Source organism: Melanerpes formicivorus, unplaced genomic scaffold, assembly GCF_026170545.1.
Source record: "Melanerpes formicivorus ecotype bairdi unplaced genomic scaffold, bMelFor1.0.p_v2 SCAF_59, whole genome shotgun sequence".
In the NCBI taxonomy this organism is placed as follows: domain Eukaryota; kingdom Metazoa; phylum Chordata; class Aves; order Piciformes; family Picidae; genus Melanerpes; species Melanerpes formicivorus.
Window position 1 is genome coordinate 4,320,169 of NW_027142411.1, and position 141,278 is coordinate 4,461,446.

Consider the following 141,278-nt stretch of genomic DNA (forward strand, 5'->3'; position numbering starts at 1 on the left):
GCTTTTGAAGATATACGCAAGGGTGAGGCCATCCAAGAATTGTCTCCATTTCCACAGGTTGAGCTTTTACATCTGCCTGGGTAACAGCTTTTAAGGAATCAAAGGTGTTTGTAGGCATGATCAAACTCATCAACTCCAACTAATGAATTATGCCCTGCTGTAATCTCCCAGCACTGTGTTGTTCTTCCTCTCCTCTGCCTGTGTTTCTAATACCTGTTACAGACACAGTCTTGCCAGACACTGTGGGATAGCAGCTGCCTTATCAGCCTGAGCAGGGGAGAGCCACGCAGCAGCGAGCGTTGCAGTGAGCACTACCAACAGCCTCACACACATCCAGTCAGTGTCTCTGTACTGCTCCCTTCCACCTCCTGCTCCCTCTGATGGTTTTCAGTACCTAGACCTGTATCCTGCACAGATCTCTCCTAGGTGCTCTCTCCTTAGTGAAAGGACAGGAGGAAACGTCCTCTAGTTGTACCAGGGGAGGTTTAGCTTGGGAAGATGTCTTCAGCAAAAGGGCTGTGAAGCACTGGAGCAGGCTGTCCAGGGGGGTGGTGGTCACCATCCCTGGAGGTATCTAGGTTTGTGTGACACAGAAACACCAGAAAATGAAGCTTGTTCAGAAGGGAGGCTTCTCTGTTACACAGCATCTTCAGTCAGCATCTTGCAACTGTCATGAACTCCAGAAGGACAAGGAGGGTGCTGTAAAACAATGGCTGTGACAAGGAAGACTGGTGAAGAGCAGCAGGAAGGGAGCCTGAGCAGTGCTCTGCTGCTGCACTGAGCAAGCACCAGGGCAGAGGAGCTCTGTGTGAGACAGAGCTTGCCAATGGCAGGAGAGCAGAGTGACCTGGGGGTACTCCAGCTCCATTGAGACCCTTTACAGAAGTCTCTGAACATTTAGGCAGAACTGATTCTCTCTTCAGGGAGGAACCACAGCAAAAGGACCTTTCCAGGCCAATTGTTGGTTTGGTTTTTTAAACTAATGATCTTAATCAGTCAGTGCACACAGGTTTTCTAGTTTTGTTATTCAAACCACAGAAACAAGAGAGAAAGGGAAGCAAGTATCCACTCTCCCCTTCCAGTGCCACTGGACCAAACAAAAAGCAGCACTGAGTTCCTAGCCCTGCAAACACCACACCACAGCCTGTGTTTGGTTTCTGCCAAGGCTCCTCTCAGAGCAGCTGAGGAGCACAGCCTGGGCTCAGCTCCCTATAGCCTAGTGTTCGGGGAGGGGGAAAAAAAGAAACAAACAAACAACAAACCAAAACAAACCACCACACTGCAATGAGCTCCTGAGGAGTCTGGAGGTGTGGAGACCAAGGGGCATGGGGCACATCTCAGTGAACATGCTCCCTGGTTTTAGCACGGAGATCCAACCATACACACAGGGTCAAGCAGCACTCCCTTGGTGAGCAGCTGCTGCTGTCCTAGATGAATGCTCCAGCAGTGTAGACAAACAGGCAGCAGGACTCACAGGAAGCAGAAAGTTCAGACTGGCAAAATACATGCCCTGCATTTTGAATAGAGAGGTGATTAACCAAGCTGTTAGGGATGTGGTTCTGAGTCTTTACAGCAAGGTCAGATGTCTTGGTACCTAACTAGAAGGTGCTGATTTCCTGCGGGTATGGCTTGATGAAAGTCCATGGCCTTTGCCGCACAGGTCAGAGCATTCCCTGCCAGCCCAAAGAGTGTGATTAATAAGGGCAGCAACACAGTAAGGAAAGGATGGAACAAAGGAGGCCACAGGCAAAAGCAACAATTAATAAATAATAGTCTGCAACATTCTAATAGAGCACTGCTCATGTCCGGGGTGATAACTAATTAATCACAGCAACAGCTTTGTACTCTGCACTGCCTTTCATCCAGCACCTCAAAGTGCTTTACAAATGTTAATTAATAAGTAGGCTGTACTTTGAGGGAAGATATTATGGCACTGGCCACAGTCAGTGCTAATTTGTTCTTCAACAGCACAGCTTGTGAAACCTGGTTGGCTTTCCCAGTGGAACACAAAATGTGCAAACCTCCCTGGCAACAACCTGGGAAGGTTTCCGCACTCCGACCGCAGCAGCTGCGCCGCAGTGTGGCAGGCTCCAGCCCTCCACACCGTGCCCAGGACCAGCTCACCCAACACAGCATGCCTGCAATGTAAGAGCAAATGAGCTTTCCACAAGAAAATTGGGTAAGTGGTATTGTAGTCTGCACATCTGGCACATCTTTAGCAAAGCTGTGTCTTTGAGAAGCTGGTTTGTGGCAGTGCATTCACAGACTGCAAGCGTTTGCCTGACTCCAGCTCAGCAGCACAGACAAAGCTGATTTCTCTGTGGCAGTGGCCAGGCTGAGGCTGCCCAACACAGCTGGGTGCCTGCAGGCTTTACAGCCACCCTAACTCCCCTCCTTGGCACTGTAAATTTACATGACATTTTGTATACATTCAACCAATTTCTCTTCATCAGTCTCCTGGCTTCAAAGGAGTGTGTGCGTGAACGAGGCACACTGGATTTACCCAACAACCCCATTAGGATCCATAATAAATTGCTCTGTAAGTTCTTTGAGTGTGTTCATGTTGTGCACACATCTCAAACTACAGAGCTGCTGCAGTCAAACCTTTTGGGCCCCTCTGATCAGAGCTTGACAAAGTCAGCTATCTCCCCTGGTACACAGGTTAAGCAGAAGATGACTAATTGTTGTTGATTGCCAACTGTCTCAACTTCTCTTTTCTTGTCTTAAAAATCTCATGGCAGCCCCAGATGACCTCCAGCTTACCCAGTTAGAAAGCTGCAGTTATGCTCCAGAGTAATAAACCCAGGATACCTTCCCATGTGGCTTGGGTCTGATATCAAAAGCAGCTCCACAAGCATCTATTTTAAATACACCTGCACACACTCAGGTTGCTGGAAGGAAAGGCTAAGGAGAAGCAGTAACAAAATACTCACCAAAGCATTAACATCACAGAAAGGGCTGCCTAAGAGTACTGCCCTGCAGGAAACATCTACCATTTATTTTGGGAACCATTTCCTGTCTTTGTGATCTAGAAACATGCCAGCAGGGCAGGACAGAAACAGAACTAGCAATTCCTACCTCTGAAATTAAAAGAGTTCACACAAGAGCCAAGTTTCACCTTAAGAGAAGGTTGGAGAAGGAGAGGGTGAGGGGAGAGTACAAGACTTACCACTGAACAGGTGTCTGCATAACAACAACAGGCATAGAACTAATAAGCTTAATTTCAGTGAGCTTTGAAGTCAGGTGCAGGCTATCAAAGGAAACAGTGGGTTAGCACTCCTGGGATCAGGTTTGCTCACAGCGTTACACAAAGATGACATCATTCCAGCTAGGGCTTACAGCTCTCTCCATCAGCAACACGGTTCAGACACCTCAAAGAGCCATGCAGACTGCCACACTGGGCACGTGTGTATAGCCCCAGCAGCTGCTTGCAAGGGCTGCAAGGCATCTACCTGTGCTGCAGTTGCCCTCATGGGCTTGCAACTTGAAAATGCAGGTGATGTGAACTGGGAAAAGATTTCAAACCTCTGCCTAGCAACCAGGCTCATGTGTCAATACATCTGAAGTATTCAAGGAGTACACTTAGTAGTAAGGAACAGGGAAGAGTTGAGGAGTCAAGCTGTTTCTTGGATCATGAAGCAAGCAGCCTTTTGCTGTTCTTTAATCAAGATGTATTTCAGCTACACACAAAGCCTGTCCTCTCTAAAGCTCAGCATATGTGGCAGAGTAGAGATGTTGGAACAACCCTTTCTTCCACAGGGCTTTGGTTTCACTGCAAGTGCTGGAGCTCAAAGCAGACCCATGATCACATCAGTTTCTGACCTGCTGGATTCCTGCTTAGAGGGTTTTTTCTTTTAAATCCATCCTAGATACCCATTGTCAAGGTCAGGGATATTAAAAGTGATTTGTTAGATGTAAAATGCTGTTTATTATAGTCTAAAGAGCAAGCCAGCTTGAAATAATAAATTAGTGCCAGATGAAAACCTGCCAGAATTCTCTATTAGACATGCCTTTCCCTGGAAAGCAGCCCAGATTTTTCTTCTTGATAGGCTCTTTTACTAAAGACTGCCTGACTTATGGAGTGTGAGAAAAAGTTAGAGCTTATAAAAGGGTCAGTGAGGAGCATTAAAGGGCTCTGCAAACAACAACAACAAACAAAACTTGTGTATAAACTGAGCTGTGGCTACAGCCTCAGTGGTAGAAACTGATGAACTGCAACTGCTAAGAAAAACTCATGGAGTCTGTACCCAGAGCTGCCCTGGGTCAGATACTTGTAGCATCATCAGAAATCTGCAAACTGCAGAGAGGAAGGAAGCTGAGTTGTTCTCCTCCATCACTCTGCACTCTCTGTGCTGTTTTGTAGGCACTGTGCCTCTGGAAGGAGCAAGTAACTTGTCTCAATGATGCATTTCATTCTCAGCATGGCCTGAAGTAATTTGGGAAGAGCCTGTCTTGGTACCATGAACCAGCAAAGTCCTGCTGATGCCAGCAGGAAGACTGAACTGCAAGGAAAGACTGCGTCCTGTCCCGAGGTCAGAGTTGCCAGGCACACTGCAAATGGTTATCAGCTGCTGTTCTTCAATGGCAAAGAGCAGGCTTGGAATCTACACTGCTTCTGTAACTGTGAGACTAAGGAGAAACTGAAAAGTCAGCCTCTTTCTCTCCCATGCAAGATTATTGATTTCCCCACGATGTGCTGAGAAAGCAGGGTGGGAGCAGCGGTCACTGCACGCCAGCATGAGCAGCAGGGGCATAAGGAAGTGCTTAAACCCCAGCAGCTGGCTGTGCTGGGGAGCTGGGGAGAGAGTGGTGGCTGGAAATGTTCCTTCTGCGTGCTGCAAATCTCCTGCGGTCTCAGGTCTGCTGGCCGGGCAGCCCCACAGAGCAGCCCCCAGGTGCCACGGCAAGCAGCGTGGCAGCAGCAGAACGGCCGCACAGGGCTCCAATGGTTACGTGAGGCAAGGCCAGGGCGAGCCAGCAGCTCTCGCCGGCTCCTCTCGCACACTTCCGCTCTTGGCAGCTAGAGAGCAAGTTCAGCCAAGCAGCTCGCTCAGCGCGCACTGACGTGAATCCCCTCCGTGCAAATAACATCTCCTACCTAGGCAGGGCGGCTCTGCACAGTGACAGCCTCCTCACCTTTGAACAGTCAGCTGTGTGCATGCTCTGCACAGCTCCCTGCATGGCTCCCCATGGCTCCCCATGGCTCCCCGCACATCTCCCCATGGCTTCCTGCACAGCTCCGCACGGCTCCCCATCGCTCCCTGCATGGCTCCCCATGGCTCCCCACACATCCCCCCATGGCTTCCTGCACAGCTCCGCGTGGCTCCCCATGGCTCCCCGCACGTCCCCCCATGGCTTCCTGCACAGCTCCACACTGCTCCCCATGGCTCCCCACACGTCCCCCCATGGCTTCCTGCACAGCTCCACACTGCTCCCCATGGCTCCCTGCACGTCCCCCCATGGCTTCCTGCACAGCTCCACACTGCTCCCCATGGCTCCCCACACGTCCCCCCATGGCTTCCTGCACAGCTCCGCGTGGCTCCCCATGGCTCCCTGCACATCTCCCCATGGCTCCCTGCACATCTCCCCATGGCTTCCTGCACAGCTCCACACTGCTCCCCATGGCTCCCCACACGTCCCCCCATGGCTTCCTGCACAGCTCCGCACGGCTCCCCACAGCTCCCCGCACAGGGTGCAGTCAGAGCGAGAGCCCTGACACAGGCCCAGCTCTACATCCCAAAGCACTGAGGAACTTTGGATTCCAACTCTGCATCCCCAGCCTGCCTCTGTGGGAAATGAATTCACAGAGCAATAATAATATCATAAACAGCACTTAATGTGTTAGGGCTGCTCCTGCCAACCCCTACTCCTCCAGCACAAAAGCTCTTGGCAGGTCTCATGCACTGCTCCAGTCTCACTGAAACTCTCTGCATGGACCTTATGTGGGATTTAAGAACCATAGCATTGCCAGGGGGTGACATTAACCCTTCTTGCCTGAAGTCAGTCACCGTGCTGGCATAAGCAACCCATGACAGACACAAGCAGATCAGGTCCTACTCACCCCTGTAAGCACACCAGTCATCTGATTACAGCCATCCTCCCTTTGGGGAGCTTATCACCAGTGACTGCTAAATTAGGGTGGATAAATCTCATGAGCACAGAAGACTTGAAACACATTTGGGTCACCTTCTGCAACTTGACAGCTGCTGGTCCCTGCTCTCCAGAACCAGATCCCTTTTGTTGGCGCTGTCTGCAGGGGCAGCCCAGCTCAGCCTGGCCACGAGCCTGCCAAGGACTGGCCTGGAGGGCATGGGACAATGTGAGCAGGAAGCCTGCAGAGACAAGTGCTGTGTTCCCCAGGGAGGCACAGACCTGCTGAACGTGTTGGAACAGCTCTGCTAGCTGAGATCTGTCCCCTGTCCTCACACTGCTGGCACTGGCTGCAGTTTCACTCTCCAGCTGGCCAGATGTGCACCTTCCATAGCAGCCCAGCACTGTCCTCCTGAACAGATGCTTCTTGCCTTCAGGCTTTCACAGCTGAAACTTTCTTTGTGGAGGGAGAGCTAGGCCTCTCTCTCAACCCACTCCATCCCCTAACACATCCACAACGATTCAAGTTTTGTCTGCATCTTAATGCATTTTCTGAATATGAATTCCTGGAGCAATTCTTTACCTTTCACTTTCTTACAGCCCTCAACAACAGCATTAAGAGGGAGAGTGCAGTTTGGGCACCGTTTCCAGACAGTGAGGAATGCTTTCTGTGCACAGGAGCTGGCAGAGGTGAGTGCGCTGCACATGGATCAGGTTACTTGCAGGGACAGGCACCATCAGGGTACTTGCACAGGCAGGTCCATGAAGATACACAGAGTGCCCAATTCACACACTGTTACACAATGCTGGCAGCAGAAACTCACAGGTACAGCTCCTTCAACATAGTTATTGCACGTATTATTAACCTACTGAATTTTTCATGTCTTTCTTCACTCTAATAATTTAGTCAAAATGAACTTCCAGGAATTTACTGTGAAAGAGGAAAATGAGCATTTAAAACACTGGAGACTCAGTTATTAGCATTTTTAATGCAGGCAAGTCTCAAAAGCTTAAACACAATAAAATAAAAACATCTAAACACAGAGTTAGAGGTGAAGAATGCTGTGAAGGAGCACTGAATTCAGCTGGCCTGGGAAGCCTGCCTCAAGACAAACCAAAGCTGGTATGGAATCTTTTCACCACAGCAAAGGAAAATCAGCAGGGATCTAGAGTGTGTGTCTCTGAGTAGATGCTTGTCCCACACTGGCCCTCAACTGAAACTTCAACAGGTTCAGTCTCTGCTACAGGGACAGGCTGAGGGAGCTGAGGAAGAGAAGGCTCCAAGGAGACCTAACAGCAGCCTGCCAGTACCTGAAGGGGCTACAGGAAGGCTGCAGAGGGACTGTTCCCAAAGGCCTGCAGGGACAGGACCTGGGACAATGGTTTGAGACGAGAGCAGAGCAGATTGAGATTGGATGTGAGGAACAGGTTCTGCACCATGAGAGTGGTGGAACACTGCAACAGGTTGCCCAGGGAGGGAGCTGAGGCCCCATGCCTGGAGATATTCAAGGTCAGGTTCAGAAAGGCTCTGAGCAACTTGATCTAGTGGAGAATCTCCCTGGTCACTGCAGGGGGGTGGACTAGGTGACCTTTGGAAGTCCTTTCCAACCCAAACCATTCTATGATGGAAAAGTCTTCACACAGAGGAGAAGTTAAAACAGCTCTCAGAGGGCATGGGACATGCTAGCTCCAGCGCTCAAGAACCTCCTCCGTGACACCAGCAGTCACAGGACTGAAGTGGCACAGCAGCACCAAGCTGCTGAGGAGGGATTGCCTGCTCTCATCATCAGATATAGCCCAGAAAACCTTCACCTGGAAGACAACGAAGCTGACAGCAAAGAGACATGATTTGATCTGTTTGAGTGCTAGTTTACAAACGCTGGGGTCTGATCTCTTTCCTCCTGACACACTCCCAGCTGGGACTTGGAGGATGCATCACAGAATTCATAACATTTGGGATTTATTTACTTGCCCCAACCCAGGTGCAGGGTCTTGCACTAGGCCTTGTTGAGCTTCATGAAGATGGCTTGGCCTGCCCAAACCACTCTGGATGGATCCCTTCCCTCCAGTGTGTGAACTGCACCACACAGCTTGGTGCCATCTGCAAACCTGCTGAGGAACTGAGTCATTGCCAGCACTGCAATGCTGTTACAGCTCCCCTTCACCTGCCACTGCTTCCCACAGAACTGCACCTGAAACATGAAGGACTTCCAGAGCCTGTAAGTGAAGTGAGATGTCAGACTGGCTTAGCACATCCACAAACTCCAGTGCTCCAAAGCAGAGGCAAGGGTCCCAGCTCTATGTCACAGACAAGCAAAAAGAGGCACTCAAGAGATACCAGCTCTACAAAGAGTGGGTACTGGAAGCCAGGTCTGCTCACATTTCCTGTTCACCTCATTCACTGGAACTACATTCCTGCCATTCTCTGGGCATCTTTCCACCTCTTAATTAACCTCCAGTAGTAACCATTAACTTGCCTGGAATTACTAAAGAAAAGGGAACTGAAGGTCGGCTGTGTTTTTGAAGAGATGGGATAGAAGCCCACCAGCAATCTAATAATCAAGCTCCCTGCTGGCAGGGAACATTGCCACATGGTTCTTTCAAACCTTCTCTGGCAGCAGAAAGATACTGCAATGGAAAATACAGCCAGGAGCCATGAAGTCTAATGAAGAGCCAGAAGGAATTCTCAGACTGCTCCCACCTCGGTCCCACTGATACAATGAAGTGATTCCCAACAAGCAGCACAGCCCTCCGAGTGCCAGAGCATGAATCAGCACATCAGTCCTCTCTGACCAAGGATTCTCCAGTGGCTGTCACACCATCCTGCTGGGCCTTTGCTCTGCTCAGGTCTCCTCTTGCCAGCAAAATGAAACCTTCCATGTTTTATTTGCAGGACTTGTCATAGCACCTCATTCATGCCAAAGAAGTCTCACAGTAACTTATTCTGCATGTTTCAGTTCTGCAGAGTCCCAGATCAGTGCAGACACCACAAGAAACCCTGCAGCCTTTATCCTCCAGCAGCAGTGGAACGACGTTACGGTGCTGCCTTGTACAGCAACTGAAGGGATGCTGCCCTCGGGATCCTGACAGCCAGTGTCCAGGCACAGTCTCCCTCTGGTTTTTCACACTCCACTCTTGATATGGCCTGTCCCTCTGGGCTGTGCAGGGCTGTGAAGTTGAAAGGATGAGGCATTGTGTCCCATGCACATCCGAATGCAGCTGAAGCCAATGACAGCGGCAGATGAGAGCATTCTGAGCAACAGCCACAGTGGCTTAGAGCAATGTGTAGGGATTCAAGCACGAGCTCCTGGGAGAGATGCAGGCATTTTACAGTATCCTTTAGGAGGAAGGTAAAAAGCTGTGCTACAACTCCCTGATGCCTCATTTAGATACACCCCAGTGCCAGAGGAGCCCCTCATTTTTACCAAACCCTCACCTTCCCTGAGTTCTGCTCAGCACCTACACAACTGTTAGCCCAGATCAGGATGCAAGAACTCAGTGCCTGCCCATCAAAGCCTCCTGACTTACCTGAAAGCAATTAGAAGACCCCCACTCTTTAAAATGCACTCAGAGTGCAATGCTCACTCTGTTGAAGTGCTCATGGCCAGGAAGGAATTCAGAATTCACTGGACCAGAAAGGGCGAAACCAACACAGACCTGCCTCCCTAGCCAGGTGCTGAGAGAGCTCATCTGGGAACTGTTTGGAACTGGGACTGCACTCTGATTTCTGGTGAATTCTTTAGCTACTGACAGATTTCTTCCTTCTCTTGCACTCAGACTCTCTCACCAGCTTTGTGTTTCTTCTTCCAGGCAGTTGACACAGCTCTCTTGGGAGCAGGAAGATGCAGGCTGGAGACTATCCCACCTGAGGAAGCAATGAACATTGGCTGAGCTACTATATACAAAAGTAAAACTGCCCTTAAAACAAGTTATTTTTGCTTAATTTTTCGAAAGAACAGGAGCCAGCTGCCCTCAGGGAGTTGGTTTGAGCTATGAATCCACAGGTTCTGCTCTGTATGGGCCCACTGAGCCGCCTGCCTGTATGCGCCCCAGAGACGCAGTGCCCTCTGCATGGAGCTGATGTGGGGCTCTGCTCTCACCACAGGCCACACAGGGCAGCCCTACAAGAGAGAGCAGACCACTTGCAGGGACAGAATCAGGCTCTCAATGCCTGAGCTCGGGTAGCAGACCTGACACAAAGGTGTTAACTTGATCCCTCCTCAGTTACAGTGCAACATCTTTGAGAAGCAATCTGAGTCTTCCAGGGATGCAAAATCAACTCAGCTCATTAGAAATCTGGTGTCCCTCAGCTTAACCTTTCACACAACCCAGTGCAGAGCTGCCTGAATCCAGCTGTGACTTACCTAAGGGCTATGCTGATCTTCTCTTTTCCATCTGCTGTACTTCTGTGATGAAAAGATGAAGCCTATATTTTAAAATGAGAATAAAAGCTGCACTGAAGTTGTGTGAGTAGGGAGAATAAATTTTGACAGACAAACCCAGAATCCTGCAAGCACACCAACAGAGGCTGTTCTGCTCTGCAGTGCTCACAGCCAGCACTGCTGCAGCAAAGGGGAGTTCCAGCTACTCTGGGGCACCAGGCACAGATTGAAACTCCCATTCCCTTATCTATTGAAAGTTGCTCAAATAAGCACAAAGCAGTGGTGTAATCAGAGCAGCTCTTTCTATTAATCTTCACATAGATTTTTGTTTTAACCAGGCCATAAAGTTAGTTTATAGGAGTGATCTTCCTTTGCACGCAATCTCATAACGCACACGATACCTAAGGGCTTACCCAGGCAGGATTCCCACTGAATCCACCAGGAATTCTGTCCTGATTATAGAGCACAGAGTCATTTCCAGTATTTCACATCAGTTATCTCCAAGATGAGCATTGCCAGCACTGGAGCAGCTCTAGGCAGAGAAGCAGGACTGACTCCACAGTGGCTTTTGCCCGAATTCTGCCAGCTGTGGCATTCTGTAAGGCCAGGAGCAGCTGCTAGCAAGGGTCCTGGGGATGTGCTAGGGCAGCCCAGCCTGTGACAGTCTGCATCGGACTAGAATTTCACTGAAACACATTGAGACAGGAGTCAGGATAGAAGCTGTCCCTGCCCTTCATTCAGAAGAAATTACACACAGGAGAAAATTATATTGTTTCAAAGTCTAATTAGGACAAAAATAGAAAACCAACTTAATTACCTCACATTGGAAATTTTTTTCGTTTGCACACTGGCAGCCGCAGGAGGTGTGACAGCACATAAAGCACGGTGCTGAAGAGGACACGCTCCTCTGGCAGATCTACCTGGAAACAGGGCAAAAATCACAAAGCTCAGACACCCCCACTAACTTCAGCAGCTTGGGCTCGGGCTCAGCTCCCTGCCTAACCGGGGCTCTGCTGCCGTGGTTTTGCCAGAGGTCACTGTGCCAAGCGCTCTCTGCTTGCTGCTGACCGTGCTACTCCCCCTCCCCAAGGAGGTGGGGGCTCCACAGCGCAGAAACCAAGCACACCCTTTCCGCGCTGCCAAGCGCGGCAGGAGCCCGGCCGTGCGCTCCAAGCCCGCCGCGGCTCCAGCCCGGCCCCGCCGCACGGCCCCAGCCCGGCCCCGCCGCACGGCCTCCCCGGGCGCTGCCCCGGGCCCCGCCGCGTCCGGCGATGAGCCTCCGGTGCCACCTGGCGGCCGCCGGGCGCGGTGCCTCCCGCGGGGGGTCCCACGCTGGGCCCCGCCACGGCCGGGCGCCGTCCCCTGCCGCCCGGGGTGTGCGGCACGGCGCCGCCCGAGTGGCTTCTGTCCTGGCTGACCCACCTGGGCACAGGGACCTATTCTGACCGGTCCAGGGCCGTCCGTCAGTGCCGAGCCGCGGCGATGCCTTTTCATCCTCAAAAGCAGCCCTGGGCTTCAGCAGCCTCAGCCCTCACTTTATAGGGGAAACACGCACACCCCCACCCCCCCACACACACCCATCATTCTTCTTTTATAGATTATTAAATCTCTGGGGCTAACTGGGCAGGTTGGCCAGCCCTCATTTACAAACATATCAAACCCTTTGCTTATTTCCCAAGTGTAAAGCACCGAACCTACCAGCAAACTCACCAAGCAAAAGCAATTCCCATTTATTTTAGCTTCAGCTTTCCAAATCCCTCAGTTCTATCCCCCCCAATTAGCAGGCCACATATGGAAGATATTATACCAGATATCCTTCACCTTTTGTCCTCAGAGCTATGAGAGGGTCCAAGTGTTCCTTATTTCCGGATGAATCCTTAATTACCTGCAATGTGACATATTCCTCCTTCTTTCTTTTTGATCCTGAGCTCCAAAAGGCAGAGTCAGCATGGCAAACTGTCTTTCTCTGACCCCTTCATTCTGTATATTTCCCAGCCACAGACTTCAGCACTTGCAGAAGTGCTGCAAGTGCTGAAGTTCTGCATCCCCTTTCAGCCTGTCAGGCTCTGCACTGTCCTGGGAGTCTCTTTGTTAACGGCTCAGCAAGATTCACATCCAGAATCAGTTACTTCTCAAAGGGCAACAGAAATGTGCTGGACAGCAAACTGCTGTCTGCCCATCATGGTGTTGGAACCATCAGACCTCAGGCACTCAAGTGCACATCGGACCTTAAAGTATAATCAAGGTTTGCTTTGTGATCCAGGTCTCAAATCCTAGGTATTAACCGAGGCATCACAGGCTGACAGCAGGGGAGAAACGAGAAACTGCTGGGGTCATCAAATGTGTCTGTGCCTATTGCTGCTCTGAGAACCTTCCAGCACCACTCCACTCCTGAAAACAGAAACATGCCTCAAATAACACTTTGCAGCCAGCAACCCTTGCAAAATGTGTGCACCTTCTTATTCGGCATCCTAGGAAGCAAGTACACAAAATGCCAAAGACAAGGATGCCTACTTGAGAAGAGCAGCCAGCTAGCATGTGGCACCTTGCTGGCAGCCTGCAGTTCCCATGTCAACAGACCTTAACCAGGCTGGATTTAAAACCCACTTTTTGTGTAAGTTTGGGATCTTGCAGTTAACATCTGGTCTGTGCTAGCAAAGGAGTCTACTGAATAAGGCTGACAAAGCTTACCTTGGCCAACCCTATCCTGCATCTATCAGGATCACCAAATGGTGCTCAATAGTTAGGACACAACAGAAAGATGGCCACTCCTAGGGACTTTGCTCTGACCTGCTCTCTAACAGGAGGGTACTGAAGCAGCTCCAGCAGCTCTCCAGACAGCAGATCTAACAGTGAGGTCAGGAAGCCTCATCCCAGCTGTGGCACTGGCAGACTCTCTCCAGACACATTTGCAGTGCAGGTTACACTATTGCATGGTCACACTTTATAGGAGGTGGCAAGTGAGGACGCCAAGAGTGTGACCTGCCTGCATAACAATAACCTTATTGAAAGAAGGTCATTATCCCAAAATGATCTGATCTGGTTTGCTAATGCTGCCTTTCTGTTTCAGGCTCCTGAATGCTCAGTGAGGAGAAAAGCCCAAGCACATGCTCAAATCCATGGTAAAGTACAAGCACAGTTTAGAACTCAACACCTTCTGAATTATTATGTCCTTGGGACATGAAGTTTCTGCTACAATCAGTTATTTTTATTTCTCATGTAGCAGTGATTCCATCTGGAAACAACACAATTATCTCCTACCCAAGAAGCCTGCGTGCTTCCATGTGCTACGTGTCATCCCTGGTATCTTGGCTTGCCCCAGACTCCAGTGTTTCAGATGAAAAAAGCTGGAGGAGCAGGCAGTGGCCTGTTGTAGGAGGCAGGTAGCTCAGCTCCTGACCAGACTGCTTAAGGAGGCACCAGGCACCGATTGCCAGGACAATTTTCTAACCAATTGCTCCATGATGCCGTCTGGGTCAGGCCTGACCAGCTACAAGGAAGCTATCAGCAGGGCTTCTGCAGGCTGTTGCTGCTTGGCCTCTCCGCGGCAGTTCAAAGCAACCTTATAAGCACTTAACTGCGTGATTCAAGGTGGTCAAAGCATCAAAGCAGCCAGACATTTGGTGACAACCTACCGGCAGCCATTCATTCTCAAATGAAAAAACCCACACCTCAATGCCAGTGTTAATTACTTACTGTCCTCATAGGGCCCAGCTTTAAACCACAGAAACAAAGCTTTTCGGCAGTCGGGACCGGGGGGCCTCCAAAGCTGGTTAATAAAGGCTCAGTAACGATGTATCAGACACACACCGACGCAGCGGCGTAATTACCCCGCGCACTTGCACAGCACGTTTCATCTGAGAGACACAGAACACTTGAAAGGCTGCAATTAACTCTAATTAAGCCTCTCAGCGCCCCGTGTAGCTACACGGCACTCGCGGAGCGGCCAGAGAGACGCGGAGCGCTGCTAAGCTGCAGAGGGTGATGCAGCTTGGCGCTGCTGGAGCCAGACCAGAACTCAAGAGCCTGGCTTCGAGCTCTGCTCTGACTACGAGGTTGTCCTGCCGCTGCTGCTCCGCACCGAGCTTTCTGCTCTAATAAAATGACAGAGGAGGCAAAGGGAACAGCAACCTGTTTGTATTCCAGAATTGTGAGATTTAATGGCAAGCTAAATGGTTTTAATAACTGACTATTTTCTTCAGGCTCTACATATGCTGCTCCATTCCCCAGCTTTCCATCCTATATGCAGTCCAAGCATGTTGAATCAAGCACTGTCAGGATAGAAATTACCTCTGGAAGGGAAAGGTTTTGTCTGTCCACACAAGATGCATTTTCCAGATCTAGAATTATTTCAAAGCAGACATAATAGCAGCAGCCTTTGCAAGCACAGCTTTCTATTAGACATAATTGTTAAGACATACATACTTAACTAACTACATCTTAATGAGACCTTCTTTTTTAAGTATTCTTCAGCTCTCAGGAAAGGAGGGAAAATGAAGAAGCCAGAGAAGATAGTGGGGGATGAAAAAGAAAGAAGGTGCCCATCAGATAATTGCTTAGACCAAAGATAAACACTTCCTACAGCATTAGAATAACATTTCACATCACCAGAGATGTAACAGCTGCAAAAGAGCTGTTCAGCCTTCTTTCTTAGCTTATGAAATAATTATAATGTAAGCAAAAAGCCTTTTTCAGCCAGTGAAACTTGTTAGATGTGCCTCGGATCTGTTATTTGAAACTTGTTAGCAAACATAACAATCACAGCAATTATTTGCAGGTCATCAAAGAGAAGACAATCTATGAGAACCAACCACTCTGAATACTGACTCCTCAGTCTCAGCAACATCCTTCCAAATGTAATTGATTTTCATAAAGATTTTGGTACCTAGATGTGGACATCTGGGAAAAAAAGGAGAAAGCCTTCACTAACTCACAGGGAAAATTCAGATCTCACAGCCCTGTGCCTTGCATAACTCCCACTGGCCAGACTACTGAAACTGTAGCACTTCAGGACAGCTTCTCACTGTTGGTCCTTCCTGTATGAAGGAAAACAGGACAGAAAATGATAAATGTGATTGCAGCCACCCGTGAAAGGGCAGGAGGATGACAAGAGAATGGATAAAGCCTCATGCTTACAATAATTGAAACACACAACACACAAGACTGAGTCTATTTACACGCACCTGTGCTGAACTCACAGACATTACCTGTCATGGTCAGGAGAAGACAGCTCCTACATTTGCATCACTGCATGGAGCAATGTGGCCTACAAAAAAATCATCTATGGAGCTAAGATCCACAGAACCACGAATCACAGAATGGCTGAGGCTGGACAGGACTTTTGGACCTAGACTAACCTCTGTGCTCAGAACAGGGCCGACTAGAGCAGCTTGATCAAGGCTCAGCTTCTGAACATGCCCAAGAAGGAAAGTCTGCAGTCTCTCTGGGCAGCCTGTGCCAGTATTGGACCACCCTCCTGCTGGAAATGTCCTCATATTTATTTGATACATCTTAGTACAATGTGAAACCATTTAGCTTGTCCTTCTGTTGCTTTGATAACTGTAAGGAGCACTGCAAAGTGACAGAGCAGCAGAGTGGGAAAGTCCAAGGGTTTGTGTGGTTGCCACCTACCCCCAAAACTTCCTAACAAAGCCCTTTCTGAATGAGCACCAAAACATTCCCAATGAATCTGCATAGAACAGGTCTGGACTGCATAGTGTGACACAGATCCCAGTCCCCTGAGAAAGGAAAGAGGAGACAAAAAAAACCCAGAGCTGAGAAATGCTTCGACAACCCTGAGCTGTCACTAGTGCCAAGCATGTGGCTGCCCAGAGCAGCATGCAGAGCCTCACTCCCTGCTGCCATTGGTGGGTACCAGGCCCATGATGCACACAGCTGCCAGGTGACGCTGCAGGAGCCGTGTGCCAGGGAGCACACGCCAGGAGCTGCAGTGCAAGAGCAGATCGCCTTGCTTCACACTTACCGACCTTTTCCTGAGGAAGACTTCTTTCACATCAACTTCCACTTCCTAATTTAGCAAGAAACCTTCCACTTGTTTTCTTTTCTCCTTTCCTTTAGCAGCAGCTTTTCCTGTTTAAAACATTTTGAAATGTTATTCATTCTCTACACAAAGTGCTGGGGGGGAGCAGGCAGGGAGTGGTTTGGTTTTTAAGTGAGCTTTTCACTGAAGCTCTGATGCTACACTGGCACAGGGCACCATAAGGACAGGACACCTTTCTCTAGAGGGGAGCCCATCAGGTGCTTTCTGCTTGTGCTCACTACACCTGAACACTGGCATGGCAGAGTTAATCCTGTTTAATAAGCAGACACTCATTTTATGAGAGTCCTGCTTTTGCAAACCCAGTTTTCTCAGAGTCTGTGATCTATTTTTTATTAATTTCCATCTACAAAATAATTCAACTTCCACACATTATGTTTTTAAAAGGGGGAAAAAATAAATGACACAATAGGCAAAAAGGAAAAGGAACAAAACAATTGGATTAACTCCACGGGAAGAATCCCAGGGCTCACTGCCCAGTGCCACTAAGAGAAACCAAGGGATGAAGAGCTGGTTTTACCTCTCCATGCCGGCTGTCAAAACCCAGGGGATCAGACAGGAAATGGTGTGAGAGGTTTCTGCTTTGCCACGAGGGCTGCTGTGTCACCTTCCACATAGCCATTAACCCCTGAAGAAATGGACTGACATGGCAATAGTTCCCTTAGAGCAACACAAGGAGGACTCTGTGATTGACACAGCACTGAGAGGCAACAAGAAAAGGTCCTATTCCTGCCTGATACTTCAGCAGCCCATAAGAATCGAGGCCAGATGTATCACAGTATCACAGTATCGCTTAGGTTGGAAAGGACCTCGAGGATCATCGAGTCCAACCTGTCAACACAGACCCCATGACCAGACCATGGCACCAGGTGCCACGTCCAATCTCCTCTTGAACGCCTCCAGGGTCGATGACTCAACCACCTCCCTGGGCAACCCGTTCCAATGCCGAACGACTCGCTCGGTGAAGAACTTCCTCCTCACCTCGAGTCTAAACCTCCCCTGGCACAGCTTGAGACTGTGTCCCCTTGTTCTGGTGCTGGTTGCCTGGGAGAAGAGGCCAACCCCTTCCTGGCTACAACCACCCCTCAGGTAGTTGTAGAGGGCAATGAGGTCTCCCCTGAGCCTCCTCTTCTCCAGGCTAAACAACCCCAGCTCCCTCAGCCTCTCCTCACAGGGCTGTGCTCAAGGCCTCTCCCCAGCCTTGTTGCCCTTCTCTGGACACGCTCAAGTGTTTCGATGTCCTTCTTAAACTGAGGGGCCCAGAACTGGACACAGTACTCAAGGTGCAGCCTAACCAAAGCAGAGCACAGGGGCACTATGACCTCCCTGCTCCTGTGAGGCCCCTGTGAGGCTGGGATGCTCAGCAGCATTAGCTGATGGTGTCCACCCCAGACACCTGGTCTGCCAGCCTGCCAGAGGTGCTGCACACCAATGCTTGCTGTGGAGACTGCATCAGCAATTGTGCACAGTGGTCATCAGGGTCCACAGCCAGCTGCCAGCTATTCAAGTGTGGAGGAGCTGCTTTGAAAACTTGAAGGCCACAGTGCCTAGGACTTAGGAGTTGTGTTTCTGGTGCTGAGGTGCTTCTCAGAATGGCCTGGTGTTTCTGTGATGCTAGGATGAGAAATCTGTGATGAGACCAGAGCCCACTGGCAAAGTAATCCACTAGCAGAGGCAAACACGCTGCCTTTTAGAGAGCTGCTCAGCTCTCAGCTCTTCTCAGATGAGTGCTATTGAAACAAAAAACACCTCAGTGTTATGAAATAAAAATAACCAAAGGCTGAATACAATGGGCACCTCCAGATGATAGTGTGGAGCCCAAGGAGAGCAGAGGAGAGCAATGTCTGTATTTGTGTTTGTAACTTACACATGCACACAGCTCACAGTGTTGTGCAATCAAAGGTTGTGCTGGTTTTGACCTGGTTTCCTTCATGTTATTTACTGTCTTTCTCACAGGCATCCTAGCTTACTTCTCTTGTAGCCTTCCACACAGCTGCATGTCACACTCCATATCTGCTGGAGCACACAGTGGAGCAGGTGGAAAGAGGGTGACAGGTACTGGGAGAGCCCAATAAGATTGTTTCTTCCAAGCTGCCAAGGTGTTTTAAAATAGCAGTGCTGCTTCAAGAGCAAAGAGCAAGAGGAGGCAGTAAGAGGGCTCCACTAACAAAGAAGAGTCAGCCTGTGCAGGCTGCTTGCTCAGGACTTCTCCCCCTGCCCACAGTCCTAGGCTCCTGCTATTGATGCTTTTATAGGGTGACCATCAAAGGGACTTTTTGTTGGGGTTTGGTTTGGGGGTGCTGTGTGGATCTGATCTGGACTTTGTTAACATGAAGACCACTTGTTGCCCACAAAGACACCCCACATTTCACATAGGTCTCTTGTCCAGGTTTTTCTTAAAGCCAGAGCTTACAACATCACAGGATACCTCAGAATGTAACAGAAGGGGCCCCAGAGCAGGGCTGGAGCACCCAGACACTACAGCCACAAAAAGCCTCCTGTCGAAAGCCTCCATTAGACTCCAACAATTAGCTCTTTAATAACCATTTTGGTTTCAAGCTGTTGCTCTCACAGACTTGCAGTCCGTACCACCCAGGAGAGCAACAGTTTCCTTCCAAAAGCTGAAGCTTCTGACAATGTATTTCTTCTCTTACCACAGGGCTGTTGGCCTCTCAGTCTCCCCAGCGTTTCAGCTGCTGTGGAAACAGCACCAGCCTGCTACCACGGTAGAAACCTTTTCATCTCTCAAGTTCAGAGCACTCCAGAATCATGCTCCACATGGGTATTTTTAGACTACAGTCTTCATTCTGCAGTCTTCATTCACATCCTCTCCACTAGAACAGGAAAATGTGACAGGTGATTCCCACACAAGATCCTAGGTGCTTGCCTAACACATCAGATGGCTGGCCCCAAACCTGTTACCACTTACTCCTCATTAGTGCTTTGCTCCTCTCCACTTCCACTGTGTCATGAGTGTTATCTGGCATTAAAAATCCCCACTCCATCTGCAAGAGCACCAAGCATGAGGCTTGCCCTCACACATCTGGGATCACAAGCTCTGCATCCTGTTTGATCTCCTTTGGAAGCCTCCCTCAGATCCTGGAGCACACCACCAGGTTGAATCTTGGAGAAGGCACATCTGCAGACGGAAGCACGGTGCCGTTGGTAACCCCTCTACCCCAACAGCCCAGAGCTCTCTCTGAGAATTCAGCTGCAAAGCACAGACACCCCTGGCATGTGCCCTGTGTGAGTGCCTGAGCTCTGCATGCCCTTGCAGGCTCTGTTCCGCCCCACTGGGCACTCACAGCAGCTACTCACAGTGCAGGGAACAGAGAGAGAGCCCCTGGCAACGCCTGCAGGGGCAGCCAAACTGAGCAGCTCCAGGGAAAGACGCTGGCAGCCCGTCCTTGGCACACTGGTGGGCACAGTGTTGCTGAGCATGCTGCCTTTGCCCAGTCACCCACCAAGTGTCTGAGGTGGGGTATGGGGCATGCAGCACCGCACTGCAGGGTGAAGCTGTGCTAGTCTGTGGTTGTGCATAGGACCACGAGGGTGGAGAGCACCAGGAGGGTGCAGAGGCCCTGGCAGCTGCTGCGCTCCCAGCTGGCAGCACAGCACACGGTGCGTGCAGGGCTCCCTGCGTGGGGCCTGTGCAGCAGTCCTGCAGGGGTGCAGCAAATGGCAGCTGCTGCACAGGCCCCATGAAGCACAGCCACAGTGTGTCACAGGCAACAGTCCCACGTTACAGTACAAGGGCAGATGAATTCTTGTGGGCTTGGAGACTCTGAAGAGAGGATTATGTTCAATCCACTGGAGATAAAAGCTCAGGCCCAGGAATCAGCTGATCCAGAAGCATTCAAATCTGCCTATTCTGCCCATGCCACACAAGTTCTCTGCCCATGCCATACCGTGCCACCCAGAAGTGTCTGTTGGTTAGGTATCTGGGGTAGAGATTCCCAGACTGGGTCTTGGATTCCCACACTATTGCTACTTGGTCTCTTCATCTCTGTTCTGCTAGATGCTTTTTGCCCCAGAAGTGAAGAGAAACTGGAGAAAGAGATAATTCACTGCTCTTCAGGGAGACAGCAGTCCTGGGGGGGTGTCCACAGGCGCCAGGGGGACCCTCATTATCCTTGGAGCCACAAGACAGTCTGAGTTTTCGTCTCTCAGGTGCCTTCCTCCCTGATTCACCTTTTCACCTCAGCTCAGGCTCTTGCAAGGAGCACACAAAAGCAAAGAAACAACCAGGTACGACTAGGGGCAGTGCCCTGCTCTGCAGCACAAAGCAGAGGGCTGCAGGCACTCTTCAGAAATTGAAAAGCTAGCAAAAAAGGGTGTGTTGGGGTATATGAATTTTACCTTCATAATTACCCTATTATTTAAAGCTAATGAATAATTACTACAGCAGCCTTGCTGTCATGCAGCGTACACCAACTCACCCACAGCTCCAGATGACACCAGAGCTGCACCTGTGGAGCCCAGTCCTTCACATGCACCTCACTGAGAGCAGTGCTCAGCTTGCCAGCATCTCAAGGCAATAAGCACCATTTACCAAACCTGATCCTTCCCTGGCAGTCATTGGGCCTCAAACAGTTTCCAGTTAATCTTATCTAGGGGGTTTTATACTTCAAAGCTGCTGGCAATGACTTCCATCCGTGCTTACATTCACCTGCCCATTCCTCACTGCAATTTCTTCTAGCACTGAAAGCTTTTCAGGTGCTGAATTTCCCATCCAAGGTGCTGCTGACAAGTTAAAACTGAAATTGACGATCAGCACACAACCCACAACAGCTCAGAAATCCCCAAATGTGAGCACACTGAGTGAACTGAACAAGTTGCACTTTCACAGCACTAAAGCTTTCAAAGCTGAAGATGCTGGAGGTCTGCATTGTCCTCTGCGAATCCTTCAGCAGGACTGGTAGCAGAAGAGCTCAAGTGGCTCTCCTGTAATCAAACTTTATCTGCCTTTGTCTTTGAAGCAAAACAGATTTTCTGGCTCCTGTAGGAGAACCAGATCAAAACCAATGTCTGAAGAAAAACAAAAGATAGGAAAGGCCCCCTCTGAATGTGCCTTGCCCAGAGTATTCTCCTCTCCCAGAGAAACACAGGGGAGGGGTTGATTCCAGTGAAGAGTGCTGTAAAGGGAGCCAAAATCCCACTGGAATTCTGGGTACCAGGGAGGAATAAACAATGGAAAGCAGGCAGATTGATTCAGCTGCATTATCAACAGCAGCCCAGCATCTCACACACAAAAGAAACAGAAACAGGTCTGCTTTAGGCAAATGTGGGGCTGGCTGCTGGTTTGGGTTGGTTGCTTTGTGGTGGTGTTTTTGGTTTGCAGGGTGGGGGCTTGGGGAAGGACAGGGCAGAGTGTTGGGGTTCTTTTTGGCTGGTTGGTCTAAAGACATCCTTGGAAGAGCATAGGAGAACAATGCAAGCTGTCTAAGAGCAAAGCACCAACCTTAGCTTCCTTCTGAGCAGAGGGAAAAGCACGTGTGCAATGTTCCTTCTGCCTCTCTTGCTAATTTTCTGACTCAGTCTGTAGCCCAGGCATCCAGAAGAGAGGAGGAGGCCAGCTCTTCCCTTGCCATCCCAGCAGAAGATGCACCCGAGCATCACAAGGAGGACAGGGTCCAATCAAGCCCACCTACTATGAGACTTCCATGGCTCCTGTCACAGTTCCAGTGCATCATGGCCTTAAGTCCTCTCAGGGCTTTTACACCTTCTCATCTCTTTGTCAGGAGGATGGAAAACATGAAGAAAAGAATTTAAGTCACAAAGTCAACATGAGAGCCCCTTCCACTGAAAGGGATGCAGGAAGGAAAAGACAGCCTGGAAATCAAGGGAGCAGTCTGCAGGGGAACAAAGGTGAACTGAAAACTCCATGGGGAGAGGCAGAGCACAGACATCTCTGAGTGCCAAACACCTCTGGGGGTGATGTCTCAGGACTAAAGCAGCACTGGTGCTTGTCACCTGGCCACCTGCTCTCCTGAGAGACTCTGGAGACATGGAGAAAGGGAAGCCAAGAAAGGCCAAGCAGCTAGAGCTAGTGATTCTGCATCTCCAGCTCTGGTTGTCAGTTCACTTGCAAGGACAAACATTGCTGGATATTTGCTAGTAAATGAAATTCACTCTCATTACTTCTGCACCTGCTTGGAACTCTGGCAAGAGAGGTAAATGCAAATGCACTCCAGTTAGTTTTAGTTTCATGAAACCACATAAAAATTAAGCAAAATTTGGGTTTAGAATTATCCATGTTGGAACACAGCTTTATAGCACCCTCTGAGACAGGCTGCTGCACATCAAACCAATGACAAGACAGCCCAGTGCATGTTAACGTGGCAGCTTCACACTGCATCACACCTCTGAGATTCACAAGAGCTGAATTGCTCAGGTGTCCTGCCCAGCCACAGGCACCACTACCACGGATCTGAGTCACTCACCCACCGGCTGGATGCAGAACCTTTGCTGCTGCGTGCCCAGCACTGGATCCATTCCTCCCCAGACAAAAAGGACCACGAACAGCTACCCCAGAGGGGAACATCCAGGTTCAAAGCTATGCTTTCCTCCCCTTAAAAACACCCTTCTCTTCAGAAAGGCAGCAGCTCTGGCAGCCGCCGGAGTGAAGCAGCCAGTTGCAGACTGACAACACAGCCTAGTGCCATATCTCAGCGTCACAAGAGGGGAGAGCCAAGCCTGCACGAAGCGTTCTATAGCGCCGCAGTCAGGGAAGGTGCCTGTGACAAGCTTTGTGCTTGTAAAAGGAGCAGATCCATTGCTCAGTATCCTCAACAGATCTGCTAGATCTCATGGATTAGGAGCTTTTGTGCTTCTACTCAGCTGTAATTCTCCCTGTCATTAGGTCTAGTTTCCATGGGAGCTCTGCAGTCACCTGAGTTATTGAGGAACAATGAAACACTGTCAGGGTTTCACTACAGCTGTGCCCAGAGGTTCCAGACACTGTCTACATTATTTTCAGATGATGCCCAGTTTCCAGACACTTGGGCCACATGGGGCTTTCCTGGTGATCTGTTATGCCTTTCAGGGGCAAGTTTCTTGGTCTGCTGGGATTCTGATTACCTGACAGGAACTTCTCTTTATTTTCTAGCAGTGAAGCAGAAAAGGGCTCATGATTTAATGAGTCTACAGCTCAAAATAATTTTAGGCTTACATGCCATCCTCAGAGATCAAGAGGATGCCACAATGGTTTATCAAGGAAAGAATAATGCACCTCACAAAAGACATTCAATAAAGCAAAAATGGTATTAAAAGGATTTGTGGATGATCACTTAATGCATGTCCAGAAACAGACAGAAGCAGATATATGAGAGACTACCGAGAAGTCATTCAGCACTGCAAGCCCTCAACATCAGACAAATAAGCCTTCTGCCTCCTACTTTCTTCCCCAACCTATGCCTCCCTCCCCCCTCCAATCTTTATTCCTTTGAGACTGAGAAGGACTCCTCATTACTGGGCATAAAAGTTGGGATGTTGGCGATGCTCCAGACTGCTTCCTACCTGCTTAGCAAATGACAGGGGCTCCTATCAGGAGCACCTGAAGCCATAGAGGTCACAAGCTCGAGTGCCAGGCATGAGACTTACAGAGAACTGCCCCTGCCCCCTGTTCTGTAAGCTGCCTTTTACAAACTTGCCTGGTCAACACCACCCTCCCTGAGGACTCTCGTAGAGCATCTGTGGTAAGGACTGTGAGGCTTGCTGAGGACAAGAGAAAGGACACCAGAAGGAGCTGCTCTTCTCTCTGTGCACCGAGTTCCTTTCCCTTCAAGTGAACAGGGATTGGAGCAAAGCCTTTTGCAATGAATGTAACAAAAGATGATGAGTTGGCCTCAAAGCAGTAATAAAAAACCCTTAAGAACTCTTATAATAAAAAACACATTCATCTAACTGGGGTTTATTATTTCCCACAGTTTTATTTTAATACGTGAGTCAGGGTGTGGAGACAAAGGTGTGATTCAGAGCAGTAATGGGACTTTAAAAGCTTGTGCCACAGGGATGGGCTAGGCCCTCTGGCTGCCATTTACAGGAAGCCCCTGGTCAAACAAAACTCCTGCCCAGCTCTCTGTGTGCCTTGTCCACAGCAGCTAAAACATGCATGAGGCATGGTGGGTACGTGGGAGGCACAGACAGAGGATGTGTAAGTGAAGATGGACAGGACTGTGACTAGAGACCAGCAGAAGTGGGAGGACTCGGCTCCAGAGGGTGTTCAGTATTGGTAGCAGCAGGTACCAGAGAGAACACCTTCATGCCTGCTGGTTTCTAGTCCTTGCAGAGCATTTCATGGCCCTTAGACTTTAGGGGGCTGAGCACCCTGCTGGGTAAGCAGAGGAACATACAAAGCCATGGCAGGTGTCCACCCAGCACACCTGGCTCTGGCCTTCTGCACACACCTGCCAGTGCTCCTCTGGGAAGCACCAGCAGGTCAGAAGGTGATGCTTGCTCCCCTTACTTCAAGAAGTCATCCTAGGAATTGTCAGGGAGGAGAAGCAGCTGTTTGTGAATCACAGGAGTACACCAAGCCTCCCAAGGAAGTGCAGCACTCTGCCATAGGTTCTATGATATGCCACTGCCTTCCACAGAGCTCCAGAGATTTGCTTTCAGCTCAGCTTTAATGGCCAACAACTCAGCTGGAGGAACACCAATGTGTCTGAGCTGCCAGCACCCCCTGAGCTGTTCCTAAGACACTACAGGACTCAACTCAACAACTGTGAGACTTTCCAGCCGAAAATATTCCACGTGCCGCAGGCTGGCCACGGTTCCAGTTCCACAAAGCCCCTAAGCACATCGCATGAAAGGCACTTGCTGGACAGCCTGCTATCTTGCAGTGCCACAGGTGATGCTGTGTCCAGATTATCACTACTTTCAGCACTACACACCACGTAATGCTGGACTTCTGCACCTTGGTTCCTCAGAACTGCCTGCAGTTGGGCACTTTGCTCTTTTGAGCAAGGATACCCAAGAAAATGAGGGTTTGCAGCCATGCCAAAGGTACGTCTGCCCATGCCTCCCAAGTCTGAAAGGAGAAGGAAGACAATCAGAATGCATGGAAGCACATGCAGAGGGCCAAGAAAGGACACTGGGCAGAGTTCTGACAGGAGGCAGAAAGAAGCCAGAGAAGTTAGGGATATGAAGGCATCCTACAGCAACATTTGTTGTATACACATGCAGAACACTGGTGGAAACTACTGGAGTGAGTGAGCAGCAGGTTCTGGTTCTCCTCCCTGTCTGAGAGAGAGCCTTTCACTTGCCTACAAATTCCTCTGTCATGTCCTAGTTGTGATGTGCAGACAGTGAGTGAATGCCAGCACCTGGGTTAGACTGCATCTTTCCAAGAGGTTGATGTGTTCATGTGAAGGATGCTTGGCCAGCTGCACACACAGAGAACAGCCCAGCTGCTTTCCAACAGCAATCTCCTCCTCTGTTGGCAAGTTGCTGCCTTGGAGAATCTTCTGCTTGCCTTTGTGTGGGCTGCTCCTTGTTTGGATCAAGGGCCTTCTGTGCTCTTGGTAACCCTACAGAGAGCCACAGGCAGAAAGTCTCACTGCACACACCCCCCTCCTGAGTTTTGTCAGGCAACACCTGAAGAGCCTAATCCTAGGGGAAAGGGCAAGTAGGAGAAAAATCATCCCAAATGTTTGGGATGCTTCACTGCTCAGCAAATGCCATAGCCCTATGATGATACTGTCAAAGCCTGATATAAAGCAAAGGCATCCTGGCCCTCCTCCCCTTGGAAAAGCCCAGCAGTGAGAATGCCAAAGGATGACACAACAGATAAGGCTACAGGTCAGCAGGCAGACTGCCACAGGAAGGAAACATCTGCTTTAGAGATGGGTGACCCAGTCCAGAGGGGGAAGAAACTTGCCCAAGATCACACTGAGCACCAGTGTTTGAGCATCACTCAGTGTTCCCTGAGCTGGGGGATTCACTGGCAAGCCCACCTACCCATAGCGCCCTGGCTCCCACAGCTTTCCTTCCAGCACACATTGTTCTGACTAGAAACCAGCCAAGGAGGGCAGACAGCAAATGGCCACCCAGAACTGCAAGAAACCCAACAATATGCTGCAGGAATCTTAGAGCCTGCATTCTCCAAGCAGTGCAAGCAAAGGAGGGTTTGGTGGTGCTCCCCTGGTGCAGTGGATGGGACAGGCGTGCAGCACTACCCACTCCTCCCTCTTGCTCTGCCTCGTGCGTGAGCAAAGCCCAAAGGCAGCTCAGTGCTCCGAGTGCACCTGCAGCCTGCAGCAAGCAGAGAGGAGGGGTGCAGGGCTGCCCTGCTTGCCAAAGCCTGTCACCTGCCTCAGCAAATTCTGGGGCCTTTGTCATTAGTGGGAAAGCCAAGCCCAGATTTTAACCTCCTTGCAGCTCTGTTTTCCCTCTTTGCCAGAGAAAATTATTTAATGAAAATTGTTCCAGGGGGTTTACAGTGCAGGTTCTGTGAACTCTGACAGGTGAGTACTGGAGGGGATGTGCATGAACTCCAGGCACAAAGTACTTCAACCAAACACACATTTCTGTCAGCAGTGCAGCTCCTCATCTTGCATGGATGGTCAGTCTGCCCCAGGAAAACAGAATCATCTACTTCATTTTCAGCTCTCTGTTCAGATATTTCCCAAAACACGATGCATGCTCTTCTCAAGTGCAGCAGTCCTGCATGGCTCAGCAGTGCTGGCATTTCCCTACTGTTCCATGACACAACAGACACACCAGCTCACTAACAGCAAAGGAGAAAGAGCTGGTTTCTATCTCAAAAATTGTTAGGCGGCCTGGTGTGCTGAAGAGGCTTCCCCATTCTCTGGGGTACACAAAAGGAGAAGGCTCTGCTGTGGAGTCTCCCCCTGGAGCTGCTGGCAACAGCCCTGTGAAGCTCAGCATGCAGATCTGTTGCACACCTGCAGGCACAGCAGCCCCACCTGTGCTGCACACAGGGAACAGGTCAGTGCAGGAAAATACCTGAGACAGGACAGCTCCTCACAGCACTCCTCCACTGGAACCAGAGGAGCACTCCTCTCTCTTTGGGGGAAGCCCACAACCCATGCCAAGCCCCTCACCCAGGCCACACCGTTCACAGCCCATCTAGAAAGCTTCTCTGCTGCTCACCTGCTGGCTAACACCTCCCAGCGGAGACCCAGCAACTGGCTGTGTAAGCATTTCTGGGGCAAAGTCAAACAAGTTGGTTCAAACCACTGCCAGGTGGCTCAGCTAACTTGTTTTATTTTGTCCTGGAAAACTCAAGAGTGCTCACAGGTCAGGAGGAGTTGAGAGAGAGCTCCAAACTCCTGCATGCACAGATCTGACTGGCATCCTTTCAAAGGCAAAGCCGGAGCAGGTTAGGCTCAACACCAGTGACTTTGCCTTGACACAGCTGACTATCAGGAAGACAGTATTCAAAAGGCAAGGGGCAGAAGCCTGCCCCATCATGTCTCAGTGGGAAATCTTTGGGCTAGCATCCTGGAGATGTCCTCTGGCAGCTGACCTACCCTTTACAACCAGAGAGGTGCTCTGCCACAGCATCTCGAGTGCAGGCTAAGGACTTACTGACATAGCCAGCCAGCCATGCAGGGCACTCAGCAAGAGCACAGCTAGCAGGGCCCACCTGCAGCCACGAGCTGCTGTCAAGTGAAGCCTCTGGTGTGGGTTCAGGCTCCAACACAGTTAGAATGCCAGGGCCAAGCCATTAGCAGAACTCCTGCACTTGAGGTCCTGAGAACAAACGATACCTTTTCAATGGCCAGTGGATGATGATGGCAGTGGCTGTGTGAGGACACAACAGAACCACCCTGCGGCCTCCCTTCAACCCGCAGGCGGGACGGGAGGGTGTCCAGCCGCCCTCACAAGCTGGGGGGGCGGGGGGGTCCAGCCACCCTCGCCACTACACAAACTGTGCTTTGCAAACATATGCTAAAGGATCGTTACATGGTTTATTTTCTTTCAAGCTCAACTACAACACGACGTTTAATGTTATGGCAATTTTAATCTTAAGGTGAGATGCCAAGTTGTGAGAAGCGCTCAGACAAGCGGCACCGGCGGCAGCTGCGCCCGGGTTGAGTTCCAAACGCGGAGCCGCAGACCCAGAGTGCCATCTACTGAGCCGCTCCGAGGACGACAAGAGAGAGGAGGCTGGCTCCAGCTTGTGTCCGACGAGGAACTTGTTTCAGCGGAATGGTGAAGTGGTAGATATGAACTAATTTCCTTCGAAGCAGAGCTTTTATCTCTGCACAACCTGCCAGCTCCATAAAACAGTAAGAAATAAGAGCCAAGTGACAACTGCGTGTAACTGCTGTAACAGGTTTAAAACAATCCCTCCCCCCTCCAGATAATTTACTCACAGTGTACTGACCAACTGGGAGACACCTCGAGGTGAGGCCACCCAAATCTTTCCAGGAACCAATGTTACTCATTTTGAATGGCCAAAGTGAGACTAAGGATTTCTGGGTGCACCAAGCTGAGAGCAATTGCAGATACAAAAGTGCAGAATAAAATTGAGGATGGCCTCAGCTGTTCATATCTGTGAATAACTGACCTAAAAGACAGCAAACATTCTGGCCACCAGAATCTAAAGCTCAAAGGGAGCTGTAAGTGCAGTGAAGGATCTGGCCCTGACTCTTCTGCACATTGCCAAGATACTGCCCTTTGTAGAGGCTGTGGAGGGAGCTATTAATACCGGGCAAGCCTCTGCTGTCTCCAAGAGCCACATTCCTCCTAGAGGAGCTCCAAACACAGAGATATTTCCTGAAGAATCTCCTGATCTTCTTAAATCATGAGATTAAAGTTCCCAGACCATGCAGAGGACCACGGAAGTGTGGTCTCAGTCAGCCCAAGCAGTGTTACTTGCTAGGGCTCTTCCCAGTGCCCAATGACTGCAAGAGATTACAGGATGCAGAAGACAGACTTCACTGCCAGAAACAGCTCAGATCAGAGAGCTTGGCTGAAGCAGGGTTTCTCAGCCTGCTTTTCCAATTATCTCATCCAGGTCCCCATTCACCAAGCCTGGAATGGGCTCTTCAAGCTCAGCCTGCTCAGAAGCAGGAACCAAGGAGGATGACAGAAATAGAAGCAATAAATTACTAAGATCATATTTAATCACAGAAATTACTTTCACCTGGTTCACACACTTAGCTACTTTGCATGAGCCTCTTTGGCCTACTCCAGGACCACTGGATGCTTGCAGGAGCCTCTTTCCTTCTTTCCTGTTGCCACTATTGCAGTGAAGATTCACTACCCAAAAAAAAAAATAAAGCTGCTCTGGACAATTTCCTCCTTCACTGGACTAGAGAAAAACATGCTGCCTTGCCTTTTCAACTGTGCACACACACACACACACACACCTTGTCTTGTTTAGATACTGGGGGGGCACACATTAACACATCCTCTGCTGCAGCTTTCCAGAAACCCAGAGGCACAGGATCATGTTACTAGAAGCACAAAGACCACAATTTCCCCATCTTTATCACACAGAGACTGACCACACTACAGCAAGGCAGTGGAGAAAAAGATGCTTCCAACAAGTGACTCATCCACCTGCCCCTGCCTACAACTAGGGTTGCCTGTTGGGACTCACTCACATTGCAGAGGAAAAGTTTCAGAAGGCTCCTACTCACTGGTGTCACTGCCCAGTAGAGGGGCAGCCTTCTTGCATGTGTTCTTGCTCTTAATCCTCACGCCCTGCAAACTTCTGTCCTGCTACAGAAAGGTGAAGCAGCACAGAGGAAGAGCAACCCTACGGCAGTGGCACCCCACGGTCCCCAGGCAGCCGCTAGCGGCCATGGGCTTTCTGCAGGACACATCTGTAAGGGCAGCTCAGATCAGGTTCCCATATTTTATATGGATGTAGCAGGCTTCCCACAGACACTGTCCAACATGACAAACCTTACTCTCAAGTTTATTAGCAATTATGAATCACTTTACAACCCCATTACTCCTCAAATTTCCTTCTGCTACACCACTCAGGCCAGCTTTATTTACAGACCACTACAAGATAGTTTCCCTCCCCAGCTCTCTGCTGTTCATGGGGGCCCCACTGAATTCAAAGCTGTGTTTTGTCTAAGCAGCTATGGTGTGGTTCATTTTTGCAGGGCTGGTTTGGGACAATGGACATTTGTTCAGATGGATACAGAGACTGACAGAGACTGGGAAAACTCAACTGGGAAAAGTCTTGGTGTTTCTGTAACCTTGCTCCCTCCCCAGACACTTCACACACCTCAAGGCCATACTCCTTTGCAAGCCCAGCTGCATGCTGCTTTGTGAATGGCACATTAAAGTCCCTTTACTATTCGCTTCCAAAATACAAACCCCAAACTACCTTCTTCGCTCCTCTTTCTCAGAGCATTAGCAGCAGTGAATGGAATAACTGGTACAGAAAGTACTACAGTTGCTGGAACATTTCAGAACGTGGAGAAAACGAGGATAAAAAGAGGTGCAGGCTTCGTTGCATCCTCTCTGTGCAGTGCTATGGAGCAATTGCCTTCCTACAAAGACATTTGGCTTTTTTGCTTACTAACATTTTGTCATTCGAGGAGATACAGCATGTTCAGACCCAAGGGAATGGCAGAGAAGCCTTAGCTCTGAGAGCCATCTCAGATAACTGTTGATTAGAACGTGCCCTCCGACCTGCTCATTTTGGAACTACATTGACAACGGGACAGAATATGCCACCTAAATAAGCAGCCAACACTACCACAAGAAGAGATAAGCCCTCTCTTCACCCTCATGCAAGAACACATGGAAGCAGGCAGGCACACAGTCTAAAAACATTTTTTAAAGGCAAAAAATACACAAAGCCCCTTCACGGCAGCTCCTGTGGGCAGCCTCTAGCACTGCTCTTCAGCAGTGGGCACTGCTGGTTTACACTTCTGTGTTTCCCTATAGGTGTGGGCACACCCAAAGCTCAGGCGGTAAGCACTCACCTGATTACTCCCTCAGCAAGAGCAAAACTCTGCAAAAGCTTTGTCAAAGCTTGCAGTCATTGAGAATGCACTCACTGGTGAAAGAATCACTAAACCAACGCTCTTATATGGATTTGTCCTCTTTCCAAGGACAAATAGAAACAAAGTACTCTACAAGGGTCTGGGACCACAACCCTAAATTACCAGCACAGATTTTCTGGCTCTATACCCTCCCCCCACACGCCAAGCACTCAGCTCCATGTGGCAAGAAGAGACTCTGCTGCTGCACAGCCCCAAGCCTCCTCCAGCATCCAGCCCACAGTAAGCAGGATGAGCTGCTCACCGGCTCATTGCCTGCATCAGGAGGCACATTCTGGCAGACACACCACAAATAAACACCTACCAAAACATTGCTGCAGACCCTGAGCAAATCGTATGCCTCCATCTTCACCTCCCAGGGCATGGGCACAGGTCCCTTTTGACATCTGTCATACCCCTGTGGGGTTGGCAGCAAAGGAGCCAAGTCTCCACTGTCAGAGGTCACCCTCCTGGCCCAGAGCAGCACAGGATGCCCAGCCACAAAGGTTGCCTATTGCTCGTGGGAACAGCCCCACCAAAATCAAAGGCTTGGATGCTGCCCTCAAGGATGAAACTCACTGAACAGGATCTGGTGCCAAAACTAAGCTGCAACAGACAATATCCTGGCCCTGCTGAGCCACAGGAAGGTGAATGTTTCTGCTGCAAGAGGTTTTCTTGGGATGAAGCCAAGATTTCACCCCACAGCTCTCCTGGGCCAGGTCTCTTCTTTTAGTCCTGTTCAAAATGCCCCTGATATGAAGCTGAATAGGAAGACAACGCTCTCAAGGTTCCTCACTTGGTTCAGTTTTAATGGCTTGTTGGCTACCTCTCTTAAGAAGAGTTTTCTGGTGCTTTTCCCTTGGGTGTTTTCTTTCTAATTACCACTAGAACACTTGAAAAGATAACAGTAAAGGCACCCAGTTGTGTCTTGTGACTTCCATCAAGAAGGAGCAATTACAGAACAGAACCAGGTATTTCTGCCAGCAGGCATGCACAGGTGCATGAGTATGAGCAAAGCCCCAAAAGCTGTCCAGAACATTTCTAAAATCCTTAACCCTTCTCATCAGTGTTCAGAGTGCTCAGGGCCAAGAGAAGGACCAACAGGCAAGGCAGAGGTCTCTGGTGACAGGTTGGACTTGATTATCTTTGACGTCTCTCCCAGCCTTGGTGATTCTGTGATTCAGAGAAACATCCTGTGCCAGGATCTGCTGCCCCTGGATGGAAAAAGAAACATACAAGGAAAGCAGCTCCTCTGGCAACAGATGAGGAAGAATCAAGGGCATCATGGGAACAAGAGGAAGAGCCAGAGGTGGTCACTTGGTCTTTCTCTCTGGCTTTGGAAGATGGCCAAAGACAAATGGTGGATGGTAATGCCAGAAAGTCTCTCTTCTTCATCTAAGCCTGTGAAGGAACTGTCCTGAGAGGTGTAGAGAATCCAAGAGCACCTGTCCTGTTCCCCACCTGTATGGTCCTGTGTTTCAGCCACGAGGAGCAGGTGCTCCCCTGTCCAAGGGACAGAACTTGGGAGGTGCACACCACAGTATACCCTGTGGTTTCCCTGTGGCCTGTGTGTGCCATGTGTTGTTGTGTTCCTTTCCCTCCCACCTGTGTGTGGGATGGGGGGCTTGTGAGAGCAGGCTGTGTTCACCCAGGACGTTACCTTACAGCTGCCTTGGCACTCCTGTGTGTCCACTGCAGGGAAGCATTCCAGTGTTTGCGCTCCAGCCCCTGTGTGAGGAAAGCAAATATTGATTATTTCCTTAACCTCGCCAACGATGACCCCAGCTGCAGCTTATGGACAGCCAGCTGCCTGCCCTGGGAGGCACCTGGGGCAATTGGAAGAGCCGCTGGGGGGAGGCACCCTCAAGTGCAGGCTCGTCAGCTCCACAGAGCCCACGGGAGCTGGGCGTCTTAGGTCCTTCCAGAGAGATTTGGAACAAAGCAAGAAAGGGGAGAGATGAAACTAACGGTAGAAGGCAGAAGCCAAGCGGCCAGCACTGGGGCATAACCTGCAAAGGCTGGCGGTGCCTGCCTGGCCACACGCTGCCAGTGCCGGTCACCGCAATACGCGCTGCGGGTTTCCCTTCAAGGCACTGCACCGCCGCAGCTACGGGAGCACCACAGCAGGTGCGCCCCAACGAGTCCCGCAGAGACAGCGCCGAGAGCCAGCCCTACACGGAGCCCGGTAAGGGGCTCTCCAAAGTCATCCAAAATGAGCTGTGGGCATGCGGCTGCCGGGGCGAGGACACAGCCTGCTGCCTTTCGAACCCAACTGCCAAGGGGTCGCCCGGCACTTACCGAGCTATGCCCACTTTGGCGTCCCCACGTCCTGAGGTTTCTCAGGGGTGGCCGCCACGCCCGGCACTGCTACGGGGCTCGCGGGGGCATCCAGGCACTGCCCCCAGCCCCTGCCGGCCGCACGCCCCCGGCCCGCACTCCTCTCCCACCCCCTGCCGCGGGTGGCGCATGCGCGGCGGGGCCGAGCGGCGCGGGCAGCGATGGCCGGCGGGGAGCAGCGCGGCGCCGGGCGGGTGGCGCTGAAGAAGGAGATCGGGCTGCTCAGCGCCTGTGCCATCATTATCGGTAAGGGCCCTCGGCAGCGCGGCTGAGCCCGGCGGGCTCGGGGGCCGGCCGGCGCGGCGGGGTACCGCGGCGCACCCGCGGGCAGGTGCACGGGACGCCAGCTCCCCGCCCGGTGCCGCTGCTGGAAAAGTTAGCGGGCAGCGCTGCGTGGGACAGGTGTCCCTGCCCGTGGCAGGGGGCTGGAACTGGATGGTCTTTAAGGTCCCTTCCAACCCAACCCATTCTATGGGTCTGTGGTTCTGTGATTCCATGATTCGGTGACAGCGGCGAGCTGGCGGAGGGGGGAGCAGCGGTCAGGACGGCGTTTCGGTATCGGCTGCAATGCACGGTCCTGGAGGTGCCAGCAAAGTGCGAGCGAAAGCCCTCCCCGCAGCTGAGCGCAGCAGCGGGCATTTGCCAAAGTGTTCCCCCCATGGCCTTTGGAGCTGGCACGGCTGATGCGGCACGGACTCGTAAGACTAAACCAAAAGTTGATTCTTTTATCCGAGATCGGGGTTCTTCGGAATGAAGGTGGCAGCCGGGGCCCGCGGGAGCTGGCGGCACGGCCGATGGCTCTCCGCGCCCGCTGGTCGCTGGCAGAGCCGCTGCCAGCCGGAGCCATGCCCGACAGAGTCGGTTCGCGTTTCAGAGCAGCCAGCGGGGCAGAGCCTTCTCCATCAGAGCCAAACCCGAGCCCCGGGTCGGGCGGTGCTCGGCACCCTCCCACAGCGTGCCCTTGCCGCAGCAGCTGGGCTGGGAGCAGCCCGGGAAGAGCAGGTTCGCAGCAGGTTCTCAGCCAGCTAGGAGCAGCCTGTATGAACACAGTGAGCCCCCAAAACTCGTGGAAAGACCCAAGCATTACCTTCTCCACCATAAGCTGTTGGAAAGACTTGCAGGGACAGCTGGGGCACGGTCCATGGTAGCCTGGGGAGGTGGCAGTGGGCACGACGAGAGCTGCCACATCCACAGGGATCCACTGTGTGGTAGCAGAATTGGTTGGGACACCCTTTTGTGTTGGCATGCGTGATGTCCCTAAGCTTGAGGAAGAGGACTTTACTGCACACTTCCTGCAGGTTATTGCACGACCCTACTGTGATCCTACTCCTTGGCACATGTAAGGGGGGGTGGGGGGTGGAAATCTAGGCTCTGAATCTCACACCAGCTGACCTGGTGTGAGAGTGGGGCACAGGGCTGTAAGCAAGGCATAGCTAGGGTCAGGTATTGCCTATGTTGCTGCTGGCCACAGGGAAAATTTGTGGCATCTAAGTAATTTGTTAGTCCTGGTGTTTGATAATCGTGTCTCGGGACTGCTGCCCTGTTGTCCCAGATCCCTTCCTAGCCAACCTTTCATCAACCTGACTCATTTGCAACATGTTGCAAGCAAAATGCATCTACATAAGTCTTGTAGGAAATAAATTCTGTGAAACAGAATCAAGACATCTGAGTGGGGGGAAAGATTGCCATTTGGGGAAAAGTCAAGTGCTGCTGAGCAGTTCATGGATGGGAGAAAGCTGTCTGCAGCACCAAGGGGAGCCTGATAGTTCTGCTGCAAATTCACCTACAGTTTGATAACAGCAGTTGGAAAAACAACACCAGGATCCTGCTTTGGGGGTTGATTTGTTTGTGTGCAGGTGTGTGAGGTTAGGTCACCTATTCCAGAGCCTTCAGGAATGCAGGGATGCACAGGAAGGGAGTAAGCACAGCTCTGTGGATGTCACAGCAGAGACCAGGACAGCATGTAACCAGGACCCTAAGTTACACCAGACCAGCTTGCAGGCCCAGGAATGCAATAGCCACCCTCAGGATGCCCTCCTGGTTTCTCCCAGCAGCCCAGCTTTCTCACAACACAGAAGACTGCCCTTCAGGATTCCCTTGTTTATCTAGTGTAAATTTATGCACAGACAAGCCTAATTGCAAAGATTGTTTCATGTTGAGGCAGAAGACCCCTCTTTGGAGTATCCTCTTATAAATGCAGGTACTAAATACAAGCCCTTTTTATTTTAATGCTAAAAAGAGACTGATTCTTGATGACTGTGAAACTGAGCACAGTGTTTAGTAGCTGTAACAAATCTTTCTGGCAATTCATCTCTGCCACGGGTTTTGGAAAGTGCCTGAGCCTTGCTGCAGCAGTACCCAAACAACTCTGGCTCAGACATGGTTATGTACAGTGAAAACAAATCTCTCACAGGCTCCAGCCATTCCTAATCTTGTAATAAATTCAATTACACTGCAAATTAAGCTTGCCAATACTCAGATGAACTGATACAGCTTTAAAAGGAGTAACGTATGTGCTGTATTAGCTACAAGACAATAACTTACAGATGCTATATAATTGCTTGAGACCCAGATTAGTATTTGTTCAGCAGACACGGAATTCTGTGCTGTGTTTAATTAAACAGTCATTGGATGCACCTCCTGCACAGCTGGCTTTGTGTCTCACTTGCAGAGCTGTGTAATTAAGGTTATTGCACGTGTGTGAGCACAGGCCACTGAGCTATGCGCACAAACTCTTACTCAGTGCCTTCAACCAGAGCCCTGCAGTTGCAGATGCAAAACGATGCAAGAAGCTCCATGGCTTGGCTCTGTGTAGTTGCTGCCACATTCCAGAGTTCTTTAGAAAAGCACAAGAATTAGAAGCAGCAGCCTGATTAACCTCTGCTGCCAGCCAGATTCTTTGGTCTGAGTGGCACAGCACCATTCTGACAGGGGGCATGAACACACACTGCCTGTGTCAGACATTGAACAGGAAATGTTTGGCTGTTCAGTACAGATCAAGTAGCTTAATACCAAACAGTCAAACATCTCTTACAACATTGTGCCTCTTGTAAACCTGCCTGGAAGCAGCCCTAGGGCTGTGCTTGCCCTCTGGTCAGTCTGTTGTACCCATCAGGGGTTTTATGGGCTTCATAAGACCTGCTAGAAGACTACAAACTGAGGTACAGGAGAATGACAGCTAACACTACATACATCTCCTTATTTTCCTGAGCACAGGCAGTCAAGTTATCTGTGTCAGCAGACTTGGCACGGCTTAGAAAATGCTTGTAGTACTTATTCTACTCACACAGAAGATCCCTTGTAAATTTCTTCCCAGTTCAAATCCAGTGACACCATCAAAACTGTGTTCAGGTGGCCAGTGAGCAGGGTGTTCAGTGATTTCTGCTTCTGAAGTAGCTTTCTGGCCTTGGACTGTCCACAGCAGCCAGAAACCAGCACACACTGCCTCTCTCCCACAGCTGGTGTCAGCCAGCCAGCCTAGCAGGATGCACTCAGCTTGAGAAGGCTCCTCACAGTGGAGATGCTTCCTCACATCAGGGCTGTCCCAGCACGCTCTGCAGATTACTGCCCACATCTCCTGCTCGCTTAATGCTGGGGAAGGAGAACACATTGACCTGGGAACAGCCTCCATACTCATCTTCAGACACAAGAACTGAAGTGGGAATGGAGAGGCATTAATGCCAACTTCTCGATGCATCCTCTCTGCCACCACTGCTTAAGGGACTGGTTATCAGTCACTGAATCAGCTGGCACCCATCAGAGCCATCTCCTTATCAAGTGACATATGAAATCATTGGGAGGTTGTTCCTGTTTGAGCCCAACGGACCTTGTTGCAGTAGTACCCAAGTTACAGGTCTGCAGCAGAAAGAAACATGGATGAGAAAGACAGAATAAAACCACCCCCTGGTGTCTCCTGCTGACTCCTCTGCTCCAGCCCCAGGGGTACAGCAAGCAGTGGTGTTGCAGCAAGGCTCTTCTCCCTCTCTCAGCAGTTTTCACTTCTGTAGCTTGCTGAGGGCTCAGGACACACTTTTGTTCACTGACTTGTGAGAGTAATACAGATTGCTTCAGTGGCTCTCTCCAAGGAAGTGTTTCTAAGAAGGAGGCTTCCTTAGCTGTCACACCTTGCCAACTGGTATTTTGAGTACTTAGTTCCACGTGGCACATGCTGACAGAACACACCAAGCAGTTACACAGCCACCACTAGTCTTCTTTAGGGCAACAGTTCAGGAGCTCGCTCTGGACTGTAGAGAAATGTAATTCAGCATCTTGTCCTCTTAGAAATGCCAGTTATGGCTCAAGGCAAGCAGCAGTCTGATTTTGCTCAAGCTAACTGGCACAGCATCCTTACTTCTGAGAAGCCACAAAGACACTTTCGAGGAGCTGGTGCATTTTTTTTCCTGTTCAATCCAGAAACTTAGGCTAAGGTTCAAAACTACAGAAAATGCCATGTCCAGGATCCTTCCCTCCATCAAAGCTGAGGTGCGTCAGTAGTTGGGTATCATACCCAGGATGGAAAAGAGGTGCACACCACTGACAAAGGTCCGACCCCCGAAAGGAGAAAGCCCATGGATGCCCACCCAGAGTATACTGTGCAGGTTACAGTTACGGTGTGATAGGGTTCAGGGCTGTTCTGGCTTCAAGGCTGTGCCAGCCTGCAGTTACCCCTCAGAATCATCAAGAGAGCCTCTCCCCTGAGTTGAGGGAGCTGAAAACAAGCTGCAGCTTCACTTGCAAGTGAAACCCATGGCCAAATTCAAATTAAGCTTGGTAAAAATCTAGGGAGATCCTGCAGCTTCTTGGTTAGTGGCTTACCTCTGAGACTGAATGCACAGAGGCAGGCCAAAAGGAGCTCTAGTTGGAAATTCCTGGCAGGACACACAGACAGAGAGAAAGGAAAGGCAGGAAGGCAAGGAAGGCAGGAAGGCAAGGAAGGCAGGAAGGCAAGGAAGGCAGGAAAAAAAGCATTAAATCTCTGGTTTTCTTAATTGAGTCTTTCTGGCCATAGAAAGGGTTTTGTCTGTCCACAGATGTGCTTTTCTGCTGCAGTCTGTGTCCAGGAGAATTCAGCACATGGAGTCCCTCACATACAACACAGAGAGCAAAAACCAAACCAAAAACACCTAACGTAAAATGTCACCAGGAACATGAACAGCTCCTTCCCTTGTGATCTTCAGGAAGAGCAGCAGGACCTCGTGAAGATCTTTGGCAAAAACAACCACCTTGTACTTTATAAAGTCAGTGACGCTTGAGCAGAACTTGCAGTGTTTGTCACACAATTCACAGATGGGTTTTGTTTGGGTGGGTTTAGTTTGCATGCATTTTGCTTCTTGTTTTTTTTTCCTCCTCACCTTCTTATAAAGTAGAAAATTCTTCTTGGGACACAGCAGTGACTCAGAAGACTGAAGCTGGGCCACCTGCAGTGGGTGTTAGGAGTTTAGACACCCTCTTAGCCAAACCTCTCCTTCTTCCTTGATAGCTGAAAGCACAATGGTAGCATCCTTTGGTGGTGTTTCACTCCTGGCCTGGCAGTACAGTGCCTGCTTTCAGCAGTGCCATAAATCTCCACTCGTGTTCCCTTTTCCTGTGCCTTGCAGCTCATTTCCTTCTAGCATAATGTAGCCTTTTCTGCTGTGAAAGTCTGCTCTGCTTTGGCAGGCTCACAGCAAGCAGAAATGGTTTGGTAGAGGTTTAGCTTTTTTGTGTTTGGAGCTTCTTGTGTGCCAAACTTTTCCTTTCAAGCCCCTGCTTTTTGTTGGGCTGCTTGGGGAGTTTCTACTAGCTGCCACACTTTTTGTCATTTTGATACAGCATGATAAAATGAGAAGGCATTTGTCAGGACCAAAGTGCCCCAGATAAAAAACATCCTAACAGTGCTGGTTTTTACTGCTGGTCCTGAAACACCCAGAAGTCTCCCAGAGAGTCCTTTAGCAGATGTTCCACAGCAATGAGCAGGGAGCCAGCAGTCCAGCATGGACTGAGCATCTTAGCATCCTAATTCCTTCTTAAATGCTCTCTGTATAATGAGAAAGCTCAGAGAATAGGCCAGCCCTGTTCTCACGCAGAGGAGAGCCATATCTAAAGGTGAACACATTTCTTCACATGCCAGGCTCCACAAAGTCTCTTTAGGCAGCCTTCATTCTCCTGACATGTTCTTCTGGCACTGGCCTCTGCAAGTCAGGGCTGAAAAGCCAGATTAGAGGAGTGGTTTTCTACAAATTGTCCCCATCTTCAGGAACAGAGAAATTCTGTCTGTGAAGCCACATAACCTAGATCAGGCCAAATGCCTTAGCATAAGTATTGTTCAAACCAAAATTAGGTTTGAACAATAGGAGAACCTTACTTAAGAGTCACAAAAGCCAGGCAGTATCAAATTAAGGAAGAATCTCATTCTGTTGAATACACCAGGTCAGAGAACTAAAAATCACCATGTGATCTTTGCCAATAGATGCCACAAGCCCTCTGAGCCACCTCTGCCACTGGGCAACTCACAGACATGGTGCTAGTGCTGCATGAGATCCAGATCACATAACCACTGCTGCTCGGATTTTGTCCTCTTTGGACAGCAGACTCAATTCTGTGGTACCTGGGGTGTCAAGCATTGTTTTACCACCGATTTGAAACAACGCAGACGCTTCTGATGTCCATGTAAAGGGACAGAGTTGGCATTCTAGGACTCCATGAACACCAAGGTTTCATTGTTTCTGATACTCTTGATTGCAGCCTGAAAACCTGAATAGCCACATGCTTTGGAAACATAAATAAGGAGCCCTTTTCACCAGTGCCTTGAAATGAGTAATGGCATTCAGTAGCTCAAGAGTGCAGAAAGTATCCAAACTCCTTAAGCTTCCAAACACTGTACTTAGAGTCAAGTAAATTAAAAAATAGCTGAATCAATATTTTAAAGAATAAGTAAGAGGTATTTGATGCTGGGAGGTGCCCCCACATGCCTAACCTTCAGCTCGGAAGGGATTTCTGCTTGTGTGACAAAATTACAGCAGATGTAATTAAAAAAAAGCTGACAAACTGCTTTTTTTGTACTACTGCTAGTAGATCCTCTTGCAGTAAAGCCATTTCTTATAGTAAACTGTGCCAGAGAGCAGTAGGACAGAATGTCTGCAGGTCTGCTGGCTGTGGGCACAGCCAGTTGCCCAGCAACGCAGCAAGGTTTAAGCAGACTTACAAAAGGTACCCAAATCCTGTAGGCACCAGGAGTGCATGCAGAAGGAGGAGCTGCACTCTGCGCCATCAGCCTCCCAGCAGCAGATTAAAGTCCCTTTTCTTAACTGGTCCCAAGTTTCTCAAATCCTACTCGGTCGGCAAGAGCAGAGGACTTCACTGCCTCATAGGATCAGGCCCTAAGTTCCATTAAGGCAGCTTGGTCCATTATTGCCTGCGGAATGGTGGGACTGGCAGAAGCTGCATCTGAACAGACCCTGCAGCCCTGCAGGACAAGTGTGCTGCGTTCTCAGTAAACAAAATGATAGGGGCCAGTCTCTGTTAGTACAAATCTGGTAACAAGAACACTTCACCAAACATGGGCAGGGCACAGAAGCTTCTCAGGCAGTCCAGCTCCCTTAGCAGTGGGCAGGGCTTGTCCTCTTAGTTTCAGAGATGGGAAAAGCAGCATGCAAAGGCCAAGATGAGCAAGTGACATTTAGGAAAAAAAAACACTTCACAGGATCACAGTGAAGTGAATCACAGAAGTCTGTTGGTGTTAGTGACAAGACCAATCAAGCCTCCCTGATCGGTGGCAGGAGCGGAGCAGGGAGCATCGCATCACGAAGGCCCCATGCGTGGCCATGGCAGGCAGCTCTGGTCTGCATGAACCTGTGTTGGGCAGGTTAGCTAATTCAGCTGCTCCATGCTGCTGTGTGCTCCAGACGTTGTGTAAGCAAATGTTTCCATCCAGGGGCAAGGAGGGACTCCTTTTGGCTGAATTTTTTATACAGGTTAAAATCCCTGATCTATAAAGACACCAGTGAGCAACACCGAGTCTGCTCATTCTGAAGAGACTTCCTTTCAAGGGAGAGTTGTGATACTTGCTAACACAGAATTCACAACCACAGCAGAAAATTCTGGAGTAATGTTGGTAGTTCTTGAGATCCTGGTGCAACAGAGCTGGCCTCTTCTCTCAACTCCCAGGTCAGATACTTAAGAGTTTCAAGGCAGGCTGCCATTTCTGTTGGGAATGACTAAGCTTCTAGTTGTTGTTGGTAAAATTATCTAAATGTATGCTTTGAAAGCAAAGGAAAGGTTCTAGAGTCACTGCACAAGTCAGCACCAATTTCTAAAGAGTTGGAGGACAGCAATCCAGCATTGCCAGCGGTGTTTGCAGAGGTGTGCTGAGCTGATAAGGATTTGTAAATCTTGTTCAAACTTGGGTTGAGTTAAAGTGCACATAAAATTAGGTGCAAGCTTTAGCTCAGATGTGGTTGTGCAATACTTGCACACACCTCAAGAAAAGTAAACACCTTTCTGCTTGTAATTCCACCTCACTGCTCTGACCATAAGCACATCTCTCTGTTCTTCACCACAATGGAAACAGAGCCATGTAGCTGGAGATGCTGAGAGGTAAACCCAGCTAGGCTGGGATTTGTAACACAGCTTTACAACAGGAGGATGTAAGCTTGAGAGCCTGAATGATTTCCCATCACAGAGCTGTGAAACCTGTGAAAGCAGCAGACTTTGCTGAAGAGTTCCTGCCTTGTTTGTGTCTGCCGTCAAAACAAGGCTTGTGTAAGGTACCAGGCAGCGGCAGCAGAGCTCACAGGAGACTCCTGATCCATCTTTCTTCCCATTGGTGTAACCTGAGCTCTAGCACAACAGTTGGTGTCTTGGGATGGCTGTTACTCTCTGGTCATACTGCTGTCATTTAAAGCTATTGCCTGGAATTCCCATTCAGGAAGGTGCTGTCAGCATTTGACTCCTTCACTGCTCAGGGCACCATTGAAGGCTGAGCTTTACCTTAAAGTTTAACATGCTTAAATTCCTTCAAGGCTTAAGGATCAGCTGGTGTCTGGTTTAGAGATGCTCTTCTATATGGATCCCAGGTTATAATATTGTCACAGTTCTGCAGAATCCACATAAGCACAGTCAAAAAATTGAACAATTGGCCTGAATTTGAGTACACTTTGGCAGGGCTCATCTTGGTGAGGTCCCAGCAGGAGGCATAAAACTCAAGAATTTGAGAGAAAAGCAGGGGTGAGAGTGAAAATTAAGTTTTGCCTTACTTAGAGTTGAGCAAATCAGTTGAAAGTGTCTTCCCTCCAGACCCACTCCTGTAATTCTGTCCTGTGAGTCCCTGCATGTCCCTATGCTGCTGCACAACCCTGGGGCAAAGCTGGCTCACATGTGGGTGGTGGTAGCCACAGCTGAGCACTGAAAGGGCCCCAGTGCATGCAAACAGAGTTTGTAATTCTCAAGGAAGAACAAGAAGCTGCAGAGCGATGCTGTGCAAGGTAATCAGGGAGGTGCCACAGCAGCTGGGGAGCAGGTTGGAGGTCAGGGGGACAGTGGTAGCTTCCAGGTGGTTTTTTTTCCACTAGAGCCTCGAGTTCTCTAACAAAACCAGATACCCCTGTGAACCTGTATTAGCATGCTGTGCATACTGCAATTCTAATGCATCTTTCTAATGAGGCAAATGGTGACACTCCCACAAGGACTGAAAGTTTTCAGGAATGGACAGGAAGAGGCTTTCCCACTGGGCAGCAGTTGCTGATAAGCTTTCTGGGCTACTCAAGTAATCTGTTTGCTGTGCTCAGTCACAATGACCAAGAAAAAATATATCACCCACACCCACCACATACACTGCCCCCCAGCATTTTCCATGAAACTGTGCTTCAAGGATGGTGCAAGGGCCCCTGCCATTGCCATGAGCAGGGCTGAGGAGCCTGAGCTGCCAGGAAACTGTTATCTGTCACACTGTCCTTGTCTGACCCAAGGCATTCCCCAACACAGCTTAACTCTTTGGCTGTCACTAAAGCTAGGGTGGGGAGCTTCAGAACAGCATTTTGTGGTTGCTTTTCTTTTTGCTGAGTAGTGAAAATGCCTGCAGGTGCAGAAGGCGGTGTGAGAGCCATCAGGCACAGCTGTCACGGGCAGGATTTCTCAGCCAAGGAACCAACTTCACTCTCAGTTGCTTTCCTTAAAGTCAGAATTTGTCTGGTAATAAGAGTCACACAGTGTCCTAGAGAAGACCCCCACCACTTCCAGTGTGCAGGCAGGGCAGGAATTCTGCATGGAAACTGCTCACTTCTGCCTGGGGGGGGGGGGGTGTGGGGTGTGCTAATGAGACCTTTCTGCTGTTTCCAGGTAAAATTCCAACTCAGGATACTGAGGTGCAGAGGGCACAGAAAACAGATGTCAGGCTGGTACCAGGGGCTGGTACTGCATAAAGCTGCACCATTTATGAGCAGTGTGTAGTGCTGCACTTTCTAACCAGGGCAGCCCAGGGCTTTCAGGAGCATTAGAGGGGTTTTATCTGCATCTCTCTTATAGCACCAAGGTAGGTTTGGCATTTAGTTTCGCTTTGGAAATTAGTGGAAGGACTGAAGCCTTCTCTAACACCACAGGAGAGCTGAGCTTCAAGGGTCTCAGTAGCTCCTTCACATGTTGAAGCCCTGCAGTCCAGGGAACGGTTTGAGCCCATGTTTCCTACAGACCCATGCTATTGTCAGTGGCAATGCAGTGGGACCCACCAAAAAGAACTGCTCCTCAGCTCTGTTGGGACCCTCATAACTTCAGCTGGCAGCGCTACCCTGCCATAAACCCTAAGCAAGGTGCCTGGTGTCAGGGAAGAAGAAAGGAAGGAAAGGGGAGGGTGCAGCATGAAGCTCAATAAAGGGGGCTGGTAGCAATCCCCACTTGGACATGCAGCCTTACTACCACATGTGCTGCTGTCAGTGTGCAGGAGCTTGCTCAGCATTCCTCCTCTGAGAAGACACCAAGGAAAGTGCCTCCTAGTCCCTTCAAGAAGGCTTTTCCCAGTAATTCTTTCTTATCTGTGGTATTCTTTGCAGCATATAGAGAAGGGGCCTGGTGGCTGAGGTTTGCTCTCCATGGTAATGAAATGCAGCCCACACATCCTAACACTGGCAGGAGAAGAGGAGAAAGAACAAGTCAGAAGTTAAGGAAGTAGAGAAATCAGACCAAGTACCAGAGTCAGAACAGAGGAGCAGGAAATAAAGCAGTAGACTCTGTGCCTGAAAAGAGCAGACAGAGCCTGCAGCCAGTGAAAGGATTAGCAGGACAAAAGGAGTTTTCAATTTGGAGCAACAAGAAGAATGCTGTCACACAGGCTCTACCTTCTGCTCTGATGCACACACACTGCAGCAGTGCCACTCAGACAAATAGAACCAAGCCGTGCACTTGCAGACGTCTGACTTCATCATTTCACATGCTCCAGAGAGGCATGGGCAGCAGCATCCCCTCACCACTTGTCTACCTTAGTGCAGATCTTTCCTCTGCATACATCATCCACGTGTTTGGTCTCCAGTACAGGGAGGCATTGCGGAGGTGGGGACCAGTCCTGAATCCTGGAGGCAGCCATGTCTCCCTCCAGGTGCTCTGCTGGGATGGGGACAGCCATGTCTGCTTCCAGGTGCTCCACTGGGCTCTGCAGCTTTGAACAGAGAGATCTGTGAGTTAATCAGTCACACCCAGTGTGTGCCCAGCTGCACACTTGGGAGAGCTCTTGCATGATGCCTGCGAGCCAGCACATCAGAGTTTCTGGTGCTGGTTTTGGTTAAGGGAGCATTTGCATTTTGCTCGAGTACTGTATTGAGAATGTCCCACCTCAAATTTTGCAGTGAGGCCTCTGTAGTGCAGATGTGCTCCTCTTACAGGTACAGTCAGAACCTGCCAGTGCCACCTCCTTTGAGTGCTATTCAAGTGGCAAATTATTTTGTGGTGATCGCAGTACCAAAACAGAGGCTTTCATGATTAAGTTTCTCTGGGTTAACCTTCTGTAGAAGAAGAGCAATTGACAAATTATCAACAATTTTAGCAATAGAAGATAAAGAGCTTCCCTTTTCGGAAAGGTGGAAGTTTTAAACCTACTGAGCACGTTGGTAGAGGCTGAGCTTCAGCAGTCTGAGCACATGCAACCTTGCATGGTAAGCAGCAGGCTCCGGCTCAGCACCAAGCCTCTGCGGCCCCTGTGCAGGCTCCGCGGGTGCTGCATGCAGCTGGGGGCTGCTCTCCGCGGCCAGGGAAGGGCTTTCAAACCCACCCGTGCCATTGCACCCTTTGTGCACCTCCAGCCAGAGCCAGACCTGCGGCTCACGTTTTAAGGAACTTTTCAAACGACCCCAGGCGTATTAAAGGTCTCGGGAAGGCCGAGGTCACAAATTTGCTTGGATTGCGACTTTCTGATAGAATTGCCACAGGGCTGCCCCGCACCCCCCGAATGGCCCCCTGCAGCCGACACTGCCAGGGCTGCCCGCTCCCCAGCGCTGCCCACCGGGTCGGTCAAGGCTGCTCCGGCCGAGAGCGGGGCTTCTGCTCCCGGGCAGGGGCCGCCCGTGCCGTGCGGGCAGGCTGCGGACTGACGCTGGCGGGAGTGGCAAACCAGAGGCGCCGGCCGCGACACCGCTCCCCGCGGCCCCGCCGGGCAGACCACGCCGCTTTCCATGCGCGCTGCTCCCCAGCTGGGGGCACTGCCCCGGCCGCTCCTGCCGCCCCAGCTCGACCCGGCCCGGAATCGGGGACAGGCACTAGCCGAAGGCACCGCGGGGAGGCACGGACGGGGCGTACCGCCCGGCTGCGTTCCTTCGCGGAGAGGTTCTGCGGTTCACCGAGCCCGGACCTCGAGTCGGTAAAGGGCCCCGCGGTAAGCATCCTTCTGCGGGTCCCGCAGCTCCGGTCATCGCACAGCTATTTTAATATATACATAGGAAAAGGGTTGGAAAATGCCCACAGTACCTTACTCAACGGCAAACCCTAACAGCAGGATGGAAACAGCCCATGCCAGCCTCTGCCAGACCCCAGCAGTCGGTTATTGGTGAGCTTCTACCCGGAATAGCTATTTGACTGTTTTCTGCTCTGCCACACCTGCAGGGTTAGAAAAACTTGGTTCTTCAAATCCTCATGGACTGCACCTGTATTTTAGTGCTCAAACAGCAAATAATGTCATGCTAAATCTGTGGCTAGTTAAAGAAAATACATTTGTCAGTATTTTAAGTAGCCTGATTTTTTCAGTCTTTAGAGCTGGGTCTATGATAATCAGATTATAAATTCTTAGCCCAGTGAAATCCACCTGGAATGCTGGAATTGCAGTTTATAATGACTGGTCATGTTCTTTCTTGCTAGGGGTTTTAACATAAATATTTGAACTGAAGTCAGATTTTAAGACCATTTACTTTTGTTAAATGCCAACCCTTGTAGAGATTATCAGTGTTATTTTTATAGCCCTTTTTCTTTTCCCATCATTCATACTCCACTGCCACGGCAGTTTTAGGGTTTGCTCGTGTGTAAAGTTAAATGGCTATTATTTTAACGCCAAGCTCTATAGATTCTTTTATTCTTCATCCATTCTGCATTAAGAGTTTTCAGAATACTATTTAAAAGCAAAGAAATTCAAGGCTATTACATGAAATACCTAAAGTACTGCCCCAGAGCCTGAATTCCTGCTTGGCTGGAGGCTAGGAAAACTGCACTTAGAGTAGGTGCTGCTTTTCATTCAGCAAAGTCCCTGCAGCCCAGTCCTTTTTAGACCCGAGTGCTTTGTTGATTCACAACTTCCTTTATTTTCTTTATATTCTAAAGGCTGGGGGACAATGACTTACAATCTCTTGCATTAAACGCTACACTTGTGTTAATGAGCTGGAGAGGGGCAGGGCAAACGCTGAGCAGCACCTCGTGCCCCTCCACCCTGCTAAGTACCACTGCTCTGGGGCATGGCAGCTCTCATGCTGCAGGCACTGCCAGTGCTTGGGCCAGGACAGAGCCCAGCCAAGGACGGTTTTCTGCTAAATAAATGTATCGATAAATACCCACAATGAGTTACACCATCACCATTAGTGACATAGTCCACATCATGCTTAATTTGGATTAGACAATTTGAAAAGCACAATTCCTTTTGACTAAACTGTTGTGTTGTTATTGTTGTTGTTAAACACTAATCTTAAATCTTTACAGTATCTCATACTCTGATAAGATGTATTCATTTATTAACTCCTAGGAAGGAAGCAAACTTCAGCATGAGCTTATCAGAGAGCTAGTTTAAGCAATGACACTGTCATCCTGTGGGCCTAAATGACATCTGCTTAGACATAGGAACCCTGAGAGACTTTTAATTAATTAATTGGTTGACAATTAATTGTTATTCTATTCCCAGTTGTCAGTGAAATGTTGCCTCTATAAGCTGTTGAGGATACAGTATAAAATCATAGTATCAGATAATTGTTTCAGTTGGAAGAGGCCCTCTAAGATAAAGTCCAACCATCATCCCAACCTCACCATGGCCACTAAACCATGTCTGACCAGGTGCCATGGTCACACATTCCTTGAACACCTCCAGGCATGGTGACTCCCTCACCTCCCCGGGCAGCCTGCTCCAACGCCTGGCAATACAGCAGTACAATGTCTCCCAGTATGCCAGTACATCAAGAGAAAGCTGCAGCTGAAACCAGGTTGGTCTCAAATGTTTCATTTAAAAATCAGAATCTCATTTTCTACATCTTGATAAAATACCAACAAGCAGTGGCTTCTGTTCCCCTCACTGGCTCTCAAAGGACACTGGCCTCATCCTTCCTTGCCACGATCCCCAGACACCCACTCAGAGCAAGGGTTACAGCTGCGGCAACCAAACACCCAGCATACAGCTGGGGATATCATCCTGCTGGCTTCCTAATTCCTGCCATGGTTCAACAAACACAGGCCACAGCTCTGCAGTGATGCTGGAGCAAGCAGGACACCCGGCCAGCACAGGCTTTGCCCTGCCAGAGCCTGCCTGGGAACAGGGCATCGCCCCAGGGCATCACCTGCAGCATGCCACTGAGCACCATGGGACCTACCACAAGCTTTGGAGTACCAAGGACAGCAGACAGGAAGCAGCAGGGCTCTGGCACGATTTATACTCATGAACCGTGCATGGGTTTTCAGGAATGTCACCTGCTGAAGACCTTCACTGCACTGGTCACAAAGGGATTCACCTGCCTGAGGCCAAAAAGGAAAAAGCAGGGAATTTGTTGTTAATATTTCATTCAGGAGGGCAAGGAGCTGCTTAGACACCATCCACATTACAGAGCCATTTGGAATTTCAGACACACATTGGATCTTTAAACAAACACACAGGCTTTAGTGATATTTTTCTTTGCCAACCACACAGGAAATTGCTTCCTTTTATCAGAAGTATGGCCTCTAAATACAGTCAGAAAGGCCATTCCTGAAGAACTGCTAAATATTTTCAACAGGCTGCAAAATCCATTCTGTTTTACAGTCCATGTGGATTGTGTGCTGCAGGTAGATAAAAGATGCCCTAAGCACTTTGCATGCTAAGTGAGTATGCAAAGTATTACCAGACCCCTTTATGTTCTCACAAGCATGATCTTATTTACTGGTTGCCTTCAAAGTGCAGTTCTTGAAGTGTTTTAATGAGAACTCAGCTTTTGTTTAAAAGATGAGTTCCATCTCCCATGGCTACAGTGAACAGTATCAGTGCCTGACCACAAATGCACACTGCTAGGTCTAAAGCCAGAGGTAAGCTGCAGACTCTGGGTTTGTGAGGAAAGCCTCAAGCCCTGATTTGTAAGAGGGTACCACAGCTCCTGAATGGCTTCAGTCTACACTAAGCACTGACCTAGGAGCAAAGCTGCATACTGCACATGTGAGCAACTGGCCTGGGAAACCCACTCCAGGGCCATGTCTTAGTCTCAACATTACAAACACAAAAGATCCCAAACATAACTCAGCAAAGCACTGGAGATTGGAAAGGACAGAGGAGTTCAGGCATTCTGTTCAGTCAAAAGCCTGTTGTGGGACCCACTTCCACTAGGTCAGTGGAGGCAGAGTGTGGCTGGCAGGAGAGACTGAACTTGCTCCACATCCAGCTCACTGCCACATTACAGTAGCAACAAACAGCTAAGGTGAAAGAGCTCTGAGCAGGAGGAGAAGGCCCGAGGGGAACAAGGGGACGCACAGATGGGTTATCCTGTCTTTGGGCCACTCCTGTCTGTCCAGTTCTGGAGCTGCTCCGAAGGAGTGTTGAACCAGTTAAAATCTGTTGTGGTTCAGAGATATAGGTATGTCCAAAGCTCAGCACGCTCCCCAGGATGCCACTGGCACCTCCCCAGACTGCAGTATTTCAGGAACATAGATCTGTGAGAAGAAGCTGCAGGTAGGATCGCATGGAAAGATCTTCTACAGCTTAAGGCCTTCTTCCAAATGCATAGCTGGTAACAGCTGCAGCAGTACCACAGACTGCCATGACAGTTCCCTCCGCTCCTAGGGCAGGTGTTTCCTTTTGCAGTTCTCAAGCAGGGTATGAGCATCCTTCCAGAGAAGTTTGTTTGTTTCAAATACCTTGCAATACTTCAGCCAGCAGGAGAAACTATGACCAAAAAGCCCCATCAATTTTATCAAGCATCATGCATGCTTTAGCAGTAGATTAACTTCTCATCTATCTCCTTGGAATATTTCAACACTCTCCTCTAGCCACATTCCCAGTAGGGAAGACCCAGGACAAATCTATTAGTGCTATGAATAGTACTGTACAGCTCACCCACATCAAAACCCATTCCTCCAGTGCAAGCTGCCACGATTAACGCTGCAGTAGTGCCGAGGGCTCCCTGTGCTAGTTCAGCTAAGGGATGGACACATTTAATGGGATTCCCATTCTGGAATGATTTAGTTTTGATAATATCCACATTCCTCAGCTGTTGTTTTGTTTTGTTGAAGCATAGCAAGTGCTGCTGGTGTGGTGGCTCTCCACCCCAGCCATACCAGCAGGTCACAGGATGCCTTGGTCTTTGCTGGGGACTCCCTCCAGGGCTAAAGATCTCAACACTGACAAGATCTTCCTGAGCCTTAACCTCAATCTCCTCCATCACCACTTAAGCCATTGACTTCTGGCTTATCCTTATCTGTGCATCATGGCCATTAAAAGCAGCAGCCCATGCACATGTAAAATCTATCCCCTACAAACACTGTGCATTTGCAGACTTACCTTATCTTTTTCAACTCCTTTCCAGAATGACATTCCATACCTCATCATATTTTACAGTCTCAGGATTGGGAACCACTGAGCTCAACCTGGCCACGGGCTCTGGAGGGGAAGGATGGAAGAGGACAAGCAGGCAGGGCTGGCTGTTCCCTTTCCCTTGCAAAACTCCCTGCTGCCACTGTTCTTACACCTTCCTATTTCAATCTGGCACAGCTGGGTGCATTTGCAGAGCATGTGTAAAGCAGAGGGGAAGAGAGCTTTGATGACACACAAACTCCAGGGAAGCTGGTGTAGGTAACAGCTCCTCCTCAGTCACCAGTAGCCAATGTTTTATTGTGACTACACTGATAGGAAATGCTTACAGAGTCAGCTTTAGAAACCAGCAATTTATGCCAGCTCCTAAAAACAGAAAGCCTTCAGCAGAGCCCTACGACAGCAGGGTCCTCACAGCCTTTTGGGCAAAGTGCTGCTTAGACATTGCTCAAAAAGTCCCAAGCCTGACAAAAACCTCTCCCTCAAACCCCCGAGCAGCCATGCCGTACCTCTTGCAAAGTGGTTCCTCCTTGCCCCGTGCAAACGAAGAGCATCTCTGGTACCATCATTCCCCTGCCACACCCAGCACCACCCTGGCTCACAGGCTAATTAAACAAAATCAGCAGGACAAAGTCCACACTGAGTGAGAATCCAGCCACCCCACCACAGCCTTTTAAAATCTATGGGTGATGACTATCAGTACAGATACTGCACATGTAAAACATTAATTAACTATTAATTTTGAGATGACTTTTTCAAGCACATTTTTAAGCCTGCCCTGGGGGCAAGTGCACACTTTGCTCCTACATTACAGATAATGCTCCAGAGAAGGATGTTTTGACCTTCCAAACCCACTGAAGGTGGGTCTCATCTTGTTTAGATACCTCTCAGGAGGAGATTAAAATCTTCATTGCAAAGATGCTTCTAATTCCTTCAGACCAAATTCTGGGGCGTGGCAGGTGGCAGCAGGCAGTTGTGCAAGCTGAGCCCGTGCCACAAACTGCTGGCTGCAACCTCAGCTGCTCAGCCAGGGCTTGCTGCCCTTCAGAGAGCTGAATATGTGCCCTCTGTCCCTGATAGCCTACAAACGGCAACGCTCTCCCCAGGGCATGGTCAGGTACAGTGCAGCATCTAGAAGAGAGGGTCTGGAGGTTGTTCTTGTTTGCTGGGGTGTGGAGTGTGGGGTCATTTGCCTGGGGTTTTAATAAAGTGTCTTTCTCATGTTCTTTTACCTCACTGCAAGCCCTCTGTCCTTTCCAGGTAACATCATTGGCTCTGGGATCTTTATTTCACCCAAAGGGGTCCTGGAGCACACCGGCTCGGTGGGACTGGCCCTCATTATCTGGGTGCTGGGCGGCGGGGTGGCCGCCCTCGGCTCGCTCTGTTATGCTGAGCTGGGAGTCACCATCCCCAAATCCGGAGGGGACTACTCCTACGTCATGGAGATTTTTGGCGGGTTAGCAGGGTAAGTGCCCTCTCTCTACAAAGTCATTTGGAAACCTATTGACATGAACTATTTTGTGTGGAAAAGACACCTAAGAAACAGAGAAGGGTGATCAATAAAAGGCTTCTGCAAAACCCTTCTTTCTGTTCCCACCGACAACACCCAATGGCCCCTAGTCAGCTGCTGCTGCCTTCCAAGGGAAGGACACTGATGCTGTCACCTCCCCCTCTGACTCACCAAGCCCGTGACAGGAAGGAGCAATGCTGTAAATGATGCTATGTCCAAGTGATGTTCTTGCTGCCAGCCGTGAGTGATCGGTGCCCTGCACTGAGGAGCTTCATGCACCAGGGAGGCCGGGCTGGAGCTGCTTGCCATAAACCAGAGCTGCTGGCGGTGCTGCACTGCTTACTGCAGCTGTTCAGTTCAGCAAACACTGTAAATGCACAGGGGGCACAAAGGCTGTCCCAGGAATATCACTGTCAGGGAGGCCAGACACCATCAGCTTCATAAAACCAAAATAATTATGCTTTCTAGGGGAGAAAACAAAAGGTGTGAGAAGTGAAGTACAGCTGGACCTGTCTTTGGTCGTTCCTCAGCTCACCCTGCACTGAGTGCTGGAAAGCACCAGGTGACACCACTGCTGTCAGAAGCCTGCTGACTGGTCCCTGCCCAGCAATTCCCTGAGAGCAGAGCAACACTCTCCTCTCCCTGGCCACACAGCTCAGCTGTGGCAGCATCTCAGCTGGTGAGCTGCTGGCTTGCAGTGCACAAGCACTATCAGAAAAGCACAACGTGGTCACCTGAAGCCAAGCAGCACTCCCATTCTTGCTTTGCAAAACACTCCACTTCTTCTCCCAAGAAAATAAACCCTGTAGGACAAAGAGCTGCCCTAGGCAAGAGGCCTCCAGGCAGGTTTCGGTGCAAAGTAGTGGGGCTCAGTCCTATCTTCCAGCAAAGCCAGCCTGAGATTGTGCCCTGCTGCACTTTGGTGAGCCACCACCTAAGGCCTGAAGCGATAGGGGCCCCTCACCAGCACCTTCAGTTTTCTACTTGGGAAGTGCCCATTTCCCCACTGACACTGAAATGCGGGGTTCCAAGCTGAAAGGAGCCCTTTGGAGCCTGTATTGTGCCTCCCCTGAGGGGGAAAAGGCCTGCTCCTCCAAAAGTCCTGTTTCCTTTTCTGGTTTAGTCCTTCTACAGCAAAGAACATCAAGTCCAGCATATAAAGCTGTAGCGCATCTGCCAAAGGATGAGTTTCCCATCAGACAGTGCAACTCTGTCACTCCCTGCTGACATTCTGCATGTTGGTGCCATCAGTTCTGCATGTATTCCAATCCAGCATGAATCAAATTCAGTGTCAGAAAGCTAATGAATTATTCACATCCCCATTAAACCACATTCTACCCAGTACCAGCTGTAACACTCCATACTACAACACAGAACCAAGGACCAATTTTGCCCAAATTATTGTTTTCAGAGTCACTCTCCCCACTCAATGCTTTTAGCTTCTTAGTCCAGATGCCTCAGGAGCCCTCCTGAAGCACTGCCCAGCTGAGCATGCACTACCCCCAGCATTTTCTTGTGCCCTCTCTTCTCTTTCCAGGTTTCTGCTGCTGTGGAGCGCAGTGCTCATCATGTACCCGACCAGCCTGGCCGTCATTGCACTGACCTTCTCCAACTACGTCCTGCAGCCTGTGTTTCCTAACTGTATCCCCCCCTATAATGCCTCCAGGATCCTCTCCATGGTGTGTTTACGTGAGTATTTGCTTCTCACACACACACACAGAGCTTGCCTCGGGTTTATGTGGGACTACTCGAAGGGCCACAGCCCCAAAGGCCCGGGGAGGTCCCCAGGCAGCCGCTGTGGGCGGTGCAGGATATCCAGTCCCTTTCCAGCACGGTGGGCTGGAGCAGGGCACAGTGGCGCCCAGACCCCTGCAGGTCTCGGGGGAAGCGGCAGCATTGAGCCGTTGGGATGGGCAGTTCTGTGCTGCCCGCAGAGCTGTGGCTGCCCGGCACGGCTCACCCACCGGCGGAGGTGACCCCCTGGCACGGATGGCTCACTACCATGTGAGCCCTTCTCTTACGCTCAGCGGCTGCAGCGTGCCCGGAAGAGCAGCGGAGCAGCAGCTCTGCACTCGCTGCTCACGGAGCCTGCGAGGGCAAAGCGGAGCCGCGGGGACCGCAGCGCCCGGCGGGGAGCTGCGGACCTGAGCGCCGAGAGCGGTTCGGGCACAGCCCAGAGCTGGGGCGAGCCCCGACCCAAGCGAGGGAGGCTGCTTTCTGCCGGGGATGCCCCAGCAGCTGGGATTCTCCTCAAGACAAGCAACTCTCCTCCTCGCCCTCCCTCTTGGCCACACCAGAGCTCCCCACAGGGAGCTTGCGCATCAGTCTGTTTCCAGTGCCTTGACTGTGTGTTCTTAAATAAACATAATTTCATTTCACTGAACTCAGTCTTTTGCTCTCCAGTCCTCCTGACCTGGGTGAACAGCTGCAGCGTTCGATGGGCAACACGCATTCAGGATATATTCACAGCAGGAAAGCTCTTAGCCCTGGCCCTTATCATTACTGTGGGCTTCATACAGATCTTTAAAGGTACTCTGTGAGACAGCTCTAACACGGGTATGGTACTGTTGCTAGCCTTGCTTTTTTGCACTCACTGCACTGTTTCGCCTTACAACCAGCCCACAGGAGTGCTGGGTTTAGCCAGGACTGTACACTCACACAGCCATAGAAAGGATGGCACAGCAGGAAATCAGCTGCACCTCCTCCAATAAGTCCCTTTCTGACCTGCCTTGTCAGTTTTGATAGAAAGAAGAAAGGAAGCTGTGGATGGTTCAGAGCAGTTACTGATTTTTAAATGTTTTTTTAATCTGTTGTATGTTCCTTACATCTGAAGCTCTCTGGGTGTAAAACAAATAAGCTCTGCTTTGCCCAGGGCATAAAGACACCTGCTTCATTTGGGGCATTAGTCAAATTTCCTACAAAAAGTCACTTATAACATTCAAGTAGGCAAAAAAAAAAGTCTCACTGATTCACCAGCATAATGGAAAGCAGGGAGCACAGGAGGCTCATAGTCTTTACCACGTGCATGATGAAGTGTGACATCTACAGAGAGCAGAGAGACTTGTTCTCTCAGTGCTAATGGCCCCACCACCTTGACAACACTTCCAGCCCTCCAGGCAGCTTATACCTTGTAAACTTTTGTGAAAGAAAACCCCAGGCAGGAGTTCACCCTGTCAGGGAGCTGTCCTTGGGCAGTGCATGCTGGCAGAGGGTCCCACGACTCAGAGCGGTGACACAGGCACTGCGGCACGGGTGGCAGTGAGGGACGTCCCTGTGCACTGCCCAGCTGCCGCCATGGACAGCACTGCAAGTGGAGTGCCAGCCCATGGTGACAAGGAGAGCACAAAGTCCCAAATCCAATAAGGAATAAGGAATAAATAATCAAAAGGAAAAGCTTAGCTCAATTCCTCCAACAGGAGGGGCAGGGGCAGCTTAACCTCTTGCTTGCGCTCTCTGTGCAGGAAACTACGAAGAGCTGACACCAAGCAATGCCTTCAACTTTTGGATGACTCCATCTGTGGGGCATTTAGCCTTAGCTTTTCTTCAAGGCTCCTTCGCCTTCAGCGGCTGGAACTTCTTGAACTATGTGACAGAAGAACTGGTTGATCCCCGCAGGCAAGTATCCATTTCCATGCTATCCACATTTGTTGAAGTTCTGAAACATTGGAGCCAGCAGGCATTTAATGAGCTGCAGCAACGTCCTTCCATGTCTGTGGGACCACTCTTTCCCAAGGAGAGAGAGAGAGATTTTTTTATGTAGGACACAAAGCAGGCAAGTTAAAGGACCACCAAAATTAAAAATGCATTGCACAAGGCATCACCTGAACCTAAGCATCCTCCCGAGAAAGCAGGATCCTTAAGGCACTGCCCAGTCACACAGAGCTTCTGTAACAGCAAAGGAACCACCCATCAGATGCCACACAAGTACCTACAGGGAGAATCACTACTGTTAGAAACATGTGGAGTTATGCTGGAAGTTGCTTGGCTTTTTCACCCAAAGGGGATCTTCCACAGACACCTGAAAGAGAAGATTAGAAAGTTGCTGCATGGTGCAGCTGCAGGCATCTGCCTGCCAGGGCGGCCGACATCGGGTAACTGCTGGTCCGGGGTACAGGAAGGGGCTTGGAAATTATTTGTCATGAGCAGGCTGGGAGAGCTGGAGGGAAAGTGAATCTTAGTTTAGTAAAGCAAAGCTGAAATGTTTCAACATTTCTGATCTGATGAAGTGATGACAACTGCCAAGAGCAGCTCTTGGAGTGTTGGTTATTCCTGGCACCCAATGCACACAGCAGTTAACCAGGAAGGAGCTGCAGCTGTGACACAGGCTGGGTGGGAAGGGACTCGAGCTGCAGCCTAGTGAGTAGCTCTGAACATGACTCCACGCTGAGTAGTGGCAAAGGGCACATCTAAAGGTCTTGGCAGGAATGAATGAACTGTGGTAACATGTTCCCCCAGTAAAACATCAACATTTTAATGGAGCACCACGGTGCCAAAGCTGAATAATGAAACCTTATGACTTAAGGCTCAGATGGCCTTAGTGGAGAAATGAGGAGGAAAATGAGTGAATGGCCTTTTTTAGGAATGATTTTTACAGCCTCTGAGGGGAAACAAGAATATTAAAGAATAATCTGATAACCAGAAACGCTTCCCATTTTCCCTAAATCTATCCAAAATCACAAAGGCTAAACAGGATTTTTAAATACTTTTTTCCAAATCTGTCCCCCAGAGAAGAATGCATCATGTGTCAGCCACAGAGCAGCTCAGGTGTGCGCCTCTGAGGAGGTCTCTGGATGGCTGGCCAAGCGCAGCTGTGCCACTGTAAGCTGCCACTGTGTTTTGTGAGCAGGCCGGGCTTACAGCATGGCATGGGCCAAGGCAGCCACCGTGACCAACAGGACCCTGGTCCTGTTCAGAGCAGGTGAAGCTGAAGCAAAACAAGGCATTTTATCCTGGTACCTGTTTCATGTTTCCACAGCATACTGCTCAGCACAACCCCAGGCCCAAGGGGAGCACGTGGCACTTTTGAGCCAGGGAACCCCCCTGCAGAGGTGCCATTCCTTAGCACTTTTAGCCTCCTCCAGCCTGCAGCAGGTCCAAGAAGTGGCAGAAGTGCTGCTCCCCTCCACATGAACCCACCCAGCTGGGTGGCCTGCCCCCAGGTTGTCGTGGTCTCACTGTGCATGACTGTAATTTCTTCTTCTCTACCCTCCCCATTCTTTTATTAGGAACCTACCTCGTGCCATATTCATATCCATCCCACTGGTGACATTTGTGTATACGTTCACCAACATTGCATATTTCACTGCCATGTCACCCCAAGAGCTCTTGTCCTCCAATGCTGTGGCAGTAGTAAGTAAACCATTCCCTGGATGTCTAAACTGCACTTTGATTTCAGTTCTGTGCTTTGCAGTGTGTTTCAGTTTCTCTGCCTTCTGTTGCTTTAGACATTTGGTGAAAAGTTACTGGGCTATTTTTCCTGGGTTATGCCAGTCTCAGTGGCCCTATCTACATTTGGAGGAATAAATGGATACCTTTTTACCTCATCCAGGTTAGATGGAGTACAATTTTATGACCATTATCTAATTTGGGGAGGGGCTGTTTTAATTTCATTTACTAAAGAAATGCTTGCTAGACATTTTGGATGTAGAGCAGGAGCTGGTGCTGGGCATGTTGGATACATTTAGTCGTGAACTGCTCTGTTTCCAATCAGCAAATGGAATGTCAAATCGGGGAGCCTCTTGCAGAATAAGCCTTACAAGCCATGGAAAGTGTTTGCAGATGCAGAGTGCCTCACAGGGCTTCAGCATGGAACCAAAGTAATTGTACATCAGTACAGTTCCAGAAGCTACAAACTAAAATGTGCTTTGCTCAAAGAGCAGCTTCAGGGCCTGGTACTCTTCCCAGCTACAGACATTTTCATTTCTGTGCTGGAAAAACTCCTTTCAGGCAGGATGCTTTGCATGCACTCTGCTGCTGGTGGGGCCAGAATCTGGAAGGTCAATTATGTTGTAGTCTACAAAGTCCATTTATATTAATCGACCTCCCTGAACTTCACTTAAAAATTATTTGTAAATTGCTGAGGAAACAGCTCAAGTACCTTGGGAGAGACAATTAACTCAGCCCTTTCCTGAGTATAATGAGGTTCAACAAATCTGAGTGCATATGTAACAGGTTTTGTACTTAAAAATTCAATCTTTAGGCACATTAAACATCTAAACCCCTTGGACACTGTAAATGTTATCTCTGAGGGGTTCTATGCCTGAGCTACGCGTGGCTGATCACCACGAGTACTCTGCAGTGTTCATCCCACCCTGGGTAAGGAGGCAATGCTGGCCAGCAGACAGGGGCTGGACAGCTTTGGGTCCTTCTCCTCAGAGGTAACAGCACCTTGGAGCACGTCCTTTCACCAATGACATGAGCTACAAAAGGCCTACTGAAGGGTCTGGTCTGAGTAACTTACACAGACAGTCTCTGGTGACCTCCCCAGCACAGCCCAGCAGCCAGAGGCTGCAGCTCCCTGCCATGGCAGTTGAGGTTAGCACTGGCACACGGCTAGGTGTTGAAGGGGCTGCTGTACAGCCAGTGCTCTCAGCTCTGCTGCTCTTATTGCCAGGCTGTGTTTCTCCGGTGCCCGGGAAGGCCACTTGCCCAGCCTGCTTGCCATGATCCACGTGAAGCGCTGCACGCCCATCCCTGCCCTGCTGGTCTGCGTAAGTCCTGCCCGTCCTGCTGGCTGCCCTCCAGCCCGCTCTCAGCAATACTGAATCACAGCGAGGGCAGCGGCAGAAACCCTGGAGAGGACCTTTTAGCCCAGAGGAGAAGTGAGTCTGCCGGTAGTGCTGCTGCTGGCGGAGCAGTTCCAGCGCCCCCGAGAGGAGAAGCCCTCGGGCTCCCTCCTGCTCCCAAGCACCCTCGATGCCTGGAGGCTTCCCCTCTTGCCCAACTTCAGCTGCAGTTTCAGCTCATTACCACATGCCCTACCCACAGCAGAGGCAGAGACTGGCGTTTGATACAGACACTTCATTTAAGACAAGATGACTTCTTTTGACCAATTCTGCCTGCTTTCCACTAGCATTCGGAAATCCCCACGGTCACTGCTGATCCCACTTGGGCAGGCCCCAGGGAGAGGACCAAGTGCTGCTAAATTCACTTACTCTCAGTAAGCAATACATCTTGTGAGGGATGATCAAGCAGTGCTCTGAGGACCACAGATCTTTTCTGTGGGCCAGAAAATTAAGTAGGAGCAGTGATTACAGCACCCTGAATGATATGTCAGACAGGAGGTCACCTGCAAAGATTTCTCTCCATTTTTACACAGCAGAGAGTTCCACCATCTCAAGGACTTCCAGATGGTACAGTTTGAAGCAAGATGCTTCACAGACTTCCCAGCAGTGAAGCTAGAACATGTGATGACAGATTACAGACATAGCTGAGGCTTTGTGACACATCCAGGCATCTGTGCCCCATAACAAACACCTTGCATGTTGGCCAGGCAGAGTTTTGGGGCAAACTGTCCAAAGCCTGCCCTGCCCCAAGCAGCCTGAGAGCACTGACCCCACAGCAGGCTCCAGCCGGCAGCTGTGCTCTGCTGGTGCCCGTGAAGCAGAACTCCTTTGTCCTTAAGGATCCATCAGCTGAAAGGACTTTCTGGCTGCAGAGGCTGCTTTGCTGACGGACAGCCCCAGGGACAAGTGGCTGCCTGAGCCGAGCTGGCCGAGCCACCAGCCACACACCAGACCCCACTCTGCTAAACCATCCCCTCGGACCACCATGCAAACCACAGGACCACACTGTCCCTCAGTTCAGCATTTGGAGGTGTTTGAGTGCAGCTCTGGGTACAGCAAACAAACAGAAACAAAAGCAGCCTGGTGAGGGCAGCCACCTGGCTCAACATGAGCAAGCCTCACCCACACATCAGGTCCCTCTTCCTCTTCCAGTGAGTCATACCTGGCTTCCTGCATGGGCAGAGGCTTCTTTGTACATCCAGAGGCCTTTTGGGCACCACCAGCGAGAGATGTGCTTTCTCTGAGCCTTTCAGCAGCCTGTGAACCAGGCCACGGGGAGCAGCTGGCACTGCCACCTGCAGGGGACCACAGCCCCACCGCTGGGGGAGCAAGCAGCCTGCAGTTCCTGGGGATCACAGCCACACTGTCAGCAGCTCTGACACTGCAGTGTCACCAGCCTCATCGCTGCCAGTGACCTGGCTGCCAACCCTGCTGCTGGCAGGAGAGGGGCAGTGTGTGATGGCAGGGGAGGGCAGGGGGGTGCCACGGCACCGACACAAATCCCTGCCCAAGTCTAAATCCATTTTGTGGTGAGATTGCTCAAGGTGTTGAAATGTCCCTGCCAAGCCAGCAAGGCTTGGAACAGAGCAAGAGAGGAACCAAAGGGTTGTTTGATTATGCTAGGGCAGAAGCCCTCCCACCCGAGAGGACTTTGACACTTAAACAGCTAATTAAGAAGACATTAAGCAAATGAGAGCCTGGAGTAACACCAACCAAAACCCTGAGTGCTTTCTGGAGGCATTTGGGTATTTAGCCTTCTGCAGGTTCTGGCCAGCAGCAGACAACATTCATAGGACCAGCACAGGCAGGGGCTCAGCTCCTGGGGTGCTGACAGGCAGGGGTGCAGGACCTGAGGATAAGAGAGTGGTGCCCAAGCCAGGTCTCCTGGCTTTATTGAGCTCTGCACAAATGAGTGCAGGCCTGGAAATTTCCACCACCTACCTGCCAGTGTTCAAGCCTGAGGCATGCTCAAAAGATAAATGGTGCTGGTCACCTGCAGCACGAGCTGCTGGCTAGAGGGGGGAAAGGACCGAGCTCCTCCAGGGCACCTGCGACATAGCCATGCACTAAGCCCAGCCCGTGAGGCTGCAGGAAACCTTCCCCTTGTCTGAAGCCCTCACCTTCAATAACTGTTAAAGCATGCAGCAGAAAGGGGTGGAGAGGGGAGCCAGAAAGCTCTGCCAGTCCTCCCAGACCTCCCTGCCTGGCAGGAGACACCTCTGCCAGAACTCCAGGTGTCATAAACAGACCTGCTGGGCTCTGGCCTCAGCATGCCCCAAGGAACCCTTGAATGTCCACTGAGCCCCAGACCCAGGGCACAGAGCGAGGATAACACTGAGCTACAGCAGGCAGCAGATGCCCAGCAGGGGCCACAAACAAAAGGAGCTTAAAGGCTTCCATGTGTTTTTTGCTGGCTTCTGTTGGGTTTAAGCTACCTTCTCTGGTAATGACTCACGTGAAGCTTCTCCCTTTGCAGTGTTTGGCCACTCTTGTCATCATGCTGGTTGGGGACACCTACACACTCATCAACTACGTGTCATTCATTAACTACCTCTGCTATGGCGTCACCATCATCGGCCTGATCGTGCTGCGCTGGAGGAAACCCAGACTCTACAGACCCATCAAGGTGATAATGTTGCAGCTAAATCTCTTGGCTGCAATAGCAGTGCCAGGGTGGGGCAGGCATACCAAGCTCTCCACCCTCCCGTTTGGAAGAACAGTTCATTTTGTGGTGCCGTGGTGATGGATAAAGTCCCCAGACCACACCCCAGGTGCCACCACGGGACGTGCAGGCAGACCCTTCCTTGTTAACTTGCCAGCACGGGCAGAGAGGACAACAGTGGGGAAGTGAAAGGGGGCACAACCCTCTCAGGGGTCCCACAGCTGCAGCACTGCCTGCAGGCCCCGCAGCCCCTGCCACTGCTCAGCCACTGCTGTTGCTCTGCACAGTTGTGCTCTGCTCTGCTTTCTCCTGGTAGGTGAACCTCCTCGTCCCCATCACTTACCTGGCGTTCTGGGCGTTTCTGCTGGTCTTCAGCTTGTACTCCGAGCCGATCGTCTGCGGAGTTGGACTCATTATCATCCTGACTGGAGTCCCAGTGTTCTTCCTTGGAATCTACTGGACAAATAAACCAAAGTGTGTAAATAGGCTAACAGGTAAGGCAGCACTCCCCGAGCTGCTGGCTGTGCCTAGGGCTGCAGTGATGCACTGGGCCTCTGGCACATGGGCACTGGAACAGCTGGGGAACTGTCTGCACCAGCCTGACCACTGCTCTCTGTCAGAATCAGTGCCTGGACACAAAGTGCTTGCCTTGGAGCAGCTGCTTTGCCCACTCTTGCCTTGTTTGCCTCTCCTTCTGGCACCAGGCAACTCCCCATCCACTGAGCTCACTCACAGCTGCTCACAGCAGCCTGTCCTGGAGCACATACTCAGTAGGGTAACTTCCAGCACAGGAAGGCTAAATAAGCTACAGGACAAATAAATGCCTGAGAGCTTTACCTTCCCCTTGCCCTGCTTTCCTCCTGCTGTGCCACCAGCACATCCTGTACAGGAGCCCTGCACAGCCTGCTGAGTTATCCCACAGCCTTAAGATGAAGCCTGGTACTGTCATTCACCCCCAGGGAAAACTGCACTTCAGTCTTTTAGTTCTGGCTGTATTTGGCTTTCAACTGTTTTGCTCCGAGGTGAGAACTTTCAAATGAGCACACTGCAACCCTTTGCTCTGACCAGAGGGTTTGCACAGGCTATGCCAGACTCTGCTGCCAAAAGCTCCCCAAGACCGGCAGGCTCCACCATGGCCACATTGCTAGCCCAGTGCCAGGAGGGCTGGCAGTCATCCCACCCTGCCATGCCTGCCATGGGGAAGGGCTGTGGATGGGTGTCCATAAAGCTGCCACCTCTTACCCTGCTGCTTCTTCCAAGTGCTGTTGTGCAGCTGAGCTGGAAAGGGCCGGAGGGGGCAGCCGGGCCGGGTGCTCCTCGGGGTAGGGCCAGGTTGGCTCACAGGTGGCAGTGCCTTGGCAGCGCTTTGGTTTGGAAGGGTTCAAGCATCCCCACTAACCACCTCCATTTGCTTTTGACAGAGTCCATCACCTGCTGGGGCCAGAAGCTGTGTTTTGTGGTCTACCCGCAGGGGGGAGTCACGGAGGAGCAGGCATCTTCAGGCTGCTCGCGGGGCCCGGCCAGCCAGGGGCCACGCAAATAGTGCAGCGGCCCCGGGCCCCGCTGGCTTCTTGTTTACATGATGAGTCTTGCAAAAAGGTGTTCTGGAAAGAAACTGCGTTTAGAGCTCCAATAGTGAAGCCCAGAAAATGAGCTACATCCTTGATGGCACCTGTAGCTTTTAGGTTTTCCCTTAAGAAATAAATTTAAAATAAAAAATAAAAAAAAAAAGGGGGGAGGAAAATAAATAAAATATAAAATAAGGTGCTGGTTATTTCCTTCTGGCAGCACACTTGTTCAGCAGTAGAAGACAGCACCGATACAGCTCTGGAATACTGACTTTAGCCACCAGAAGGGTCCATCAGAGACATACAAATGTAGGCATTTCAGAAGTAGGGCAGCTCCTGATGCCAAATCCAAGTGGAGATATCAAAACACAGTGAGGAGACCTTGGAACACAGATGCCTGCAGGAGAATCCCTGTCACTGTCCCTGGGCAAGGTGAATCCCCACACAACACATGAGATGTTGAAGTTAAAACAGAAAGGACCACCCACCCACATTCCTGCAGGGCACAGTGCCTCTGCTGGGGTCTCCGAGCACCCACGGCTAGCCCTGCTGCAGGCAGCTCACCGAGTTGGACACCAAGCATCCTGGGCAGGCCTTAGAGAAAAGGGTACAACATAAACAAGTCTGCTTGGCTGATCAGACATCATTTGGTGACACAGAAAAATGCCCAGAAGTAGTGATGAAAATGTTTGGAAGTAGTTTTGCAGAGGCAGAGCTGTGTTCCGGATGGGCACGGTGCTTGTCACACCACCTGGGAACTTGTGTGAGGCTCAGTGTGACTCACAGGGGACAGAGACGTGGAAGGGTTTGCAGGGGTCTCAGCAGAGGGAACTCAGCAAGCTCAACAATTCTCCTTCCTGAAGCATCAGGTGACATCACACTGCTTCAGAGACCAATGCCCCATTTCATCCATGCTCCGCCAAGAAAGGAGTTTCAACCCTTCTCACATCAGATGCTCTGCATAAGGTGTTTTGCATATTTGATTTGTGGCAAACACTAGGAACATAATTTAGTTCATGTACTGGATTAACATGCAGAGGCTTGCTGCTGCTGCAGCAATATGGCCATGTTCACACCAGAGAACCCTGGGAAAATGCAAAAGGCAGGAACAGCTCTGAGGGATATTTTAAATCCCTACTATTCTTTGTCAACGCAACCACCACAAAACCTGTCACATTCAGCAGCCTTGGTAGCAGCCATGTGAATAGAATAAACCAGGTTGGAAGAGACCCTCAAGATCATCGAGTCCTACCTATCATCCAACACCACCCAACCAACTAAACCATGGCACCAAGCACCCTATCCAGTCTCCTCCTGAACACCTCCAATGATGGTGACTCCACCACCTCCCTGGGCAGCACATTCCAATGGGCAATCACTCTCCCTGTGTAGAACTTCTTCCTAACCTCCAGCCTAAACCTCCCCTGGCACAGCTTGAGACTGTGCCCTCTTGTTCTGGTGCTGATTGCCTGGGAGAAGAGACCAACCTCTGCCTGTCTACAACCTCCCTTCAGGTAGTTGTAGAGAGCATTAAGGTCACCCCTGAGTCTCCTCCTCTCCAGGCTAAGCAACCCCAGCTCCCTCAGCCTCTCCTCATAGGGCTTGTGTTCCAAACCCCTCACCAACTTTGTTGCCCTTATCTGGACACATTCCAGCAACTCAACATCTTTCTTTCAGCTCTTTTCTTTCAGCTTTTGAAGTACCTTTCTAGGTATTGCAGGCCCTGCTGTAAAAGTCAAGCATCCATCTTACTGTGGCAAGTATCCGCATACTGCAATGGTCTCAGAGACTCAAAATCAGGAATGAGCTCCAGGAACTTCTCCTTCCAGCATAGTGCAAGACTTTAATTTTTAATGTGGATTCATCTCACCAAACCTTCAGACGACAGGCACTAAAAAACATACAATTTACACTGCTCTCTTTGTATCCAGCTGTTAATCAAGAGTCTAAAATGTGGCTTCAGCTAAAGAACAGGTGTGGGTCTGTGTGGGACTCTGTGCACAGAGCTAAGGAGACATTCCCCATTTTACAGCATGTTATGGATGTGCAAAGCTTGCTGATGAGCATCCTGCCTGCTCAGCTTGCTCTGCCAACAACGCTTCGTGCACTGCACACTTCCCCTGCTCTCACTGGCTGAACACCACTCCAACATCCAGCTCACCTTGGAGGCTCTCATGATTTCCACAGTTCAAAACCCACTCTCTGTGGTATAATTTCCAACAGATTAATTTTTTCAGTAACTTTATTACCTAGTGGGCAGATTAAACGTAAGCCGGTGCCAGCAGTAGTGCTGCTTCCAGAGCTGCTGGATGGTTCTGTGGCTTTGCTTTTGCTTGTTAAATAATTACAGTATGAAACTTTGCAGCTCCTACAAAAACGAGTCTGGATGGTAATGAGAAAGGTTAGTAAGAATAATAATGATAATAACAATAGTAATAACAACAACAACAGTGATGCTACCAAGGCTTGTTTAAGGAAATCAAAAGCAAAATTAGGGGATCAGTTCCCTCATAGTGGTTAACTGGGTTTGGCTCAAAGGTTCCCTGATTCTATTGCCATGCTGTCAAATAATCAATATCTGGCCTTAAAAATGAAGGCTGAGTTTATACCAGGATGATTTAGTAGAGCCCACGTTCAAATTCCATACCAGTCCTGAAAAAGTATTCCACAAGGTCTCATTTCAGTCTTCAGCTTATTTCCAGCTTCATCGCTGCACCCACAGCTCCGGCATCACTGTTTGAAGCCTTTGCGAAAGTTAGAGCCTGATGTGTGCAAGTTCTACCCACAGAAATCAATGCAGAGGACTAGAAATATGAATTCCCAAGGTGAATGAGACTCAGCAGCACACTCAAGGCTGTCTAAGCATGATTATTTTGAAGGACGCAGCAACAGTCCAAGGGAGGCACAACTCTTTGTCTTTTAAAGCCCAAAAAGCGAAAGAAAAGCCCTGGGACACTGGGCAGGACAAGCATGTGAGGAACACTTTTGATACTTGGCAGGGAAAGGCAAGTTGTTTCCCAAAGAATGGAGTTTAAACAAAGCTTTCAAAGCAATGCCACACTGTGTAACTCTGTGGTATATGCTGTTCCATTTATGCAGCAGGAAACAGGAGAGGTTGCAGTGCAGAAAAACACTCTGCTGTTGGTTCTCCAGTGCAGGCAGTAACACAACACTCAGAGGACTTCAGGGAACGAGACACGGCAGGGATCACCCAGAGCAGCACCTGTCAGACAGAGTCACTAAAGGGTGCATTGGGGCTCTCCCACCTGCATTATCACAGCACTGAGGCAAGCAGCCACAGAGCAGGGGCTGGGAAGATTGTCCTCTGCCAAAGAGCAGGCTGCTCAACAGCAAACGGCAGCTGGGTGGGCACCCGTAGGGGAAATGAGGCAGGGCTACTGCTGGCCCAGCCCCTCTCAAGTGTTTCCATCAACTTGCCAAAGGAATTGGTTGTTTTCAGTTCACTTCAGCACACACACCAGAAGAGCTTGATCTCAGCAAGGTCAGGGGTCAGGTCAGAGCGTCCACCCAGCTCAGGAAGCGGCGATGAGTCACTGTGTGCTTAGTGTTGGAAACATCTTTACAAAAAAAGTATCCAACTTATGCAGAGAGGATTTCATTAGCCACGCTCAATCACTTCTGAAAGCACAACTGTGCCTCGGCCTCTGCCCAGGGACTGGAGCTGGTGACCCTAGGAGAGCACCACCAGGGCCTGGGGAGGAGCTGCAGTGGGCTGGGGAGCCCAAGACAAAGCCTGCTGCTGTTTCCTTTCCATGCACAAGCGAATGCTGTGAAATCAACAGTGCCTCTCCCTGTCAAAGAGCTGAAGCTAAATAAAATTACTCAGTTTTTGAGGGGAAACCAGGCAAATCAACAACCAACCAACCCCCAGCAAACCCACTGGCCCACGTTTACTTTGCAGAGACCTTTGCCAAGGTATTTTTCATTTCTCTCTTATTTGTGAATTATTGAAACCTCAAAATCAAAACCTATTTGCTTTCCAGCCCCTTCACACCAAGCACCAAATGACAAGTTAGCAATCATTCAGCTGCTGAGGTGTTTCTTAGGAGAAATACTGAAGTACACATCATACATGAAAATGTTAAAAGACAAAATCAAAGGTAAACCTTGCTGGAATTTGTAGCTTCTAAACATGTAAAGACAGCTGAGCCCCGGATCAGGGGGTTGCACTCGCCTGGGTCACCTCTGTCCTCTGTCGTGAACACCAGCAAAGCCTCTTTATTACTTAATGCTTCTCTCACTTCAGCAAGAAGCTTCTGCACTTGGACACAAAAAAGAAAATCCAAGGAAAAGATCACAAAGTGACTGAGACATGCTGTGAGGCCAAAAATAAACATCTGAAGTCCTAAGGTAAAAGATAGCAAGAGAAGGAAGGAAGAGCCAGATGGCATCACGAGGCAGGAAACACAAAGAATGAAGAGGGAATAAAACATAATACTCTACCACTCACATCAGCCTTGGCCACCATGTAATGCCTGCAGCCAAGAACACAAGAGCCAGACTCTGCAAAGGGGAGGATTGAATAGAGCTGGCCAGGGGGACACTGACAGAGACAGGGGAAAGGTCAGTACCTGCAGCTCAGCCCCCCATGCAGCCAGCCACAGGTATGAGATTTTAAATCCTAATGCCTGGGAGACTGAACTCAGCTTCCCTGCAAAGACAAAAAATGCTGAAGACATAGAAGCAGTTCCTCTTCCTCTCAGAGGAAGTTCTGAGTGAAAAATACACAATTCCCTCGTGGCTTTTCAAGTGAGCTCCTTGGTTTGTTGTGCTGGAGAGGCTGCCTGCGATCCACTGCAAGTGCAGAGGTGCCGTTCATTGCTCCATTCCCACTTAATGGGCTGCACTCCTTTGGGCATTACATCAGGGCAGGGTTGGTAGTGTCACTGCTGGTGCAACTGCTCCCACAGCTGAATCAGCACTTCACGACAAAGCAAACACTCTTTCCACTAGGTCAGGAGGCACTGCCCCTCTGCATCATGCTGTGTCCTGCCACCCTTCATCGCTGCAGATAAATCCAGATGACCACAAAGTCTGTCCAGTTCTCTTCAACGAAGATTTCCAAGTCTGTAGACAAAATCTCTGCCAACACAAAATAACTCAGCTTTCACCTTCTGCTGAAGAGCAGCGGCATGCAGCCAGCAGTCCCCTCCAAAGCACAGGACCGGAAGGGGAAGCATCAGCAAAACAAGAATTGCCCTCAGCGATGGGAACCAGGGGGTATACTTCAGAGATGATTGGGTTTTAACCACCTTAGGAGCTGTGCCCTTTAGGTTTCTGAATTGGGATATCTGTATACACGTATTTTAAAGGTAGTTTATGTGACACTGAATTGCTTGTGATAAGAAGTCACATGTACTGTCTGTAGAAGCACCTGCACAGCCTTAGCTACCAGAAAAAGCAGGTAGCAAAAAGAAGACCGAAAGCAAACCACCCAAACCAAACCACCCAACCCCACTGTCATGGGCTGAGCTGCAGCTGCTGCTGATGTTCATACCATGCTGCCATGCCAGCTTCACAAGGGAAGTGCTGCCTGGAGCAAAGCCCCATGGGGCTTGCAGTTCAGACTGGAACACAAGAGGCCTCCTGTGCCGCTTGCTGGCTTCTGGTTTCTGCGTCTGAGTTTGGTCTCTTCCACTGGTGGCTGCAGGGCAGTGGGAGGTTGCTGGCTTCTGCTGCTGCATTTTGCTGCAAAACAAGCTCAGGTCATTGTGCATTGGATCACTGCCAGTAGAACTCTCTTTTATGTCAACCCAGAGGAGGTTTTGTGCTACTTTCCCTCCCATCTGCATGGCAGGGGGGAGAGGGCTTGTGGGCTGTGCCAACCCAGGACACCCTCCTTTCATATTCACTTCAGTGTAGAGTCAAACAAAGGTCATGGCACCCTGGATCTGTGGTGTTAGAGTGAACCCACAGGCTCTGGACACACGACATTGATTAACAATTAACTTATCCAAAGCAAGAGTAAAGCCCAGCGATGCCCAGCAGCCTCCTTGCTCAGTGCCATTGTGCAGGAAGCAGCAGACACTGGCAGCCACGATGCCATACCTGAACCATAGCCCTCTACACACAGTATGGTACAACGTCAGAGCTAACTGAATAGATACCACATGGAAATAATGAGAATGACTGAAATTAACTGAAAGAAGAGAGCAGAAGACACCCAGCACACTGAAGGGATGTCCGAGACACCCACAAGCTGGAAGGTGCCAGGATTTCAGCCACAAACATTCCCCATGTCTTTACAGCAGCAACAGAACACAAAGTGTTCACTTTCCCTTGGTGCTGCCTGTGAGCCTCAATCCCTCTTTTCACCAGCACAGATACCCTTCTCCGTTCAGAGGGGTGTTTAGGGAGGGCTGGGGGCATTTTGCTGCTCGATCTGCAAAAAGAGAGCAGAAAAACATTGCCAAAATAATCAAAACTTTAACAAGTTTATTGGTTGATAACCTTTAGGTTGCATTGTCATTAAGGTGTGGTATTTTCCACTAAGGAATGTGACAATGAGACCTTCCTGTTCTCAGCTCTGGAACAGCAGAAGTTACTTCTCTCTTTTTTTAACGAGTTCTGGGTTGGAAGGGGCAGCCTGCACGAGGCAGAGCAGCGTGCTGGGACGGCTGGTTCCTGCTCCATGCTTGCAGGAGCCGGAGGTTTCTTTGGGTATTGACATTCCAGGACACTGCACCACGCTTGTTCGTGCTCACAGCAAAGCCAGAGATTTCCTCTGCAAAATTAACAGCAAATTTGTCACCTCTGCCTCCAGGGAAGAGGAGCCAGGAGAGAACACTGCTGTGCAGAACACAAAAGCTGAGCGCTGACAGAGCCCCAGCCTCCTATCTGTCGTCAGTGCCAGGCTGCACACATTTCTGTATGCTTCAAGCAGCACATTTTCTTTAATCTGGATGTAAGGTTCTAAAAATAAAATCTTCTTGATGACATTTTCACTGAGTTCCCACATGGATCAGCACACAAAATATGGGCAATATAGGTAAGAGATTACGTGAAGATACAGATCTCAAAGTAGGAGTGTCAGCTGTTAAGGGTTGCTCCCCAGACACAGCAGTGTTCTGATGCACATTCAAGAGCTTTCCAGTGCTGACAACTTAAGGCAGAGGACAACCAACATTTTGTTATAGAAATACATTTCTGTAAGAGAACTCAGTCATTTTCTCAGGTCCTTCGTGTCTGCACAGTATTAGCCTTGAAGTATAAGCTTCCCCTGAGTTACACTACTACTTTTCACATACAATTCTATGTATTTAAAATTACTTTCAGACCCCCAATAAATAAATAATAGCACTAAAATCTGAGTCCTTGGACGCAAACGACACAAGCAGTGTAAGGACTACAGTGCAGGGCCTTGCAAAGGTGGAATGCACCTGCAATGCTTACAAATGCACCAAAAGCAAGGGCTCCTTCAGAACTACACATCCTTTGATGACATGAGCTCTGATCACAAAAGCACTTGGGAAAAATCAGTGAGCAATGTTTGTTTTATGTAACTATGACCCTTCTTTGACCATGGCCCTTCCTGCTACTAATGCCCTGAAGGAGTTTGAATCTTCTGCCTCTGGTATGCACTGTATGAAAACAATTGGCAACTGAAGAGGGATAAAGAAAAATCACTGCAATTTAATTCTTCATGTAAAGCCAGAGTCCTATTCCTTGTTCTCTCCAAGGCACTCCCAAAGGAAGCCAAGCAAAAGATCCAGGGCAAAATGTAGCCCATGTAAAGGAAAAGCATCTTTGACACTTTGATGTAAACTTCACTGTTCCCTGCAGACACCTGTTTGTTTGCCTTTGCAGCCAGGAGGGTCCTGTGCAGAGGTCCATCTCAGTATGGCAAGTTCAGTTAGTAAGTCTGGGCAACTTGAATTCCCACAGCAATGAACACAGTACTTATAGAGCAGCAGCAGCAACTGCCTTGTTATCTCATTTATAAAGCATTTGAGTTTGCACTGTGCCATGGGCCACCTGAAGCAGAGCTCTTACAACAGCATGGAGAAGCCTGGCCAAAGCCCCAGCCATGGCAGCAGGACCATGTGCTGCCCTTCCACATCCAGTCACTCCTGGATAAGCAAGGTCACCCCTCTTCCAGAGAAGTGACTTGTGCTTAATTACACTCTGAGACTCAAAAAGGCACGAGCTCACATTTAAGGGCTGCACGATCCACAGTGTCAGCTTTGAAAATGGCACTGCTCTATTTCAGTTCTTAACAGAAAAGAGCAAACAGAGCAGCATCCTCTAGAAATAACCCTTCCTGATTTACACACCTGCAGCTGGGCTGCAGATTCACAAGGAAACTTCTGCAGCAGATTTGATTCCCAAAGCAAGGCCTGATCCTGACAGCCCCCAAGCATGCAGCACTTCTACTGCAGCCAGCGGAGCTGGGAGGCCTCGGTGTCCACAGGGCACAGCATAACTGGTGTAATCATAAAAGTGCCTGAAAACAGAGGGGAGAAGGGGAAGAAGAAGGTGGGGAGAAAGCAAACAATTCTTCCACCTTCACAGTATCACTACTGATGAGAACGTAACACAGGAGAAAACAAAATACTGCTGCAGCTGGGCCTCAATGCACCCCACTGGCACTGGACACTGCTCACCTCTCACCACACAGCTGCAGCTGGGCCTCAATGCACCCCACTGGCACTGGACACTGCTCACCTCTCACCACACAGCTGCAGCTGGGCCTCAATGCACCCCACTGGCACTGGACACTGCTCACCTCTCACCACACAGCTGCAGCTGGGCCTCAATGCACCCCACTGGCACTGGACACTGCTCACCTCTCACCACACAGCTGCAGCACATCAGACAGCTGGTATCACGCTGGGGAGTCTACGCAGAAACTTTGGCTTCAGTGGGTCTTCAAGGTACCTATTGCCATCAAAACACTCTGCAGGCAGCAAAGGAAAGGCACCGTTTCTATAAAGAGGAATCGACAAAGGATTTAATTTTTAAGTATTGGTAATTAAAATTACCTTGTAATGAAATTCTGCTATCTAAAAGGACAATGCTACTTCGAGTTTACTACTAATAGTTACAATGGCTGGTGCCTGTGCCAGGTTCCAAAGGACTTCTCTCTAGGTGCAGTAAGACCACTTGAAAAGGAAAGAAACACTAATTCCCTGAATGCAGAGAATGAAAGCACAGAAGAAATACCAGGGATGGAGGTGTCCCCACACTGCAGTGACACATTCTTCTCCTAGCCCCTGAGGTCACACACTGGCCTACTGCTGCCCTGCTGGAGTGTCAGCAATAACAACAAAGACAAAAACTTCTCCCGTTCAGCCTGGTTCTGCACTCCCTGAGAGATAAAAGGGCTTGAAGAGCTGAAGCTATCAGCACAGACACTGTGCCCACCAGCAAAGTGCACTGATGTACAAACAACCAAGTTACAAAACTTACAGGGCCAACCAAAACCTTTTATTAGCAAACAAGTAAAGATTCATCATCACTGGTGTTGATCTCAGAGAGGGGAGTAGAGGACTCTAACATTGGCACTTCCACAGAATGGCAACAAGCTGCATGGATGCCCAGGGGCTCCCCGTGGAAGGAGTTGGGGCAGCATGGGCTCTGTCCATCCGCTGGGACGTGAACATGCGTGGGGCTGCCTGCATAAGCAGACTCCCACTTCCTTGAGGGTAAGCCAGAGAGCTCTTCACCCAGCGGGTGACTTCTGCTGAAAGCGCTGTCCTCTGGGACAGTCCTCCTGGATGCCAACCCTCCGTGCATCGTTTCTGCAATGCTTTCAGACAGAGGATCTCTGAAAGCCTTTCCTGAATCCACTTTCCCGCTCTGCCCAAGCTCACTGGCAGAGGAGTCAGCAGCCGCAGGTTTCTCAGCACGCCCCAGCTCAGGCTCCACTGCCGGGCAAGGATTTGCTGAGACATTCGAAGGTGCCGGCTCTGCGATTGCAGTCTCTGGCTGCAAGCTGCTACATCCAGCTTCCTGCGCCCCCCTGGCCTGACTGCAGCCATTGGCCTCGGGACCAGGCCCGTCAGAGGAAGGCGGAGGACTCCCAACGGTCCCATCGGCAGGGTTGAGGATTCCATCGCCCAGCGTGGTCTGTGTGGTGCGGGCTGGCGTCAGGAGCGGGATCTGCCCTCTCGCCCGAGGCCTGTGGAAGAGTCTGTTCCAGAGCCTGCCCAGGCGCCGCCGCGAGGAGCTGCGCCGCGAGGAGTGGCGCCGCATCTGCCGCCGCATGGCTGTGCGCAGGTTCTGCAGCACCGACGCCTGCAACACAGGGGTGGCAAGGTGAGACTGCTGCAACACTGGGGTGACTGCACAGGGTCGCAGGGCAGCTCCCCAGCTCTGCCCTCCCCACCACTCTCCCTGCCTTGCCAGAACTCTCAGGCTTGCTCCCTGCGCTGCCTCCTTAAACATGTGATTTTCATCGACTGTTTGGAGATACCAAAGGAAGCTCTGTCTCTACCTAAAGATTCTCTCTTAGCACTTCCTGCATGAGGGAACGTAAGCTCTGCTTGTCTGCCTGGGAAGATGCTCCACTCGTGGGATGGCATCAACACTAAAGAACCAGAGTGCAGACCACCAAGCCCTCTGTCATCAGCCACAGCAGAGGATGCTCCAAAGCTGATGACATCAGCAGAGAAAAAAGACCAAGGCAAACCACTTCTCCACTCTGCTAGCAAACTGCAAGTGTTTTATGGCCGTAGGAATTGTGTTACAGTTGGATGCTTTTGACAGGGTACAGGAGAGTTTTGAGAACTTGATGAAACAGAAGAAAGACTTCCCAGTAATGCACTTGTAAATGAAAAATAATGCCCTGATTTCCCCAGAACAGTGCTAGAGGCCTTACTTCTTCATCCTCTCAGGCACACTTCATTTCAGCTGGAGAAGCCTTGTACTTAATCTCGCTGCTGTTCCCAGCAAACACATTTAATGTCTTCAAAACTACCCCCAGCACCCAAGAGTGGCACTGTGGATCCCCACACACATATTTTTATATGGCAGAATATTGCCACAGCTACTGAGAGATCCAGGTCCAGCCTGAGTCTATCTAACTGGCAGCAGTCTGGCTGCTGGGCTCATTAGCACTTGTGTCTCCATACCTGCGATGCATTGTAGACAGGGAAGTCTTCCACCGGAGGGATCAGCCCCTGCGCAATCAGCTGCCCGTAGGAAGGAGGCGCTTCCCGACGCACAAACTCTGCCTCCAGCCGCGTCATCTGCGTCTCAAACGCCCTGCAGACACAATCAAAAGTCAGCCTGTCCTGCCTCCCTCCCACCAGTGCGTGATAGCAGTGCAAGGCCTTCACACTCGCACCTTCAGCTGGGCTCTGCTGCTAAACCCAAGGGAGCAGGACAGGGCACCAGCACCACTGAGGCACACCAGCAGACTCCTCGCTGCAGCCCGAGGTTGGGCTCTGGGGCAGCTGAGGTGTATTTCACAGGCAAGCTTGTGCCAGTAACAGCGGTAACTTGTTGGCAAGAACTGGAAACAATCACCCAACAGGGGCAGCTTGCAGCTGCAGAGAGCTGTGGCTGTCCTGCCAGAACTGAGGCACTGAGGCTCCCAACACAGCATAGCGCTGATTCCAGCTCCTTGGTGGCAGATTTGCTCAGGAGAGTGCAAAGCACAAGGCACTGCAAACATTAGTGATGCCAGCAGCAGCACAGCACAGAGAGGGGCTTCAGAAAGTGCCTTACAGCCCCTTCTACAGGGCAGAGCCGCCCTTGCACAAACACAGGAACACACACTGTCCATACAGCAAGGCACACAGCACGAGGGTAAGGGGGCAGAGCTCATACTGACAGCAGTGGAGGCTAGAAAGTCCTGTTCAGAAGAGGCCTCACTACTGCAGGCCATCACTGCCAGCAAAACTAAGAGTGCAGTCTTTGGGTAGTGCAAGGGAGAGAGTCATTCCCTTTGGATTCAGCACAGACTCCACTGTAACAGTTCAGCATTCAGCTTCTGGCACTGCAAGGAGTTTGTTGGAGCAAGAGGAGGTGGGAGAGGAAACTGCTCAGAACAGTTTTAAGTTCAGTACAGGTTCTGCCAGGCTGCACACTAAGTGTGTATTTCTCACAGATCACAGAAGCAACAACATTGCCCTTAGTGCTTCCAAAAACCTGAGACCCTCTAGGCGTAGTGCAGTGACTGCTATGTAACTGTCAGCAGCCCCTTGGACAAATTTCACAGTGCTGCAAACTCTCCTGTTAACAGTAGGCTTTTTTTCCTGTAAACAAAAAGAGAACAGCACCCTAGCTATCAAAACATCCTAAAAGAAAGATGCTTGCCTGTACTCCCTGGTCCTGAGAGAATACAATTTAAACGCACAGCCCAGGGCTATCACCAGCAGCAGGCCGCAGACAAGGCTGCCGATCAGGGCCGCGGTGATGACCTTCCTTGGGACGATCACCAGGCAGTTCTGTTCATCGCTTCCGTCCTGGCAGTCCTCTTGCCCATCACAACGCCAGGTCTCAAAGATGCACAGATTTGTGCCACAGTGGAAGTTTCCTGGCTGGCAAGTGAAGCAGTTTTTTTCATCCGAGCCATCTGGGCAGTTCTTTTGGTTGTTACAGCGGTCAAGCACCGAGTAACAAAGGCCACTGTTGCCTTCACAGGGGTATTCGTTCTTCTGGCAGGCGGGACAGTTCTCCTCATCCTTGCCGTTGGGACAGTGCCACCAGCCATCGCAGTGCTGCTTGTCTGTGAAACACTCCTCATCGCTTCCACAAGGGTGCTCCCAAGGCAGGCAGTAGCCCTTCACCTGGTAGGTTGCGTTGAAGCCGTGCCCGGTGCTCTTGGAGCGGGCGTGGTAGGAGATGGTGAGCTGGCCCTTTGAAGACTCCACGCTCACCGACCGCCTGTTGTTGTGGTAGGAAAACGTTTGCATCAGCTTGTCCCCTCGCTCCTCCATGCCATCGTACACCTTGACATAGTCATTGTAGCCTAGCTGCAAATCAAGCTGCAGCAGCACGTGCCGATTATCTTGTGTGTCCACGTACCAGGTGCAGCGAAGGTCTGACCTGCTGTGATCAGCACGGAATAAGTCTGGGGAAGCAAAGGAGCCATAAAAATTACCCAGCCTCTTGCCACAGGAAAGGTCAGGACAGTTGTCTTCATCTGAACCATCGCTGCAGTCCTTAACTGAATTACACCTCAGCTCATTCACCAAGCACTTGGTGGAGTGGGCTGCACTGCACTGGAACATTCCTGAGGGACAGATGCTTGACAGAGGCTCTGTGGGAGGGACAGTGCAGTTCTTCTCATCTGAGTTATCACCACACTCATCCATCGAGTTACACTTCCAAGTACTGGGAATACACTTTCCATTTGCACAATGGAATTCATCTGACTGGCATTCAGCCTGACCTAGCTTTCCTGTGAGAGAGAAGAAAAAGGAAGAAGTCAGAACAAAACACTTTAGGAACCATGTACTGTCCCTTTTTAACAGCTGCTACCCTTCATGTCACAAGTCAGTCAGGACAGTATACTTCAGGAATACTGGTAAAAAGCCAAGTGTAAATAACATCAGTGTTACCCTGCTAACCCCTCCCAGGCACATCAAGACTGGCCCAGGGCTCCAGTCAACAGAAGTACCACCACCAGAGAGCAAAAGTGAAGCCAACAAAGCTGCAAGGTTTTACCTCTAATGTAAGAAAGGCGAAATCCCCGCGCCTGGCCTGAGCTCGAGGCGTCTGAGTGAAAAAATATCCAAACATGGTCCCTGGCAGAGATGAAAGATGGAGGTATGGAAGATCCACACACTTTGTACTCCTCTCTCTTGGAAGAGGGGCCAATCATCAACCAGTCTACTGCACACTTCTGAGAGTCTTCCAAATCAAAGTTCTTAAAACTGTCAGTAACAGAAAAAAAGGCAGGTTACAAAGAGGAGGTACATCTGGAACAGAGCCACAGAGAGAAAAACCAGACCCACAGCAGACCCCTGCACCAAACAGTGCTGACAGAGGGATCCAATTCAGCAACAATGAAACACCTACAGTATCTGAGCACACATGAACAGAGCAGTCCAACTCCTCCGGCTTGGACAAGCACCCATCTCACAGACACAAACAGCATGCCAAGCAGCTCCCAGAGCTGAGAGGCTGATTCCCTTTTACTCAGTCCCCAAACAAAACTGCTCCCTAAAATACAGCTGTGAGTGAAAGCAGAATACCAGAATACATTATGCAGAGGGCAGATTAATTTCCAACCTTAAATGCTATGAAACTATGAGAAGAGAGCCTGCTGTCTTGGACAAAGAACAGGGAGCACCAAAAAGAGATCAGTATGAGAGACAAAGATCAACTCTGAGATAGGGGTGGGCAGGGGGACAGAGAGGAGAGGACTGCAAGGAGTGGAAATGGAACCTATAGTCTAACACTATGGGGTCAGAGTGGCTGGAGAGCTCCCAAACAGAGAGGGTCCTGGGGGTGCTGATCGACAGCTGCCTGAATATGAGCCAGCAGTGTGCCCAGGTGGCCAAGAGGGCCAATGGCATCCTGGCCTGCATTAGGAATAGTGTGGCCAGCAGGAGCAGGGAGGTCATAGTGCCCCTGTACTCTGCTTTGGTTAGGCTGCACCTTGAGTACTGTGTCCAGTTCTGGGCCCCTCAGTTTAAGAAGGACATTGAGACTCTTGACCGTGTCCAGAGAAGGGCAACAAGGCTGGGGAGAGGCCTTGAGCACAGCCCTGTGAGGAGAGGCTGAGGGAGCTGGGATTGTTTAGCCTGGAGAAGAGGAGGCTCAGGGGTGACCTCATTGCCCTCTACAACTACCTGAGGGGTGGTTGTAGCCAGGAAGGGGTTGGTCTCTCCCACGTAACCAGCACCAGAACAAGGGGACACAGTCTCAAGCTGCGCCAGGGGAGGTTTAGACTCGAGGTGAGGAGGAAGTTCTTCACCGAGCGAGTCATTCGGCATTGGAACGGGTTGCCCAGGGAGGTGGTAGAGTCACCGTCCCTGGAGGTGTTCAAGAGGGGATTGGACGTGGCACTTGGTGCCATGGTCTAGTCATGGGGTCTGTGTTGATAGGTTGGACTCGATGATCCTCGAGGTCCTTTCCAACCTAAGTTATACTGTGATACACTATTACTTTTAATTCAAAGACTTAAAATATTCCCTTTCCGGGAATGCAAACAGGGCAAACAAACCTGTAACCTTTTACAGTCAAACCCAAACAGGGGGTAACTGATTTTCCCCTGTCAGCTGTGGATCTGAAGTGGATTCAGAGTGGAATCCTAACTTCTCCACTAAGAAATCCAAGTTTTAGCCACAAAACCAACTGAGGAGAAGGGTGATGAGGCAGAACAGACTTGCAAGCAAGTCTCATCTAAGAGCCTCCTTGAAAGCACCATGCCTTTCAGAGGTGCACAAGCTACCCAAACAAAGAGGGCAAAACAGAACATTCCTAAGGATGAACTCTTGTTCAAAATCAATTAGCATCTTAATCATAGGTGCCTGGAGTTCCAAGGACAATTTCCCTGAAATACAGACGACCCAGTTCTGATAGAAAGTTTCACATGGAATAGTTAGCATAGCAGTTAGAAAATGTCTTCTCCTAAAGGCAAAACCAAAGCCAAAATAACTGTGTTCTACCTCATAGATTTTGAACAAGTTTTGCTTCAGTTAAGACACTGTCACTCTGCTCCATCACCCTCCTAAGTTACACTGCTCCAATGGAAGCAGATTTTGGCCCATTTCAACTGATGGTGACTTTTATTGAAGCCCAAAAGCATGACGTATTGGAACAGGCCAGCAACCAACCTCATCCTACAAACCATTTCTTTGCAGAGAAATACAAACAGTAGTGCCTATAAACAACTGAACTGGGTGTCACTTCATACTGCATTTGGAACAACAAGGCTCCATGTAAGAATTGTCTGCCATACTAATCTGACATTAAATAGAATAAATCAGGTTGGAAGAGACCTTCAAGATCATCGTGTCCAACCCTTCAACCAATTCAACCCACCTAAACAACTAACCCATGGCACCAAGCACCCCATCAAGTCTCCTCCTGAACACCTCCCATGATGGTGACTCCACCACCTCCTTGGGCAGCCCATTCCAATGGGCAATCACTCTCTATGTAAGAACTTCTTCCTAACATCCAGCCTAAACCTCCCCTGGCACAGCCTGAGACTGTGTCCTCTTGTTCTGGTACTGGCTGCCTAGGAAAAGAGACCAACCTCTGCCTGTTTACAACCCCCCTTCAGGTAGTTGTAGAGAGTGATAAGGTCACCCCTGAGTCTCCTCTTCTCCAGGCTGAGCAACCCCAGTTCCCTCAGCCTCTCCTCACAGGGCTGTGTTCCAAACCGCTCACCAACTTCGTTGCCCTTCTCTGGACTCGTTCCAGCAAGTCAACCTCCTTCCTAAACTGAGGGGCCCAGAACTGGACACAGGACTCGAGGTGTGGCCTAACCAGTGCAATGTACAGGGGCAGAATGACCTCCCTGCTCCTGCTGGCCACACTGTTCCTGATGCAGGCCAGGATGCCATTGGCCCTCTTGGCTGCCTGGGCACACTGCAGGCTCATGTTCAGCCTACCATCAACCAGCACCCCCAGGTCCCTCTCTGCCTGGCTGCTCTCAGCCACTCTGACCCCAGCCTGTAGCACTGCATGGGGTTGTTGTGGCCAATGTGCAGAACCCGGCACTTGGATGCGTTAAATCTCATGCTGTTGGACTCTGCCCATCTGCCCAGCCTGTCGAGGTCTCTCTGCAGAGCCTCTCTACCCTCCAGCAGATCAACTCCTGCCCCCAGCTGGGTGTTGTCAGCAAATTTACTGATGATGGACTCAATGCCCTCATCCAGATCATCAATAAAGATGTTAAAGAGCACAGGGCCCAGCACTGATCCTTGGGGCACACCCCTGGTGCCTGGCCGCCAGCTGGCTGTGGCACCATTCACCACCACTCTCTGGGCTCAGCCTCCAGCCAGTTCCTAACCCATCGCAGTGTGCTCCTGTCCAAGCCATGGGCTGACAGCTTGGCCAGCAGTTTGCTGTGGGGGACGGTGTCAAAGGCCTTGCTGAGGTCCAGGTAGACTCCATCCACAGCCTCCCCACATCCACCAGGCAGTCACCTGATCATAGAAGGAGATCAGGTTGGTCAGGCAGGACCTGCCCTTCCTAAATCCATGCTGGCTAGGCCTGATCCCTTGGCCATCCTGTAAGTGCTGTGTGATTGCACTCAGGATGACCTGTTCCATGATCTTGCCTGGCACTGAGGTCAGGCTGACAGGCCTGTAATTCCCTGGCTCATCCAACCGGCCCTTCTTATGGATGGGCACCACGTTGGCAGCTTCCAGTCCTCTGGGACCTCGCCAGTGAGCCAGGACTGCTGGAAAATTATGGAGAGTGGCTTGGCCAGCTCATCTGCCAGCTCTCAGCACCCTAGGATGGATCCCATCCGGTCCCATGGACTTGTGGGGATCCAAGCTGCTGTGGAGAGTTCGAACCACCTCCTCATGGAACATAGGGAAACTATGCTGCTCCCTGGCGCCTTCTGCCAGCTCTGCAGGCCAGCTGTCAGGAAGACATTCTGCCCTTCTAGTAAAAATTGAGGCAAAGAAGGTGTTAAGTATCTCTGCCTTTTCCTCATCCCTTGATACAACATTTCCCTCCATGTCAACCACGGAGTGGAGGTTGTCTCTGCCCTTCCTCTTGCTATTAATGTATTTATAGAAGGAATTTTTGTTGTCCTTCACAGTAGAGGCCAGTCTAAGCTCCAAATATGCTGTTGCCTCCCTAATCTTCTTCCTGCATGATTTGGCTACATCCTTAAACATTCCATGGGTTGCCTCCCCTCTCTTCCAAAGATGATACACCCTCTTTTTTTCCCCTTAGTTCCATTAAAAGTTCATTGCCCATCCAGGCTGGCCGTCTGCCCCGGCGGCTCATCTTCCGGCACATTGGCACAGCCTGTCCCTGCGCCTTCAACAATTCTTCCTTGAAGCAGGTCCAGCCCTCCTGGACCCCTTTATTTTTATGGGCTTTATCCCAAGGAACCCCCTGAATAGTCCACCAATTTATTTTCCCTAAGAGTCCTGAATAGTGTGTTCAGCCTCTGCTACTTCACTGCTTTCATCACCTGTAATTAGATCCAGCCCTGCTCTCACAGTCCTCTGAAGAATAATCTAATCCTGCTATCCACAAAATAGAGCTTTGGGACATTTACTTCTTCCATTGAACTTTCTCAAACTGGTATGCAAATCTATCTGTCAAAAGGATTAGTCCTAAGATTGAATGATGGATAGTATGCAGTGGAAACAAGGGACAAAGTCATGTGTTCCTACTGCTTGTAGAACTGTACATATATGTTACAGCCTTTGGAAAAGTCCTGAATGAAGTCTGTAGTTACAGTTCTTGAGGGTGCTCCCAGGCCCTTTGTATCCAAAGCCCACAGCATTTTCTGTGATTAGAACCGTTCACAAACCAATCATGGGCAAACAGAGCAGTGATGGACAATGTCACCCACACCTCACTTGGCACCAGTCAGCATCACAGTACTGTTAGCCATCTTGAGCAGGGAAGCAGAGGGCTTGGGAGGACAGAACAAGACAAGGGTCAGTTAAGTCCCTGGCCCTGTCCAGCAAAGCATTTGTCTGAAAGAGCAGATATGGACCCAGAGGTGGCACTGAACTCCTGCCCTGGCACCCCTACCACACTGCAGCTGCTCCTCAGGATGCAAACATCCCCTGCACCCAGAAGCAACACTCCTCAGCTGCTATTCAGAAGCACTGATTGCAGTTATCCTGCTTTTGGAATGCCTCTTCTGCAGCTAATTCTTTTCAAAATCACCTAATTTTATACATAAGCACAAGAACAGGCTATTAAACACTGGAAGCATTCAAGCTTGGAGGATCACAACTCAGCATCAACTGAAAAATGCAGCACTACATCTGGGTTTAGAGGATTCTGATTTTTCTTTCAGTGCTAAGATACTGAAGCAAGGTTACCTGCAGCACTCAGGAGGCTCCAGGATCAGCCACGGATCAGACCTTGCCTACAATGATATTTTCCTATTAATTGTCAAGTCTTTCTATGTTGCTGCAAAGAACACCACTAAGCCAGCTTGTCATAAACACACATTTACACTCTGAAACAGGAAACAATGTGCTACCTGCAAAACTAATGCTCAGCAGAGCTAAGCTGTGGGCTGTCTGCACTGAAAGCAGCAGTAGCAACCAGAGGAAAAAAAGAGCACTTCTATAAATAATGTAGGGAATTCCCTGTAACTCTCTCAGTAATTTAAGCATGAGCAACTACAGCTTAAGGAGGGGGAGAAAAGCATTCTTAGTAACTGGAAAAGGACAAACATGGGATGATCAGGAGAACAAAATACAGAAAACTGTTGGAGGCTCAACAGATGTAAAATCTGAATGAAAATAATTAGTAAATAACTAACAATTTTTAAATGGCCAATTTGGCCCTCTAAGCTCATTAAGAATGGAGGATAAATATTATGGGTAGATCAGTAAAGCACAGTCCCAAAATAAAACAGACCAGCCAATTAAGCAAGAAAAGTTACTTCTATTTGCCAGCCTCTCACAGCAAGTGCAGACTGTGAACAACTGATGACTTAATTGGCTCATTAAAAACTTCTGCTTAACCACTGAAGCACAAGGACCTGGGAGTCAGAAGAGCTCTGTTCTACTCCCAGCTCCCAAGCACCACCTAACTGTGCAACCTCAAGCAAGAGACACAGGGCTGTGATTTCAGAAGCTGAGCACATGCAAATGAATGCAGTAAGTGGCTATTATGAGCTTTTCTCAATTAATGTCAAGTTCTGGAAGGTTGTGAGTTTGGTAAATAGGCCAGGCAGCAGGCCCTTCAACTCTTCACACAATTACAGATCAGCAAGCCTTGATACAAACAGTCCTCAGCTTTACTCAGAAGCTCAGCTGGTATCTGCAAATCCAGATTTTCAAAGCCAGTGACATGAATCACTGGAGTGAAAGCCTGGGAAGGTGATGCCTCCCCTTGCCTCAACTGAGAAGAGACAGTTCAAGTGGATCACTAAGTGGATCACTTTTCAGCACTCATCTTGAATTCTGAACATACAATCATAGAATCATTAGGGTCAGAAGGGACCTCAAGGATCATCTAGTTCTCCATGGAGAACATTTACTCTGTCCCATAAATCCCTGTAATAAGCCACAACTCATTTACACCTCAGGTTCATTACAACCCTCAGGTAACAGTGACTTCTCAGCTGTGAGGGAACAGTGATGGGTAGAGCCTGCAAAGGATGGTACCGAGGCAGGTGCTGCACATGGCACCTTTATCTGCTCCTACAGGGTTTGTATGCAGGCCCCTGTGAAAACAGACATAGAAACAGAGAAAATGGGAAGAGAAATCAAGACATTTGCACACCGATATCCAACAGACTGATTACCTGAATCTACAGTGACACAGCAAATTCCTGGGAAGCAGTGGCTACACGCTCATCCCCAGGTCTCAGCAGGACCTTTCCAGCACACACACAGACTTGGAAGAAAGTATTGAAAGATGCACAACTAGCAGAGGTACAAGCTCAAAGAACATGTGCTTCCTGGTCTTGGAAAGTCATCCCCAGGGATTTCTAAAAGGTAAGCTACAAAGCACAACAATAAAAGCATGGAAATTTGAGGGTATCACAGTACCACAGTATAACTTAGGTTGGAAAGGACCTCGAGGATCATCGAGCCCAACCTATCAACACAGACCCCATGACTAGACCATGGCACCAAGTGCCACGTCCAATCTCCTCTGGAACACCTCAATAATTGATACACACACATGAAAGGCTGGTATGAAGGCAAAGCTTCTCAAGGGCAGGCCCACAGGCCCCAGCATTTAACATCCACCTGCAGGTCTGGACACAGTTCTACTGAAAGCTGCTGAGTAAGAGGCTTCTCAGAAATGACCACTGACTGCAACTGCTTGAGAAATCCAGACTGCACTGTTACCCCTTAAGGACTCCTGCTGCATCTCCACTATGATCCTCACAGAAGACTGTTGCCTTGCTGTCAGTGAGGATTCAGTGCACTCAGGGTAACACAATATAGAGAAGGTGAGGGTTTGAAACCTTTACAAATCCAGATGTTATCACAAGAACTGTTTGGTGTTCCCAGGAGAATTTAAACAGCTATTCTTTTGTGCCCTTTTCAGCACACTATTAGGACCAGCAGCATACACAGTTGTTACAAGGAAAAAATGCTGGTATTTGAACTCTCTTTCCTAGACTGCCTATGCAGTGCTGGCCAAGGCAAGCCAGCTGCTTCTTTCAGGTCCTCAGCACTGCCAGGGCTACATCCTCCTGAAGAGATCCTCCCCTGCTGTCACATTTCATACCCTGGAGTGAGTCATTCCAAGCACATTTATAGTCAGACATGTAACACCACAATACTTCCTAGGATGTAGACGCACAACTCCCATTGTTTGCATGTGCATAGGAGGACAGGATATGGCAGGGACAGAAAACAAACCCCATGAGAAGAAACCTTTCAAACCCTGCTGCTATGCACACATCTAAGCTCTCTACACACATCATTATCAGTTCCATCAGCTCACTTTCCTTTATCTCCTTAGCCACTCTTGCACCCATACCTGCAGAAGAGAATCCTAATTCTAAGTGTGGGCTCAGATGTTTTCAGAGCACGAATTGCAGTCCCATTCTCCAGAGCCAAGCCTTGTCTCTCATCTGTATGCTTCCTCAGAGGTTCCAACACCCTCTGCTTTGAAACAAATTCCCCAAGTCCAATACAATTTAATGGGGCTTAAAAGCATGTTTCTATTTATGGGTCTGAAATGCTGGCAGGTATCTGCTTCCTCACTTCTGATGAGTAGTTCCTATTTTGAACTATGGATGGTGGAGCCCTCCTATTACTCCATCTGTGGCAGATTTGTTTTTAATTGCTGAGCATCTGCAGTTGAAGAGGTTTGCAGTCCTTTTAAGCAGCTGAGCAAAGAATGAGCAGATGGTGTCAGATACAACAGTGCTAAAAACCAAACAAAAACCCCTTTCCTAGGCTAGCTTTCTTTTCCCTTTTTAAATGACAAATTCTTGGTTTGAAAAGTACTATGATTAGCTCAGAGAAATGGAGCATAGCCACAGTATGTTGACATTAGAGCCTAAGCATTATTAACAAACCATTTGCAATAAACTCCAGTCTTTGCTGAACAGTATTTTTATAGAATGACCTGAAATTGTGCCACCAGGACTGCTCCCTAATACTGCTGGAATGAAATGTTAAGCAGAAAAGCATGTGTCTTTTGGTTAACAAGTAACAACAAGCAACTACCATCTTCAACTGTCAGTTAAACTCAGCACTGTTTCAACACACTTCAGAAAACATAATTTTTGCACTAAGGATTTTAAATATCCCCCTGAGGCTGCTCCAGGTTTTACAGCCTTCACCTATTCCTATTTATGAGCAAGGAAGAGAAGGGGGGCTATTTATTGTGAGTAAATACATCACTGTTTCCCATCTCCTCACCTACCAAAGGTGTGTGAAGTCTCACTACAAATGATTTGCACATACAGCAATGGCTGCAGCAGAGCATTTGTAAAATGAGAGGTGCTCACCCTGCAGCCATACTGCAGTGTAACCAAGCTCAGCAGCTCTGACACACAGCCTCATACTCCTCCATCAGATAAGAACTCACATTTTGTTTCCTTTCAGCACAACATGCCTGTATCTCCACAGAAAATCAGACCATACCTAATTGTTATCATGTCTCCACGATCTCCTTTAATGTACCAGCTGCAGTTTACAGCTGGAGGGTAGTTGAAGGGCCAAGAAGGGCTGTAGATAACTCCCCGTCTCTCTGTGCGCTGTTCCAGCTCTCCACTGCAAGGAGCTGTTAATAAGGGGGGAAAAAGAGAATATTGTTAATGCTTTACCTAATCAACAATTCACATTACCCACAGAGCTTTAATCAATTTCTGGGGATTGCAGACAAATGAGTCAACAGCTTTCTCCTCCTGCTGCTTTCTACTCTACCTCGGTGTTTAATTAAGACAGCAGCTCTAAGTGTAGGTAAGCACAACCTGCATCTCAATGCAGGATCAATCAATAGCCTTGTACAAATCCCCCAAAGGCTCCAATCAATACTGCTGCATGGATCTGCCAAGAGGATGCAATACACAAGTCCTTCTCAGTCCCAAAGCCTGGGCACATCACCCACTGCCTGACGAGGATCCACGTTCAGTGCCAAGCATCTAAAGTCTCCTTTTGCTGCAGTGTGCTCCTGACTTCTTGTCTGCTCTCCTAACCACAGGACAGGCCTGAAGAGTTTGTGATGGTTAACAAAAGAACAAACTGCATTCCAATGTCAAATGTTTTCACCAAACATTACCAGGTACTCTAAACGTCTTCTGAACTGCCACAGACAGGGGAAATCAGCTGTAAAACAGCAGGCCAATCAAGGCTGCATCAAATACTTACAATTTGTAATCATGCAATTCAAAATCGAAAGTGAAATGTTGCAAGGACAAGTGGGAAAGCTGCTCTGATGGGGAAATGTGCTCTCAGCAGACTGCAAGAGGGGAACTTCTCTGTGCTGCAAGAGCTATTCTGAACATGCTCCAAAAATACTTTCTCAACTATTTTTAAAACAAATATGGAGCACAACTTGTGGATTGCAGCTGAATATTCCCTTTCTTGACAGCAGCTTACTTTCTCATAGCTTAAAAAGGTGGCAAGGATTAAAAAAAAGGGTCACCATCCCTCAAGCTTCCCCATGCACATACAGGTTCACACACACTGCATTGCAAATCAGAGATTTGCAGCAATGCTTGAGATTCCGCACAGAAACACTTTCAGTTCACAGCCAGGATCAGGTCCATCTGCAGTGGGGGGCTGGGCAGCAGGGCACCTGCAGGGCTGCTGGCTGGGGCCAGGCTGCAGTATTCCCACCCCCCAGTAAGTCTGTGCCTGGCACTATGCTGCTTGTTCACAGTGGGCACTTCTGAAGTGAGAGCTAGAGGAATACAAAAAGTGTCAGGTGAGTAACTTACCTGAGGCAAAACATTGTTGTTACCCTCCAAGCAGGGCATTCCACTGAAACATGCATGTGGTACCTACTCCTTTCAAGGCCACACAAGCACATGGACTGCATAAACACAGGGAAACATCTATTCTCCAAACAAGTATCTTCCGGCACAGCAGGTAGCAAAAGCAAGAGCGTTGCTGTTACCATGTTTCTACAACCAGAGGGGCCCCAGCTGGATGCTGGCAAAACACTGAGACCTAATCATAGAATTACAAAAGCAAGGGCAAGATCCACAGCACTTCCCAACTCCAGTTCTCCTTCGGGTTATGTCTTCAAAAGTACTTCTCCACAAACTTGTCACTGCATCAATGCATCATCACAGCATAAGAGGACCTGGGCCTAGCAACCATATAAAAGGAGATGGAAAGACTGCACTTCATAGCTGCCAGACTACTCAATGGGAAGAAAACAAACAGCACAAAGCAGAAAGAGCAATGACAGCAGACAGCACTGTTCAGAGGCTTCCAGCAACAGCTCTGCAAATGCTCCTGTTGCCCTTGTACCAAACACTGCTCTGGATCAATGTTCCTTACTCACAGGATATGCATTAGAGCAGAGAAAAGTCAGAATTACACACAGCTGAGTCTGGTTCCCTGTTCTGAGAAGTCCCATTAAGAGGCTGGTGACTCCACAGGAGCACTTCAGTGCAGTTCAGCAGAGCTTCTGCTCTCCCCAACACTTGTTTCTCAGTTTTAGGAAGCACTTACAAAGATCCTGAGCAATAGTTATTTGAAGGATCCCAGCCTTGCTGAAGCAACATCATGAGCATTTTTCTTTTGCGGTCATCTACAGCCTCCTAATCTGTCAGCACGGGATCTGGTGTAACACAACAGTTCAGGCTCTCAGTGAGAAATGCTTCTTCTTACTACACTGCACATCTGCTGTGAACACAGGACATGGAAAGAACAGACAAAAGAAAGAGATTTCCCATTTTAACATGGAAAAATGCTATGGATATAAGGAAGGGAAGGTCTGCACTGATAGTGTGTGTCGCAGTTCTTGCAAGCGGCATTGTCGCGCAATGCTTTCCCACGGCTTTACCTCTCTGACACGTGCATTTCAGACTTGCTCTACCCAAAATGAAAAGAACAACTGCTTGGCTCCTAAAAAGGCTCCTGATTTGAACAGACCACCAATCTGAATTCATATAACCAAAACACAACCACACCATTTCAAGGAAAGACACACAGTTTGCTAAAGCTGTTGGAGCAAAATGGGGACACACACCTATCCACCTCCCAAAATTGCTGTTGTGTTTACATAGACACCACTTCGTTGCTTTTCCAGCACTGGTCATTGCTGTGGTATTTGTAACAGACCGACAGATCTCCCTCCTAACCAGACACCAGCCTCTTCACTCCTCCTGCACTGGCAGCTGAAGTATCTGAGTGCTGCTTCCAGCAGCTGTTCTCTCACCTACATGAATTTTGAAAGAAAAATCTACACTAAACAAAGCTTCCAGCGCTGACAACAAATCAGAGAAACCAGACAAGGGGGCAGTTTCGTGCTGTTGGGGTTTCAGTGTCGGTTAAGGGGCCTCAACTTCCTCTTCAGCCCTGGCCATGGAGCTGGCAGAATCACACGCACGCCTAATGCTGCTAAGCAGAGCTTTGGTGTGACAGGGAGATTCCTTCAGGAAAATAAACAAAAGCCTTCTCCATGTGCCAAAACATCTAAAGGAAAGGGAAGTCTCTAAATAGAAAGGTACAGCCCTGGATTCTGAAGGGTTACCAGCAGTGACAACGTGACAGGAGCAGTGATAACATGTTTTCAGCAACTGTTCTGTGACTCTTCTGCAGCCTTTCTGTACAAACCCAGAGCTGAAAGCCCAGTTTACTAAAAGCCCCAAACTGCTTACATTTTCCTTGTTTAGAATACCAGTCATTGGGCTGGGGGGACCAACACACCACCACTCTTACTGAGATGGTGCTTCTAAAAAAAGAGATAAATTCTTAAGACCATGAAAAATTAATTAAACAACTTCAAACAAATGCCAGGAGTCTCTGAGTTCAGCAAGTTTCTCAAGCAGGTGTTAATCTTAATTAGGCTCCTTCTGTAATAATCAGATTGTTTTTTTCTACTGTAGCCAGCAATAGATTCCACTTGCCAGCTAAATACACCACAAATATCTGCAAGGAAGTTTCCAACACTTCACATGAATACGACTCCTGCTCTTGCAGAAGCAACTGTAACATAACAAACGTTGAGCTCCACCAGAGGATAGTGCTGGGGGCACTGAGCTGTGTAAGAATAAATGTTCAGACAATTCCAGCAGAGAACAAAACCTGCAGTTTCACACTGCTCTCTGAAGCCCCAGGGTCTGCCCCAGTCCCAGGGGACACATCCTAACCATCTGCTGCGTCATTAAGAATGGTTTGCACCTGCCACAAGGAGCCTCTTCTCCAAACCAAAGGCTTGGCAATATGTGCTTTCCCAGCAGCTACCTCAGGGTGGACAGAAAGCTCTCCTGAGTTCTCTCAATGTCCCCTCAAGGAAGACCTGCACACATAGCTCAATGCTGATCCTCATGCCCCTGGAGAGAAAACGATTTAAAGCTGCCCTTCATCAGCATGCTGCTTGTGCTGCTGGTATCTGAACCAGGAGCGGCACAGCCAAGGGCTGGACTGGCTGAGCTGACAAAAGCTGAGCCTGTGTGTGGCTGGATCAAGAGGCTGAGCTGGCCCACCAGGAGCACAGGCAGAGGGTCTCAGGGGAGGGCTGCTACCTGTCAGCAGCAGCTGCTCTGCATTAAAGTTCCTGTACAAATACAGCCAAAACACTGGCTCAGCCTGAGACCCCCAGAACTCATTACTGCTGCTGCTACCAGTGTTCTGCAAACAAATAGACTGTACCTTATCAGAGAGACCAACACTGTGACAAGCCGCTTTGCCACCATGTGTTTGGAACAGCAAATGCTGCTCCCAACCTTCATCAGGGTTCCTAAGGAGCATCTCCTGCAAGGCCATACCTGGCAGGTGCCTCAAACTGCATTATCCTAACCTGTTATCCTCCAGCACACAGGTAAGAGAAACTACACATGATCACAGTATCACAGTATCACTTAGGTTGGAAAGGACCTCGAGGATCATCGAGTCCAACCTGTCAACACAGACCCCATGACTAGACCATGGCACCAAGTGCCACGTCCAATCCCCTCTTGAACGCCTCCAGGGTCGATGACTCAACCACCTCCCTGGGCAACCCGTTCCAATGCCGAATGACTCGCTCGGTGAAGAACTTCCTCCTCACCTCGAGTCTGAACCTCCCCTGGCGCAGCTTGAGACTGTGTCCTCTTGTTCTGGTGCTGGTTGCCTGGGAGAAGAGGCCAACCCCTTCCTGGCTACAACCACCCTTCAGGTAGTTGTAGAGGGCAATGAGGTCACCCCTGAGCCTCCTCTTCTCCAGGCTAAACAACCCCAGCTCCCTTAGCCTCTCCTCACAGGGCTGTGCTCAAGGCCTCTCCCCAGCCTTGTTGCCCTTCTCTGGACACGCTCAAGTGTTTCGATGTCCTTCTTAAACTGAGGGGCCCAGAACTGGACACAGGACTCAAGGTGCGGCCTAACCAAAGCAGAGTACAGGGCACAATGACCTCCCTGCTCCTGCTGGCCACACTGTTCCTTATGCAGGCCAGGATGCCATTGGCCCTCCTGGCCACCTGGGCACACTGCTGGCTCATATTCAGGTGGCTGTCGATCAGCACCCCCAGGTCCCTCTCTGTCTGGGAGCTCTCCAGCCACTCCGACCCCAGCCTGTAGCTCTGCATGGGATTGCCGTAGCCAAAGTGCAGCACCTGGCACTTGGACTTGTTGAATGCCATCCCATTGGACTCTGCCCATCTGTCCAGTCGGTTGAGGTCCCTCTGCAGAGCCTTTCTACCCTCTAACTGACTAACATCTGCTCCTAACTTTGTGTCATCTGCAAACTTGCTGATGACTGACTCGACCCCTTCATCCAGATCATCGATGAAGATGTTGAAGAGGACAGGGCCCAGCACTGATCCCTGGGGGACACCACTGGTGACTGGCCTCCAGCTGGATGTGGCACCGTTCACGACCACTCTCTGGGCCCGGCCCTCCAGCCAGTTCCTAACCCAGCACAGAGTGTTGTGGTCCAATCCACGGGCTGACAGCTTAGTCAGCAGTTTGCTGTGGGGGACGGTGTCAAAGGCCTTGCTGAAGTCCAGGTAGACCACATCCACAGCCTGCCCCACATCCACCAGACGGGTCACCTGATCATAGAAGGAGATCAGGTTGGAGAGGCAGGACCTGCCCTTCCTGAATCCATGTTGGCTGGACCTGAGCCCTTGGCCACCCTTCAGGTGCGCAGTTATTGCCGCCAGGATAATCTGCTCCATCACTTTCCCTGGCACTGAGGTCAGGCTGACCGGCCTGGAGTTTCCAGGTTCCTCCATCCGACACAACTGCAATCGCCTCTCACCATGCTTTCTCTCCTCCACTCCAATGAGGCTGCTGGGAGACAAGTAACTCAAACCTGTATCACGGCAAAACCACATGAAAGCTTTCAGCATACTCCAAAGAGTAACAGCCAAATGGTACAACCTTCCGTTTCTAGCAAGCAGGGCACAGGCAAGCAGCGGAGCTGACTGGATGAAGCATTCTGCATTTCAGCCAAGGCAGGCGCACCAGGTCAGCCCAGCCACCACACAGTAACAAACCCTCATACTCTACACAGCCAGGGGATGGCAGACTCCATCGAAAGCCACAGAACCATCCAGACAGATTAGGACATAGATGCCAATGGTGTGTTGCAAACAACCTGTATCCTGTATGGTTCACCTCTATTTGCCCTGAGCTGTTCCAGAAAGTCACCTAATCACAGACTACCTTTTCCCCGATGTAAAACTCTCAACCACCCATGCTGACTGGAACACTCAAGCTCCAACATTATTCAACACACTGCCTTAGAATTATTTTCATGTTTTCCCATTTATTTTCCTCCTGTTTCCCTAGTAGTTTTTCCTATTTTAACTTAAGTTGCAGCCTCATTGGAGATAAAGTAATACACCTACCAATGTGACTGTGGAGGGACAGGCACAAGAAGACCCTGATCACCCTGACTGCAGTGCTGCTCTCACATCAGTAAATCACAGTACTGCTGCAGAGAAGGAAATTGCACTGAGTGTTTTGATTCTGGCAGAATGTACACGCTGACATTCATGAGACATTTTTAACATAGCACAGTGACACCAAGGGAGCCTATAGCCCCAGAAAGACTTAAGAGCCCTAAGCTTCCTCAAACCAGGGTCATGCTGGTTTAAAAGATATCCTCACATGGGGAAGAAACAGTAGAAACTCAGAAGAACAGGAAATACAAATAAGAAAATACATCTTACCTACTGAGGTGACAGCACTTTCTATTTTCCCAGTCAGGAAGAAATTCACTGTGTAAAGACAGAAAAATAATGTTGATACAGGTTCCAAGTGGCACAGGGTGACAGTCAGTAGTTAAGCATTTCTAGGTGTTAATATAAATACATCACAGTTTTCCAACAAGCACTTTGTTTATCTACACAGGCAAGCCATGTAATCAATGATTATCCATCACTGCAGCTAGAACAAGAGTCAACACACAGTGTTAGTTTAGTATCTGTCAAATATGCTGCCAAAAGAAACAACTGCCAGTCTGCTCCCAGTGCTCTTCTGTAGAGCTGTTTTCAGTTGGGGAAGAGAGCAGAACAATCACACTGCAACATTCACCGTCACAGGTAGCCACTCTACCTGCTTAAAGCTGGAACACAGTGATCATCTTTAAACATCTCTGCTCTGAATAAAATAAAGTTTGGTCCTTCGGGGCATAGGTCACCTCGAAACCAAACAGCTAAAGCTGACAGGAGACCTTCTAAGCAAAGCCAAGGATACTTTCAAAAAGGCCCACTGGTAGCAGCCAGCACAGGGGGTGGTGCTTGCAACTCACAAATGACTTGTAAATTAAGTCTTGGATACTCTTCACTCTCTCCTAAGTCTCCTCTCACAGTATATACCACTGGAGTGATCTGCTAAGAGCTGTTACCACCAAAACAAGTTTCTCTCGTGTCACTGCTGCTCCAGAGGCCTGCGTTAACAGTTAGCTCCACAGGAGTTTCTCCGTGCACTCTTTAAGGCAAGCCATGCCTCTCTAACAGTTACAGCATATTTCACCAATTGCTCTCATTTTAGCAGAATTCCAGAATTACAAACTATTAACAAGATGACATGTTTAAAAGAATTAGAAAGGTTTTAAAGGCTACCAAAATTCAATGTACAGCACCGCAGCCCAAGCACTTACTTTGGCTTTATTTTGCACGTGTTACATCCTAAATCTTTTTACAGTCAATCTGCTGGCAAGTAAAAAATATCACTAAAAAATGAACAATAGGAGAAGAGAGGAAAAGAAATCATCCCTGTTCCCAGCAGTCACTTGGGAAGCCGCTGACAACACTATTTATGACTCAGAGCAGCAAGCACCAGTGCAGGCCCCCATTGTCTTAGACACTGTCCAAACACATCACAAAACAATGATCCCTGCCCTGACCACCTTCTGGCATAACTCAAAGCAGTACAAAGGCAAAAAGCACCTAGTAGGAAAGGAGTGGAAACAGGGAAGCTAAAAAGGATCCCTCGGCTTGGCCGTTTGGTCCCAGCCACAGTTTCCAGTCAGTGGTGGGACTGAGCTACCGCTGAACTACAGCTGCCCAGGTGCCCACAGCAGTCCTTCCCTGCACTCCCTCTGGATGCCCACAAGTGGACCTTCTCCTTGCTGAAGCCAGAGTTCCAACAGCTGAAGGCAGATGGCCATATGAGCAGGCACAGCCTGTGACAGGCCTCAGCCCCAGACCAGAGAATGGCTGTTCCTGGCATCCTTCACCACGGAGGGCTTCAGGGCACCACCACAGAGCAAGGGCAGCCTCTGACAGCTCCTTCTAGGCAGCTGCAGCACTGAGGTTTTAGCAAGGCACACTGGCAGAAAGGAACCCAGTGGCAGCATCTGTGTCCTGTGGCTGGAGCAGAAGCATGCCCGAGCTGCAGGTCTGTTACTGAGCACTGACATTGTGTTCACAGCACCCTAACTGCACTGACTTCATCACACACTAATGTGCAGCAGGAACTGCAGCATGCCCACAGCACCAGCTGGTTCCAGCAGTCAGCAAGCACACCTAGGAGCAGCTGCCCATCCCATGGCAGGACACAGCTTGGTTCCAGTGACTCCACACGTGACAAACCTTGGATCACAGCAAGAACAGCAATGTGTTTCCTGACAGGGTATTAAAGTACTGCTGTTCTTGTAACCATGGTGATGTAGTCGTAACGACTGAGAAGAAATTAACCCATGATTAAGTCACAAATTTAATTTCATGAAAATGGAAATGTTTTGGTTCATCCAAAGAACGTGCATGAATACCCTCTGCAAAACCATCATCACCACAGCTGGAAGTGCTTGAAGATACATTGTGTGGAAATGTCCAGGTCTGTACTACCACTCTACAGTCCTTCTTCACACTTCCTACACAATGGCCACAGCAGAAGACAAGTTCCCAATCAGAGGCTCCCTCGTGGCTGAAGAGGGGTCCCCATGCCCTTTAAATGGAAATAAACAGCATGAAGACAAGAGGTGCAATAGGTAAGAGTGGAATTAGCTAACTCAGAGCCACCCTGCTGTCTTCTGAGGACTGTGAAGCACACAGCCTTAGTCTGCTACTAGAAGAGGCAGAGCTGTAGGCAGGTTTGCATACCAGACCTAGCAGATACCCAAGAAAGACAACCCTCAAAACTGTTCATTTAGCTCTGCAAATGCAAAACACCTCTCAGTTGCTCTTGCAAGCTCTTTGCTCTCATTTTCAAACTCTGGCACACTAAGAAGTCATCAGTCAAGAACAGTTCTTTAAAATGAAGTCCAGGTTTCACATCAGGTACTTTCCCCAGCAACCAAATATGCTTACAGTTTCCAGTATCTGTTTTCCTCACTCTCAGTCTCACTCAGGACCATCAAATCAAACCACAACTCTGCAAAGCAGCATTTTCTGAAGCACTCAGCTCTCACAACTGTCAGAGGCCCAGAAGAAAGAACAGCCATTCCCCTGATGCTTGTCTCTTACCAGAACAAAATCTTGTCAAAATAAAGACAGGTGACAAACTAGAGAAGGGTTTCTAGATGATCTTCCTCTGAAGCAGTGGGCATTGTTATGGGAGAGCCAGAACAAAACAGAAGCCTTCAGTTGGCTTGAACTCCATGTAAGAAACTCACTGTGCCACTCGTTTGGATTGCTTTATGGCTGGGAAGCAGTTATATTTGGATCAAAAGGGAAACTTGCATCTTGGCGTCTCCAAACCAGAATTTTCCCCACAGCCAGAAGGAGATACCAGCTCCACTGTTTTGGTTATTTCCTATCTGATAATTTTCTCTGTACCTCAGAATTTCTCAAGAGTGAGAAACAAAATGGCCTCATGGAAGAACAGTTGCAATAAACTCAGTTCCAGTCTTAGAGCAGCACTTTACAGACAAGGCTAAAAGAACAAACGTCAGTGTCAGTGCATTGATACAGACACCAAACACCACATACAGCCCAAGGAAATCAAAAAGTGAAAGAAAATGGCAAGAAGCAGGAATCAAAACCAAGGCCAAATGGAAAGGACACACAAGCAGGAAGTAAAAGGCAAAATTAGCTAAAGCAGCAGCAGCATTACATCCTCACGGGTTCACTCAAGCAGAAGACCTTACAAACTCCCCACCTCTCACGTTTCCCAACTTCCACTACTGTCAGTCATGCAAGGAATAGGAATAACACATTCCAGCTGAAAAGAAGAGCCAGGCAGTGAAATTCCAGAAGTCACAGAAGGCAGAAATCTACTAAACTTTCAACCCAGCATCAGCTTACAGCTATATACAGGAACTGTTTTCACTTGAACTCTGGGGTTCACATAATCTTTCATTATCTTAGTAGTCATTTTAATAATAACCATTCTTTCTGTTAAACAGCAAAGCTTTACCAAAGGGCTGACTGGGCCACAACAAAATCCCCCAGAAATTCAGAGATGGTCAAAATCTTTAACTTTAGCTAACCCACGCAGCAGACAGTTCTCAGGCTGTGCACATCTCTGACATCCCCTTAAGGCTCTGCACTAGCAGAAGGGATGTTCAGGCTGTTCTGCAGTTTAGCTAGCTTCTTGTACCGCACTCCCGTCAAAAAAGGGACATCTGAAGTAACCAGGGCAGCTTCTAACGTTCAACTTCCTACACTTCTCTAGGCAAGCACCACATAAGAACAAACAAACAAACAGATCACAACCAAAACCGAAAACAAAACCAACCAAGCCACTTTCACAAAACCGGAATTAAAGAGTCTGGCCACAGATACTCATTTCTGATCACTTATGTAACGAATAGTAACCATAATTTGGGATTATTAAACACCAGCTCCGACAGCAAATAGCCGTGGTTTTAGCACGTTCTAGCTGGAGGAGTTTACTAAAGAGCTGTCAGCAGAGCTGGGACAGCCCCGGATCGGCGGCAGCAGGCAGGAATGGGGCAGACGGAGCCCAGCTCGGTAACCCCCAGTTCTACCTGCCCGTTAAACGCGGGGGGCCTTCCGCATGTTCGCTGCGGTCACTGGCGGCAGAGCTTCTCCCTACCCAAAAAGCCCTTCCCCGACAGTAGGGGCTGCCACCCCGGCACGCAGCGAGCCGCACCACGCTGCCAGGGCCAAGCACCTGCTGCCAGCAGCGCGGGGAGCAACCGCTCCGAGCAGCAGGCAGGGAGAACGGAACACAGCAGAGGCAACGGAGGGAACAATCTTCTTCCACGCTGCCACTCAGAGAAGTGACAGGCAGGCGAGTACCACGACCGAGCCCGGGCAGGCGAGGCGGCACCGCGGGCAGTTTCGTAACCGGCCCGGGAGCCGCTGCCCGCACCGCGCCGCGGCGGACCGAAAAGTCCGGCGGAGGCCCCCGCGATGGCCAAACTTTTTTTAAGGAGCGTTATGCGGGGTCAGCGTAGCGGGTTCAGAACCACAGACGTTTGAAACGCCGATTTCCGCAGGAGCGGACGGCCTCCGCTCGGCCCCCCCCACCGCCGGGCACCGCGACCCGCGGCCGCGCAGCCTCCCCCGGGCTCCGTTAGAAACCTGGGGGCAAGACGGGGGCGCGCCGACACGGTTCGGTGCGGCGGAGTCCCGTCATCTCCCTCCTCCCCTTCATCCGGTAACTGCCCGTAGCGGGCGAGGGGGCCCGGCAGCCCCACCGCAGGTGCCCGAGCCCCCCGCCGCCGTGCCCGGACATGCCCCGCCAGGCGGGGAGCGGCCGGGCCAGCACTCACCGAGGCAGATGGCCGTTAGCGGCACCAGCGCGCCCTGCCGGAGCTCCGCGGCCGCCGTCTTCTCCATGTCGGGTCGCCACCGCCTGCCCTTCAGCGCGGGGGGAACCGCGGCAGCTCCGCTCCCGCCGAGCGTCTACGCCGAGCCGTGGGAGCCGGCGGCGCGGTCTGCCCGCGATGCCCCCGCAGGCCAGGGGGCCGGGAGCGGCGCGGGCTCCCGTGGCCGCAGCCCCATGGCTGGGCCGCGCTCCCCGCGGCGGGGCAGGTGGAAGCGGACAGACGGAAGCGGACAGACCGCAGTGCCGCCGCTCCGCCGCCGCCCCACGTGACAGGCCCGCCGAGCCGCGGCGGCGGCCGGTCCGGAGGACGCGGGCAGCGCCCCCCGGCTCCGCTCCGCGCCCCCCGGCTCCGCTCCGCGCCCCGCCGCGCACACCTGAGGGCTCCAGCGGGCGGCGCAGGAGCAGCGCGGGCTGCGGCGGAAGGGAAGGCGAGGGCCGAGCCCGCCCGGCAGCGCCGAGCTTCCTGTCAGGCACCGGGCGCCCCTCCGCCGCCAGGCCCGACACCCGCGCCGGGCAGGGGGCGGCGGCGCAGCGCCCCGCGGGGCTGCCCCTGCGCCGGGCGACCTGCGGGCAGCCCGTGGCGCCAGGGCGGGAGGCCTCGCCCTACGCCGCCGCGGCCCGCCGGGCCCCCCGCCCCGGGAAGCGGCCCCGCGCGCGGGGAAGGGCGGAGCTGCCCCAGCCGCCGCGTCCAGCTCCGGGGAGCCGCCTCGTCCTTCGCGTACAGAGCTCCCGGAGCCGTGCTGTGGGCGGCAGCGGGGGCTCGGGCAGTCGGCTCCCGAAGCTGCCTCCTGCGCGGCTCGCCAGAGCGAACGCGTGGAAGGTGAGCAGGGACAGGAGCCTCCCTGGGAACGAGACCGTCCCCGGAGCTCTCGCCTTCCGCCAAGTCATGCTGCGGGACGCTGGTCCGAAGTGATGGGACCCAGATCCTTCCAGGCCCTGCAGAGTGTGAAACTGCAGTCATCCGCTCATACCGACGAGGTTCTGTATCCACAGCAAGTCAGTACAACTGGATCAGTGTAAGCGACGAGAAACCATCCCTCTGCACTGCACGCAGTCTCCTGTGTCTGCAGCAAGACAACAAAGTTAACAGAACTTCATGAGCAGAACAGCAAGAGTGACAGATGAGAGACACCCGTGCTCAGGTGACAAACTGCTAAAAGCAACCAGTTCTGCCCGACCTATTTCCTGATCTTTTCCTTGTTTTCTGGTTAGCGGGTGCGCACATCATCCCTCAGAACACCAGGACAAGCTCCTGTGTTGGTGGCACACCATCTCTCTGCCAAGGACCAAAGCCCCAACGTTGCTGCCAGAGATCTCTGACGTGAGAGCTGTAGTGCACTGAGCAGCAGAACTGTTCAGCTACAGATACCAACAACTATAGAAAACTGCACGACAGCACCTTTTCTTAACCTACACAGATGAGGGCTGTGCTACAGGACAAAGTGTAACCCACCAGGGCAAAGATGAGGTCTTGCTGCATTTCAGTATAAAGAGGAAAATCCTTGCGTGCCTCAGAAGATCGTCTCCGCATTCTGTGGCTGTTTCACGGGAGAGCAGATCTGCAGTCTGGGTATTTACAACAGGAACCCTCTGACCACAACATTAAATATTGATTGGTAAAATCAACATCACAAAACAGTAAAATACGTTATTGTGCCCAGCTTTCCACCACAGGGATGCAGTTCCCAAGAAAAATTCACACTGGAAGGGGTTTCCACCCAAGGTGAAGGTGTAAGTGCTGCTGACATGCAGGCATTCACAGGCCTGGCTGCTGTCCCCTCCAGGGTGAGCTGCAGCAGGGTGGCAGCTCAGTTACAGAAACAGGAGCTACATCATTCTGTGGTTGCTGGGCCCGGGTCCACCTCTTCCCTCTGAGCAGAGCTAGTGGAATGACTCCACCAAAAAGGCAACGTTTCTGGGGCAGAGCAAGAAAAGCCCGAGAGCAGTGAGAGGAGCTGGGATGCTGGGGTACAGGTGAGGTGCTTGCTACGGTGAATGTCACCTGTTAGCAGCACACACGCCATAAGTGACACTGACAGAAGAGAGGCGATACCAGAAGTCGCCTTTGCTGTGCTATAGTGACAGCCGAGTGCAGCAGACAGGGTTAGCTCAGGTCCTGTCCAAAGCCAGGTCAGAGAAGAGCACCTGCACGATGTGAACAAGCTTGGTAGGCATACAGGTGGCTGGTGGCAGGGAAGTGAGTGGCCATGGCAAGAGTTGGGCTACCTGGGCCCATGTCAGGGAACTCTCCCAGCTGTGCACATCATCAGGGCTCTCATCCCAGAAGCCCATTTGATGCATGCTCAGGCCATACAGATATTTCAGGGATTTGTTACTGATGCATCAAGGCAAACATCTGCACAGTTCTAACCAGCTGTTTGTACAGCTAAAATAGGGGAGAAAAGCACGCTGAATGTGCCTGGGGTGCAATTAGAACTATGATCCTCCTTTGGTCATGAGTGTAATTGTATACACAGAGCTCACTTAAATCCTTTCAAACGTGCCTACAATAAAACCATTCCACAGAGCTATGCTCCTGGCACCATATCTTGTTTAAAATTAATTCACTCAGCAGAAAGTTTCAGAGTCAGATTTGGCCAGGGAAATAGAGAAAAACAACAAATTATAATTGGGAAACACCAGGTAAGAAAGGAAAGGCAGAAATGCATGAGGAAATGTCAGCCCAGGCCAAACTGTTTCTGGGCAGCAGAGGCAACAGCTGCTTTCTGGGGCACCTGCAGGAAGCAATTGCGCTGGGTACAGAAAGCACATTAAAGGTGAAGCACAGGCTCAGGTTCCCTCCCCTTTGATGCTGTGATAATAAGAAACTGTCAGAGCAGTGAGACAGAGGGTTAAGGGCCTGGGAACACCACAGCTCACCAAAGGACATCTCTCAGCATGCTGAGGTATTGCCTCAGGCATTTTCTTTCCACAACACAAAGTGTGGCTAAGCAATATCTTGGGGGTCCAGGCAATCCTCATTGAGCTCAGCCTTGTGCCTTTATCTCAGCAGCTTTGATGGAATTTTAATAATTGTAATTCACATTTGTCTATCACTGTGGATCTTAATGGATGCCTAACAGACGACTGGCCTAAGGATCAATAGTATCACGTCTTGCCTGCTCGGACTGAGAGACCTGGATGTTAAGATACATCCTTCTGGCGTGCTAAAGATGCAGTAACAGCAGATCAGTGCAAACCAAGTCTCCCTGCAGGTGCTAAGGTCCCCCCGGCAGCACAGAGGAGACCTGGCTGGGCTGCAGAGGCACATACACGTGGCTGTGCGCTCTGCAAGTAGCATAAATCACACAGTGCTTTCCACAACTAAATTCTTCCTAATCTAACCAGACAATTCTTAGACCTTTAATGGGCCTGTGATTGCAAAATCATTTTGTCTGGGTTTTTGAGCAGTAATCTCCAAACGACAGGTCTGTGACAGCAATCATGGCACGTGTCCTCAGTTACTGCAACACAGTAGTAGGCATAGTCATCACCACCACATTAACCCTTCTGATGATAATTGTGAGTCAAGTGATCTCTCATTTCCACTAGACGCTATCCCTGCATCTCACTGCAGCAGCAGGCTACACAGGACTGAATGCAGAGTGACAGATGCCTGATCTTTTGTAGCAGATTCTACCCATGCCCCTAGCTTCTTAGTGAGATAAAACTCACTCAGTCTAGAATTATCCTTACCCCTTGGTGCTCATGTAAGTCTTAAGTTAAAATGCTGAGTCCTGATGTCCAGTCACACACTTTTGTTTTCACAGAATCCTGTACAAATTAGAGCATACTATCTGAAATTGCCTGAACACAAGCTCCAGCCTCTGCTGGCATGGAGGAATTCATGCCCCTAACACCATCCACACAAACACCTTGAAAACAACCAGCAAGACCCAAGGGAGGTACTCCTGTTCAGAACAACCTGCAGAACACTTTAAAATCACTTTGAAAGAGCTGCACCAAGCTAAACCACTGTTGCAAGCCAAGTGCCAAGCCTTCCTGTGCAGTTTGAGAGCGTGGCTCTGGCTCTGGAGGTGGCTCTGGGAACGCCTTCGGCAGAAGCTGTACATTCCATGTGCTGGAGCCATGGGCATGCTTGGTGTCTGAGTGCTTCTGACAGCAGAGGCTCACACCATCAAAACACAGCTCTGCTCAAGTTTTACTGGCCAAAGGATATCGCAAGTTATCTTCTGGAATATGCAGTGAAAAGATTAAGGCATCGTGAAAGCACACAGCAAGGAGATTATGGATGTCATCAACATTATCACTAAGAATTTTAAGATAACTTGGAACCTTACCCTGGCACCTGAGTAATTTGTGTCCTGGTCTGACTACAGCCTATTTTATTGGATTTTCCACATCAGTTCCCTCAGTGCCTGATATTTGTAACTCATAAAAGCTTATACTTCTTTTATAAGCATCTTTTCTTGGGCTGAAGAGCTCTTTAAGTCTATAATTCTACCCCTTCCACTAGGCCTTTCTAGGCATTATCTCTTTTTCACCATTAGTGGGGTTCAGTACACAGAGCTGTGTAGAGAAGCAGGGCTGCAGTCCCATCAGTTTTAATGACCACTGCTCTCTTTTGAAACCTGGCACCGAAGGAAGGTTGATCAGAAACACGAGTGTGGTAATGTGCATTATTTGCCTCAGGCTCACATGGATGACCAATCCTTACTTCTTTTTAACTTGTTAATTTTCACATGGGTTCATACTGCATCACCACACAAAGCTACCCACCTGGTTCATTGACAGCCACACACTCCCTGAAAGGCAAGAACATTCTCAGCAGCACTTGGCTGTTCTTCCTGTCTTGATCCATTACAGATCATTCCTAACCTTCGCAGGCAACTCTTTTCCTTCTTCTTCTTTAGGAGTTTGTTCTTCATGTATTCTATGAAGAGCTGGCGGGGGGGGAAAGCATTATAATTTACCTTCATTTTATTAAATGTGATGGGAATAAGCATAAGCAGCTTGGGATTGCAGGGAAGCCAAGCCAGATTGTTTGCTGGAGAAAGACTACAATAAGATCACCACTATAGAGGCATTTTCTCCAAGAGACTGCAGGGCTGTGGGATTCCACTGGGACACTCTGAATGTCCAAGGAAACCCTAAACTTGTGTCAGCCAGACCAGGTTTATGAGTAGCAGTTACAGGAGGGTAATTGTTTCAAAAATAAAGTAATTCTCTCTTGAAAGGGTTCAGTTGTCTTTGTAACTACCATCAAGGCAGCATTAATTGCATCTTAATGTTTTTTATACTTGTACCTTAGCTCTCTTAACAGAACTGGAGACCTGCTTAACCTGCTCCATTAAGTAAATTAGATCTTGTTTACCTTTGTTTTACTGAGATCACAGTTTCAAAACCTGCAGCATAGTTACAGAAGAATATTAGAATTGTCTTAATTTATAATCCTTCCAAATAATTTGAGGAAGTTTATCTGAGTTCCTCATCAAAATGGTTAAGCTGACCTCTCTCTGGACAGCAATTTATTCTGGACACCTAGAAGACAAAAAGCCAGGCAAACACCAGGACCATTTAATTTCTCTCTTCTTTTTGCCTTTAAACATTTCCAGTGTGGTTCAGTTGCAAAAGTGTCATCTGAGGGGCTGGTTTGTGGCAGCAGTTGTGTCAGTTGTTTGACAAGACCCCTGTCTGTCACTGCCCATGCACACCCCTGGACTGCTCCCCAGCTCTGCCTCCTGCTATCCCCTCAGCACCTTCCCAGCCCCCTGCCTTGCACTGCACAATGCTCACACAAGCACAATGAGTTCCTGACTCCACAGTGAAAGGCTGTTTTGAGCACCACACCTCCTGCCTCCCTCATTTAATAACTGTTTTGGGATTGATTTACACTGTGGTGATGCTAGTTCTTACTATGTCCTAGAAAAGCACTGCAAGGCAAGAGGGAGTCCCCTGATCCTCCAAGATGTTAAATTGATTTGTCTCTTCTGCCCATTCCTTCATGTCTGTTGATGAGCTGGGTTTGGATGATTTTGTTCTGTTTATGGTGAGAATAGAATAGAATAGAATAGAATAGAATAGAATAGAATAGAATAGAATAGAATAGAATAGAATAGAATAGAATAGAATAGAATAGAATAGACCAGACCAGACCAGACCAGACCAGACCAGGTTGGAAGAGACCTTCAAGATCATCGCATCCAATCCATCAACCAATCCAACCCACCTAATCAATTAAATCATGGCACCAAGCACCCCCTGAAGTCTCCTCCTGAACACCTCCAATGATGGCTACAAAATGGAACACACTTCAAATCAGAGTTCTATGAAAGCAGTTTTACCTTTCCTCAGTATGTATTTTCTGTGCAGGGTGCTCAGCCTGGGAGATCTCAGAACTGAGATGTTCCAGAGGGACTGGATGGGGAGCAGGGTTCAGGACACTGCAGCAAGCAAGGAGCCAGCCCAGTGTGTGCACAGGTTTCTCTGGATGTATACATTACATATCTGTGAATTCCCTTCAATAGAAGGCTTGAGTCAAGCTGGCAAACAGAACCAGCAGGGGGTCACACAAACTCTGAAAAGTAGTTAGCAGAAAAGTGCTTTGGTCTTGTACAGATAGAAAAGGAGTTCAGAGTAATGCAATATCCATATCACAGAAACTCCCTCCATACCCAGACTGGCATCTGCCTTTGTGGCTATCAGTGTCCAAATTGCCTTTGCCACAGCACTTCCTCCCATGGCAGCGTTTTACTGGGTTTGTCCATGTCTGGGGAGGTGCTGTGAAGATTAAACTTACTTGAATAAAAGAATAATTTATTTATGCTTGCATTTGTATTCCCTTTGTCAGAGTCATTTATAGACAGGTTGTGTTGATGTTCCCAATTACTAACCCAGCCAAGCAGTTGCTTGGGGAGTTCACTCTAATTAGCTTCTATAAATCTATCATTATTCACAGACCACTTTGGAACAAATGAACAAAAAGATTGTTATGCATTCCTGTTGTTGAATACTAAAACTATGGCAGCTCACATATAATTTTCATGCAACTTAGCAAAACCTATGAATTTTAAACTATTATTTGCTTGCCAGATTTTGTAAGTGTCACTAATTACAATTATTTTTGTATGTATATTACTCATGCAATGCTTTTTGCTCTAACTGGAAAAAATACCCTGCTGGTGGTTACCTCCTTCAAAAAGGCATTGTTCTAGCCTGGAAAAAAAAGGGTGAGGTAAAGAGGTGATGTTTAATGGTATTGTTTCATTAGCCAGCATGGCACTGATCCATTTCCACAGCCACAGGTGTAGCAATCACAAATCCAATTCTTCTCTCTCCCCTGATGCAAAGAGTTGCATCAAAGATTCTGATTAGTTGCTGTGTCCTCAGCCCCACGCTGGCTGACCTCAAAGGCACAGCAGAGCCTTCTGACTGCAGTGACACAGAGGCACAAATCACAAAGGGCTTCTGGCTCTCCATTTAGCTGGATGTTCCACCCCGTGTCTGCAGCTTCACTGAAAGCACAAGCATCCCAGCTGCAAACACTTGCAGCTCCTCCCTGCACCACATATCACAGATGTCATCAGAAATAAACACACAGAGTTAATTGAATAGCTGACATCAAACATTTTCCAACAGTTGTACAAAACATTCCAAAGATTAACTCAAATCCATAATAATTAGGGACCCTGCAGTAAATCATTTTTGGGCTCTGTCATTCCAGTCTGCTCTTTCAGTGAGACGTGTCAAATGAAACTGGAGGGGTAGGTGGTCATACTATTCACTCCTGCAAGAGTTTCAACCACTACCTTTGCATTCCGGGAGAAAAGGAGAGGGGCATTTATCACGTCTAGAGTATACATACTAAAAAGCACATGTGCCTGACAAAAAATCTAGTAAAAAATACCTGATCAACATTTATGCCATAAGAAAGCTGCAATTCAGACAATTTCAAAATGCTTCTTGCCCAAGAGGCTTTTCAGACAAACTCAGCACTCTGTTTTGCTTGACAGCAACAAGAGCTCAGTACAGGCTGTGGCAGGAGTGAGCTGAGGGCTGTGTTCAGTTGTCTGTAAGTAAAAACTCATAACAAATACTGCAGCAAATAGGGACAGACCTGGCTGTTTCGGTAGCACTGCACAGCTAAGAACACAGGAAAAACTCTACCCACGCAGCCTGTGTCGATTCATCTTTTCCTCCTTTCATCATGAATCAGATGCTTTATTGTCTTCTTACTGAATGAAAGCCTGACTACAGCACAGACAGTGGGAGGTCTGCCATGGACGTCAGCAAGGTTCACTCCTCATTACCTCACCACCTCATATTAAAAACATCCTCCACTGCAGCCTTGTGGAGGAAAGAAAAGGGCTATTTCAAAAAGGAAAGACGGATGCCTGCCTGTCTCACACGGCTCAGGTGAGTCTTTGGCTGCCATTGCTGAGTACACTCTGGCTGTGTGCTGGCCCCTCCAACATGTGGAGCAGCAGCAGCCTGCTCCTGCAGTCTCTGTCACCTGGCATCTCCAGGACCAGAGGGCAACATCCTGCAACAAGGCTCACGCAGATGAAGCCGGAGCAAAGCACTCCCATGCGAGACAGCGCTGCAGGTTCCATGGGTCTGCAGTGCCTGCACCTCACTGCCTTTATCACAGGGATGGAGATGTTCAGAGTCTGAGGAGATACCACAGCCATTAATAAAAAACCTTCCAAGCCCACTACATTTCAGCTCACTTCAGGACTGAAAAGCCCTTTGTCCGAAAATGAATGTCACATGGAGGAGGCCTTAGCATTGCAGCCTTTATTTCACAAGTGTTTACACTTGCCCTTTCTTGGAGGTAGTTACTTTTAAAACACGTCTCAAAATGCACAAATGCTCCTAATTCAACTACAAATCTGTAACAGGTACAAATTATGGAGGCTAAATTTCCAAGGAGCACCTTTAGTTAAACCCTTCAAAAGTTTTCTTTGGAAGTTGATTGTCTACCCCAGCAATGAGGTGGAGTCAGCCAGCCCCCTTTTCCCAGAAGCAAACCAAATGCATGTGTGATCACTGCCAGCATGCTGGAGAGGCTTGGTACCAGCATGGCCTAACTGCAGAAAGACTGAGCTTACTGAGGAGAAAAATAAAAACACAGCTTAAATCATATTGATTTTATCCAAAAGCTCAAAGTGCTTCATGCAACATTCATTAACTCTCCCAGCAGCTCTGTGAGATCAGTATTATTGCAGGTTTGCAGATGGCAAAAGAGATCAAAAGTTAAAAGCAGAGTGTCCAGAGCCGAGGAGCACAGAACAGGGCTCTCCATGTGCCAGGCCAGCCTGAGCCGCTGCTGCCTCGCTGGCTGGGAGCTAGACGGACCACACTTGATCACTTGTGTTCAAATGCAACATGGCAAATGCCAGCAGCATGAGCCAGAGGGGCCAGCAGCATGACTTGAATAGAATAGAATAGAATAAACCAGGTTGGAAGAGACCTTCAAGATCATCACGTCCAACCTATCACCCAACACCACCCAATCAACTAACCCATGTAACCAAGCACCCTGTCAAGTCTCGTCCTGAACACCTCCAGTGACGGCGACTCCACCACCTCCCTGGGCAGCCCATTCCAATGGGCAATCACTCTCTCTGTGTAAAACTTCCTCCTGACCTCCAGCCTGAACTTCCCCTGGCGCAGCCTGAGACTGTGTCCTCTTGTTCTGGTGCTGGCTGCCTGGGAGAAGAGACCAACCTCTGCCTGTTTACAACCCCCCTTCAGGTAGTTGTAGAGAGCAATAAGGTCACCCCTGAGTCTCCTCCTCTCCAGGCTAAGCAGCCCCAGCTCCCTCAGCCTCTCCTCACAGGGCTGTGTTCCAAGCCCCTCACCAACTTCGTTGCTCTTCTCTGGACTCGTTCCAGCAAGTCAACATCCTTCCTAAACTGAGGGGCCCAGAACTGGACACAGGACTCGAGGTGTGGCCTAACCAGTGCAGTGTACAGGGGCAGAATGACCTCCCTGCTCCTGCTGGCCGCACTGTTCCTGATGCAGGCCAGGATGCCATTGCTGCCGTTTAGAGCAGCTGATCACATGCAGAGATCCACCTCCCTGGTTACTGATGTGATGGTGTAATGCTTGGGTGCAGAGTGGCCAGAACTTCCAGGCTGGGGCTTGTGTGGATGGGTTTAAAGCCTTTTGCCTTTAGATATGAGGCCAGGTTCTGCTTTTGTTTACAGTAATGGAAATTTAGGGTAATTTAACTGAACCCAGTTCCCAAGCCCAACGGGGCAGGATTTGGCCTTTTGACCTTAGAAAACCTTATGTCCCTCTGCTGTCACTAAATGCACGGAGAAGAGCACAAAGCACTCGACACAACTCACACTTGGAGAAGCCAGATCTTGTGACAGACAGGCATCTGTTCTGGTGGGTGACAAACGCTCAGCATCAGCCAGCAGGCACCCGAAGTGCAGGACGGGAACAACACAAAAGGACAGCAGGGCTTCGTTTGCCTCCCTCAGAGGCTGCTGAAGATCTGGAGACGAGAAAGGACATTTGTAAGAGCGGCTTTCACAGCTCTCTGCGAACCACACGCGGCGAACTTCCGGAGCACGGAGGGGCAACCCCCGCATCGGTTTACCATACCCGTCCGTACCAGGTTTTTGCTTTCCAATGGCAGCGGAGCCGCAGCCCTGCGCCCGCCCCCATCCTCACGCCACGGGCGTCCCTATCCCGCCAGAAAAGGGCGCTCGGGGACAAAACAAACGCCCCACCTCGCGCAGGCACCGCTGGGATTCGAACCCAGGATCTCCTGTTTACTAGACAGGCGCTTTAACCAACTAAGCCACGGCGCCAGCCGCTGTGTTCAGCCTCCGCGCGGCCCCAAGGCTGCGGCAGGCTCGGCCCGCTCCCGTTGAGTAGCCGTCCCTGCTGTGCCCCGTGCTTCTGCCCGCGAGTTCCGCTCTCACCAAGCTCCGACGGGCAGCTGCGAGGCGAGAAATGTTTCGTGCTGCGGCTGCGAGCAGCCAGGAGATGCAGGGCCGCGGCCGGCGCTGCGCAGCTCCCGCTCCACGGTGTGTGGCTGCAAATAAGCGCTCGCCTTGGCAGCGGCCTGGGCACCAGACATAGAAAGGCTGAGCGAAGGCACAGAAATGTCAGCAGCTCAAGCAAGTGGCGAGTGAAGGCTCCTCACGGCGAGGCTCCAATCCTGCTTACGCCACAGCGCCTCGACTGCCCAGAGCTCACCGCAGAGGCTACCCAGGGAAGACTCAGCCCCGGCTAGGGGCGCAATCAGCTTACGGATCACTACAGTCAGCCTTAATTTAGTTACCCTTACAACCATAGACTAGGCCTTGGAATGCACCTCTCAGACTAATCTTTCTTTTCAAGGCTCAGTGAAACAAGAGTTCATCCCTCATAGGCAGACTTCTGTTCATCTCTTCCCCTCACAGCTATTTTCAACAGAGATTTCTTGAAGAGGGTCCCACCCATGCCCATACCCAGATCCTTGTGAGCCTTTCTCCACCAGCCACTGCCCAGCTGTCCATTTCTCTCACAGCTCATGCTCACACTGTCAAGGCCTGCTATCCCTTTTTTCATTCAAGGCTTCCTGATTTACTGGCTCTAGTCATCCATAGCTCTTGGATAACATAAAGGTGCTGACCTGAAAATTGCCTGCACTTTTTACACTTTTGGGGTGCTTGGCTTTTTTCAGGATGTCTGAAAAAAAGGTTTGGACTGTGGCAGAAGCCTAGTCCTGCACTGGTAAGAAGCCACAGAACTCTTCAATGTGTTTGCAGCACCTTACAGCATTCCTGTAACTAATTACCAGCACTTGGCTTGTCAGGACTGTTTAATATATGCCAGATCTCAGTGCCTGCCATCCTGTTTTTCTTGGGTGGAAGAGGGTTTGTTGGGCTCTGGTTTCCCAGTCCTGCCTCTCATGAAATCGCAGGACACCTCTCTAAGGCCTTTCTAGGGCTTGTCTCTTGGTTCTGGCCCAAAGGGCAGCAGCACATCAAACTCCAGGCCCATGTATTTTAGCCAAGACTGTTACAGTTTCTGTCACAGCCCTTTTTGCAAAGGTTTTTCAGTGACTTGGGAGTTTGCATCCTTGACTTTCCATCAGGCCTTTGTGTGACCAGTGCTAAGAAAGAGCCAGCTGCCACAGACACATCAGCTAAGGCAGCCGACAACTCTTCAGCCCTCACCTGCAGCAGCCCCTATCTGCCTCTGGGTACGAAGCCCTGCCTGCCCCAGCCCTCCTGGACTACCCAGGCCCGGCCCAGCTGCCCTCCCTCCATGGACCGCCCGGGCCATTGGCTCAGGGTGTCCCCAGCCACCCTCTGGTCCCTGGGCCAGGGGCTCCCCACCACTGCCGCTCCCTACTGCCACTTTCCACGTGTGCCACTTCAGGTGGTGGCAGCCCCACAGCAGGCTTGGGGCCCACCACTTGCCCTGGACTGCTCCACACTGCACTGAAGAGGGTGAAGCTCCAAAACACTTGCAGTACATTGATGACGCCATCGTGGGCTGGCACAGGACAAGGAGGATATGAGAGAGGGAAGGATCCAGATCCTGCTGGGGGCAGGTTTGCTATAAAGCCGAGTAAGGTCAAGGGGCCTGCACTTGTGCACTGGACAAGAGAAGTTCTGTGGGTGGTTAACAGTTGATCACTCAGAAAGCAGTTCCTGTTAAAGTAACTCTACAAGATGACAATTGCCTTTAAAATGTACTGCAGGAGAGTGGTGTAAACCCTTCTCATGGTAACTACAGCAGACAGACTATAGTAGTGATTCTTCAGTACACTAGCCTGAGCAGCTTGTCTCCAAAAGACAGTTTATTGGTTTAGATCTGGTACAGCAAATGCTGCATCCAGTTTGGAGATGGGGAAACTCCCAGTAGAGGCAGATACTGCAAAACAGCAGTGAGAAGTTCTGCATTAGACTCCTTAAGAACGCTTACACCCGATACAAATCTCGCACTGCCTTCATTTTTAATTTCCTAATTTAATTCAGACTGAAAGCATTTTAGGGGTCCTGGGCACTGACTTGTCCTACAAAAATTATTTTCAATACTTACATTTATTAAAATATCTTGTTTCAAGTTAATTAAAACCGAGCCTGCAGTACTTCAGCTTGAGCTGCCCAGAAAGGGGACTTTTCAACATGCCATCATCCACACATTTTGAAGATGTGAAGCATCACAAAACGAACATGTGCACGTTTACTTTAGAACAAATTCAATATGAATACAGTATCTGCAGTGCTTCAAAACTGTACATGACCGATCTACCATCACAGAGGAGATCAGAAGTCTGAGACCAGGCCAACAGCACTGAAGAAAGCAAGCTACCTCTTCAATACTGAAGCTGTTTTAACCTAAAAGGGAGAAAGAAAAAGAAAGGGGTCAGATTGAACAGGAACGTGCAACATTAAGAACATTTAATTACTTGGGCTGCTTCTTAAAACTGAGTGTGAGAGGCCTGAGCTAAGCAAGATACAAACATCTTTCCAGGGACCTAAAGAGACAGACCCCCACAGCTGCTTGCACAAACAAATCTTCACTGTGCTACATGCAGAAAAGCTTCTCCTAGGTCTTTAGAAGTCAAAGGAGTAGTAGTTTGGTTTTTCAACGCCACCACACTGATCCATGAAGGAAACTCGGTTCCAAAGGAGTGGAAAGCAGAGCCCTTTCTGCCAGCCCCTCCAGTGGTATATCTGCATTCCACTGGACACCTAGACCCCAAGCAGTCTGTCACTAGGCCAGCTGCACGTGGTGCTTCAACACCACTTTCAGATCTCTCCTTCAGCTAGACAGGGGCCAGGGCAGTGACTGTTCCAGATGGGATGCACTTAATCTGAACTAGATTGTTCCTTTTGTTTGTACTTTCAAGTGTGTGAGCAAAATGGAATGGGGAACAGGTCTTTTTCCTGCTGGCACTATGTTCAAGTCAAGGTTTACTAGAGTGTACCAGCACAGTCTCAATGCAGCAGATGTGAGGACGACTCCAGCACTGCTCTGCTTGCTTCACTGCTCAAGCACAGAATTACCTTAAGCATCATTGCCACACAGTACATCTATGTGGATTAGATCTTTTGCTAATTGTGAACAAACCAAAGCAGACTCAAACCTTCCTGGTGCAGACAACATTGCTTCCAGTGTTTCCAAGTAACAAAAAGTAGACAAAGCATCAGAAAAATCAGTCACCACCTGCACCTGGTCAACTTTTAATTGCTATCCAAAAAACCTTAAAAAAATATCAGTCTCCATTAACTAGCAGGGCTCTGTACTGGGTGGCCTCTAAACACCTGAATTTTGTAATCATTCCCCACATTAATTGAAACTGAGCAGTATTTTATATTCCTAAGAGACTGCCTGATCATACTTGCTGCAAACAGGCTCCCTGGAGCGACAGCTCCTGAGCTGAGGGCTTGGTTAGTCACAGAAAAGCTTCTGAGTGCTTCAACTTCTGTTTACCTTCTTAGAAGCTCTTTGGGTGACAGGTCTGGGGTATCTATGTCACTGGGGCTGTCACTGCTATCTGTAGAGTCTGAGCTGCTATCTTTTTCTGATTTTCTGTTCTTGTGTTTTCCTTTGTTTTTCTGTTTCTTATGTTTCTTTTTCTGTTAAATAAAAAGATAAACAACTTTTTATTTCAGTGGGAAAATTTGGTTCTCTCTGGCAGGCAACAACAGCAAAAACTTGATTTCAGTGTAGGTTCCAAGCTTAGCTGAAACAGAACATTTAACAATGACTCCTTTCCACTGTTCAGTCTGAAATAAAATACGCACCAAAATCACCCACTTCACCCCAAGCACTGAACCCACTCCAAACCAGACGTTTCCTTACTGCTATTTGTATACAAGCCATGAATTATCTACAGCTCCCAGAACGTGCCTGACATTTTCAGCATACAACATTAAACTACTGACAATATTGTACCTGTAGTCACACTGCAAATAGGCAAAAAGCAGCACCCTACTTCTGAAGTTCAGGCTTAAGACACCTGAGCAGCTCAACTGATGAAGTTCTAGTCCCAGTCTGTTTTCTACAACCTAGCAAAAATTATAGAAAACATTGACTGGCAGATCACAAAAATCAATAATCTGTTCATATAAATTACCTTTTCCTTTTTGTGTTTGTGTTCTCTCTTAGTCCTGTGTTTCTCTCTGTTCTTCCTATGTTTTTCTTTCTTACTAGGCCCAGGAAAACTTTCTGGCACCGCTGGTTTCTGTTGCCAAAGGCCTAAAGCATACAGCAGAGACAAAACAAAAGAACAACCAAAACCATGACAAAAAGGGTAACTGTTGTTGACTTCTGCAGTGCTTTTCCTCTAAAAGAAGAGTTTCTAAAAGACAAAACCAAATCCCTAAGCTTGCAAATGGAAATGAAATGTCTAAGGCTGCTAACTGCAACCTTCTAACAGTAATGAAATGCCTTTGCAATCTCTTATTAAAGGAAGTGGCAAAGCTGGCCCTACATTTATACTACAGTTTTTCATCCTTGCCTGAACAGAGCTACACCAAAATTGGTACACAGGCAAAGAGGCTCCTTCTGGAGGCTCACAGCATGGTAACAAAGCTTTTGCTGATAACAGTTTGACATAGCACAGGCATTTAAGAGGTAAAGTGCCTTCTCCCAGATATTTTTTTAGAGAGAAATATCTGCACAACTTCAATGTGTGGAATATACACACCAGAACTCTATAGAGCCTACCAGAAGAAAAAGCTGGAGGCAACTTTGGTCCAAATTCCTCTGCTGCATCCAGTTCAAGCTTTGAAGTAGGCAACAAAGAAATGCCAGGATCAGTTACAGCAGCCACGTTCTCTGTGAAACAAACAAACCAAACCATTTCCTTATCTGAAAGGAAAATAAGGGAACATTTTCTCTGAGAGGTGCTGAAGAACACTAAAGACTTTCTAAAATAGTCTAAGAAAGCCAAAGGCTCAGCACCCTGGTGCTGTGGGCTGCCCTGGCCACTGGGGTAGATGTTACAGGCCAGCACACTGGGCTGCTGGCTTTCTCCTTTTTATTCAGAACTGTCCTCTTACACCATACAGTCACTGCTTGCCTTAGTACCAGTATGTGTCTGCTTTCCTTTAGCAACACAGCACTGCTTTTCCATTACTTGCAGAGTAAAAGACCCCACCAGATGTATGAAGTTAATGAATGCTAGAAGTCAGATGCTAACAGAACCAGCTGTGCCAGTAAGGGCACTGTGCGGATTATACATTTGGTTCGTTTAATGACACCCTGAAAAGAGGGCAACCTTTTACATCTTGATTATTAAATTTTGTTAAGGACTAAAAGATACATCTTCTCCCTCTCCTGCAGGAGTATTCTGGTGACTTTTATAACTGGGATACAAGTAACTGCAACGTTTTGGTATCTCAGTAAAATCACGTCACCACGACGCTTCCCTGGCATGTCAGCACCTGCAGAGTGGATTTCATTATCCAAGAAATGCAAGTTAGTTATTTTTGAGTTTCTCAAATATCCACCACAAGACTCATGATTTATCAGTCCATCTTACAGTTTATCATACATTAAAAATAGTTTCCCTGTGTTTCTCAGTGAAATACCCTCTAATGTTATATGATTTGTTTTCCCTCACTGCTCAACAAGCATGCTCCTGTTTGCTTCTGAAGTCCAGGAAAGAGCCTAGGCAGTAACACTGCCCCATGCAAGGCCGTCTTCAGTGCTGTGCTCCTGACATTTTATGACGGGCCCAGCTCCACCAGTGCCAGATGATCTGCACAAAAGCGCTCCTGGAGTATTTGATTCATCAGCTTTTACAAGGTATTTACAACAATGAACACCCATTAAGTACTACCTTGTGCATTAGATGAAGAACTGTCTGGTGGAGCAGCTGGCTTGGTGGGTTCTGAATCTGTTACTGAAGTAGTTGGTTGCTGTTCTTCATCACTCTCCTCTTCAGAGGAAGATGATTTTTCATCTGAAGAACTCACAAAGATGGCCTTAAATAAGTCCATGGATGGTCTGCTTTCTTCTTCCTGACTCTTCTCTTCATTAGCTACCTGCACCATCACAATAAACTGCATTTGAACACTATGGAAGCTAACAACCTCTGATCAGCAATAGCTTCAAGCACCCTGACATGCATTTATAAAACATTCCAGTATCAAACAGACAACCTTAGCTACTGCTAGTCCAGAGCAGTCAAACTCTGCAACACTGGCCAGCTAAGTCAATAGCCTGGACAGGGTGGTGCAATATGTGAAAATAAACCCTAGGAATTTTGAATTCTAATTCATTAATTCAAACACCAATTATACACTACTAAACTTAAGTAGAAGGGGGGGGGGGGAGGGAAAAATCACCTTTCTCCCCAAAGTATGCACCCTCTTCCATTCAGAGCAGAAAAAAATACCAAAGTGAGTGTAAGGAACTGATTTCAACTGCCAGACTGATAAGCTACATTTTTTCTCCTCTGAAGTTGTTTCTTCAAGCACAGTCACATTTGCTGTCCTTGTACTGCTGTCAATGTTTTCACACCTCAGAGTTATAACCTCAAAGCACAACCTCCTATCTTGGCTTGTTCCTCTGCAGACTGCTCTGCATTCAGTTTACCTATTGCCCACCCTTATTTCAGGTTGGTGCGAGAGTTTACAGCTGTTCCCTTCCAGGTCCACTGCAAATTCACCTCAGCAGGAAGAGTTTCACTCGGCCCAGTTCCACCTTCTTCTGTTGCTGGCACTGGTGGCTGCTGCTGAGCATCAGCTTTTGATCTAGCAAGACTAATGAATTCACTGATGGAGTCTTTTTTTTCCTTCTCTTTATCTGACATATCCCATCTTGAAGGTTTCTTTGGTCCTAAAAACATCCCAAACATTCAAATGAGTTGCATGCCAAATTATGCTGCATTTCATGGCCTCTTTGATTTTAAATTGCTCTGCCTCTCCACTACAGTCTGACCTTTTAAAAATCTTTCTAATGAATACCTGAGCTATAAAGGTCTTCTAGGTAGAAATTAGCACAATATCAATGACTTCTGTTTGTATGTCACTGAATTATTTTTTCTTTCTTTGTGGTTGTTTGGTTTTTTAAACTAAACCAAGCAACCCGACGGGGAAGTTCTCCATGACGAAGACAGGCTTCTTTAATACAAGTATCTCACTTAAAGCCAAGTGAACAAAGGAACAACAAACTTACTGCTGAGACTGTTGCTCTGCTGGATGTTTTCATTTGTTGCTGGAGGTACAGGTGTGGTAGGCTCAGGCAGAGTTAAGAAATTAAACACAGAATACTTGTCCCGTTTCACTTTTGGTAACCCAGCAATGGAAGAACTAGAGGGAAATAAAAAAAATGTTTGTTGATTATTGTTTACAGCAGAGAAAAGGCCTCACATTACCTACAAAAAGCTGAAACACCCACGTTAGTCCTTAAAATGTGTGCTGTATTGCCAGAGGTTTCACAGGATGTTAGGGGTTGGAAGGGACCTCTGGAGATCTTCAAATCCAACCTCCCTGCCAGAGCAGGACCATAGAATCTAGCACAGGTGGCACAGGAATGCATCCAGATGGGTCTTGAAAGTCTCCAGAGAAGGAGGCTCCACAACCTCTCTGGGGAGCCTGTTCCAGTACTCCATGACCCTTACAGTAAAGAAGTTCCTCCTCATGTTGAGGTGGAACCTCCTGTGCTGTAGTTTATATTCATTATGCCTTGTCCTATCACAGTGTGAAATGGAGCAGAGCCTGTCCCCTCCTTCTTGACACCCAGTCCTCTGTTATTTATAGACATTTATTAAATCCCCTCTCAGTCTTCTCTTCTCCAGACTAAAAAGCCCCAGGGCTCTCCACCTCTCCTCACAAGGCAGTGCTCCAGTCCCTTACTCATCATCATAGCCCTCTGTTGGACTCTCTCAAGTAGATCTCTGTCCCTCTTGATCTGGGGACCCCAAAACTGGATGCAATATTTCAGGTGAGGTCTCACTAGGGCAGAGGTTAACTGAGTTCACTGCACATGTTAGATAAGATGAGCACTGCAGTTATTTCTCTTACTTCAGCAGACAGCTAAAGCTGGGTGAGGCAAACGGAAAGGAGTAGTGAGGTCAGCGGGGGGGGGAAGTCAGCAAATCTTTGTGTAGCACACAATATAAACCTTTGACAGGGAAAGAAGAGACCACTATAAATGACAGGAGTGGTTAGGCCTGAAGCTAGCAAAAAGTCAAGCTGAGAAACTGTCGTGGCTCGTTAAGCAGCCCCCCTGCTCCAAGCCCCAAGGACGTCTCCCAGTCCGCAGCACAAACGATCCTGCCGCTTACAAGCCCCGCAAGAGTTGGCAAGTCCATGGTCTCACCTAGCCTCCCGCCGGCCAGCCCCGCGGACCCCAACACAATCACACTGGCACGCAGAAATTCCTCGTCGCATCCTCGTCGCCACTCACATTCGAGTGAGCTCATTTTGACGAGGAATTAATTACACGTGCCACAGGTGCCCATAGGTACAGCTTCATTTAACATAAAAGGCAGACGAGGTGGCACCATAGCACCTCAGGGCATGAACCCCAAAGCAAGGCACAACCCCATGAGCTACCCACGAAACCTGAAAGCAGAGCCTGATCCCAAGTAAAGTGCGGCACAACCCCACGAGCTACTCAGCAAACCCAAAAGCAGAGCCTGGTCCCCGGTAAAGTGCAGCTAACTGGCACTAAGCACCCCACGGCGGTGCACAAAAATCGTGCTGTATCACCATGTTTGATGGGTCACATAAAACTATCAAGCAGTTCTGTATTGTGTCTGTTACAAGACAGAACAAGAACATCAAGCCAGACTTTCCACAAGCAAATGAACAAGCCACGGTTCTCAAAAAGTATCAATCATCTTACTTGGGATATGGATCAGGAACATTAAATCTTCTGCACAACAACTTTTCAGGGTGCCATTCAAAAGTGTCTCTTGTGAGTTTGCCAAACATCTTCATCTTCACAGCAGTTTCCTTATCATCAATATCATTCTGAAAAACATAGAACATTTATAGCTGCTAAGTAAGTAAAAACTTACTTAATTGACTATTATCAGTTGCTGTAAGGCTTAAGAGCAGGACAGAAACAAATATTTAAGAGTGGTTTAACAAATCACTGCTTTGTATTGAGTGAGCGTCTTCAAAAGGTTGCTAAACAGAAGGGCCACAAAATGCTGACAACCTGTCCTCAAGAGTTTTAAAGGAAATGACTTGTGAAGGTCAGGGTTAAGGCAGCAGCTGCAGCTCCCACATACAAGAGGTCTGCAAGCAGCACACACCTCTTCGTCCCGAGGAACTTCAACTTTGTCAACATCATCTTCATATTTGGCTCGAGTAAACCTGGATGACAGTGTTGAATTTGAGGATTTGTAGAGCATTGCTGCACGGAAGAACTCCTCTTGTTCTCTTCCTCGCTCCCATTCTGTCATACTCGGGTCTAAATAGTGGTCCAACTTCTCTACTGTAAGGCAAGGAGAGAAATGCTTAGCAGAGACCACAGCCTACCTAGGCCTGATGCTTTCCCAGCAGGAGGTAGCAGAGGACACTTGCTGGGGTGTTTGCTTGAGCACTCCCGTTAAGCAGAGACAGATTCAAGGCATCAAGAGCAGCAGCATTTCCCAAGTGCAAGACAGAGATTTAAAACAATTTTATTTGGAATGCCTACTCCTTAGTCACTGCCCTCTAGGGAATGTTCAAAATGCCTCATCTATTAAACAAAAAGCCAAGGACACACACAAAAGAAATAAAATAGAGAAATATCTTTTGCAGAGAAAAACTGTCAGAATTGATCTCTTCAGTTACCTTTTTCCCCTTGTTTAAGACTTTTCACAAAGCTTTCATATCTTCTTTGTTTTTCTGGATTTCTGGCAAATGGTTTGAAGTCACTAGAACCAGCATTTGCTAGCTGCCCTCCCAACAACATTTGCCACTTGTGAGCAGCATCCTCTGCGGATGCCGTCTGGAACCTGCTGGTTTGGGCCTGCTGAGGCAACACTTTTGCTTTCGTCTGTTGTTCAGATGCTTGCTTCACTTCTTTGAGTCTTTCTCTGTCTTTCTCAGACAGATATTCCAAAACAGAAGGAGCTGGACCTAAAGCCAAAAAACCCCAGTAAGAGATAAATAGAAAAACTATTACAACTCCTTGAGTGGAGGCAGGAAGCTCTATACACATGCACTCAGAGAAAATGCTCTTGAGCACCAAGAGAGAGTGTAATGGCAGAGACAGCAGGTAAGATACTGGACTCTCCTGCATCTTTTATGCCATTCACCACACATGTATTACCTTGCAAACTGTAGTCAGCTTTTTCTGTTGTAGATAGAAATGGGAACAACATTTAGAAATTACCTTTTTAATGAACCTAGTACGTTCCAAATTCATAAGACCACAAAAAAGAGAAAAAAGCCAACTCATATTGAAACGTAATCCCACACATTTCACCTGGACAAGAATGAAGTAAATGAAAAGACAGACACACCAACAAGCCCTCTGCTGAAACTGCGTACTGACCAGGCATTCTGGCTAGTCCAAGCAGATGTAGTATTTTTAGATTAGAAAAGAGTGTTAATGGCTAAACTGAATTTTTACTGTTCTATAAACAAGCAGGAGACCAAGCAAAGGTGAGATCAGATCTATCAATACCTTTGAGACCAGTCTCTCCCAGTCGTTCCCTCCTCTGGGAGGCATTCAAAGTATGCCTGCTTTGTTGTGTCACATCACTCTCCAACTTTCCAGTTGACTCCTCTAGTGCCTTCTGTAAGTGGTGGCTTTGACTCCCAGCTGCTATCACAGGGCGAAAGTAATGGACTGGTCTGTAACTCCGTGGCAGGTCAGGTGGTGGGTAAGTCTTGGCAGCGGGGTGACAAAACAAGAAACCACTGAGAGACACAACTTTGTGTTGAATGTTCACAAATGTACTTCAGGAAAAGCCACCTCAACGTAACTTGTGTCTCAGCAGCAGGAAACAGGTATTATAAGCTGCTGATTCTTTCAGACCCTGTCAGTAAGTGGCACTGCAATACAAATGAAGGGAATAAACCCTTACACTGTCACTGTAATGGCTCCCAGCCGCCTGCATGGAGGCCAGACTTAGATGATCTCTACAGGCCCCTTCCAGCCCAAAGCATCCCAGGATTCGATGACAGGATGCTATGATTACTGAAACCAAGCAAAGATGTACATCATGCCCCAGCAAGGTTAACAAGAGTCTGAACACGCACAGTTTTCAGCTGAAAAAATGTTGTTGGTGTTGCTTAATAATTAAGGGGGGGGTTTAAACAGAGGTCACATGATTTAACCAATTCATTATACTAGTGAGTACTTCTGTGCTTACTGTATTTTTGTGGCTTTCAAAGTTTTTTCCCCCCACTCTGGTCATTCAAGCTGTCACTTCGAAGGTTACCCATGTGCCTCCCATACACTGCAATTTTACACACCACACAAATGCCCTTCCTTGTTCCTCACTGGGAGGAGGCCCATGTCCTACAAGTCTGTTAGCCGTTCTCATTTATGCAAGTATATATGATGCAAACCTGGCAAGAGGGCCCACAATTTGTCACCAGAACAGGCCTGATTTGTACAGAAAACAGAATACTACATCTAAAAGGTCTGGAGGAAAAAGCTGACTATGTTTTAATTTCCCATTTAAATCAAAGTAATTCTTTATATCAAATAACATTGGAGAGTACGGAAGGCATTTGCTCAAAGCCAGCACCTAGGCAAATTTTAAATTCATCCAGTAGTGTGACACATTTCAGCTTTCCATTCAAGAGCCTCCAAGGCTGCAATTTTTCTCCTTTGGCAATGTTTATTGCTAACCAGAACTTTTCTTTCCAAGAACACAAAACCCACTGAGCAGCAGTCAAGTTGACACGGCTCAGATGTCAACTTGATGATGTCATTCTTAACACAAAACTATCGGTCTCTGCATACCTTGCTTGGAGTTGATGATTTTGATGCCAAGGAAAAGCCATCCAAGATCTTGCCTATGTATTTAACTTCTCTTTCAGACCCTACAAAAATCACCATGGAGTCGGTCAACATTTTGAACGTGTGTCTGGTGAACAGCATCGCTTCTTAGCATTTTCCTTTCTGCAATGCATTTTATGGAGCATAACTGTACTTCCTCGTCTTTACTGCCCCTCATCTAGTTATAGATTCTGGATTATGCAGCTACAAACCCTCTTAGCAGAGACTGCTGTAGGATGAACAAGGCTATGAGTGGAGCAGCAGTTCCCCTGCCATGCGTAGCCAACACCACGAGAGCTGTTAACTGTGTACAGCTAACATCAACAGGTGCCCTAGAAATCACTGCACTACTTCATGCACTTCAAAGCTGCACTAAAAAGAGTGGTATCAAGGCAAAAGTTGCAAATGTTATTGGAGAGTACATAAGGATATTGGACAGCTTTATAAATAGAGCCTGTCTCTGCAAAGCCTGGATCATATTTGGCAGGCATGGTTCACAATCATCTGCTCCCTTCAGAGGAGCTGAAGGCTTTAGCTCGAAGCAGAACTTATTGCCCTTTAAAAAAAGAAGTAATTTGGGGTTTAATCTACATTGTGAGGAGTGGAGGGCTTTGGAAGTCCTTTCCAGATTTGGACACATCGATACAAAAGGAAGATTAGATAAGGTTTTGGGTATCTGGGCTAGAAGACACCAATCCTCTGAAAATCAAATATTTGGGTAAGAGAGGCTACACCTGGGCTATTTTTTTCCCCAAACACAAATTACAGAAGCTCTTGACAGAACTCCCATCCTTACTTTTCTTGGACTTATACTGCTTAGGTGCTGTCCAGCCATACAAGCCATCTCCAGGTTCCTCATCTTTTAGAACTGTGTCGTATCTTGACAGTGTTTCAGTTGCATAAATATCATCATCTTCCTCCTCTAAAGCTCCTACACCAAAAGCCTGAAATATATTTAACATAAAAATAATGAGAAGTCAAAAGTGTAACAACCTCTCACGTGTGAATTGTAACCCACAGATCAGAATACACCCATGAGAACATCTATGCATTCATAACGTGTCCCCCACTATATGATGTAGAGTGGGGGAAAATGTACCCCCCGAAGTGCTATCAGCTAGTGAAAAAAATCCAGCAAGAAAAGCTCACTGAACACAAAAGCAAAGGTATTTCACTGCCATGGCAGGGAGGGACAGCCAGTTTGGTCTGTACAGGATGAGGACAGAGCCTATCCCCACAACATCTGCAGTCTGACTAAAGCAGGCTAATCTCTCCAAAGGAAAACGTTGTCAGTTGGCAATGAAAATAAACAGGGATAAATCCCAGGAAAATAAACTGACAGTGTTTCTCCATATGAACTACCAACACCATGGAAGGAAGCAAAACCTCTGTAGCTGACAAATTCAACAATGCAAAGGCACTGATTATCAGCTCTCATCAAAGGAACACCAGCATTTTCTCCACCCAACACTTAACAGTTCTCTTTATCAGGATCTACGAGGGAAGGCATTTAGGAGGTCCAAGAATTTGCCCCCATCTTCATAAAGGAAAACCACAAAACATTCCCCTTTCCTCAAACCATACTTCATACTTCTTGTAATAACCCCACAATGACTGGGTGCCGTCCACAGAAGTAAGAAATGATTGAGATTTCAACTGTGCTGACAATGAAGTGCATTGGAAAATGTCCTTACCTGACCCATTATGCCCAGCTTCCTTCCTTTGCTGTGTCTCAGATCACCAAGCAAATTGCTCGTGTCTTCGGAACTACCAGCGAAGAGATTGAGGTGTTCTCTTCCAGATGCACCAAACAAAGCTTGTGAGGGGTCCAAACCCTTATAGCCAAGCCCATGGACATTTTCTTTTGGAGTCAGATCTACAGGCATTACATCTTTTGGAGCAAATGTCACGTTCTCTGGCTGGTACTCATCTTCTTCGCCCTTGGACAGAACAAAAGAGAGCAGTAAATATGACCCAAAGTTTTGCCTGTTGAGCTTTCACAACACTGAGTCACCACGAGCCCAGGCAAGTTTACATTGTTTAAATCATAGACAAAAATAGGTAAGCACTGCACATCTAGTCACATTAACATCTTTTTTCACAGTAAGCATAATAAATGTGTGAACACTTTTAATAAAACACAAAGATACAAGCTAAAATCCTGTTCAAAGACATCTGATAAGGTTTCTAAAGGTATTAGCACACATTCTGACCCAAGTCAATGACCAGCTTTTGCCTGTTCCATACCTCAGAACCCTCAGAGAGTCCAGGTGGCAAGGCACAGCCGTACACTTTCACTGCAGGATCTGTAGAGTACAACAGCATCAGGTGAAGCGGCAGCTCTTTGTTCAGTTTCTCCAGGATTACAAGAAATAGGCCAAATTAAAGGAGGCTCTTAGAGGAGCTTTCTGATCAGTTTACCAATGCTAGCTTTCTGCTCCCGAGCTCAGCAGCTTCGCTGCCCTTACCAGGTCTCTGCCTGCGCGGCTTTCTTTTGATGCGTGGTCCGATTCCCTGCCCCTCCTTCCAGCCCATCTTTCGTAACAGCTCAACACCAACTGTTATTCTAAGAACAAAAGGAAAAACATTACCTCGAATTACACCTTTAATGGTGAGAAACAATACACACACACTCTTCCAAATTCCACTGTTACACTCTAAAATCTGATCTGAAAGCATCAACATTTGCATCTATTCCACATCCCAGTCTATGAATGTCTGAACACAGGAAACAAAGATCCAGGTGAGGGGCACTTAGAAAGCTTAACACCAGAACCTCCAGTCTCTTTCAAGGACTACAAATGTTACCTGTCTAACCAACACAGCACTTGTAAGTGGAAGCAATTGTTTGGTTACCTCTTGTTTAAATGTACCTACTTTGACGGTCCTATTAAATCATCAAATGCTGTGGTTCCCGGGATGCTGGCGACTGCTCCTGCGACCTGCCTCGCTTTCTCCTTTATTCTGTCTTTAGCTTTGGATGCAAAATCATCTGTGGTTGTAATATCTTTTGGTGCTATCCCAAACTCACTAAGATCCTGGAAAATGGACAAAAAGGAATAATTCAGATTAAAAACATGTTTCCCTCAAACGTCACTCACTGTGATGGCAAAGGAAAGAAATTGGTATGGGACCCCCACATTGCCTAAACCCGTTGAGCCATTTATCATCACAGTGTCAGTCAGGGTTGGAAGGGACCACAAGGATCAGCTAGTTCCAACCCCCCTGCCGTGGGCAGGGACACCCCACACTAGATCAGGCTGCCCAGAGCCTCAGCCAGCCTGGGCTTAAACACCTCCAGGGATGGGGCCCCAACCACCTCCCTGGACAGCCCATTCCAGGGCTTCACCACTCTCATGGTGAAGAACCTCCTCCTCACCTCCAGCCTGAATCTCCCCACCTCCAGCTTCATTCCATTCCCCCTAGTCCTATCACCACCTGATATCTTAAGAAGTCCCTCCCCACCCTTCTTGTAGGCCCCCTTCAGATCCTGGAAGGCCACAATGAGGTCACCTGGGAGCCTTCTCTTCTCCAGACTGAACAGCCCCAACTCCTTCAGTCTGTCCTCACAGGAGAGGTGCTCCAGCCCTCTGATCATCCTTGTGGCCCTTCTCTGGACACCTTCCAGCACCTCCAGATCCCTCTTGTCATAGGGGCTCCAGAACTGGATGCAGTACTCCAGGTGGGGTCTCACCAGAGCTGAGCAGAGGGGGACAATCACCTCCCTTGCCCTGCTGGCCACACTCCTGCTGCAGCCCAGGCTCTCATTGGCTTTCTGGGCTGCAAGTGCACACTGAGAGCTCCTGTTGAGCTTCTCCTCCACCAGCACCCCCAAGTCCCTCTCCTCAGGGCTGCTTTCCAGACAGTCACTGCCCAGCCTGGATTTGTGCTTGGGATTGCCTCGACCCAGATGCAGGACCCTGCACTTGGTCTTGTAGAACCTCGCTTGGTCTTGTCGAACCTCCTGAGGTTGGCTTGTGCCCACCTCTCCAGACTGTCATGGCCCCTCTGGGTGGCATCCCTTCCCTCCAGTGTGTCTGCTGCACCACACAGCTTGGTGCCATCAGCAAACTTGCTGAGGGTGCACTCAATGCCACTGTCCATGGCACCCACAAAGATGTTGTAAGAAGCCTGGTCCCAAGACTGGTCTTATTTATGCAGTTGAAGGGTCATATTTCAAATAGCTTCCAAAAAGTATTTGTATTTTTCAGACAGAAGCAGCAAAAGGGTTGACTTCTGGAGGTTTTCTTTAAACATTGGGACTACAAATGCTTCCTAAGTGAATCTATGGAACATCCTATAGGACCTAGCAGTGTAACACTGTACAGAAGAACTAATTTTAAAGATACTTACTTCCATCTTCACTTAGAAGATTTAATTGCCTGAAAGCTTTGCAAGTACTTCCAAAAGATTTGTATTCCTTTCTAAATTTACCTCTTCATCCATGAAGTCTTCTGGTCCAAGAATGGTTCTGTCTGCTCTCTTCTGCCGTGATGACACAAAAGCTGAAGGAGTCCATCCTTTAAAGAGAGTATGTAAGCAAGGTGCTGTAAACCCCAACATACTCATTTCTTTAACTAAACCAAATTCAAATGTTTTTACCTTACCTCTCAAAGGTACATCAAGTGAACCTCTATAAAACTGCAGCCCAAACACTCAAGGGAAACAAATTCAACACCATTTCAGCTATTTACAGCGTGATGAATAGGAGAAGGAAAATGCTTACTGACTGCTGTTTTCACTACCTTTAGATTATGGTCATCAGTTAGACAGCAAAATAGCTAACCTTCCTTTGTGCCAACGGTGTTAAAGTAACCAGCAGAGAAGCCACCAGTGAATGCTCCATGGAAACGCTGGTATCGGCCCTTTGCATCCCGAACAGTCTGCTCCTGAAGAGGAACTGGCTTTCTAGTGCGTTCACCTGCAGGTGGAGAAACCAGAAACCAGGTCACAATGCTGCTTACAGAACGCACTCTCCCCTTGCTCCAGACACCATTTCTTCCTCGCAGTTAACAGCTGGATCAAATGGCACCCATCTGGAGTGGAAAGCATCAGCAGTTTACATTTATTCCCACCCAACTTAAAGTATTTGCATATACTATTGATGCACACTGCTGAAACAAAAGCATTAAGCATTCAAATAGAAATCCTGAACTCTAGCAGGTTCCAAGAACATTTTCTTGCCTGTGAAAGCATACCTTTGGTTGCTGGGTATGCAAAATGTCTGACAAGGCTTAAGCAACTCTCTTGAAAAATTACCCCTCATCCTAAGTGTCCAAACCCAAAACAAACCACAAAAACTATCACCTTTGACATGAGCATTTGCATCTTTTTAACAGTATTTCTATGAATTAAGTGGCAGAGACTCGGGAGTCACAACCGTTCAGAGACGCTTGGCGGTGTGGAGTCTGCCTCACGAATACGAAGTGCGGAGCTCCCACACTGCTGCAGCTCCACTCGCTTCCGTTGCTATATTGTAATTTGCTACTTTGTTGTTGTTGTTTTTAAGGCTCGGGGGTAGAACAGAAAGCCAGGCCCCCAGCTCCAGGGCGGGGAGCGCGGGCAGGCAGGCGCGCTGCCGTACCCCAGGCCCGCGCAGCAGGCCGGGACGCCGGCGGCGGGCAGCTGCCTTCCGTCCCCAGACCGCTTTACTCCGCGGCCCTTCTCGCGGGCCGGCGCGGTTGGCTGCCAAGGCAACCCCTACGCTCCACAGTGCCAAGAGAAGGCGAAAGCAGGTCTGCGCTAGGCTCACCCGCCACAGCTTTCCTGCAGTGAAGGCCCTCGGGAGGCAGACATCAACCCCAGACCGCACCGAGCGGGTCCTGCGTGACATTCCGGCCCCAACGCCTCACACCGGGCTCCCGCCCGGCCCGGGCTCCTCCCCACTGCCCGCCGCAAGCACCTGACGGAGGGGCCGAGGAAGTGCAGGTGCGCTCTCCGGGGGGCCTCACCTTCCTGCAGGGGCTGCAGCGCGGTCCCGTAGCTCACCAGATCCTCCTCCTCACTATCACTGGACTCCGCCGCCGCCATCTTGCTGCGACGGTGGCTCACGCGGGACAGAGCCGCCTGAGGTAGCGAGGCGGAGCGGAGCGCCCCCTGGCGCAGGGGGGGACCTGGCGGCCCGGCCCGGCCTGGCGCGGAGGCGGCTGCCCCAGCCGGGGAGACCTTCGGCGGTACCGGCCTCAGATCCAGAGGGCACAATCCCCGTCGTGTTCAGTGACTCGAGCCAACCCTTTCGGCCTGGGGAGTTCTGTGAGGGCACGTGGAAAATAGCGTCGTGTGCTGCTCCAGACAGGGGCCCGCAAATCTTGCTCGGTGTCTTGAGCAACGAGAGCCGAGGGAGCACGGCACGCCCCTGATAATCGATGGCCACCGAACCACCCAAGCTCGGGGCAGCAGTGTGCCACATCAGGCACCCCCGCAAAACACCACGGGACTGAAGAGAAGGGCAGCAAAAATACGGTGAATGAAGGTGCAAAGCAGAATGCTGAGCCCGTCCGAGCACGGGAGGTGCGGGTTTGACTCGGTCAGCGGCTTCAGCCCGCCCGTGGCACAACCGGGTGACCTGCGCTGTTCTACTCTATTCGAACTGAACGTGCAGAAGAACGGGTGCAGAAGTTCTTGCATTCGAACCTTTGGTGAAGGACTGCATCCCTCTCTACGTTGCTGGGTATCTCCTTGGGGAGTCTTGTCTTGAGCAAAACCTCACCGAGGGTATTTTAGACGCAGACCGCACAAGCACTGGGTAACGTGCACCGCTGAGACCGCTGTGTGCAACATTTGTGTTTCAGTGTTGTCACTTTCCACAGGGTTAGGCAGGAGAAACTAGTATGATGATTTTGCTTCATTCAATTCTCTTGTGCTTACATTTTGCCTTAGTGCTGGGATTCTCTACCAGGGCAGTACAAATGTGCCCCAAACCACTGCAAACCCAAACAAAACCCACTTAACGTGGTGTGAAGATAGATCACATCAATCCACAACTTGTGTAAGCAAGTGGCACCAGTTTCTTTAAAGGCTTGAAAACCAATCACAGTTCCTGCCCTTAGCAGCTAAAATGCCTGCTCTGGAATCCAGGGTTTGTGTGTTGGGACACATAGAACCGGTTTCTTCCAGAGTGAAACTGCCCGAGTTTCATGTGGTTTCAGGTTTCCATAGGAAATATTTACATGGTTCCATGCAAATAGCAAGTGCTGTTTAATTTAGGTCTCCAATTCACTTTAAAACAATATAGTAGAAGCCGCAGACATTTATCTAAATGCATTATCTTTTCTCATCATTGCTAATTAGTAAGCAGTTAGCTAGAGCATGGAGTGGCAAAATGAATTGTTAGCACTGTTGCTGTTTTCTTTGTTTAGCAAATAATTGTTCCTGCATAGGCAATCCTATGAGACTTTGGTTTAACACACAGGCTTAAATATATCTTTTCTTTTGCACAATGGTAACAGAAAATCTGGTCTGTTTTGTTCAAAGAGTTGGGGTAATCAAAGATTGAAGTGGTTTTCCTTTTAAGGCTTTGATCAGATTAGAATTGCTTCTGCAACCCAGGGGTACTTCCTTCTCCATCTCCTGTTTACAGTGGTTAGCCCAGGTGACAAGTGCTCTTTGTAGCAGTAGTTCCAGTGGGTTTGGATAATTGTAATGAAACTAAAATATTAGTAGGTCTGGATAACTTACATCCAAATTAAATGTTACCATCCTTTGGCTGGTGAAAATTCAAGTTCAAATATTTGTTAGTACACACAAGGCTGAATTTGAGCCCCTAAACCATGGGTGTACTTAAGGCCTTGCTTTTCAACATCCCTTTTTGAATTAGTGCATCGAGAAGCTTAACCCTAGATGTGTCTTCCTACACCTTCTGCTGTGTTATATAAAACTGATAAACCTGCCAGAACAGAGAACTTCTGTTATCTGTTGATTAAAGTTATATGAGTTACTGGAACTTCAGACTGAAATCATCGTAAATTATAAAAGAAGGAAACAGTATTGTAATTCATTTACAGGGGTATTAAAAGCATGTTAAAGCAAAAAAAAAAAAAAAAACAGATGTCCAGGCAGTATTAAAGATGTATTTTTTGTATTTTTCAAACCACAGCAAAAAGAGACAAACAGCTTGGACTTGACCTCTGCCTTGTATTCCTTTCAACAGGAATATTCTTCCCACCAACACTTGGCCACCATATCAGCTGATGGAACAGCTTGGTGATGTAGAGCCTCCGAGGCATTGTTTTAAGCCTCTCTCAAGTGATAATGTTCATTTTAAAACAATCAACGAACAAACAAAAGAGATAAGGAATATTGTCCTTAAGTACACTTTCAGTGAATCTCAGCTAAGGGCAAGGTATTAGCTGGGGAAGGCAGTAATAGTTTTGCTCATGTTTGACCTTGCATTCTCATTTCCCACTGAAACTGCAATGTCTTGTTTCCAGGATGATCTCACAGTGGAGTAGCCAAAGCATATCAGCAGGCAGAGGCATCTGGCAGCAGAGAGAAAGCTGCAGTTAACACCTGCCCCACACTCTGCTGCCCCTGTCATGGCCATCCAAAGCCCTTACACTGCTTGTGTACTGTTTTTGCACCTTTTTGCTGTGGCTCAGTAAGTATCCTGATAAGGAAACCACCTACTGGGACCTGCAGTTCCTGTCTGGTCACTTTTCAATTCACCTCTCATAAAAGGCAGTCCTTCCCATTCTTTACTCTTCAACTTCTAACTTGGAAATCTCTTGCATCTTGTAAACTTAGAATAGTCTCAAGGATTCATACCACTGTTACTACTGAGGTTTGGCCATTCTCAGTCTTTTTTTTGTTTTGTTTTTTTTCCCTCCAAAAATTACCTATTTGGAAAGAGTTGAGCGTGGGGAAAAATCCAGTTCCTTAAGAACTGCAGTCTTCAGAAAGGAAGGATGACACCAACTCAACTAACTGGCTGCCTTTGCATTCACAGACTGTAAAGCTGTCGGGGTTACTGACAAAACCTCTTCTGTCCTTCTGCTCAGAGGTTTAATGTTCAAAGCCACCAACTTTGTCAACTTTTGTCAGGTTCAGAATTCAAGAATCTACCTTAAAAGAAACAGGAGGAGTTGATGCATCTTTCTGCCTTCATCCAGTATCACTCTAACATGTTTTTGCTGATAAGCCCCTGTGTCTCTGTGACAAAAGCTGTTTTGTGGGACAAAATCAAGCTCTGCCCTCCTGTACCTGTTCTAATGGTGGTGGTCACTGCTCAGACCACCTGGCTAGCTTATCTTTGACATGCACAAAGCCAGACAGCACCAGTCCTGTAAACAAAGAGAGATTTAACGCAGAGATAAGATTTCATTGCTTTCAGTTTCAGTGCTTCAGGCACAACATCTGATCTTTGGATGCAAATTCTAAAGCATTTGATGCTTTCCCAGAGATAGTGCCATGTCCAGTGCACCAGACCACTCAGTGGGCTCTCTTCTCATATAAACCAAACATCTGCATCTCTACTGCCCTTTCTCTGAGTGGATGCATTCCAGATTCCTAGCCTGTTGTTACTCAGTCTTTACAGTGCAGTAAACCAAACCTGATCAGTGTAATTGTGAGAAATTGAGAAAGTCTGTGGTACAAATCCACCTTTATTTAGGAATTCTTATAGCAATCAAAAAGCTACTGGAGACAAGATGTTTAACCATCTGATGAGGAGAGCAGGGACATGTTTTTTGGAGGGTAAATTATGTCGTGGAATGCTCTAAGCTGTAATTTACATTCCAGGGTCAGGGAGCATTCCTACTCAGTCGTTCCCCAGCTCAGCCCTTGCTAGTGAGCCCACATGGTCCATGTGTGCCTTGCACAGAACAGCACAGCCACCACCTGCAGCCAAAAGTGACAGTGATTTACAGAGGAACCTGCCACCAGTCCTAATGCAGTCCTCATCAAGCTCCCTTTATCCGGGTGAGGGGGAGGCACAGCCTCATCTGGTAGTTGTGAGAGTGTTGGGCGATGTACCCAGGACACTAAAGACGGGGAAAGAAGTCTGTTAGAGCTCTCTTGGCGTCTCCTGAATTTGCTCTAGAAATGAACCGTGTGTACCACTGTTGACTTCGATTCAGAAAGTCCACCAGCAACAAAGAAAGGCTGCACTGTGTCACCGGGCATGGCAGAAATTCCTAGTTAACATTTAACTGGATACATTCATCCAGTGTCTTTAGAACTGTTCAAAAAAGGAGCTAACAAAATCGAGAACAAACCTCAGCAGACTTCAGGAGACAACAGCAGGTATCTTTGGATTCCCATTTCTGAGCTGCTGACTCCAGTCTTCTTCCTTAGGAAGAGGCAGCAGAGGCAGAGCTTACCCGGGCTGCTCCGCTGAAGATGTCATCCCAAAGGTGTTTCTCCTTTCATAAAGAAACATTGTCCCTGCAGATTTTTTCCTGACAACTGTACTTCAAAGGGTGAAAAGAGAGAAAACAGGGGAGAGGGAGAAAGGCAAGCTTGGCAGTGCCAATGTAAGCATAGTGCTGTATTGCAGCTTTAACCACGAGATGCCCACATGGCTCTGCAGGCTGGGCCCGGCTGGCAACAGGAGCCAGTGGTGGTGAATTCTCGGCACCGGCGCCCGCTGGCAGTGTTTGTGACACCCGTAACAAGGGGAGAATTTCAAAGGCGTTTCCAGTTCGAACGTTGCAGACTTTACCATGTCCCGCAGCCGGGGCCAGCGCTGCCTTTCACCCACCCACCGCTGCCCCCTAACCAGGGGCCAGGGCCGGAGCCCCTCCAACTCCCAAGGCTCTGGGATCTCTCCTGGGCTCCTGTCCTGTCCCGCCCCCGGTAAGGTCGCGGGCCGGGGCAGAGGCCATGCCCGCAAGCCCACACGCACCCGATGCGTCAGTGCGCGCTCCGGCAGCGGGCCCCGGTGCGTGCTCCCCGCTGCCAGGGGCACTGCCCGCTCCGGGGAGCACCTCCTGGAGCAAGGTGCCTGCGCCACGGGACAGCCACCCGTGCTAACCTCATCTCCCCGAGGCAGGCTCCGAGCCCGGGGAAAGCTGGCGGCAGCCCCGCAGTGCCAGGGGAGCCCGGCCCGGGCGGCCACCCCATGGGGCCGTCGCCAGGAGAAGGCTGCGGGGAAGCGGCCAGAGGCGAGCAGCCCCTGTGGGGCCGCAGGCAGCCTCCGCCACGCTCCAGCGGAGCGCGGAGCACAGCCGCAGGGCCGGAGCCGCAGCGGGGCGCCGCTTCGCACCAGTCACAGCCACCGCCGGTCCTCGGGCGAGGGGCACTCACCCACAGCCCCACCCGGGCAGCCGGGGGCCGCCCGGCCATGGAGTTACCACGGGGAGCGGCCCCGAGGTGGCCGGCAGGACCTCGCCGGGGCCACTCTCCGGGACAGGAGAGGGACAGCGGCGTGGGGCGGGGCAGCTCCTCCCTGCCACCAGCGGAGGTGGAGCCGGGCGGCGCCGTGGGGCAGCGCCGGCATTTCCCGCAAGGTCGCGGCTCCCCGCAGCAGCTCTCGCCCGGCAGCCGGAGCGCAGGGGTAGCAGGCTCGCCCGGAGATGACGGACGCCCTCCCACCCCGCGGCTGCAGAGCAGCGGAACCGGCGGAGGACGGCTACTTTCGGAAGGTGGGAGTCTCGGGGGCCGTGGGCTCTTGTGCTGCCCGGGGCAGTCCTCTCTGCGGGTGCTTCGTGTTTGGCGGTCCCCTGTCCGCCGCTCGTTGGCCGCTTTCTCCTGGGCAGCGTCGTGAGCTCAGTCTTTTAGCAGTCCGCTGTGGCGGGGAGCTGCCTTGGGGTACGGGAAAGGAGGCGACTTGGGACCGTGGCTCTGGCAGAGAGCCTGTGCCCGGCCGGGGGCAGGGTTGTGCGCGGGGCCGAGCCGGGCGTACGCTTTAGGCTGGCGGCGGCATAGGAGGGGCGCTCCGCGGAGTCCCGGGCGGCCACAGCCGGTGCCACTGTCCGCTGTCCCAGGGCCAGACTTCACCGTGCAGGGCAGGGCCGCTCGTACCTCAACAAAACCAGCGCAACCCACCTTGGTTATTTTCGCTGTGCTGCTTCCTGCGCGCTCCTCCCTGCGCTCTCTAGCAATGGGCTTTATGCCTGGCAGAGTTGGCTGGGGTGAGGCAGCGCAGCTAACAGAGTCGTTAGGAAGCTTTTTATGAACATCTACCCTAATTACTTTTCAGACTGAGTGGGCGGCCATAAGCTGCACCCGAGTTCTTTCTGCACAACAGCAATTATACTTAAGTATCGCCTGCAATGCAGCCCTGGGGGCTGCTGCGAACTTCCCCACAGGACCAAGGCGGCGAGCGCCGTTCTCGGGGAGCTTTCGTTCTGCCTCCCCACGATGAGTTTTAAGTTCGCGCCTGTAACTGACTTCAAACAGGACTGTAGGTACACGGGGCTTTCAGTGTAGATTCTGGGTCTGAGACTACAAATTGTGCGTGTTACGGAGAAGGAAACACTCCATAGCTCAGGTTGTTGCTGCTCACCTCTGCACAAAGATACCCCACGATGAGCTTCAGCTCCTACCTGAGTTACACGGCAGGGAGGCCCTGCTGCCCTCTTCACAGGTTGTTTAGGTTTTTGCCCCTATTCATGAGCCTGCAGAAGCTTCAGCAGCAGCACTGCCCTTCAGCAAAGGGACTGTCTGCAGCTGAAAAGAGCGAAGATTTTACCTGTGCCAGCCATGCTGAGAGGAGTCTGTGCTGCTGTACGTAAAACTAGACAGAAACAAAACCTCTACCTAAGCTTGTCTGGTTTCTTCATCTGAGTAATCCTACATGTACTCTTCGCTGAGTAATCACTTCTTTCTTAGTAGTTCTGAGCAGGAAATCATGAAGTGTGGCAAAGTTGTAATTTAGAGTTTTCACAGCATTTTTCTGTAGTATGGGATGCTTGTAGTCTGTCTTGAGGCATCCTAGTAAAAAAGGTAACTTTTTATGAACTTGTTAAGTTAGATAAATCAACTTTTCAACCTGTTTGATGTTAATGATGGAGACTAACTGAAGTTGAATAGCCAAGTTGTACTTCATGAGTCACAAGAGGAATATGTACCATCTGAATGCAGTCTTGCTTGAAAGGCCGAGCTTATTTTCAATGGACTTGCCCTGTGTTAGGGATAAGTTCACTGAAACAGCATTGGTCACCTCATACCCTGGAAAGGAATTGTTTGGGGTTTTTCTCATATATGAACATGCTGTAAAATAAATTCTACACCTAATCATGAGCATCTTTCCCACATTTGAATCACTTATGTCTTAAAGCAGTAGAAAAGGGATAGGAATCTGATACTAGATAGATCTGGGTGAGCCAGTGTGTCAGTGGAACATTCTTTCCTCTGTGCACCTACATCTTAGGTTCGTCCAGCTCACTTTAATAGACACTGTGCAACACTGTCTGTATTACTGTACAATACTGTACAATACAGACACTGTATTAAAGTTGTAAACTTCAGGCTAGATGCTTAAAGCCTCCTGTCCCTCTGAGTTAAATGTAAGCAGGAAACCAGTACTCCTTGTTGTGCATTGGTGCCATGGTCTCAAGGACCAGAGCTTTCATTCTGACTTGGCAGTTCTAGGAGAAAGGGGGAGGGAAAAAACCCAAATGACAGAAACCCAACCCCCCAAACAATCTCACCCCTGGAATCTCAGATATAAGCTGTGAACCCAAGGAGGTACTTTGCACAGTATCTTTAGGCCTGCCATGCTCAGCCAAATGGCACCTTGGGTGACGTCACCTAACTGAAACCAGTGACGTCACCAGTGTGCATGGGGCTTGCCTTCGACCTCCCTTTGTGTCGCTTTCCCCTCCCTTTTTAAAATCACACTACTTCTTGGTTTCCTGAAAGGATTTGAAGGCTGGTTAACAGCTTTGTTGGTGCAGATCACATCAGTTTCCAGGGCTAGTCCTCATGGGTTTAGACCAAGAGACATTTCCTTAACTGACTGTTTTGTTCTGAAAGCAGTGGGGTAAGGTGAAGACACTTGCTTTGTTTCAGCCCTGCTCACAGGAGGGCTTCCAAGCATGACTGCACAGTGAGGTTGCCTTCTACACTCTGGCAGAACATGGTGCACAATGAAATTTTAACTGATAAAAATGATGCAGTTGATACAATACCCATTTGTTTTAGACTCTGGGTATTTTGGCAGCTGGATCGCTGTGGGAAGCCTGCTCAAAGTGGGCAGTGCTCTCTTGTGCATCATCGAAGCCTTAAATGCAGCCTACCAGAAAACAACCCTCAATATCCCCAAGCTGCAAATGTAAACCAACTTATTTACTTAATTCTTGTTTAGTGCTTTGTTTTCCCGGTAGGGAGGAGGCCCTGTAAAACTGTGACTCGTTCTGTGTAAAGGGCTATGACCAGGAATAGTGAAACACATACCCAGTCCTGTTTCCTGCTCTGCCTTGTGTTGCCACACTAGGAATTTAGGCTGGCTGTGACACTGCCAGGCGAGTCTAACACGATGAGTGGCAGCTGCTGTAGCCCACTTGTACCCTTCTTCAGACTCCTTCTCTCCATTCACTTCCAGCAGTGTCACAATTGCTCTGTAGGGACCTTTTCCTGTTCCCTACCCTATCTCTGTCCATTATCTTTCCTTTTTCCCCATGGCAAAGGCCTGTCATATTTATGTAGTAAAATTAAATTTGCCTTAAACCTGTAAGATGCTTTGAGCTATCTTAGATGTTGTGTTCTGTTTTGTTTTTTAATATCTAGTTGCAAGACAATTACTTGCACAGGATGTGTGCAGCCTGGTCAGTGTTGCCCCTACTCCCTTATCTCACCCCTCCAAAACAACCCTCTTTAACCGTTCGGTTAGCTGCAACTAAACTTGAGAGAAGAATTTTAGTTCTAAAAATAAAACTAACCACAAAATCCATATCCTGAAGAGGGGTTTTGCAAGGTGGAAGAAGCCCTTTACTTTGCAGCAAGAAGAAGATGGAGCTTTTGTCTAGAACTTTTTACTCTCTGGGAAGACAACACACTAGGAAACTGGTTCTGCTACTCTTTGTTTATCTCAGCCATCACATGCAGACAGCTTAGCTCAGGGTGTTCCATGGTGCACTGCCAGGGCAAACTGTACCTGTGCTCCTGGGTCCTGTGAGTGCTCTTGGACAGGCAGCCCTGCACCTCCCCCTCCTCCTCCTCTCTGCAGAGTTCCACATTCTTTCACTGTTCTGGCAGCAGCCTGTGAATCAGCCGTGCCTGTCCCACGCATCGATCTCAACAAATTCCGCCCCTGGTCCGTCTTCCCTGTGAAAGAACCTGGCCAGAAGACAAAAGTAATGATAAAAGCAACCCCCAATTTGTTGTAAAAGCAGAGCAAGACATTTAGAAAGGAAGGATTTTTCAGCAGTCAGTGAAGCAGATCTGTCCTTGGGTGCTGCTTTGCTCAGGTGAGAGCTTCTCTCACCTTTGGGGAAGTTACTCTTTAAGCATGCCATGACCCTGTGGATTGTTTGGCCTCTCACACCTCTTGCTGGTTTTGTAGTTACTTTTTAGTTCTTGTGGAAGAAACAACTTATTTCAAGCTGTGACTCCCCACACTTCCCACTAAACTACTAAGTTTTCACAAAGTAAATCTCAAAACACACTAATGCACACAACTCCAGGTGCTTATGAGGTGACACTCATCCAGTCACAGGATCCACATATTCCCTGGTCAGCCAGGACATTGCAGCAAATGACAAGAAAATGTCATAGTTCATTCTCCAAGCTCACCCTTTCTGCAGCTGTCCTAGCGTCTGCTGGGACAGCCCTAAGCATCCCATCTTCTTTGGTTGTTCTGGGCAGCAGTCCATGGTGCTGCATGCAGGCACAGCAGGAGGACAGCTGGCCTACCCAGCCTTTGGATTCTGATCAGTTCCTTTAAAGCCTTGGTTCCATCTATGAGGCTAGATACTTATCATACAGACCAAGCTGATGATTCAGAAACAGACAGTATATTTCAGTCCTCCCTGCCAGGGGAAAAGGCTAAAACCAGAGAACAGGCAGTTCCATACACGAGGCTGAGAATGATGATAGGTATGGTAACCAGCTTATGAATCAGTGCCTCCCTGTTTGACTCTCTCCTTCCCCTCCTTAGTTTTTGGGGTTTCCTCTGCAGGGCTTCCCCCCAGCTGTGGTTCATGTCTCAGTTCACCAACCTGCTACACCTGTGCTTCCACTGGGCTTTAGTCCCAGTCATTGGCAGCTAAGCAACCATCACCATTAGCACTGACACAGGAACATTTATTTTCTTGTTTCTGTCCTGTCAGACAAGTGGAAAGAGAACAAACAATACTGCAATGATTCATGCCACATCCACGCATTGCACACTAATTCACAAAACCTAAACCTGCAAGCAGGCCTTCATGTGAATCTAAGAATCATCTGAAACATGGTTGGTCAAGAGAGAGACCGTCAGTGGTGAAACACTAATTTTCATTTTGCTTAGTAAGAAGGGTGGGAAGATGGAATATTACATAGAAAATATCTACTTGGAATTTAATACAATAATCAGTTAGAAAACTTGGTATTATTTGGGGCCAGGCACTTGGAACTGAAGAACCTCATCTGGAATACTGTGTACAGCTCTGGAGCCCTCAATATAGGAAGGACATGGAGCTAATGGAGGAGGTCCAGAGGAGGGCCACAAAAATGGTCAGGGGGCTGGAACACCTCTGCTCTGAGGACAGGCTGAGGGAGCTGGGGGTGTTCAGCCTGGAGAAAAGAAGGCTCTGGGGAGACCTAAGAGCAGCCTGCCAGTACTTGAAAGGGCTACAGGAAGGATGGAGAGAGACTGTTTGCAAGGGCCTGTGGTGACAGGACCAGGGACAATGGCTTCAAACTAGAGAAAAGCAGATTTAGATTGGATATCAGGAAGAAGTTCTTCCCTACGAGGGTAATGGAACACTGGAACAGGTTGCCCAGGGAGGTGGTTGAGGCACCTTTCCTGGAGATATTCAAGGTGAGGCTCAATGAGGCCCTGGACAACCTGATCTAGTGGGGGATATCCCTGCTGACTGCAGGAAGGTTGGACTGGATGAATTTTGGAGGACCCTTCTGGCCTGGACCATTCTATGAATATTTGTTCATAGCAGAAGTAGCCCAGGCTCTGGGAGACTAGATCTTCTTCCTCCCTACCCCCCAGTTTAAAACACTTGTAGCATAGAACTAACACTGACATGCAAAGAGAAACTTCAGCTCCAGCAGTGGAGGAAGGTAAGGAAATAGACATCATAGTTCAGTGGGATTTAGGATCAGTTGTAGAAGCATGGCTGTGAACGCTGCTGTTTACTGCAGCTGAAGAAGTGAGGTAGGTGACACATGGTTAACCCCCTGGAGGTGCACAGCTGGCCTTACCACGCAGCACAGGTTGCACTGGCTGCAGAGGAATGTTTTAAGAAAGAAGGCACACCCAGTTTCAACTCTGTGTCACCTCCAGACACTGTGGTTCATCCTAAAAGTTCAAACCACTACTTCCTAAGTCATACTTAGGTTAATTTCAAATACTTACTGCCATTACTCACTGTCTGGCATTATTATTGTGTCCATCACAAATAGATTTTTGGTACTAAAAAATACTTCTGTCTTGAAGGAAGATCTTCCTGATGGCCAAATGAAATACAACTGCTTCTGTATTTGGGACCCATACTTTGGACAACTATCTTCCCTCTGTGATAGGTAATTTCTCAAGGCCTAGAGTCTAGACTTGGAAACTCACAACGCTGCTGCTCGTACCTCTCAGACTGCAGCATTTCAAGGTTCCTTCAGACGAGAGGCAAGCACGGTGCCCTGTGCAGAGACAAGATCTGTCCATCCAGAGTCAGCCTGCAGTACCTGATGGCAGTCTTGCCTAGCTACCCTCTCTGTCCTCTTGTACTCTGTAGAATAAAATCTCTCAGGAGCAATCAGGACTGCTTCCCAGCTCTGCCTGAGCTCCTGCAGTTGGGCTGGCTGTGCCTGCTCCCGCGGTGGCACTGAGAGCCCCCAGACATTCACACTGCAACTATCTGCCAGGTGTGTGTGGTATGTTTATAACTTGAAAATAAACCTGGCTGAATATCCTGCTGCCTTCCCTTAGGCATCAGTTCCAGCATGGGAACAATCCTATGTAATCTGCCCATGTACCCCATCAGTCAGAGGGCTGCTGTCAGACATGCAGACTTCCTCAGGGGGTGCCAGTTTAGTTGTCCAAAGTCAGTGCTTGTTTCTTTAAAGATGTTACCTGGCTAGGTACATAAATAACATATGGCAAAACCCATACTTCTTGATAGGATATTTTCAAGACTTGCCAGCTTCCTGATTCTGCAGCTCAGTAACTGCTATTCAACTAAGCAGGAAGGAATAAACTAACCAGGAAACTGAACTTCATGGTTGGTCAGGAGCTAAGTGTAATAATACTTAAGCACTTAAAACACTTTAATGCAGTACAGCTATGCTCTGAGGGGAAAAAAGGCTCTAAAACTGATAGTTGAGTTTGCTACTCGAATTGTCTTCACAGCAGTGTTACTCACTTGTCTTTCTTCTCTCCCCTCTTCCTCAGTGCACAACCAAAGCTTAAACCATACTCCATTCTTGGTCCTTTTTGCATCTCCCTCCATAAAAGCACTCTCTTGTTGCTATGTAGTAAATTTTACTGGTTGTGTTAGAAGCCAGGGTAAAATCTGGATCCCTCTCCAAGCTGTCTTGGCTGGGCAAAGAAACAGTAATTAAATGAAGCATCTGGCATGCTGTTGACAAGAGCTGAAGCAGTAGGTGTGGAAAACTCTGGGAAGCTTGGCTGACAGATATTATAATGAACTGAACACTGACCTTCTTGGGGTTGTCCAAATGGGAACCAAGTACCAATGCTGCCTGGGAAAGGAGTCTTCTGCACGGAGGAAAACAAAATGGACCTTCTCGTCTGCCAAATAACTTTTAAATACACAGAAGTTCTGCTTTACACAAGGGGAACCTTCCCCAGATTGTGTATTTCCCATATTTTTTTTCAGATAGTGGTTATTTTTCACTGTCTTCCATGCAGACTTCTGCCCATCAGTTTTACGGCAGCCTGATGACAATGGCGTTTAAGCCTGCAAATGAACACAAGTGAGCTGAGTGGCCCCATCGCTTGCGCAGATGTAAAAGCAGCATTTTTCCAGAGCTTAACTATGACTTACAGGCTGTGAGGAGTAAATGGGAGAGATGTGCTTGCAGAAGGTGAGCCTGTCCTGAAAACAGACTCCTCTATCCACAGAGAGCCTTTCATCAAGGAGCCCACAGTGCGGCACGCTAGGGGTGATACAGATACCTCAGTCTGACTGTCAGTGCCTTGTGCTCTGGAGCCCCAGAGCTGTTTTTGCAATAAAGCTTCATAAAGAGATTGGTGGCTGGTCCTGGCATGCAGGGAAACATCTCTGCCATTCTTTCTGTCCACAGGGTTTATGATCATTGCAATTTTGTACTTTGTTCAATGGGAACTTATTTGGTTTCTGGACCGGAGCTTGATCAAAGGTCCACTGAAATAAACCACCACCACTTATACTGAGCTTCATGAGCTTGGGGATCAGGCAGTTGATCTCCCAGAAGCAGAGCTGTAAAGATGTATTTGAATCATGTCCCAACACTTGTTTGGCATGCAGGAAGGGCAGGGAGTTTTGGCAAGAAGCTGCAGCTTTACAGCAGTGTGCAAAGCTGCTTTGGGTTAGGGCAGGGTAGACTAAAAGATTTGAGAGCATTTCCTGTGTGCAAAGAGCTGTGCAGATAAGCTGTGCTGTGCCAAAAAGAAGCTTGAGGCACGGAGAGAGAGGAACCTAGGGCAGGAGGCATAGGAGTAGCACTGAAGGTGTGAGCACCAGAGGGAACACGAGCAGAGATCCTTAGCGAGGTTCTGACAGCTGTGAGCAGTGGTGCCACCAAAGCCCCTTTGCTGATAGAGTTGTCTTCAAGGCTGCATACACCCCAGTGTAGAAGTCTGGCATGTTGCAAGGGTTAAGCAGAAGCTTTGCAGGAGTTACTGTCTAGTCAGAAACTGCTTTTATGAAAGCTGTTCAGACAGTGACACTCTGCCAGATTTGGGTACAATTGGAAAATAGCTTCAAAGGCATCTAGGGGAGAATAGATTGGCTCACACACGTACATAAGCCTTGAAACAAACCTTCTATGCCACTATCTGAAAGTGAAACGCTTTGGTCATGGTGTCTCACTTTTAAAGGCCATGTTTGAGAAAAGAAACACTCTGTCATTCATCACTGCTGTCAATGCAGTTAATTTGTATTCCTACAGAACCCATGCCATTACAGTTCATTTAAATTCAGTGTTACTCCTTTTTCAGTGTCTCTTCCAACAGCAACAAACCCCCTCATTTCCTTAATTCTAGGGATGTAATCCTCTGGCCGAGACTGGTCGAAGCAAACTGCAAAATCAAAGAGCTGTCCTAAACCAACAGATCTTAAGAGCTGTGAGAATGAGAGCTGGTGCTGAAAATCTGTTAAGGTATGTGCCATGACTTCCAACAGTGTT

General features: G+C 49.1%; 4 protein-coding genes, 1 long non-coding RNA gene and 1 other non-coding gene across 9 annotated transcripts in view; 2 read left to right on the forward strand and 4 right to left on the reverse strand.

The window, feature by feature from the left end:
* Positions 1-7,087: 7,087 nt before the first annotated feature.
* LOC137452876 (uncharacterized) lies at positions 7,088-34,957 on the reverse strand. 2 transcript variants are annotated; one of them, XR_010990189.1, is made up of 6 exons: positions 34,933-34,957; positions 33,169-33,236; positions 11,290-11,392; positions 10,455-10,516; positions 9,878-9,955; positions 7,088-9,397 (listed from the first exon to the last, which is right to left on the reverse strand). It is a non-coding gene; the product is annotated as an uncharacterized lncRNA (long non-coding RNA). The 2 variants fall into 2 exon arrangements; XR_010990188.1 differs by lacking the exon at positions 34,933-34,957 and adding an exon at positions 33,807-33,931.
* Positions 33,986-64,887, forward strand: SLC7A10 (solute carrier family 7 member 10). Its single transcript, XM_068161686.1, has 11 exons — positions 33,986-34,091; positions 52,303-52,507; positions 54,090-54,241; positions 54,956-55,081; positions 56,014-56,167; positions 57,778-57,901; positions 57,997-58,100; positions 59,166-59,262; positions 61,814-61,963; positions 62,316-62,493; positions 63,421-64,887. The coding sequence occupies exons 1-11, from the start codon at positions 34,007-34,009 to the stop codon at positions 63,540-63,542; spliced, it is 1,497 nt and encodes a 498-aa protein (XP_068017787.1). The 5' UTR covers positions 33,986-34,006; the 3' UTR covers positions 63,543-64,887.
* A 5,121-nt stretch (positions 64,888-70,008) lies between these two features.
* On the reverse strand, positions 70,009-98,235 carry LRP3 (LDL receptor related protein 3). 3 transcript variants are annotated; one of them, XM_068161687.1, is made up of 7 exons: positions 97,903-98,235; positions 92,948-92,995; positions 86,262-86,400; positions 77,203-77,411; positions 75,850-76,936; positions 74,661-74,793; positions 70,009-73,824 (listed from the first exon to the last, which is right to left on the reverse strand). In XM_068161687.1, the coding sequence occupies exons 1-7, from the start codon at positions 97,967-97,969 to the stop codon at positions 73,018-73,020; spliced, it is 2,490 nt and encodes an 829-aa protein (XP_068017788.1). In that variant the 5' UTR covers positions 97,970-98,235; the 3' UTR covers positions 70,009-73,017. The 3 variants fall into 3 exon arrangements, with proteins under 3 accessions (XP_068017788.1, XP_068017789.1, XP_068017790.1); XM_068161688.1 differs by lacking the exon at positions 97,903-98,235 and adding an exon at positions 96,321-96,383; XM_068161689.1 differs by lacking the exons at positions 92,948-92,995; positions 97,903-98,235 and adding an exon at positions 88,302-88,434.
* Positions 98,236-108,671: 10,436 nt separating this feature from the next.
* Positions 108,672-108,745, reverse strand: TRNAT-AGU (transfer RNA threonine (anticodon AGU)). The gene has a single exon. It is a non-coding gene; the product is annotated as a tRNA-Thr (tRNA).
* Positions 108,746-110,710: 1,965 nt separating this feature from the next.
* GPATCH1 (G-patch domain containing 1) lies at positions 110,711-126,885 on the reverse strand. Its single transcript, XM_068161690.1, has 20 exons — positions 126,794-126,885; positions 125,629-125,763; positions 125,277-125,362; positions 123,720-123,880; positions 123,311-123,408; positions 123,090-123,148; positions 122,537-122,782; positions 121,639-121,786; positions 120,807-120,886; positions 119,517-119,721; positions 118,679-118,966; positions 118,156-118,337; positions 117,741-117,868; positions 116,067-116,200; positions 115,558-115,727; positions 114,727-114,931; positions 113,610-113,720; positions 113,017-113,138; positions 112,371-112,516; positions 110,711-111,271 (listed from the first exon to the last, which is right to left on the reverse strand). The coding sequence occupies exons 1-20, from the start codon at positions 126,870-126,872 to the stop codon at positions 111,250-111,252; spliced, it is 2,805 nt and encodes a 934-aa protein (XP_068017791.1). The 5' UTR covers positions 126,873-126,885; the 3' UTR covers positions 110,711-111,249.
* A 5,408-nt stretch (positions 126,886-132,293) lies between these two features.
* RHPN2 (rhophilin Rho GTPase binding protein 2) overlaps positions 132,294-141,278 on the forward strand; it is a 24,955-nt gene continuing 15,970 nt past the window's right edge. The window contains exons 1-2 of the mRNA XM_068161691.1: positions 132,294-132,421; positions 141,136-141,251. Of these exons, the coding sequence (XP_068017792.1) occupies positions 132,353-132,421; positions 141,136-141,251 (185 nt within the window). The 5' untranslated portion in view covers positions 132,294-132,352. The remainder of the gene's footprint in view (positions 132,422-141,135; positions 141,252-141,278) is intronic.

What these genes read in the sequence shown, in the direction of transcription:
- SLC7A10 (XM_068161686.1), top strand. Translation starts at nt 34,007, where the DNA reads ATGGCCGGCGGGGAGCAGCGCGGCGCCGGGCGGGTGGCGCTGAAGAAG. An exon ending in CGCCTGTGCCATCATTATCG is followed by an intron (nt 34,092 to 52,302) that starts GTAAGGGCCCTC and finishes TGTCCTTTCCAG; the next exon opens with GTAACATCATTGGCTCTGGG. An exon ending in GTGTGTAAATAGGCTAACAG is followed by an intron (nt 62,494 to 63,420) that starts GTAAGGCAGCAC and finishes TGCTTTTGACAG; the next exon opens with AGTCCATCACCTGCTGGGGC.
- LRP3 (XM_068161687.1), bottom strand. Translation starts at nt 97,969, where the DNA reads ATGGAGAAGACGGCGGCCGCGGAGCTCCGGCAGGGCGCGCTGGTGCCG. An exon ending in AAGTGCTGTCACCTCAGTAG is followed by an intron (nt 86,401 to 92,947) that starts GTAAGATGTATT and finishes CCTTATTAACAG; the next exon opens with CTCCTTGCAGTGGAGAGCTG. An exon ending in CTCAGGACCAGGGAGTACAG is followed by an intron (nt 74,794 to 75,849) that starts GCAAGCATCTTT and finishes TTGTGTCTGCAG; the next exon opens with GGCGTTTGAGACGCAGATGA.
- GPATCH1 (XM_068161690.1), bottom strand. Translation starts at nt 126,872, where the DNA reads ATGGCGGCGGCGGAGTCCAGTGATAGTGAGGAGGAGGATCTGGTGAGC. An exon ending in CACCGTTGGCACAAAGGAAG is followed by an intron (nt 125,363 to 125,628) that starts GTTAGCTATTTT and finishes CTCTCTTTAAAG; the next exon opens with GATGGACTCCTTCAGCTTTT. An exon ending in GACTCTCTGAGGGTTCTGAG is followed by an intron (nt 122,783 to 123,089) that starts GTATGGAACAGG and finishes GTTCTGTCCAAG; the next exon opens with GGCGAAGAAGATGAGTACCA.